Below are 144,179 nucleotides of genomic sequence, written 5' to 3'. Positions count from 1 at the left end.
AAGGAGAGTGTTATGTTACTAAGGCTGGGACACCATAGCTCTAATGCCCAGGAGCATCAAAGGATCTTAATCTGGGCCTCCGTAAGAGCTATGGACTGGAAATAGGGAAAGAAACAGTAAAGGAAGGTCATAGCCAATTATTAGTTATTATAGCAATGATTTTGCACCACCCTCAGCAGGTGACCTATTGTATTCCCATACCATACAGTGACTGAGAATGCCAGTAGCTCTAAACAACTGCTTTAGACTGCTTTATAGAAATACCACATACCTCACAGCCTCTGTTGCTTTCTCATTTGAGATTATATGGAATAATACAAGCTAAGAATTTAAAACCTCCCATTCAACAATAAGTTTAAAAGAGCAACCACAGCCAGACACTTCGACATCTTCACTCATGGTCACATTATGTTCAAGTAGTGTAAAGCACTCATCTGACCAATTCATCTAAAACTCATGCACAAACTGATTGAGCAGAAACTCTTCACTACTTGCACAAGTTTGCTATGTTAAAATTAGAGAATATCACATCCGATGGATATCGTGGTTCTGAAGGAAATCTAATTATTATGGTACAGAAGTAGCTCTAGCATTTTCAGTTCAGATGTACAACAGGAATAAGACATGGGCTTCACTGCTAATCGTTCAAGAAGGAGAGGAGATTTACTTGCCAAGGTGAGTCATGGGAACTTGAAGGTTAAAGACCACCAAACGTGAACTCAGTGTGAAGAGCATCAGCAAAATAACTTTCCTATGAGAAGTGAAGGCTTCGTTAAGAGCTTTGCGTGGCTTTCAATGGAACTGCCCAAAGGATGAAACTTTTCTCAACTCAGATGCGTCCAGATCTCGCAAGGTGAAGGTCGAGTCCCAGCCAGAGGCTGACAGGCCTAATCCCCATCTCTGAGAGTCTGTGTCCACACACTAATCAGTAGCCAATACCTTGGAGAGAACGCAGAGATGGGTTTGCCCTAATTTATGTGAGCAGCCGCAACGAAGCTTAAGATGATGGCGGGGCAGTGATCTGTGTCTCAGTCTGTAAAACCTACTCTCTGACTCAAGCCTCTCGGGCTCAGAGCCACAGCTCTGAGAGCAGCTAGCAACTTGGTGGATGTGAAGTAGCTTGTTTCAACACCTACACTACATCTGTCGCTACTAGTCACGAGTCACAAAGATTCCCAGTACTGGAATGCTTACATGACATAACATGGCTAATGATCTCAGCTCCAAACAACTCTGAATTAAACAGTTCATATTTTTGCCAAAAAAAAAATATCTTGGAAATAGTACTCTGTCAGTAATAGCTGAACAGCAGGATGTGGGTAGAAGAAATAACATAGAAATAATTTCACTGGTGGGTCATGTTTATTTTTCTAAAGCAATTTGTTTTCCTCATCTGCTCCACAATCCTCCTCCCTCCTTCTCCTTCCCCATAGAAGGTACATTCGTGTTGGTGTGAGTCTGAGACCCTGATTGCTAATTACGGTACTTACTTTACACTGAAACTTGTTGAGGATTTCATTATCGTTGATTACTCCTGGGGTGGAGTCGTATTTATAGCACCCACTGGTGGCTGACTCCAGAACCCTGGATAAATGCTTCAAAAACATGTTTCGCCAAACATTTCTCATAATTTTTTTTTTTTAATCTATGATTTTCATATCTATGAATGTGAGGGATACAAATCCGAATGCTAATTGTTGGAGTTGACTTCTGAATGCGCCCAATGAAAAGAAAAGCCATTTGACATTAAGTAAGTTGTTCCGTTGTTCTTTCAACTCATTGATTTAATCACGTCTCTTGAGTGGCATAATGTGATTACGGCACAAATAGAATGTGTCTCGTGGAATTAATAGCTTTCTGTGAAGAGCTGAAATGATCAAAGCCCCATTGTGACAAGCCTGTTGAACCAGAGGAAAAAAGAAAACACCCATAAAAGACAAATGATACAAGTAGAAGCAACATCACTGCTTCCACTACCTTTTAAAAGAAGTCTGCCCGAGAGTGAAAAAAAATGCCCATATTTGTTTCAGCAAGCCCAGCAGGGAAATTCTGCCTCTGTCCTGCTGCTCAATCGCTGTTGACAGCAAACGCTTTTAATCCAGGGGAGTAAACCCCCCCTCCATCCCTTATTCCCCATTCATGCTCCTTCACACATGGCTAACTGGCAGCTGCTTTTGTAAATAATTATAAAGTTCCTGGCAGAAGGCTCACAGTCGGGATCGCACAGAGGGAGGAACGGTGGCAGCGGCCATGCCTGCTTGGCCATGTATTAACCTGTCCATCTCTCTGTGTTGTGCTCTCTCTCTCTCTCTCAGCAGTCACCAACACTTTAGCTCTCCTGTCAACAGGCCTCGAAAAGGGCTGCGGCTATCAGATTGATATTAATGTCTGTGAAATGCCTTTACCTTTTGAGATATCACTTTTCTGGTCAAATGTCTGCAAAGCACCACAGCAGCTGCAGCACTACTGGAAAAAAAAGAAAACATGAATGTTTAACAAGATTCCAGTGAGTTTGTCTTGACTTAAGCCTCAAGCTGTGAACTAAATTATTTACCACAGAGAGATTTCTTGCAAACTGTTCTTGGGGTGATTTGCACAGAGACAAATCGTCCTAAAAGCCAAATCTAATGAGTCATAATATTGTGCATCAGCATGTTAAATGGAGTGGCAAAAGTAGCTTCATATTTAACATACCATGCCACAATAATGGGCCCTCAAAATAATTAATTAAGGTTCTCTGCATTTTTAGGAATGGAGCAGGTAATTACAAAGTGTGGTGCTATGAAAACTCTGCACCCTAGGATGATATTAATGCCATTGTTGCTGGCACTGCTTTTGGAGGAGATGCTGGTGACAGCAACTGATGCTACCCCCGCGAGACTTCTACAGGTGTCAAGGCAACATGACGAGTCCGTGTCAACAACAACAACAACAAAATAATTTTCTCCTCGCGCACTGCATGAATTCGCCCCTAGAAAATAAGATAAAATAAATAAAAAAAACTATTTATACATCTCTTACCAGCACCTCTGCTGAAAGAAAATAAATAAATAAATAAATATTGACATCCTTCAGCGAATGCTCACGAAAGTGTATTCCACATGTTGCCTGTCTTTGGAGCTGTGGTGGCGCACCTGCACAATCTCCAGACAGTTACAGTTCACCTGCAGCACGGCTCGAATGAAATTACCGGCCGACCGAGGACAGACGGAGCGGCACTGTAATGAACTGTACTTTTGCCATATGTACCAGTTATAAAGTCGAGATTACACGGAGGAAAACAGGAGCCGTGGTGATTCGCAGCAGAATTAATAAGCAGAGCCCTAATGGCCCAGCGGCATGTGAGCCGTGACTGTGTCTCTGACAGGCCTCCCCGTGCTGCTTCAGAGATGTATAGTCTAGGCGTGTTGCTCGACGGAGCTGGTCTCATTTATGGTGCATTTCAATAAGGCGACTATAGCGTAGCGACTATAACCCTGCTCCCCCTTGCTCATCACAGCTGGCTTCACGCTCTACCGTTTCACTGCCTTTCATTGTCCCAAAATGGCAAAATATTTAACCGTTGCACGAATAAGTGGTTTTATTAAACACTCAGCACCCTTCAAAAAACTTTTGCCTGCTAGCAAGTCTGTGGTGTTCTGTAAACTTCTGTTTCAGCTGCATCCTGACCTGTTTTTATGTGGTGCTATCTAAGAGATCATACACAATACTAATTGCTTATAGCGATTCACAGTCTACCTTACATTGCATGTTCATGAACTGTGACATTTTTATGAGAACAGGCTTCAGTGCCTTGGTTTTATTCAGTCGGATGGGAAACAGCAGCTTACCGGTAGTACGAAATAGCAGTACATCTAAAGAGAAGAAAATCTGCCTGCACATCACAGTGATTTATGGTTTGCCTTTTTTCATTCGGTCAAATGGTCCTTTCCTGTTAAAGCCATGGTGATGTATCGGCAGTAGTCAGAATTGGGCTGTCGAGACTCCGTTCTTGTTTTACAGCTCTAATTTGAGGGAATAACGACTAATTTTCTGTTCCACCTTTAATGGTGCAGCAGTTACATTACGCCATCTGTACCATTTAAGGTGGAACGTAAAAAATGGAATAACAACTTCAGTTTCAGTTTTAATTGCCCGCTGCAAAAATGTTTTTTCTACTGCCCTGGATTGCTAGCTAGCATACTTTAAACTGTATTTATTTCTGAGAATGATGACTGCTGGGTAGCAAGCTGGCTGTCCGCAGCAGAAAGGAACTTATTAAAGCTGTACCGGTCATTAAGACTAAAACAATTAAGTTTAACCCATGCTCAGGTATAAGCAATTTTTCAGAAACTTAAAAAACCTGGTCATATGGAATTTAAAACATGGTCACCCCCCTGTTCACTTACGAGAGTTGACAAAAAAGCTATTTTTAAGTTTTTAAGACAGTGTGGCTAAAAGATGCTGTTTCCTCTACTCTCCTGCTGATCACTGACATGTTCAAAGAATGTTTGTCAGAAACCTGGTCAAGGCTGCCAGATTGGGACGGATCTCCTGCCATTTCATAAAAGTTGTTTACCATTAATATTTTTTATTACCTTGTAGCATTTCGAGTTTCATATATAAACAACAGCGACAACAATAATAATAATGAAAAGAAAACGAAGATCAAATAACAGTAATATTTTATATATTTTATCAAGTGAATTACGTGTACTTTGTGACCAAAAGTATGTGGACACCTAATCATCTCACTTGTATTACTGACATCCCATTCTAAAACTATTGACATTAACATGGTGTTGGCCACAACCTTGTGACAGCCTCCACTCTTCTGGGAAGGCCTTCCACAAGACTTTGGAGTGTGTCTGGGGGGAATTTTTGCCCATTTAGTCAAATAAGCATTTGTGTGGTCAAGCACTGATGTTGGACTAGAAAGCCTGGCTCCCAATCATTGTTCCAATTCATCCAAAAACTGTTCAGTGGGGTTGAGGTCAGGGATCTGTGCAGGCCACTGAAGTTCCTCATCAAACCATGACATCACTTTGTGCACAGGGGTACAGAAAGACTTCCCCAAACTGTTGCCACAAAGTTGGAAACATACGTGTAGTTTTGTCTAGTCTTTGCAAATAGCATTAACATTATTACCCTCCACTAAAATTAAGGGGCTTAGCCCAAACCCTGAAAAACAACCCTAGACCATTATCCCTCCTCCACCAAACTTCACTGTTGGCACTATGCAAACTGGTAAATAGTATTCTCCTGGCATCTGCCAAATCCACATTCGTCCATCAGATAGTGAAGCATGAATCCTCACTTCAGAGATCGCATTTCCACTGCTCCAGAGCCCAGTGGCGGCATACTTCAGCCAAAGCTTGGCAATGAGCAAAGGGATCTTAGGCTTTTGTGCAGCTGCTTGTTTATGGAAACCCATTTCATGAAGCTCTCATTTTGAGCTGATGTTGATTTTAGAGGCAGTTTGGAGTGATGCAACAGAGCATAGGCGATTTTACTGCTACACACATTTTATGCCTTACTATCACTGGTGTGTAATCTTGATTTGATTTAAAATTGCTCAGCTCTGGAGGCAAGAAGAAGTTATGGCCATTCTGTACTCTGAATTTGATCTATTGGGAACTGAACTAAAATTTCTTGAATTTCTTTGTGGATCTAAAGTGACAATTTTGCTTTCCTCCAGACTCTTAGGGCTTTTCACCTGTAATCTTGCCATTGTCGAGGCGTGTTTTGTCTCCAGATGGTTCAAGTACTTGGACAACTAGCTTTTCTCCGCATACCAATCACAATGGTTTTGCTGCATTACCATCCCTAGTGGCAATGAATCTATTGTAGTCATCATATTTTTGGCTGAATAATGCTTTTTCTTGGTATAGTATCATCTCTGATGGCTTTTTTCTGGTAATGTTATCAGTTTCTGAATTTTTGCCTCCTTCACTCATGTTAGCCATCATCTGAAAGCAACCAATAGCAACCGACAAGCACATGCACAAAGACATGCAGAGATGTAATGTGGGCTACTAGTTTAGAAACATTTTAAAGGCAAGAATTAAGCCTTTAATAAAACATACTATTATGATTCTTACATTAATAATAAAATAGTGGAGTTCAACAATCAGGCTACTTACCTCCTCTTGCTCATTGCTGCATGGCCCAGTAAAGTGGTTGGGAACATACTGGGCTGGTTGTTAAACAAAAATGTGCTCATGTAGGGTTTTTTCAGTATGGTTTCAAGCCTTTTTCTAGTAAGATGAGGTCAACTATTCATATATTAGAATAAGCAAGGCCATTCCTAGGTTTGTGTTCCATATCAGTGTTCTCTTTGATTTCCTTTCATTGTCATATATATGCAATATGTTGAGGTTCACACCCACATAGAGGAATGAAAAAAGTCAAAGATGGAAAGCATAAAACCCAAGTTTTAAAGCCTTTGCAAAAGGTTTTTTGAAGATAACTGCAATGTATAAAATTGTTTGCTGAATTTTTTACAGCAGTTCTGCTGGGTCTCTAAGTAATAAAGCTGTCAAAATATCTTGAGAATAAAGCTTGTTGGCCAAATAAATATTTGGTTGCCACACAACGTCCACAAACACAAATTTATTTCTATCACCCTAACATGTAAATTGACTTAGTGAAAATGTCAACACTGGTCAACTTCCATGTAATTTAGCTCTAAAAACATCTTGATTACGCCTTTAAAGAAACAAAGAGGAGATACAGTTTTGAAGTGCACACGCTTAATTTCAGTCCATTCACACAGCTCTGCAAATAATCCAACTAAACAGCATTTGCCTGTGTACTTGGGCTTTGACTGAAAGATTGGTTTTAGATGTACTTCCCCAAACATGAGCAACACACCATTTGGTGCTATTATAAGTCATAATTTCATACTGAATACTATCTCTCTCAAGACTGGTATAATACTCTTCTGAGCGTGAATGAGCTGTTTCATCATTCTCCTAAGCAAGTCCAAAAGCTGTCCTCCGTTAGGATAGTAATCAGACGTGAAAACGTGACAGAAATTTCTTAAGACCCAATGTGAAATCAGGACAGCTTTAAATTATTCTGCTTGTGCATATATGAGGATAAATAGTGTATTAGCTCTGATGTGAGATGGCAAAACAGGTTAAGAGAAGAGAAGACAGCACGGCACGAAACACTGTTACCCACTGCAGGGCTCAGAGCCAATACAGCTCATTCCCCCAGCACGAGGGAGATAAAGCCATCATTAGGGAGGGTGAGAGAGAGAGAGAGAAAGAAAGATAGAAGAAAGAGGGGGAGGGGGGCAGAGAGAGAGAGAGAGAGAGAGAGAGAAAGAGAGACAGAGAGAGAGAGAGAGAGAGAGAGAGAGAGAGAGATTCCTTTAAACATTTAAAAGGATATTTCTCCCTTTCTTTGGCCTGGAGCAGAGCTGGTCATTCCTCCAGGCTAACGGAGTTATACACTTTACCTCCATATGTTCCTTCCTCAACATTCCTCCTTTACTCTCCCGTCTTCCTCTCTCCACCTCTCCCACCATTTTGTCAGCATATTGAACAGCTGGCTGGGGAGCTGAAGCCACACAGCTTCATGAAGACACTCACACCTCCGATTTCAGTGCGCCATCTTTGTTTTACCCACTGTTTCCGCAAGGTTTTAAATATCAAATCTACTGGCAACTGAGCTGCTATCAACTACAATATGTCAAGTTTTATTTCTCACAGGTGTTTACTGACTTTGCGAAAGGTTTTGAGACACATCTGATAGGGTTAGGATGCACTCAGGATGAAAGGTTTACTGCTGTCACACCACTGAACCAACAGTTTAGATAATTTTGACACAGCCTTCAGTGCAGCGGTGAACCCCTGTTTGGAGTTCTTTAAAAATGGCTTTCAAGACATCCTTGTTTGGGAGCTGCACTGTTAGAGTGTTTTATTCAGTAAGTCCTTCTTCAGAGCCTCTTCTGATGCTGTTTCAGTGCATCATATGGAAGAACTCTGTATTGTGTTTTTATTAAAGGGGAAATCCAACAATTCTTCGAAAATTTCTGCATAATTCAATCGTTAACATGTAAACATGGTCATTCAGCATGGTTTGATGTCAAGGGCATGATTCTAGAGAAACATACCAAAGCAGAAATGTTCACAATGTTGGTGATAGGAATCAGATGTCCACGTTTAATGCTTCTAAAGGATACCATATAAAAATACGCTGCCTAATACCAGATATGTTGTTTTATGACAATTTCGAGATAAAATTTTGGCCTAAAACACATTTTTTTAACCCCCATTCATGGCAGAATTGTACACATAGGCTGTTGAAAGGCAAAGTAGTCCCCAAAGACAACTCTTATTTTCTACTAATTTCTCAACACTAAATATAAGTCATCTCTGATTCCTATCACCACCGCTGTAAAGAAATACAAATAAAATCTCAATGACTGAATTGACCAGATGTACAAAGTAAAAATTGACATGATGTATCTTATAACAAATCCTGGCCAACTACAAGTTGAACTAAATACTGAAATGATTGAAGCAGTTCAGGGAAAACACTGACATGACAAATTTAAATAAGTGTTGAGCCAATCTAAGCCATTGCAATGGCTCCTCTTTGTCTCAATCCTTTGGTGTTTTGCATGATGTCCTGGAGATCTTGCTCTCATAATAGTTTACTTATGTAAGAACCAGGTGAAGAAATAGCCATGGCATGTTGCTCATTTCAGTGAAGATGTTTTCTGTGTCAAAGCTGTTTAGCTAACAAAAACTAATTTTCTTACATCAGGTGACCAGAAATGTGTCAAACAAACAAACAAACAAACAAGTCTTATTTTTGATGCTTCACACTAGCTCCTGGGTGCCTTCAGGCAGTTTTACACACTTTTGGCATTCTCTCAAGCAGCTTCATTAGGGACCACCTGGGATGCTTCTCAACAGGCTTAAAGAAGGTCCTTATGCTGAATATGCTACATATGCTGGTGGAGAAGTTACTTAAAGAAAAAAAAAACTTTTTGGTTTGGAAAATAATACTGTGCAAAAGTTAGTCAAAATAACTATTAAGTACAAGTTACTTTTTCAGCATTAGGAAAACAGGCAGACAAAACATACAGTAAAAAGTACAGGAAAAAGTAAAAACATCCTCACTCAAATTCCATGTTTAGATTTTCTAGGTGAAAATAAGTTTTTTGCATTTTCTCATAGAACAAACTCCTCTTATAAGTTCTGCACAGGCCACATTATATGTTTTTCACTGTGTGTTTTTCCTCTATGATAAAATCAACAAATAAACAGTAAATGTGCATTAAAATGTGCAGAAGTATGTTATCTCTTGAGGATGTGTACATACTTTCAAATCAACGAAACATGTAATTTGACAAGGGTAACCCAATTTTTTCAAACAACTGTATTTAATAAAGAATTACACAGAAGCCTCACCATTGCCTTCATTACAACTTCCATTCTTTTCAGGAGACCTACACTGTAAAAAATGGCTCATCAGATCAACCTAAAAATTACTTCATGTGGTAACAAGCAATTGAACTAGTTTTACTGAATTTTGAACTGAACTGAAAATGACTTTGATTGAACGAATTGTTCATTCAAAATATTTATTTAAGTTAAATAATCTAGTTTACTTTTTACCACATGAAGTAATTTTTTAGGTTGAACAGATGAGCCTTTTTTACAGTGTACTTTCTGTTTTGCAAATTAATATGCAGGAATATTTTTCTAAACGTCCAAAGTTTTAGAACTCATTTTCTGCTTCTCACAATCTAAATAATTCCAAACACATTCAATGATGTTGAGGTTCTGCTACAGTGAAATATATAGCCTCCTTAGAAATATCTCCTGAAAAATTAATACCTTGTACTTAATGGTCGTTTTTCACTGGCAATTAAAATGTGGTCTCTGAATTTTGCTCAATACTGCATATTTGTATTTAAGCATTTAAGCCTTTAGAAAATAATAAGTAATAATATAATAATAAACAAAATATCTTTAAAATATCTTTAAAGTTATGATAAACACAGGCAAGTAAGTGTCAATATTTGACTGGTAGTATATAAATACAATGACTACATTATTCATTTCTATCAATTCAGTATTTACTCTTTTAAACTCTGTTTGCCAATTCATTTATTTGATGCATTATATCCACATCATAGATACTTTACATTCCTACTTATTTTCTCTAAATGTCCTACAAGCACTAAGTTACCCCCTTCCTCTGACCTGCTCTGTGGTGCAGATATGTACTAAGATCTACTTCTAATTCACAGAGAAATCCAATACTCTCTTCAATACGCTACCTAGCAATTATACCCGAAGATGCCAATTTAGTAATCGCAAATTGGGTTGCAATAAATCGTTTAGACTAAGACAAGGCATGTGTTGCGTCCAAAAATAAATAAATAAAATAAAATAATTTTAAAAAGAGGTTTGATGGAAAACTGTATCCATTTAAAGGGACACTTTAATCATGTAGGTGGAAAAACGACCGGAAAATAAAAAACCTCTTAGGTAGACTGAATGAAAGTGGGATTACTTCCTGTGGATTTGACTGATGACTGTGTTTAAATGCAGAAGTGGAAGTGGAATACTCAGTGGAGAAACTCCACTCTGCAGTCTAGCTTTGCTTTGAAAGAATCAGAGAAGCGACAGACTTCACCTGCACACAATATTTAGAAGATCTGGAGAAAATGAATGCTCTGATCCAGAATTACAGCATTTGAGTGCGCTCTCTTAAACCGACAGACATGCGGTCTCCAAAGAGACACAGTGCTTGAGTGTCTGCTTTGCAGTCAAAGATTCTCTAGTAGTCAGTTATTTTGAAGTGCCATGTGGGATTTTTATAAGAAAAGAGTCCGGCATTATTGAAAGGCATTCAGGTATAGACATTCAAGACACATGCATATGTTGCTCCTTAATCATTCTGTTGCCATGCAACAACCTTCTCACTGAATGAAATCACGCACAAACACACAAGCATGCACACATACCCATATCCATGTACATTAGCACAAATACACCGAGGGTATGGATCTCAACCAAAACAAGGAGCATTTGATATATGTATACATACCAGTCACATTATTAGGTACCTTGTATCCACATTCTTTGTTCATTTTATCAGGTCTTACCCTGTAGGTGCACTTTGTACAATTACAGACTGCAGTCCATCTGTTTCTCTGCATAATTTGTTAGCCTCTCCTTCACCACATTCATCAATTTTTTGGATGGTGGATCATTCTAAGTACTTCAGTGACACCATCAAGGCAGTGGCATGTCGGTGTGTGTTTTTAAACACTGTGTTCACTCACTGTCCACTCTATTAGACACACCTACCTTGGTCCACCTTGTAGAGTACTGTGCAAAAGTCAGAGACCACTATTTATTTTTTTATTTTTTATTTTACTTTGTAGGATGTGGAAACAAGATAGGTAATGTCATGGTCATGACTTAGTAAAGCATCGGAATGACTTAATTTTCTCATTCACATGCCTTAAGTTGTAGCCAAGACTTAATTAACTTGTTCCCAAGCCTTACTAAGTCATGGCCATGCACTAGCATTCCGTTCTCAGAAATTGTACCCCACTGGGATCATGATAATTAAGGCATGGCAATAATGTAGTAAGACATGGGAACAGGATAATAAATAAGTGCCCAAAATTTAGTGAAGCATAAGATCAATATATTTAAGTGGTGATTAAAAAGTCATGGCCACAACTTAGCATGGCATGGTAACAAGATAATTAAGTTGTTCCCACACCTTGCTAAGTCATGGCCATGATTTATTTTTATTAGCAAGGGAGGTCACCAGATAAATATTCCTGCAAAAAAAACGAAACAAGTCCTACGAAAAGAATAGAAGCTGTAATAAAAGTGTGAACCTACCAGATACTGGAAATTTTAGTTCTTTAGTTCTAGCATCTGTATAAATTTCCATTAAACATGTTTTTTGACTTTTTTCCTGACACTGAGAAATTGATAACTGGTCATTTTGACTGGAAATTTAAAATAATGTTTTTTTCTGCAGTACTGCAGATGTAAAGTTAAAGAAATTACCTCATCTGTTGCTGCACACTTTGTGTTAGTCATCCTCTAGCCCTTCTTAGTGGTCCATTTTTGGTCACAGAACACTAATGGCTAATGGTTGGTGCACTATTCTCAACAGCTATACTGAGTTGTTTAAAAACTGCAGCATCCACTCTGTGTACCACACACACACCCATGAACACACTGCTACCATGTCAGTGTCATTGGTGTGCTGAGAATGATCCACCACCCAGATAACACCTGCTCAGCAGTGGTCCTGTCCATTGATCTACAGGCTAAAGGGGGGCCTAACAAATTAAGCAGAGAAACAGATGGACTACAGCTATATACACAATTATTGCATTTCCCTGGCTAAAATAATTTGGACTGAATTAATCTCAATGCCAGTTAAACCTTATATTCCAACATTCATTTGTTTTAACCAAATTGTACATTGCTCTCTGTAAGCCCAAAACACTTTTGAGTCCTAACTCTCAATCCAATTTTACATTTCTATGTGGGTGGGAGTGCTTTCTAATGTGGCCAGTGAGGAGAAAGGAATACTCCATTACAAATGACTTCATTAAGTGCCCTCTGCAGAGGAGTCTAAGTGGCCTTGTGCTAATACTAGATCCTACTGCCTTCTCTCCCCTTCAGCCTAATATTCTCTGAATGCTCCCAGAGACATTTGTCTGTGCTCTCTCTTTCAAAGGAGAAATGACTTCTCCCGCTCCCTTATTCTATCCTTTATGCATATCTCAGCCGGCTAAATAGTGGGGCCGCTGGAATTTAGCAGGGACGTTTTGTATTCACTTGGGCCGGCTTACGTTCGGATGAATGCAGATCAGTGCCTTCACTTCAGAATGTCTCGTACATTCATATTCTTAATAGAAATGATTATGGATTCTGCAGGAATCTGAGCTGTTTGAATAGACCGCGCACTAGGCTGATTCCATTGCTGAAAAGAACAGAGGAGATCAGGCTTCATTGTCAAGGCTGACAAGATTAAGCCAACTCAAAAAGCTGATCAAACCCAGTATGTCTGTGCAGAGAGGGTGGGGGGTCCAAACCCATAAACAAGCGCCTGACATTGGCGAGGACATAGAACCTCGCAGGGCATATAGGGGACAGACACAGACGCACAACCACACATGCACAGCCTCTCTCGGCCCTTTGCTATTCTCTATATTCTCCTACTCCTGGCAATATCAAGCTTTTCTTTATCACTTGAGTTAAAAGGCTGGCTGGTAAGATCTGAATTCCGTATGAGTTTAAGTATGCTGATTGCTCGTTTAATTTTAATTCCACATCCACAGCCTTACATTATGCAGTATAATTTCCTTCAGTAGCACCCTTATGGATACTGTTTCTCTTTAAAGATGTAGTGAGGGGAACGCATGGCAAATTTATAGCCTTCTCTGGTCACTGCGTAGAATTCTTTCAAAGAATTAAAACTTAATCAGTGTGTACTGTAACTTCATTCCACCACTGTCATGGGATTTGTGAAGACGAACATTTCTCATTTCAGTTCTAGTGCTTAGTTGCTGTGTTAATAGCTGTCACTTTTAAACGAATGTGGATATTAGCGCAGCAGCTGTGGGTGTGCTGCAGAATAGGAATCAGAATCACCACAGAGCCAGACAATGACCTAATAAAAACACAGACCAGTCAAATTGCTCCTCCAAAATAGGCTCATATAAAATCCCCTCCATTCTCAAAGTGCTTACAGCTCCTGGCCTTAAAAGCCTCCTCTCCTCTCTCTCTTTCCTGTTTACTTGTGGGCTTTCAACACAAGCAAACTCTGAGCATCTACTTTGCAGTCACACACGTATATTACATTCCGACTGTCCTGCCACGAATCTCGTTCAATGTTTTCATCTCCAATGCAAATACAGTCGTGCCGAGGCCCTGATCATTCATCAGGCAGCCGTCTCTGAACAGTTCCTGCTCCCATCCAGAACATTAATATTTCATTGCATTTCATGCCTATGAACAAGTTCCGCTTATGAGGCAACACATTCTCATTCTGGTGGTTATCTCACGCTGCGCTGGCATACATGCAAACAGAACATCCCTCCATCAAACACATGGCTTTTTTACAAGGACTGCGCTGAGGACAAGACTGATTTGGCCAATCATATCAATGTCAGATTTTATGATGCACTAATGCATGTATTAGTTTTATGGCTGTGTGGTATTGGTGGCTGTATCTAGTTACATGGACTTAGATGCTGTCAGATGCTTTAAGACACAGTATAATACTGTAAAAAAGCAAAAATAGCAAACTCATATCTACAAGGTAATGCTTTCTAATAGAACAAAAATCATTGTCTGAAACCAAAACCAAAATCCAAGACATGCTTAACTGAAAACCAAAATTAACTTTTTTTTGGTTGTTTTTCTTTTTCTTATTTAAATGCTTTTGAATAAATGTAATAGACATTAAAACTACAAGATAATAAGAAAAAAAAATATTACTGACAAAATCTGCTTTCAATAAGACACAACTGAGCTGACAATAAAAAACAGTTCTATAAACATACTACAATTATTACTGTGTATGTAGGTTACAATATGAGCCACGAAAACCAACATCCTTGACCATGTCTGGCTACCCAAGACAATGAATTCCATTGTTTTTTTATTAATACGTTGCACATTGGCAATTGCCTGTGAATTCTGTCGTCATTTCAAAACTGTCTACAGATGGCACTGCTGGCAGGGACTTTCCTTCATGCTCCTCTTGTTTTGCTGTATTCTACATATTGAGGAGGAAAACATACTTTCAGGTGGTATCAAACCTGTTTTGGAGAAGATCTCGGGTGTTGTACCTCCTCCTGTCACTCGGATGAAGTGTGATTATAAATTTCTTGTCTAATGTTCCTTGTAGAAACTGTAGCCACTGCTCAAACAGTTTGAATGTGTCTATGCTGACTGCCATGGGAGAGAACAAAGGAAAGAAATTGTCATTCCAATTAATTCTTAACTGCTACAATTTGACACTTCATTGTAGTTTTAAAGTATACCAAAATATATAAAAGTAACATTTTAACAAATAAATTAGAAGTACTCTTTGTTTGGCAGTGTGTAATATGGTCATCTGTTTTTTTTTTTTTTGTGACTAATTGGGCAGTACTGATCCTTACATACAGATGAATAAGTACACTATATTGCCAAAGGTATTCGCTTGTCTGCCTTCACACGCATATGAACTTGAGTGGCATCCCATTCTTAATCCATAGGGTTTAATATGATGTCGGCCCACCCATTGCAGCTATAACAGCTTCAACTCTTCTGGGAAGGCTTTCCACAAGGTTTAGGAGTGTGTTTATGGGAATTTTTGACCATTCTTCCAGAAGCACATTTGTGAAGTCAGACACTGATGTTGGACAAGAAGGCCTGGCTCGCAGTCTCCGCTCTAATTCATCCCAAATGTGTTCTATCGGGTTGAGGTCAGGACTCTGTGCAGGCCAGTCAAGTTCTTCCACACCAAACTCGCTCATCCATGTCTTTATGGACCTTGCTTTGTGCACTGATGCACAGTCATGTTGGAACAGGAAGGGGCCATCCCCAAACTGTTCCTACAAAGTTGGGAGCATGAAATTGTCCAAAATCTCTTGGTATGCTGAAGCATTAAGAGTTCCTTTCACTGGAACTAAGGGGCTGAGCCCAACTCCCGAAAGACAACCCCACACCATAATCCCCCCTCCACCAAACTTTACAGCTTTACTTTACAGTCATATGAATTTGGTGGAAGCTTTAATAAAAATAAATTTAAATGTACAACTGCAAGAGAAATTTTCAGAAAAAGAAAAAATAATGGCTTTTGAGATTTGTAATGAGTACAATTTTTTACAGTCTGAAAAAATAAGAATTCATTTTTTTTTATCTGTGAAAAATGTAATGAAAACAGTACAAGTAGTCAACAATACTCAAGCAAAACTTAAATATTCCAAAATAATACTTTTTTTGTTATTTTGTTCAATTTTGACTACAGCTAGTTTAATGTCCCTTATGGCAGATCTGTGAAGTCCAGACGAAAAGTGGTCAGAGACATGAACCTGAAATCTAGCTATGTCGCTGCTTCCATTTTACCAAGCAAAGCTGCAGTTTAGTCAAAAATAAAAGATCAGACATTACAGATGTATAGTGGTTCAAAGTTGTAATTTGTGGGAAATGGGAAGCCCCAAATAATGCAGTATAAATTATCGTGCCCAAAAAATAATGAGCCATGGTCAATTTTATAATATTTAACCAAACCCCAACCTTAGACCACAGAGAAAGAGGTATATCTTACATAGTATGCCCGTATTTTGCTTCAGATACATGCTTTCATGTAACGAACAAAATGTAATCGTATTCATGCGCTTAATCTTACTGTGCACTAAATTCCCTGGAGGGCCCGGCAGCATTTATAGAGAACACAGGAGTAATTTAATTTACTGGCTCTTGTTGATAGACTACACAGTTAGCATACGATGGTGCTAAACATTCCACAGTTGCAAATGCCTACGTCCATACATACCATCCTACTGCATTTTTTCAGGAGATCTGAGCTGAGAGGCAAACTGTGCAACTGAAGCAGGTGTTAAGTGATATTGTTACACACAGACACAGATCCAAATTACCTTCAGGCTGTAATCACACATAATGGCTTACCAGCCCCAAATCCACACAGGGCAGAAATTGCCAACGGAGCACTTTTTCCAGGACCCCACAAGGCTCATAACTCACTTAGCAAGTTGGTTGACAATTTGCTAAGGAGCAGAGCGCAGTTAAGTGGAGCAAGACAGTGAATTAAAATGAGGAGAACACTTTCTATGACAGTAAGAAACCATTTAATATTCTCATATTCTGCACTTTTCACATTTTGAAGATCTGGGAGCCAGTTGCATAAATAGAAATAGAGATTTTTGGATAGACATGTGAAAAAGTGGTAGATACAATTTCCAAACACTACTGTCTACTCCTGACAGCAGTGCAGTCATCACCCTACCTATTCCAACGCTTCTACCCTATGATGATACAAACAATGCAATACAACACAAAACAGTACAAAACAATAGCAAGTCAGTGTACACAAAAAAACAGAATGCTGGATTCACATAAAGCCAACCAACACTGCACTGTTAAGCATGTTTCAGCTCTCCACAGGCACAACTTTTGGCCAATGAAGACAACACAACTCAGTTAAAATCAGAAAGCAAATAATAATAATAATAAAACCCTGAACCTAATCATCCTAGGTTAAAGCATATTGCTGCGGCAGGCATGAAAAATGTTTATGGACAAGGCACAACTTTTGTGGTAAAAGTGTATTTTATGCACCAAATTCAGACAGACAGATGTCAACCACATTTTAAAATTTGTTTTTCCCGTACTCTGCTCTATCAAGGATGGCAACTGGATCTTCAGATTCAAACTGGCATGGTGATTACAAACTGAAAGCTTGAGGCAATGGTGATTAGCAACGGTTGCTGAGCAGTTGGAGAGCTGAGAAAATAAGGAGGAGCTTGGCGGAGAGTGGTATGATTTGATTGCCCTTAATACAATAACAACACTCAGAAAAAAAAAAAAACAAATGTCGCTATCTTAAAAATGCAGCTTAATAAATATTCTGTCCTCATTTAACCGGGTAGGCCTGTGATCAATGTAAGTAGGCTCAGGCTTATCCAGGCTTACCTGTGGCTACACCTCTGCTGGGAGCACCGCATAAAACTAGATCAGATGCTTTTACAAAACATAAGTCAATACCTGATGGTTATAAACTGGCAAACTGGGTACACAGACACTGAAAGGTCAGTGGATACACACAACTATGTGTGCACTGCCAGTAAATGGAAAAAAGTAAGAAAAAGAATGATTCCCCTTTCTTTCTGGGAAACCCAGATTCACAATGTTTCTTTCATCTTCCAGACTGAGGTATCACCTGGCCTACTACTGAAGAGGAACCCCAGAGAAAACTAGAGCAGGGACTTGCAGCATAGTCTGCTGAGGCACTGGATCACCTGTTGTACAAGAGTAATGACCCATTATATTTGTATACCGCTACAGCAGGCAGGGGTGTGGTCTAGAGCTGTACATTGGGACTGGGATCCGAAAAGGTCACAACATAAAAGCTGTGGCTGCACAACTTTTCACTCTCATGTTGGTAGAAACGGGTGGTCAGGAACTGCATGTTAAATATGGGATAGCAAATCTTCTATAATGGGTAATGAAACCCAATAAAAATATTTTACTATTTTTAATATTAACAATCATTCTTGTACTATAAAATGGTATTGTTCATGTATAAACTATACAACTGTAATTTTTTTAACTGTAATTTTCAAGCACCATAGACATTGCCAAAGTATAACTGAAAAGCAGAGCTGCCTGATGTGCAAAGGGAAGTCAGAACTTGTCAGTAGATCACTTTTAAGAAGTATTAAAAGATAGAAAACAGATATCATTTTCGAAACTGTTTCAAAGATAACATGATGTACTCCTTGCTAGCATTAAGCAAGAAAAAATCCCAAAATATGTTTGTCCGTATGATTTCATAGGCATTAAAGGCTTTGTGCTACTTGCTCAATACTTTGATACAGCTGCAAAATAAGTTGCAGTACATTACCTAACAACTGTGCCCAGGCATATGGAGGAAAGAGCACACATCTTGCAAAAGACTTTGATTACAGAAAAAAACCCAGCTCAGCAGTGTATGGATGTCTTTTTGCTGGTAACATCTGAACAGAGAGCCATTAAAATATTTTGTTAGCATTGTGTACCACTGCATGACATGATGAATTCATGCTTATTTTTGAGGATGTTGTTTTGTGATTTCTCCAAAGACAGTGCTTCCAAAACAGAGAACTTTTGCAATTTGCTGTTCCTAAAAATTGTGCAACTTTGGAAGAGATGCATCACTGATGGTGTGAGGGGGTTATATTTGTAACAGACAGTGGGACAGTTGTAATGCCCACACACTAAACCTTTGCCTCTGATCTGCTGTAAAAGATCCATGCTGGTTGGGATGTCAAAGAAAGAATGCAAAGAAACTCATGAAGTACTTCAAGTAATCAGACTCTTAAAATGAATGAATACAACTCTTAACACAATCTGTTGATGCAAGTTGGAATTTCAGCTTTTAAACTAAATTCTGAATTCTGTTCTGCAGCAGAGAACCAATTTACTACTGTGCCGCTTTCCAACAATCAGTGTGACAAAACTGCACTCATCAATATAAACACACCAAAAATTTGACTGCTTTCCTGAAGCCTTTCAAAGACCCTGTATCTGACAAATGACCTTGAATCTGAGAGAACACTGTTCAGCAGCAATATTAAAAAAATCTATGCTCTCAGAAATTGTGACTGTGTGCAGTTCCTGACTTAAGGAATTAATAGGAATTAGAGGGAAATGAAACAGCAGCACATCCAGTCCACATGAGATTCAGGATTGACACTTTTCTGGCCCCAAACCTGCAACTGATGAGTATGTGAGAACCTCATTACCAAGATTAGGTGATTGACAGTGCTTTAAGGGGCAGTGTGATCTAGAGCTTATGTGTTATTTGTCATGATACAGTATTCCGTAGTTCAGCACTTTATCCCTTAACTTAATTGATTTGATAGACTAATGATTGCTTTTTTTAACAGCATGTGGTGTCAATCAATCATACTGGCCTACCCACTGAGCTATAGGCTAATAAACACAAACAAGCTACCATTACTGTAACGTAGTTGTCAACAAAATTGTAAATGAAACAGGGCTTCTATCTTTGTTCAGCACAAAATGGAAGTTTTTTTTACCTTTTCTACCAGAGAAAAGAAGCCAAACTAGGGTAAGATAATTACATAGCCAAGTAAGTAACTTTTGGCTTGTTGTCCTCCTTATCTGACGAGTCATTTCTGTCATTTGAGTAATCCATTCTCTCTAATGATGATCTGAAGACAGTTACTACAGTTATACTGCAGTAATACGATATTCTGCTTCCTTAGTTACTTTAGCTATCTAGCTTCTGCATTCACAAGCTAACAAAAAACAAACATAGAAACATTTTAAAATGCCCATTCAAAAAATTCACACCAAAGCAGCTGTTTTTCAAAAGTTCAGGGTCTCATTTGCAGCATTTTTTTATTTCATAATGTGCCAAATGTTTTTAGTGGGTGACAGGTTCGAACTGCAGACAGGCCAGTTTAGCGCCCAGACTCTTTTCATATGGAGCAATGCTGTTGTAATACATGCAGAATGTGGTTTGGCATTGACTTTCTGAAATAAGTAAGGCCTTCCCTGAAAAAGACATTGTCTGGATGGCAGCATATGTTGCCAAAACATGTACATCATTCAGCATTAATGGTGCCTTCACAGATGTGCACTAATGAACCCCATATGTGCACTAATGAACCCCATAACATCATGAACACTGGCTTTTGAACTGTGCACTGATAAGAAGCATTTGGTGGTATCAAGAACTTGCAGATTTAAGGAGCAGGAGACCTTGAAGGTGCTAGGTTTAAAAGTGTGTGTTTGGAACAGATGTGTACAGCATACAGGCTCTGCATGTGCCATATCCAGTTAAATTATGCCATTGCTTTTTTAATGATCCAATTTGTGTCGTAATATAGATTACAAGCCCAATTCAGTGATAAGTTAAATTAACATACAAATGCATTGAAACTTTGACATCGTAACTATGGCATGTTAACATCTGAATATCTTCTTCTACTCTGATTGGTCACCCATCATCTTAAGGAATTTTGAAGAGACCATGGCTGAGTCTGCCTCAGTGCAGTCTTCACCAAAAAGGAGGCCCAACTGCCTGCTCAGAGTCTGCTGCCTGAGTCACCAGATGGAAAACCAGACTGTAAGGAAGGCCAGTCTCACTCCAAAGAGATCCCAACTAATTTCTGCTCCTTCGCCCTGAAAGTAATAGGCCAGGCATACACCTTCACCTATAGACTGCTGGACTTAAGGACCACCCAAAAATAGTGGGTCCACTGACACCAATCAGACTTGTTGGCCATGACTATCAAATTGGACCACACGGACGTCTTTAACAATTTGCTCTGCAGACATCTACAATTAATGCTGTAAAAGGTAGGACTTGGTTAATTAGCCAATACCCGCCGTGGTGTGCCATCAGTTACGGTAACTAGGAAGTTAAATGTCAGCGATCTGGTGTTTTTTTCTGTCTAGTTATGAAATGTACAGAGAAGTAGGCCAATTGGCAGTTGTAAAACTCACTATAGTGTATTCACTGGGACATAAGGTTTCCTAGATGTCCCCCACCCCCAACCTGAAACCAGCCCTCCCCCTTTTATTCTGTAATGCTGCCTAGTCATAAGGCAGGCAAGTTTTGGATATCATTAAGAAAAGCAGGGAGGACAGTCCAACGCCAAGTAAGAATATTAATCAGTACATCTTTGACCTGCAAGCAAAAATCCACACCCTGGGTAACTTGTCTCAGAACACTTGCTCCAGGCCAAAGAACAGCAACAGAAGCTCTAAAACACAGGTTCCAAATGTTATCATTTTGCACAGGAAGATAAAGTCATTGGGCCAAATGTTCTTAAAACTTTTATGCAGGAAAGCTGTGCACAGCTGTTAAACTGGCAGAGGACGATTTCAACAACAGCAGAAAGACATTTAATAAATGGAAGTCAGTGATGGTTTTCAGAGATGATGATGCACGTTTGAATAGAAATATCTAAGATGTATCTAACAGTCTACTTTCAAGGCTAAGAAAGAAGTTCCATTTCTGTAATATATCCTAGCTGATAACAAGTGTTCTACAAGTAAATACATAACAAATAGTTAAAAAGGATGCGATTAAAATAAAAAAAGACAATATTTAAATATGACAATATTAAATATTGATACTATACTATACTGTACTATAATCCATTCATGTTTTCATTTATTTATTTATTTGCCAGCCACTCGTCTAATTTGGTAACTTGGGGAACATTAATTATTACTACTACTCCTTCTTAATTATACATTTACTTGCAAAAATCATTCACTGGTCCTTGTTCTCTTTCATCCTGCCCTCTTCTCCTCTACACTTCTAAAAGTAATAGGATAAAAGAACATGAAAATAATTTACATGAATAAGACAGAGGAGATGGCTGTGTTATGACAGAAAGCTTACTTGAATGAATATGTGACATCAATTTAAATTCCATATTTATAGGCCAAAAATGCATGTTACCATACTAAACAGTATGTCAAAACAGCACACCGCCTAGTAGTACATTCAGTAATAAAGTGCAAATGTATAGTATAGTAGTCCTGACAGTTACAGGTAACATGGTAATATGACACTGTTATATTACTGGACATCAAGTCAACTCACAACAGCATATGACATCTGCCATGACATGTTTATGGCATGGTTATGTCAATGTTATGTAGCAGGGGTCATATAAGTTGTTATCTTACAGTCTTCTGTGATGGTTCCATGGTCACTAAATCATACATTATTTTAAGCTTAACATTAAATTAGTGTATGCTTCCAGTTTACCAAGAAGACCTTTTAGATACACTGTTAATGGTATGGTGTGTATAGTTTATACAACTTCTCATAATTTCTATAATTCAAGCCACTCTTCACAGGAGTTCAGAGAAAATTTCGTGATTATCAGTGTGTTACACATATTTAACTAATTTACATGGCTGATTATATACGGACAAAAGTTGTCCTAGTCATGACACAAAAAAGTGCTCTAAATAAAGTTTCTGGATATTCTTTAAAGCCTGCTTTTTGAAAGCCTGCAGACTCACCTAAATTATGTTTTTCACAAAATTATTAAAAAGCAATTACCTTTTTATCTCTATCAAGTAAGTAATAAATGTATACAGAACCTTGTATACAGGTCTCCAATTATAGAATTTAAGCAGGCAGCCCTCTGTGAGAAAGACTGGATTTAACCAAACAGGGCAATTAGATAAACCTTGTATCATGCCTCTAAGGTACTTTTTGTTAATAGATTGCTAAATGAACAATTTTTTTACGGACTCTGAAAGATTAACAGATTTTGAACATTAAATGCACGAAAAGTCCTCTACATTGATTCACAGTCGGGCTGTTTTTATTAGGATGTCTAAATCACTTGATTATATCTTTAAACTGGAAAGTAGAACTGGGCACCATGACAATATTGTGATAAATTACATCATAATACGTCACAATATGCTAGTCTGAGCATATTGTGGATATTATCAGTACTTAAAAATAACTTCACAATTGCATGTTTGATTAAAAAGAGAGCATAATTGGTCCTGTTTAAATGGATTTAATGCAGCACAGTGTGTGAAATGTTTAAGGTGGCCATTTAAGGTGGAACGAGAAAATTTGAACAAGAAGCTGGTGAATGAAGCTGACTTCAGCTTTGTGACTTAGTGTTTGACAGTTTCTTGTTGCAGATTAAATGTATCAGGAAACCAGCTGGAGTGATTATAAATGCAAATAAGTCCATTCGTCTCCAAAGTATCGATGTTCGTCTTAAAAACCTCTCTTTGCCTTTCCGTTAGCTTCTAGCTAGGTGAGACTGTTATTATCTGCGTTGCTATGGTGACCAGCAGTTTGCGCATCAGTCTTCAGCGTTAAAGTTTGGTGAATTAGCTGTTAACATTATACACAACGTTATCCAGCATTTGAGACCATTTATTGCTAAAAATGTGTTGGAACGATCAGCAGAGCTTTATTTTAGTGCAAAGGATGATTATTTTATTTTTACCTAAAAATCTAGTTCTGCTGTGGAGCCACAACAGGGCAATAAAAGAGCTGCTTTAGCTAAGCCAACCCCTGGCTTAGCTAAAGCAGAAAAAAACACATTTTCGTAATAGACTGTTACTAATAGTTCTGCGCAGAGCCAGGGTTGCTGATGAGAATTTTGAGGCAGTGTTGCTAAAGTTTAACAAAGGACTCATGTCTGTACATATTTTGCTTATATGTTTAAACTGGAGCAGTTATATTTCAACAGTTTACAATGCTTTGCACAAAGTTGTTTGATTTGTATAGTTATTTTTATTGATTTTTGTAGGAAACACCTGGAATGATTGACTTTGCCTTAGTCTAAATTTTTGTTGGATATCACATCTTTGGTTGTGTAAGTTTGATTGTTGGTTAAACTTACTTTTTGGTGATCTTTTTGTGTATTTGCAGCTTTTCAATTGTATGTTTCTTTCTGACACATGATTAAATGCAGTGTCTCGTTCACACTTTCAGTTGGGCTTGTTTGGTGTGTCAGGTGGCGATACACAAACATTCTGACAATCACACTTTGAATGTAGCTAAAAGTAGTGCACTACTTTTCAAAAAGTAGCTAAAAAGAAGCCACTACTTTTTTTTGGAAAAGTAGCAAAATTGTAGCAAGCTACAAATTTTGGGAAAGTAGCTACAAATTAGCTATCTACTAATTTTTCAGCATCTATCCCAACCTTGCATGTTGCCCACCTCTACTGGAAAGCTCATTAACTAAATGAAGTATCCCTAAACCCAAACTCATTTTATTGTGTTGCAATGTGAATAGTTTTAACCAAGCTTTTTTGTTCTTCCAAGAGAATCTTCATATGGCATGATTAAACATAAAACCATATCCACGAGGGTCATAAGGGGGTTATTAAAGAGGTATAGTTTGTTTTATATATTTTTCATAATACATTCATTTGAACTGCATTAATATGACATGTTAGAAATAACGTATGCAAGTTCCATCTTTTTTGATTGTCAGTTACTGTTTTTAGGAGCTCTGAAAAATTTAGGTCAAGCAGTTCATCAATTTTGCTGGGAATATTAATACCAAGATACAGAATGCCTTAAGTTGACTGTTAAAAGGGTATTTACTAGTAAACACCTCCCAGTTAAAATTGTTTACTGAAAATATTTCTGATTTACTCAAGCTCAATATCCGGCAAATGACTTAAATGATTGTAATTTGAAAGAACATCAGGCAACAGTTAACTCGTTCCTGGTTAGATAACAAAATGTCATATGCATACAGATGAGTGAATGAGGTTCCTTTATCATTATTTTGGTAAAGCGCCAAAGTTTCTAGAAACATTTAAAAGCAATGGTGAAACCAGACACCCTTGCCTAGTTAGTCTATCACATAATATGGTTTTAAAACATATTGTTATAGTTTTATTATATTGTTATTTATCAGTCTCTCTCTTGTTTTTGGTAAAATGTTTAAATAGATGTGCCCTGAACAACATGGAGACCATTATGGAAAGCAGTACTTGGTTCTGTGTATAGATAACTTTTGATGTGATCATTCTTGTAATTCACTTAATATAGCTTTTCAAAAAGTTGTCACTCATTCCAATCCTTGTTCAATACAAGGTGCAATTACCAAAACAGACACTGCAAGGTCACAAAGATACCAATATGATGTAGCGCTGCATGTGACAGTCTTTGTGTACCCACTGAGATAGGACTGCATTGCATTACTCTTCACCTCCAGCTGTAAATTACTCTCCAAGTGGCAAGGACCTTTGAGGTCACACAGCAAGTGGGAGATGAGGTGATGTGACTAGACGGGGTAATTCATGACAAAGATACCACCCCAATCTCCTGAAATTTTGGATAGAGGAGGTCCCTGTGGCTCTGGTGATGGCCATACCTGTGGAAAACTGGCTTGGACCAGAGATTCCAAAAACACTCAACCCAACTCTGCTCCCCCTTGAAGAGCATTTCTCCTAGAGGAGGGATGTTGCCAAGTTTTCAGTTGTGATTTTACCCCTCCTGGTCACACCAATCTCACAGAACACCACATGGAAAGTCCCGGCTTTGTCATGCTCAGCCAGCCATACAGCCTGAACACATGAAAGAAGTGGTTTGGGACAATTTACAGAAAATGATGGAGATAGAAGTGAGCAAGGAGTCCTACAATGATTTTACGTGTCCCGTTTCACTTGTACTCAAGTCTGATAGGCAGGGATGTGGAAGTAGAGGTGCTGAGGCGGCTGCAGCAGCCCCAGAGATCAGGATTGCTTCATTGCAACTGCTTAAAACTTAAGCAGAAACATAACAAAATGACAGAGTTTTAAAATATTTTGAGCACAGTGAAGACCCATGTGTGCTTTTAGTAGGGTGAAGCTTATGTTTTTAATTTTGTGTTTGTTTTGTGTACACCTGAGCTGCATCAGGGTGCAGACATATGCAACTGCCTATAACTGCTGCTTGTGTTTTAGCGACATGCCTCCAAAGTGGTTAGCCGATGCCAAGAGAAACAATTCCCTTTGCTCTAAAAGAAAATATTAAATTAAACAGTGCGTGACTCCTGAAGATTTTGAACACACAGTTGTATGCAAAAGTTTGGCCACCACTGGTCAACCTACATTCTGTTGACTTTCTAAGTGAAAATAAGTGTAAATCCTTTACAGAGAACACACAGAGACAGCAGAGTGAGCGTCATATGTGCATATCTGTTTTGTCATCTCTCACCACAATCTAGCATATTATGATACGTTCTGTTTCATGTAAGTTATTCTAACAATTCAACATTTTTACATCACATAGTATTTATGTCTAAATGTAAAAAAATAGCACTAGTGAAAACAAGGACATCTGAAGGTTGTAAAAGACACTGTATTTGTTTATTTCTATATTTTTCTGTACCGTATATCTTTTTATTTGTAACAGACATTAACATATAATAGTTTTACAGTGACTCAGTGAAGAGCCATTGTAGCTTTGACAGAGACATATTTTTTAGTTCCAAGAAATCAATAAGCTTTCTCTAAAGCCTTAAAAGACCCTGAGGGCTCCCCTCTGGACTTTGGTAATTGCAATTTGGCAATTATATTCTGAGCAATGGAACTTTAAAACTGGCTGGTCAGAGGAATTCTCTAGGCAAACTGTTGATTCTTTATGCTTATTTCTTGTCCCCCTGTCTCTATTGCTCTGTTTTAAGTCCACTCACCAGCACTTGTTTAAGCATTTGTTAAGACCATGAGTGTGTGGATATGTATTGTATCTTTGTGGGACAAGTAGTTTCTGATGACAGTGTGCTTTCCCGGTATTTCTGAAACAGCATGTTAAAAAAGTCAACAAAGCATTTAACTGTGGAACATAGTTGGAAGTGTTACTTTGATGCAGTATTGAGGTAAAGGGGCATTTATTGTCTGTTTACTGTTGTCTTGCACACTGTGCTCTTTTATGTTTGAGAAATAGGACACACTTGGACACTTACTAGAAAGCATATGAATGTGCAGACCAATATGCAAAAATGCAAGTATGAACTTCAGGACAGGCCATGTGCATGGAGAGTGTAAGAATCACAATGCATGAAATGTTTGCAGAAAAGCCCTGGGATCAGTCTCAGTCAGGGTTCCTGACTAAGTTTTAGTATGACAAAACCTAACAAATCCAACTCATCTTACAACAGCAGTCTTTGTTAACCCAAGTTACTCAAGCTATGACTGACAGCCTTGCGTGAGTGTAAGCTTGGCATTTATGACAGAGTGCCAATTGTGTGAAACATGAGCAGTCGTTGAGGGGCTTCTTTTTTAAAAAAGGAAAAAGAAATCATACTATATAAAAATATAAAGTAAAGCATTCTCCAGTGCTACTACGTTAGTGCCTACTCTGATGTCTTGCATCCATACAGTATGATTTGTTTCCTCTGCTGAAACATTTTTCGTATCATTGATGCCAACGTCATAATTTTGAAAAAAGTGATCACAAAAGGGACCAGAGGGGTCGATCTTCATCAGAAGGCTTCCCGTGACTGGTCAGAAGTTTGGCCTTAATTGATTTTTGAGAAGAGCTGTTTATGATCTGCAATTCTGAACTTAACCTCTGCCGGAGCATGTTACACATGTTGTATAAGCTGCCATGGTGATGTAGCAGACATTAAAGTGAACACATAAGATTCTGCATCTTCTTTTCCCATTTGTTCATGAATGGCTTTTGCTTAAAGTATATCATGAGATAAATTCATTTATAGTTCAGTATTTTGCTGGTGAGGTTCTCTTACAAAGGCTGCCTATTGTAAGTCTTGCACATGTTGGATTTATTCATATCCCATAGGAAAGACTGATCTTTTCTTTTATTCAACTGTTCACTTAGCCTTTTTTTCTTTCAATGAAACGTTCATAATCAGGCTGTAATTGACTGCGAGAACAGGATTGCATTTCACCAGTGGACAGAGAAGTACATTTTGGTGGGCTAAATATTCGAGCGATTGAAACGGATAAATGACGCTTCTTTTAATTCACCACAACTGATTTGATAATGAAACTCCATTTTTAATTTCACAGTACCAGTGAATTATATGTCTTTGCTGGAGTCTAATGATCAAGGGCAGTAAGTTAGGAAGTTTCACACATATCAGGCGTGCAAATCCTTATAGTTTAAAACACCATTTTCCCCAGCACTAAATTACAATTAAACTGCTCATGCAGACGTGCATACACTTTACACCAATTTAAGAGTACAGCACCGTCCAATTGTGCTCATTCAATGTGTCAAGACCTAATAGTCATGTTAAAACTTGAGCTATTGTAATTACTGAGCTCATAGCGCACTACAGAAGAGCGGCCCAAGGTGACATACACAGTCTCAGAAGCTCATTTAAGCAGCAATTAATCAGGATGTCACCTACTACAAGCATCCTCAGACTCATTTTCCTTAATTGCTAAAGGATATGAAATTTTGAGAGGAAGCATATTCTCGATAATGAAGACTGACAGCTGCTATTTGTTAAGGACCTGTGGGCCAGAACCGTTGCCTGTGACCTTCTGTGAGGTCACGCAACTGCATGTGAATTCAATTATAGGTCACCCAAGGTGAGTGTCCTGAGGGTGGGAGCTCAACTTCAGAAGAAACATCTGCCCTCTTGGGGTAAACTGATCCCCACTACACCTGCATGTGACTCCCCTCAGTAATGCTGCAGCCGCAAGTGCTCCGCTAATGGCAGATATTATACAACAGGCTTTCAGTGAGGTGTAATAAAACAAATCAGTGCTGCAATGCATTTTTCATCCATTCATATAGCTAACAAAAACGATCCAGCGGACTGCACTGCAGTAAAGCATGCCATTCAACTGTTTGGCACAGTATAGAAACTGCACAGTTTACACACACACATACAAGCATAAGCCCTCTCTAAACTCTTAATGACAGTCTCCAAACCAGATTAAAATGCTGCTCACCCAGGCCTAGTGCTGCACTGTCACCAGCCAGAGGCCCTTAATCAAAGCCTATCTCTTTCTCGCTCTCTCCGTTCTCTCTCTCCCTCTCATCGGCTTTTCTTCCAGAGAGGAGGAGTTTTATTGGAGAGATTGGCCTAAATCAGGAGTAGCAAGTTGGCATCAAAGTGTAGACGAAGAATCGTTATTTGCATGAGGCAGATTGGGCAGCTTGAAAGGGTTAAGGATGAGTGGATTAAAACGCTTCCACACATCCGTTTCCACACCCTAATCCTCTTAGTGCCCACTCCTAATACGTTTTTATATCTTTCCTATCTCTCACCGAGGTGAAATATCAGATTAGTTGCCTGGCTTTCACTATATCATATTACATTCTTATCTAACACTCAGAGATGGGTGGGGGGTGGTGGTGAGGTCATGGGGAAATCCATAACAGACCCCCAATATTGTTGAAGAACAGCCCAAAAACAACACCCATCCACAATATGTTTATCTCCTCCTCCATTCCATTTTTATGGTTATAAGAGTTAATCTCTAAATAGATGATTTATTTATCATCCTACAATTTATTGCTGGATTAGGCTCCCCTGCTCCGTTGTTTGCAACATGCTGGCAGAGAGGTGGCAGTCTTGTCTGCCCAGAGCTTGTGTTTGTGTGTGTGCATGGCTGCGTCTAGACAGTCTTCTTTGATGTGCTCTATAGGAAAGGCTGAACAGACCAAATTACGCTTCCCTCTCTTGCCGTGGGGGCCCACCCCGAAGGCTGAGAAAATCTATTTTGTGCATAAAATGCATTCGTAGACGTACCCATTTGCTTCAGCTTACAGCAAGATTTAAACTTCAGTGCATGCCACGATGCCTCTTTCCCAATCACAGTTATCACAAGACCCTCAATTTCAGTAAACAATGGTAAACAAGGTTAGCCATTTTCTAAATGGATGGAAAATCTTTACAGTAGGAAATTAGGAAAGATGGCAAAGAATGATATACGATTCAGTGGGTAGAATTACACAGCTCAACATTCATATTATGGTTTAATTCAATTTCAGTATTGAAAAGGATGTAAACCACCTGCTAATTAATATGAACTGTAACTCCTGGTGCGAACTCTTTATGAACAATTATTCTCCTCCACTTTCAAGGCCTGAAGAGGCTATGTTCACTCACACACACACACACACACACATGCCCTGCATTATTGCAAAATCACCTGCCCATGAGCTACAGTATCTGTGCTGGATCCCATATACTGACTTAATTCTGCAGGCTTGATATGAAGCTTACAAGTACAATAACATCTTTGCCATCTTTGCTTGTAAACAGTAATGTGACCTCCCCGCTGAAAAAAATCATATAAACAGTTAAAAGTTTCTGCTGGTTCCTGATGGCGTCCAATAGTCAGTAATGTTATTTTGTGAATTCCTGATGTGTTCATATCATAGTGCAAAGCCCTCTAATGGTTTATCAGGTGTTCTGAGACTGGTAACCATTAAGCCAATTCCCATTAGAAAGCAAAATAATGAATAATAATTTAATGGTCTTTTTTCAGCAAGGCTTGCCACTTTCAAATGTATTGACAGAATACTAGATAAAAGGCGCAACAGAAACTAACCCGGCAAAACACACATATAGTTAAAGATCTCAAATAATTCTCTGCAGGTGCTTCCCGGCTCACGAAACGTCTTTTCGGCATTCTAAAAGTCATAGTCTCAAGGTAGTCAAGGTTGATGAAGTATTAGGGGTGTGTATTTCAGCTAATTTTGATATTTGAGTATCTATAAGGGTTAATAAGTGGATAATCTGTTAACCACAAACAGACTCGGCTGAAATTAATGTAGGGCTGTAGGCCTACCTTTTTAGGTGAAAGCACTCCTGCTCCACAAAATAGGCGAGATCATTTTTTTCCTGTTAGACGAGCAACAGAGGCTTCTTCTTTAGCTGAGCTAATGAATAACTTTAGCTAACAGGTACAACACCGAATACTGACAAGGAATTGTCATTTTTACAGGTGGACGAAGTGCATACACATCAACAAACATGTTTCCACTGTTTCTGTGTCTAGCTGACATCAGCTAGAGTAACTAGCCTAGTTAGCACTAATGTACTAGGCCGAGATGTCGCTGTCACATCTTTAACAATGCGCTATCTTGGCAATGTGCCCATGTAATGACCCGTGTGTTTCATAATACCAAAGTGTATTAAAATACAATTACTTACTCACAAACACATGCTTACTCTGTGTCTATCCACACACTGCTAAGAAATGGGAAAGTTAAGACAGGATGGAGTTCATTACTTTATTTTTTTTTGAAGAACCCTTGTAATGTTCAGGAGTAAATACTAATAAATTCCGGTCCAGCTAAATTCCTGGCACTATCTAATTAATGCAGTGATATTAAATTTTGAATTTTTTTAGCTAAATTGTATGAACAACTCAAAAAATACTTTCTTGTACTTTCTTGTCTTCTTGTCTTTCTTGCAGAGAAATGCTTGTCATGGCTTTTCATGTTTGGCTGTTGAGTAAGAGTTATAAATGATATTATTGTTGTGTTACAATATTGCCGCCTTGTAAAGAATAGAATATTAAACAGTAATTCGATTGTGAAATGATTATACAGGGTTGGGGTTATAAAGAAACTGAAAGCTGATGGTCCTTCCTTTGTGTGTGAGCGTGTGTGTCTGTGTGGGTAGACTCTAGCTTTGGGATAATTACCTATGAATGAAACCAATGTTGACACAGGGGGAATTCTTATTCTTCTCCAGAGCCCACACACTGGGGCCAGCGGATGGTGAAACTCTGTGATCCTCCCCAGTCCCCGAGGGCTGAGTAAACATGAGCTGACACCAGCAAAGGAGGAATTCCTATAACCTAAGGCACTACTACCCCCTCTCCCACCCACCTATACACACTGTTGCAGGCTATCTGCAACGGCAGATAATGAAGCCAGCAGCTATCTCCACTGCAATTACCTGAGACAAAAACCCCAGGAGAGGTGGTGTTTTGGAATGTACTGTGCCCAGAGGACACGGCGAGGGAGGGCAAACCCAGCTACCATAAAAAGCAGGGGATGTGGGGAGAGACATCAATCAAAGCCAACTGACTATCAGACACATTTTGACCTAGAGTCAATCTGGACACAGACAGAGTGGGATCTCTTTTTTTTCTTGAAATGTAAATAATTTATACATAACGTGTGTCCTTGCATGAACAGTCAAACAGTAATTTCCTCGTGCTACTGGGAAGTTTTTTTTTTTTACTTTATTTGAAATGGCAATGTGTTTTGCATTGTGTAAAAAAATCCAAAATTAGTTGGAATAAAATATTTTTACTTTAACTTACATTGAAGGTTTTGAAGGTTTTTTCTTTCTCATGTGAAGTGCCCATTTTACGATAGGCTTTGTTCTGACATCAGTGATATACAGTAATATGCAAAAGTATGAGCACAAAGAAAATGTTTTGTTGATTTTCTGAGTGAAACTAAGTTAATATGTCCTCTACAGGGAACAAACTTCATTTGCAAAATGCATTTCACTTCAAAATGCATTTCTGCAAATTTAGGTGCACAATCTCCATTTATTTGCCTTTGCTTTGTCTTTAACATTTTGGTAAAAATTTTTCCCAGTATGTTATGTTCAGCAAATAAAAAAACAATTATGGATTAAAATGTGCAGAAGTGTGTTCTCTGTAGAGGATGAACTTATTTTCACTTAGAAAATCAACAGAACAGGGAAACTGACCAGGGGTGCACAAACTTATGACTGTATTTCTTTAAAGAGCCTTTTAGAAACACCACCAGGAAGGTTCTGCTATTGCTGTTGTTAGTCACAGAACCCTTTATAGTACTATATAGAACCCTTTTTATTAAGATCATAGCCACCACAGATGAAACACTGAAGAACTTATGAGGCAGAGACATGCTGAAGGAGTGATGAACCTCCAGACAGATAGCCAAACAAAGAGAGCGAGGAGGGGTGAGAAAGAGAAAGAGAGAGAGACAGAGAGAGAGAGAGAGCGAGAGAGAGAGAGAGAGAGAGAGAGAGAGAGAGAGAAACATACAAAGCACAATCTGCTCAGAGCAGACGTTTCAATACTGGATGTGCAATTAGCGTGCACTAAACAGCATGCCATGCCTCTCAGAAGCTATTTCCTTAATCCTTACAGCAAGAAGGAGAATAACTCTCCCAAGGAACGCAATCTCTCTCTATATCCCTCGCTTTGCTGCAGAGCAGCTATCTGCTGCTGGAAACTGCCACCTCCTTGTTGCTCCTTAAAGCACCTCTAATCGCCCGAGGCATTATACAGGGCTAATTTCCATACTAATTTCTTTCTTCTCCCCCTTCCCTTTAATTCCAGCCTGATGCAAAGCACATCCAATCGCAGGAGGACAGACAGCATTGTGGGATACACGTTTGGAATCTAGAATGTCAGCAGAGGCACCTCCGCAGACAACACACATACAAACACGGTTCGGCCATTAATAACTCTCCTTTAGGAGAAGAAGGGACGGTGCACATGGCGGCCCCCGGAGGAGCGGCCCCACTGCCTTTATTGATATCATTGGTCAAAGAGAAATGCTGCAATCCCCCGTCACTGCGCCTGCCTGGGCTGAAACTGTAACAGGGCCAGGTCAGCAAGCCCTCACCAATCGCGCTACAGTATAAACAGGGCTGCGCACTCTGAGCTCTAAGCCTGAGCTCTCTCACAGCCATGTAGCAGCTTCTGTGGGAGCAAAAAAACATGAGATTATTCCCTGTGTGCACACCGGCTCAGACAAAGACATGCATACACAAACAGTGCTACACGCACAGAGAACAAAATAATAATACAAATGGAGTTGAGAGATAAATATATATATATATATATATATATATATTTCATTCTGCGTTCAACAATCTATTGATGATTACTGCTTTGGCAGAGGTCAGCCCCTCTCAGATCACTGATAGCCTCTTTACGGGAAAAGAAAGATGGAGTGTTTATGGGCCGACATATAAACAAGCATGTTGCTTATTATCCCCCGCTTAAGGATTCTGCCTGGGTGCACAGGGCCGTTTTAAAACATATCCAATCACAAAGAGAGTTCCACATTTCAGCGCGCACTCATGACATATTCTCTCAAAATCAATAACCATGCATTTTCTGCTCTGATGTGCCATGGTTAATACAGGCCATATGGGTGGGAAAGATGGGGGCGCGTGGCCAAGGTTTAAACACTCCAATAATTGGTATGCACATAACCGCGCTGACACAATTATTATAGGGGCTTTTTGGGACAATTTCCTAATTGTAGCTAAGCGACTGTATTTTCTCAGTGCGCACTGCTTTTCAAACCATTTTTATGTCTTTAGCAGTATATTTTACCATCCAGCAATATATTTCACCGAAGGGAATGCTTCAACATTTCTGCATAATTTAATCATTGAGATGTGAATAAAGCCATTCAGAGTGGTTTGATGGTGAATGTAGTGAATAGTAAATTGAAACTTGGATTTCTTTACAGTGGCGGTGATAGGAACCAGGGGTTTGCAGTGTCTAAAAGCAAATATGGCGATTTTATTTACTTTCCAAAACGTCCACTGAACCCACGTGTCTGCTTTTTTACATGTAATGTTGATAATAGTACAAATATCTCTAACTTTTTTGGGTACTATTTTGCCCAGTATGTATTTTAAGAATGGTGTTAGTCCAACAGCTTATTTCAATGCTATCGTAAAGCAACATCTCAGGTATCAGCCAGCATATTTCATATGATCATTTTCTGTAGTTTGCAGTTAGATACATTAAACATTTTAGATGTCAGACATTTCAGCAGCTGCCCTGCTCACAATGAATGGATGAATATAAATGGCCTTTGGCCTTACTTGAAATAAGATCTTTTTACATTAACTTACATTAAAAGTTAAAAGTTTTTTCTTTCTTCTGTAAAACTGCAATTTGGAGAGTTTTTTTTAAATGTTCTGCATGATTTAATCGCAGAGATGTAAACAAAGCCAGAGTGGCTTGATGTGAAACATCAAACGTCATATTAGTTGTATTTACTATCCAAAATGACAATAAGCCCAATGTGTCAGAGTTTTTATATGTGATATGTTCTGATAATAGGAAAAATATTGCTAAATCTGAAAAAAAAGTTTATTTGCATACTATTTTGCCTTGCCTAGCATGTACCTTTCCATCCTCTATGTATTTAAAAAAATAGTTCAAGACCAACAGCTTATCTTAAAACTGCAGTAAAAAATGTCTCAAGCATCAGGCAGCGTAACTACTTAGCTACTTTTAGATGGATCAAACATTTCAGACATCTAGTACAGTACATCTATACTCAGTACATCTGGCTTTGTTTACATCATTGTTTACAATATGCACAGCAGCGTTCACTGTGATTTCCTATTACTTATGCTGTAACCTCTGTTGCCCCAGATCCAGCGACAATGGTCCGGAGAGACTAGAAGGGATTTGTAGTAAGGCATACGGATCAAGCTTCGCCAGCCACTCATGCAGTATATATTTAGATATTAGGCAGACAGATTTGATCAAGAAAAATAAACACAATCAATATGTCTCCCCCTCTTAAGCCCCTGTGTATAAATACACATACGCTTACAGCGCACATACAGTAAAAAGCTTGCCTCGCAGTAACTCTGATTTGTGCCCTCATTCCTTCTGCTGGCATTTGCCTGACGTGGCACAGATAAAGTTCACAAACACATACATGGAGCACTCGTAGTCAGGAGCATTCGCCATGTTTACACAGACACTTCTGGGGTAACCTAATAGCTTACGTTCTTCTAATTTGTCTTGACTGGGGAACAGCTGTAAACACACACTCAAGGCTGTGTGTTAGGGAAGGAGAAGTACTCCATCCTACAGATGCAATCAGACAGAGGGCTGCCCCACCCAGGCCTCTGCATTTACAGGTGTTTCAGCCTACATGTTCTGCTATTAATCAGAGCTAACACTGAACAAATGCTGGAGGATCTAGTTAATTGACCATAGACTGAGTGATCCCTGATCTAATGATACAACATCTTGCTGCACTGGCTGTAACTGTGAGCTGTGTTTTTTTTTTCCACCAGACAAAGGCTGCTGATTTTCATGCATAGGGGTAATCAGACTGCAGTCGCATTCTACAGTTCTGTATTGAACATATGATTGCACATATTGTGGGAATAGCATGAAATGAGTGCAGAATTCTAAACATTGCAGCAGAGGTGGAAAAGTAACACAAGCTACAGAGCTTTCATGTTAATTCCAGCAAATTTATGCCAAGTGAACTTGCATGGATGTCAAAGAGAAAAAGGTGCTCAACACATCAGTTATCAGCATACAGCTCAAATATAGCTCAGTACTAGACCATTATTTCAACTCTCATTGAACAATCTGAGGAAAAGTCAGAGACCACCCTTAAGGGATACATTAAGTACATGTTGTTCATTTTTGAGCATCAGGAAAAAGGAGAAAACAGAAAATTTCACAGAAGCCTCAACAACTAAATATAATATCAAAAAGTTCAGTATTTAGTCCATCTTTTGCCTTTATAACAGTTTCCGTTGTTTTGAGAGGCTTTTAGTTTTTCAAAAAAATCTGCAGGGATATTTTTCCACATCTCCAAAGTTCAGTCTTAGAAATTGCATTTCCAGTTCTCACAGACCCAGGTAAACCCAAACACATTCAGTGATGTTGAAGTCTGGGCTGAGGGGTGGATAGTCCATCGTTCTGAGAACACCAGAAGCTTTGTTGTTTGTTTGTATATTTTCATCTTTTATGTCTGTTTTCTTCTCTAAACTGATCTCTAAATGGTTTCTGGGAATCGAATCCTGAGATTTCAGGCTTTCTAACAGTGTATTGCATCACCATATTGCTGGACGATTTGATGCCTAAAAATGATGTATAGAAAACCAGAAGTGAACGCTTCAATAGAGGTGTGCTGGTACTGGTACGGTGATCTAGATATGGTTAATTTAATGAAAGATTGATTAGATAAAATAGGCACTGCATAGTAATTGTAAATACACTCCACCCAGGAGAGATTTAGAAAATGGACAATCACTGTGGATTTTTTATTTTTTTTTATTTGTATTGATTTTAATGTTAGTGTTTCTGGAACAAATACCTGCCTAGATAAATAACTTAACATTTCATTTTCTAAGATGTCTTTTACTGAAGTGATCAGGGTTGGGCAAAATACTCTAAAAAGTGTGGCTGAATACTGAATTCACTGTCCTAGACGTATTCAGTAACATACTCCATTACAAAACATAAAAATAACATATTTACAATACATTTATAATACATCTTGGCAAGGCTCATAGGAAAATCTTTTTTTTTAAACTTAATTCACACTGCTTCTCACTGTTACTGGTCAGCAGTTTTCTTCATTTCATTATTTTGTTAATACATTTAATTTAAAAATTTGCTTAGCATTTCAATGAAAATCCAAAAATTGCCAACTTTTTTTTCTTCTACATCACCTGTTTCAGAGCATTGCTGCTCCTAAAATTCATAATTAGTATAACACTGACGCTAAACTTATCACCTTGCATAGATATCCTCTACTGAGCAGATTATTAGTTTGGTCTCAAATTAAATCAAAAACACTGAGATTAATAAATGATCATCACATTAATTTATCAGTCTACTCAGGCTTTAGCAGAGTTCAGTAACACTGTGACTAATGACTTATCATCACCCAGATTTATCAGCCTACTAAGGCTTTAGTGAGAAGCCATTAATTGACTTTAGACTTTGTCTAATGAACATGTTTGCTACATCATTCCATACATTGATTCTAATTAACGTTAATGAACAAGGATTGATGCTGTTTTGTTTGAAGACTGTATTTTTTTCTTTATTTAGTGGGTGAGTATTCTAAAACTATTCTCCTAATAATCTAAAAATAGCTGCCTTTTCAAAATGTAACTTGGACTAAATACAGATACTTACTATATGACAGTACCGTAATCAGCTCAGTCACCTAAACATTCCAATGTAAATAATTACAATATAAATAATGATCCATTCCATATGGTATTTTAAATACAAGTGAAGTTAAAGCTCAGTAATGTCTTTAATCCTTTAAATGTATATTCAAGTATTCTGTAATGACCCTACAAACAATTCATTTAAAAAGAAAAAATCTTTAATCGACCTGAGCAGAAACTATAAATGTAATAAAAGGGCTCCATGTGACTGAAAGCTGTTCTGTTAGTTTCTGTTTGTGTATCGGTTGTAAGATGGATAGGCAGCAGAACCAGGACTATTTTTGTAAGCAAACGGTGAACGTGCCATCGTTAATGAAATCGGTTAGCTGAAAATCAATTATCTCGGTTGGTGGTGGATTAATTTTATATTTCCTGACGGCAGGAAACGGCCTAACGTTACAGCAGTAGCAGCCTGCTACATGATCAGATGAGTAGAGGAGGCTAAAGACTGACCTGTTGCTCTCTTGCTGAATTAATTATTCTGAGCATACTCTCTCTTTTCCTCTCAGCTCCACTCTTCTGTCCTCTTTTTATCAATTTTGCACAGTTGTGAACACAAGCTGCTTTGCTGTAGGCTAGTTAACTAACTAAGCTAGCTAGCCAGCTAGTTGTACTACACACCTCTGATCTAATACTGTTTATTAGGCCTACACTATGTTTTTGATTTAAAAAGACCATTCGTGTGATAGATCGGGGGCAGAAGTGTTTGGGGAGGTGGAGGGCTTTGTTCACAAAATACTTAAAAATAATGGTCCTTCAAGGGTTCTTTAGTAAAGAAAATGGTTCTATATAGAACCATGAACACCCAAAGAGCACTTTGCCTGATTAAAGGGTTCTTTGCATCATCAAATGGTTCTTCAGATTGATGGAGAATTTGTTGAATATGGTTCTATATAGAACCTTTTTGAAAAAGGTTCTTCTATTGTTATGATGTGAAGCTTGTAATAACAGAAGAACCCTTTTTGGTGCTATATAGAACCCTTGTCAAAAGGTTCTATTTAGAACCATATTTAACACAATCTGAAGAACCCTTTCACTATGCAAAGAGGCTTGTGTTTGATTTTTCTGAAACAAATACGTTGCATTTTAAAAACTAAAAAGCAAGCTGGACCGTTTTTTTTTTTCCCACAGACACCCAGATATAAAAAAACAAAGCATGCTTAAACATAATTTTCACATATATGACAAGCAAAATAAATCATCAAAAATATGTTCATCAAAGTATCCGCCTCTGTTCACTTTTTAAAGTAATGAAATGAACTGTCCCTCTTTCACAATATCAGATGAAACATTTTAGAGTTTGGTCAGCAGAGGTTCTAAGAAGAGTCATCCTGTTTGTGTTTTGAGCTTTTTATAAAGCTGTCAAATTAGATTATATGACATGGGGATCATGGTAACACAAAGATAGTAAGATTTCTGAAAGTGTCCCACTTTAGCAATATTCACTCTATATCTTTTCATCATTTTTAAACTGGTCTCTGATTTTTGCACAGCAATGTACCATAAAGACTAGGATGAATAGTCACTAATTAGTACAAAATTTTTTTCACAGGGATTAAATTCACCACAATGACAGGAGTTACATATGTTAATTGATATCTAAATGCACAAATATTTAAATTCATCTTGAACAAACAGAGCACTTAAAAAACACTTCATCTTCAAAAGGGTTACTGGCTTACTAATTATTAACTGGATTAATATTTGCAGACTTCAAACATGTTGTCACAATTCCTTTCACACATCCACATTTTTAATTTGCCTCTTCTCCTTATATAAAACCTATCCAAACCATACAAACACAAGCAGATATACTAAAATGAAGAAGGAATGTCACTCCATGCTTTTCAGTATTCATCCCTTCACAAGATAAACTTTCTAATTAAGCCACACATGACTGAAATGGTGAAAAGCTTGTAAATTTGGTCTTAGTCTTTGTCGTTGAGTGTTAACAGCAACGATGCTGAGCAGCAGGTGGCTTACAATGCAGACAATAAGGGCCAAGTATTCCCTTGAGAAGAAATCATAATTTCTCCTGTGCGGTGATAAGCACATAGCAGCTACTGCTAAGGTGTTTCTGCTCTTTGTAGAAATACCAGTACTAATAATAGATAAGAAAGAAAATGGGTAATCTTGTTCATGTAAATGACTTGGTAGGAACAATTTGCATTACTGTGCTTAATATGGTAATAAAAGGTTAATACTGAGCAACATGATGGTTGCAAGTCAAGCGTACCAAAATGGAACTCCGTTACATTCCATAAACCTTTACACGTACGTTTAAATATACTCTCAACATGTACATTTGAAGTGTGTAGAACAAATCATTCATCATGACCTCTATTCACACAAAGCGCGCAAGCAGAGACTGCGAGCAGCAGAAGAAGGAAGACGTAGATCGCAACGTGGCAGATCGCTTCAAATGCAGCCAAAGCAAGCACTGCCATCTTGCTCGAGTCTGAATCAATGCACTGCTCTCTTTCCGTCTCGTCGGCCCCCACTATTACACACAGATACACCGAGACAGAGAGAGCGCTGAGAGTGTCATGTCCAGTAGGACCAGAGCAGATCAGGGCAATAATGCACCACATGCCAGACAGGCTCAGATATTCCTTTCAAATGAAGCAACTGGGAAGTCTACCATGCCTTGGCAGAAAAATACACCGTAAAATCAGTCATTCTCTCTGTTCTGCAGACAGTGCTGGCTCAAGGCTTCCAGCAAAAAAGTGTCTTAAAAAAGTTCAAAACTGGTGTATGATTGAAAGGCTCCCCTCACACAAAGTAGCTCAGACTCGGCCCGCTCGCTCGCTCACAACTATTTAGAAATTCACACAAAGCACACTGCCATTTAGAATGAGGGGCAGAGGGCTACTGCAGCTGTAGCAATAGTGTGAAACAAATAACCACAAGAAGGAAAAAAAGAGAGTGAGAGAAATCAAAAAAGACACAGCCTCCCAAAATCTCTACTGCCTCAGATCCAGAGCTCTTAACAGCTTTTCTGATTTGTGATTAATGGAATTTTTTTCCTACCTTCTCTTCTATTCTCTTTTTTTATTTTTTTCCTTCATTTTAAAGAACTTCAAAGCATTTGTGTGTCATCCTGTGTTTGTAGGTTTTTGACAGGGCCATCTCAGCTCTTTGGCAGCCTGATGCAGTGCCCATTTCACCATGTCCCTCAACACAGAGCTGAATTCACTCTGCCTTTGATGGTCATTTCTCTTCCATTAAAATGAATGGAGCTCAGCTAGATTACAACCCCCATTCATATGCACCACTCACTATTGCAAGATCAAAACCTAGCCGGTATGCCACAGCAGAACAAATGCTACCATTTCAAGAGGCAAGCTACTGTTTGTTGATATCATAGAGAAAATTTGCTGTGTGGCACAAAGAAACAGACTAATTAATTAAGCACATATGAAACTGTTACCACGTAACTACAAATTACAATGCTTGACAAGTCTTCATTCCTCATTTGTGCCACAACGGTGCTCAAATTAATCCATGTATGATACATTTAGTTATTGTGTAAACAGAAAATTACAGTGAGCATGAATGACACTGAGAGAAAGACTGCTGGACTGCAAAACAGATCTATCTGCTAATACTTTGATGTCAAAGAGAAGTTTAATAGACGGTATGTGAGCCTCGGCTTCATCGATACAGAGAAAAGAAGATAACAAGCACAGCTTGTCTAGCAGGAATTCCATTTGGCGCATAAAATCTCCCTTTCAGAGGTTTATTGATGGGTCTTACCACATGCTATATTTTAAACATGAATTATAAAAAGCCTTGAGGAAAATGTCTCCCCCGCAGTTTAATCTTACCTCCCCATTAAGAATTTATTAATGGGATAAAGCTAGCTGCAAAAACACACCTTTAGTATCCTCCCAGTGTTTTATGCATGAGCCACAGGCCTGGAAAGGCCTGTTAAAGCTGATGATAGCCACCAGGGAGTTTTCGACAACCAATGGCGGAGGTGGGCCGACAGCCTTCCCAAAAGCATCTCAAGACAGGAACAAACATGGGCAGAAATGCTCAAGTACAATGACATCTGTGTTTGTTCATGGCGTAAGCTTGCGCAAGATGTTACGTAGCTTGGCAAACAGACCCAAGAACAGTGCTTGAACAGTTTGCCAGCCTGAACAAAGTTATTCAGGTATTTACAAGGTGGGGGTTTAACCTCGGGAAAAACAAATCAGGTTCTGGTAATATGGAAACAGGAGCACAGTTAGAGTAAGAATGACCTGTTTTAGTTGAATTGGTTTAACTCAGTTTGATAACAGCCTTTCCTCACCTCCTAAGTAAAGAGCCTATGTTTCATTAGAAGCCTATGCACTGTTAAATAGCCCCGGTAGGATCTAACTCAGAAACCTACTTTGTTCATGCAGGAGAAGGAGGAAAGGGACGCTAGGTGTCACCCTTGTGACTTTAAAATCGGTCTGCCCTCAAAATGATCTCTGCTATGGGCGCCATATTACACGTCTCGCTCCACCACTCTCTCCGCTTGAAAGTACACTGTGGGGAGGGGAGGGGAGGGAGGGAGATAAACACTGAGATAGATGAACTCAAGTCATTAAATACGAACAACTGCTTAAACGGTCTTACATCTTACAAACATTAGACGAGTCTGATTTACGCCCGGAATGCATACGTTGATATCGTCCCTTCATGCACCGCTTGATCAATACACATAACCTCGGGCTGCTCCTTTAGCAGCACACACTGAGGCAAAGAGGTCAGCAGTAAGGCAAGAGAGAGTGGATTTCTACAGAACAGCAGCGGCGCGACGTCTGTTTTTCAGTGCAAAATTAATAAGTGAGGGAAATGCAAAGTAGAGAAAAAAGTTTGATTAAATGGCCAGGATCACTGCTGAGTACAAAAATAAGCAACTATGAAAATAAATTAATAAAAAAAACTGCCCGTTGTAGAATCAGCCCTATTGTCACTTAACAGTCATTCAACCGAGAGGCGCAGCTGAAGTCACGTGATCCTGCTCTTAGCGCGAGATACCTCAACAACGCTTTAAAAATGTCCCATCAGAGAAATCAGCGGGGAAAATGGATTCACACGGAACAGCCAACAGAATGTCTGTAATATGTCTGTATGCTTGTGTGTGTAAAATCGAAAGAGGGGGAAAGGGCCAGGCGGGTTACATTATGGGTAGTGAAAAGAAAATTTGCCTGCATTCTGGTTTGTAAGTTAACTAGCATCGGTAGGTCAACGATACACATTGGCCACAGTTCTGCTTGTGGAGGCTGTTATAGCCTTTTTATCCGGGCTCCGCTCCTCAGCAACATGTAGCCCAACCTGTCTGCAGACAAGAAATAAACATGCTCGCGCGTGTGTGAATGAGTCTGCTACGAGTCGTTTCAGGCGAACAACGGTCAGAACTAAATGGTGTGCATGTTTAACTCATCTGAGTAAAAGTGCCTCTCAGTCTGCAGTAGCATTTCACTCTGTAGTGCCTGGAAACCAGTTTACATTCAGCTGTCGGTTTTCGACAGGCACCAAGCACTCGTCGTGACAGCCAAAACGAACGAGTGAGATTTTTTTGTCAATAACTCAAAACGTGGCTTAAATCGAAAGCGAAACGCCTCTTACGTCGCGTTATTGGAAACAAATTCAGAATAAGGTGGATTTCAGCAGTCCTGAGGGAAGAGAAGCGCGCAGCCTCCCCCGTCTCCTCTCCAACACTGGCCGAGTTTCGTAGCCGGGCTCTAGCCCCGCCCACCAGCCGCCCAGGCTCCGGAGTGACCTCTGATTGGCTGAGCGGGACTGCGGGTCCCGAGACTGAGCGCGAGCCGCGCAGTTTCGCCTCGGCCAGTCCGCGCTGGAGCCGCGTGAGAGGCGCTGCGTTAGTAATACGGATGAGAAACTAAAAACTACTGAAACTGGGATATTTCCGCTGAAAGCAGACACGTTTTCTCTCTCACTCTTTCTTCGGCAGACTTGAACTTAGCTTCTAAACGTAGCTGACACCTCACTTCATCCCTCAAGTACGGATTAGATGGCGCTCTGGCTGGACTAAAGGTCTCGGGTGAAGATTTTCCTGAGAGAAACCTTGCAGAGTTTTAGCAGAGAGTCTCGCTCGCTTGGGGATTACTGGAGCATCGTGAAGTGGACCGTGTACAATTTAAGACTGGTTCCTGCAGCAGCAGCAGCAACATCAGCGTCGTCGTCGTCGTTCCACTTTCTGAGACTGGCCGATTTATTTCGCTCCTGCACAGATTTTGTTGCTGTCTACCTGGATTCTTTATCGCTTCAGTGGATTTGCGCTTTGCCATAGGCTAATCGCGGACTGATGAAGACGAGAAGCATCTTCGCTTGAGCGTGCCGTGTGGATTGGGCACAGGCTGCGCTTCTGAGAAAGCCAGCTCGTGGCAAACGAGTCACGCGCGGGATCATGTTGATAAGGCCGATCAGTATTGAACTGGAACATTTTTAATCGTGTTTTTTAACTTAAGACTTGCTTGTGTTTTTTTCTCACTAAAACAAAATGGTCGGTTCGCAGTATGGGGCTGTGATAGCCTGCTGTCCTCTCCCGTGCTCCTCGTGGTTGTGTGGTTTTTCCCGTTCGTAATGCGCGTGCATTTTTTTAGGTGTCGTGAAGATTTTTTATTTTTGTTTTTGATGATTATGATGCAAATGCGAGACACGGCCTGTGTATTAAGATTGCAATGAAGTGAGTGGAAGTTTACCACCTGCAGCTTTCAGCCGTTGACGTGCGCTTCACCGTTTGCGTCTTGCCTTTTTTGCGTTTTAAAAGGATATTTTGTGGGCCGCCGTTTTGGACGGAATGAGCGCGAGCTACTGGGACTCGTGTGACCGAGAGCAGTAACCGAGAGCAGGGACGAGCATCAACAGGTTTTTTCCCCCCTTTTACCCACGCCATGGATATCGCGCACGTCCTCCTGCGCCTTCTCCTGTGCTGCACGGGCGCCAGCGCCGTCTTCAACCTCAAATACTCGGTGGAGGAAGAGCTGCGCGCGGGCACCAAAATCGCGAACGTGACGGCTGACGCCAAGGTGGCGGGCTTTGCGCTGGGAAACCGCCAACCGTACCTGCGCGTCATCTCGAACTCAGAACCCCGCTGGGTGAACCTGAGCCCCGCGGGGCTGCTCATCACTAAGCAGAAGATCGACCGTGACGCCGTGTGCCGCCAGACGCCGAAGTGCGTCGTCTCGCTCGAGGTTATGTCCAATTCCATGGAGATCTGCGTGATCAAGATTGAGATTATAGACGTGAATGACAACGCGCCCCGCTTCCCCGCCCCCCGCATTGACCTGGAGATCTCAGAGAACGCGGCCCCCGGCACACGTTACCCCCTGGAGGGTGCGAGCGACCCGGACGCGGGTAGCAACGGCGTCCAGACGTACACAATCACGCCCAACGACATCTTCGGCCTAGAGATAAAGACAAGGGGCGATGGGTCCAAAATCGCAGAGCTTGTGGTGGAGAAGACGCTGGACCGGGAGAGCCAGTCGCACTACACGTTTGAGATCACGGCAGAGGACGGCGGCGACCCACCCAAAACAGGCACGGTGCAGCTCAACGTCAAGGTGTTGGACTCCAATGACAACAACCCTGTGTTCGATGAGCCCGTGTACACGGTGAACGTGATGGAGAATGCCCCCCTGAACACCCTCGTCATCGACCTGAACGCCACAGACCCAGATGAGGGCACCAACGGTGAGGTTGTGTACTCGTTCATCAACTTTGTTTCCAACCTGACCAAGCAAATGTTCAAGATTGACCCCAAGACGGGTGTCATCACAGTGAATGGTGTGCTGGATCATGAGGAGCTGCGTGTGCATGAGATCGACGTGCAGGCCAAGGACCTGGGGCCCAACTCGATCCCGGCACACTGCAAGGTGATTGTGAACGTGGTGGATGTGAACGACAATGCACCTGAGATCAAGCTGCTGTCTGAGAACAGTGAGATGGTGGAGGTGAGCGAGAATGCGCCCCTTGGCTATGTCATCGCGCTGGTGCGTGTTTCGGACAGCGACTCAGGTGCCAATGGGAAAGTGCAGTGCAGGTTGCAGGGCAATGTGCCCTTCCGCCTCAATGAGTTTGAGAGCTTCTCCACTCTGCTTGTGGATGGCCGCCTGGACCGGGAGCAAAGGGACACATACAACCTGACCATCGTGGCGGAGGATAGTGGCTACCCGCCCTTACGGAGCTCCAAGTCTTTTGCAGTCAAGGTGACAGATGAGAATGACAACCCACCGTACTTCACTAAGCCACACTACCAGGCCATGGTGCTGGAGAACAATGTACCAGGTGCTTTCTTGCTTGCCGTGTCAGCGCGTGACCCGGACCTGGGCATGAATGGCACCGTGTCATACGAAATCGTCAAGTCTGAAGTGCGTGGTATGTCTGTGGAGTCATATGTGACAGTAAACGCCAATGGAGAGATCTATGGCGTGCGTGCCTTTAACCACGAGGACACTCGCACTTTTGAGTTCAAGGTGTCAGCACGTGATGGTGGCGACCCTTCGCTCAGCAGCAATGCCACGGTGCGCATTGTTGTGCTTGATGTCAACGACAACACGCCTGTGATGACCATGCCACCGCTTGTGAATGGCACAGCTGAGGTGTCCATCCCCAAGAACGCGGGGGTCGGCTATCTGGTCACACAGATCAAGGCTGATGACTACGATGAGGGCGAAAATGGCCGCCTCACGTACTCCATCTCTGAGGGTGACATGGCCTACTTTGAGATCGACCAGATCAACGGTGAGGTGCGCACCACCAAAACATTTAGCGAGAACGCCAAGCCCTCCTACCAGATAACAGTGGTAGCACACGACCACGGCCAGACGTCCTTATCAGCTTCGGCCTACATCATCATCTACCTATCCCCTGACCTAAATGCGCAGGAGCAAATGGGAGCCGTCAACCTGTCTCTCATCTTCATCATCGCCTTGGGCTCCATTGCTGCCATCCTGTTTGTCACAATGATCTTTGTAGCAGTCAAGTGCAAGAGGGATAACAAAGAAATCCGAACATACAACTGCAGGTACCCAAACAATTTATGATGAGGCTTTATTGATATTACCAGTGTCTGTATGCATATTGTTGTTGTTTGTTCCTCATCATATTAACCACAAGTGTGAAAGTAGAGAAATGGGAGAGAGATGCAATGCATGTTTGATACTTTAGCTCATGTTAACATTGGCTGCGGGTTTGCTGCTGTTAGTGTGTGCATGCAACTAGGCCTTACTGAGCTGCAGCCAAGGATGACTGCAGTGGCAGAATGTACCAGTGGAAAAAAAAAATCAGGACAGGAGGCACATGGCTGTGTAGAACAACTATATTTTTTAACAGTGATTGACATCACTGATAAGAACCCAGTGTTATTCATTCAAAGACAAAGAAATGATGAAAAGTACACTTATTGTTCCAACACATTCAGACAGTGCAATATCTGGTTTCTTGTCAGGCCCGGATAATCTTCACTTAAAAAAGACAGGGGCAACATGTTAAAATGATCTTTCAAAAATGTCAGCTGTGTTTTGGAAAAATATGCCATTGTACTTTATAAGACTGTTCTACTCTTGTAAAAGGGATTAGCAATGCCATTTGTAGTACTCCTATCTGTGCATGATGGCTATCAACAGATAGCGTGAACAAAGAAGCTTGTGCCTTGCAGATCAAGCCTGGGCTGCGCCTTAATCACCAATAAACATCAATTTAGTGTCAGTAGAATTCAGTGATTTCAATGCAGTGTTTTCCACAGCTCTTGTGATGTGTACTGACCAACTGTTTGATCAAAATATGAGAATATAAATCAACAGATCATAAGTCAGTATTCAAGTGACGTCCATATATATTGTAAGTATAACTTGGAAGGCATGACTGCAGTTATGCATCTCAAAACAAATCATGAAAATGTATGGCATGGTAATAATCTTTGACTTGTGGTGTGCAGATCAAAATATTATTTTGTTCATCTAGTGTACTTGGAATATTTATTAATCTGCTACATAGACCTCTAAGTTGATTTCCTATCGCTACATTACCACTCAACATTTCCATATAAATTGCTTTTGCAAATTTAACCTGAAGCCATTGCCATATTCCTACACCGAGCATAATTTTTGTTGACATTCCTGTCATGGGATGCAACATACCATGTTACCAGCCATATTAACAGAGATGTTTTAGATGAGCGAACATCGTCATGCATGATAGATTGTGGTTTCAGGTTTGAGTTCTAATATATTTACAAGAACGCCTATATTCAGCGAGAGGGTAAACTGGCTGGAGGGAGCCTGTGTGTAGATTGCTGTGGTTCACATTTATTTTTTGTCTCCAGATATAAACCTGATGGAGGCTTTCAGCTCTCCCAGCAGGGGGGTAGTGAGAGTGCTTGATATGCTTTTCTCGTGCTCTACTCAAAGGCTCCTTTTTTCTGGCTCATCCAAGATTCTTCGCATCGCTTTTGCAATGAGAGAAGCCAAATACTACAGCTGCTTTTATTGAATAAAATATCACAACCATGCACATCTATAGATCAGCTGTTACAGCATATATCTAATTGTTATATATATATATATATATATATATATATATATATATATATATAATATAACATAACGATATATATATATATATATATATATATATATATATATATATATATATATATAGTGTTATGTTACATTATACTATATTAAACAGAAATGTGAGTGGTAGATTGGAATTTTCCATTTGTATATAGTAAAGCTTGTGGCATTTTTAGAACTGAAGAAAAGTATCAGTTTGCATAAGACTAAAAATGTAGCACAATGTAGAATAATTACCAAAATTTTTGGTTAAGCAATATTCCAATATTCTTGGAAAAGAGTTGTGTAAACTCTGAGTAAAGTTTTTGCACAGTACTTGTAGAAAGTAACTTCTGTAAAGCTGTGCGCTACATAATTCACTATTGTAATTCACTATTCTGACTGCTCTTGGCCTGTCTGCTTCCCATTCAGGAACCATAGCTCAAACAGCAGCAGACAGATACAGTTTCTTTTTCTGCTTAGAAAATTTCATACCCCCTCTACTTTCTTCGCCTGCTTTGAATCAGAGGAAGAAAACTGCTTTTAGATGCCCTCCAATAGATAAGGTCCTTCAGTATTATCATTTTTCTCCACCAGAAAAAGCGAGGAACTTGGGTAGACACAGCCGGCATCCAAATGAAAAGTAGACTGGGGGGACGTAGAAGCCTTTAATAATATTTAAGCACAAGTTAAAAATGGGTATCTGCCTTTCAGAAGAATGTGAAAAGAACTGCAGTAGTGTTTTAGGCTAATAATCCTGCTGTTCGGGAAAAAAGGAGGGGTCACCCGGGAAAAGCTGAAGCTGAAGCTGCTTACAACACAAACCTTCTTATGAGCTTACAGGTTTGTGTCCAGGGTGAAAATAGTGCAGGCAAAGCAACCTTCTAGCAAGCATCTCAACATCTCATTTGCTGTGATTAGACTCAAAATCCTCTGCCTGAGTAAGAAATAGCAATAAAGGCTGAAAAAAAAAAAATTAAAAGCTGAAAAAATTCAAATTTGTCTCCAACTGCCAGAAGGCCTGCTAGTGTCCAAAGCAAAAGAAAGAAATGAGCGTGGGTTGAGCTTTGAATATTATCACTTACTCTCCTGATGGTGTTCAGTGTCATTTGTCGCTATGTGTGTTATTGTGGTCTGGCATGTTTGCATTGTGCTGCTTGTTTGTGACAAGTTGAGCCGCCGAGCATGGAAATGCAAACAAATCAGGAATTGGCTCCATTGGAGGCCGGAGGTCACTTGACTGTGGCTCCTTGCCGACGCCGCCAATGGGTCCCAGGCCTGGCACCTCAGTCAGAACCGGAGCCCCGCTCGGGCCTTGACTGGGCGTGCAGTGGGGAAGGCAGAGCACTGCTTTATTGAGTCTGTTCAGTTTCTTTTACCTGCGCAGGGTGGCGGAGTACTCCTACGGCAACCAGAAGAAGTCCAGCAAGAAGAAGAAGCTGAGCAAGAATGACATCCGGCTGGTGCCACGCGACGTGGAGGAGACGGACAAGATGAACGTGGTGAGTTGCTCGTCTCTCACCTCCTCGCTCAACTACTTCGACTACCACCAGCAGACTCTGCCGCTGGGATGCAGGCGCTCTGAGAGCACCTTCCTCAACGTGGAGAACCAGAACTCCAGGAATGCCGCACCCAACCATGGCTACCACCACACCTTCACCGGGCAGGGCCCGCAGCAGCCCGATCTCATCATCAACGGCATGCCACTGCCAGAGGTGAGACCCGCTCTAATCAGTCTTACAGCCTGCCGCGGCTGCCAACATATGGGGAGGGACAGGGAGGCATGGGAGATCTGGGTGCGTCTGGTCACCTGGGGCGAAAGCCACAGGGTTGGAGAACAAGATGGAATCAGAGTTGTTTAGTGCAAACTCGTCTTTGAAAGCCATGGCCAGAACCAGTCAACTGATTGGATGCTTTTTTGTCATCTTGATAATGTAGGTCAGCGCTATAGAGTTTGGGTATTTAGGCATATGGGCCTCGAGTTTTAGGGAGGAAAGGCCCTTGAATCTTCTCTGCTTTTTTAATTCATCAGAGAACAATTGACTAATTCCAATTCTGTTGTCTCAAACTAAGGGAGGCCTGGTCCAAAAGCTTTGAAAACAGTCCTAGTGTTGATTTATTATGCCACTGATATAGGTCATGTGTCAGTCATGACGTAAGTGGCTTTTGCTCATTAGTGGCATGATGCAAGCAGTTGATAACCTATGTATGGACAGTGCTGTGGTTGTGTCAAAGCATGGCACGCAAAAAGCTGGACCATTTCCAAAGTGGATTATTTGGCCACCTCTGTTTCTGCTGTTTCCTTTTTTTTTGCTCTGAGCTGTTGTGCAAGAGCGGGAGTCTGAACATCTGCCAAATGCATTGACCCAGCTAATCGGCAGCGCTGCGTGTCATTTCAGGTGTGAGTATTAAGAATAATCATTGCTTAAACGCCTGATGTGCAAGTCAGGCCCCTACACTGCTGCTCTTTGCAGGTGGGCTGGCTGCACAAGGCTCTGTTAGGATTCCGATGGTACACAAACGCACACTGAGCTGGAGGTGTGGATGTGCAATCAAATCGAAAAAGGCTTCAGTTCACAGGGAGTGAGCACCGCCCTGCCGATCTTTAGTTTATAGATTTATCAGATTTGCGAATCTATGAACTGGTGTGATGGTCCGCTGTATGAACAGAGGAGTACACGAAGGAGTGGGTTGGTATCAAAGAGGTGAGGTAGAACGCAATATTGACAAAAGAGATAATTGAGAAAAATGACTCCATTTGAGCTCCGTTTGAGTACATAAGCTGTTTGTGTGTTCATGTGTGTGTTTCTGCTTGGAAAAGAAGAACTGGACAGGTGTACTGCTCCCTGAAAAAATTTAGATTAGCATTGAACCACTGATTGACTTTTTTCAGAATGGCTCTCCTTTCCTAAAGATCATGGGGATCAATGAGGTGTGCTAAAAGTCATACTAATATATCGTCCTAGGCAGAAGTTGAGGGTGTTTAAAAGTCCTATATCCTGTATTTTTCTTGTATTTTATTTTTTGCTGTAAAGTCCACTTATAACTTTTGTGTGGGTTTCATGCATCAAATTCACTGTTATAATTCACTGTTAAGTGACCATTTCCAACTCTTTTTAGCCCCTTAGAATTAAACAGGTTATTTTTGTTACTGTGCCTTCAAGACTGATATCTGTAAATTACCTCAGTTCTGATTTGTTCTTCTGTATTGTGTCTCAAAAAGCAGTATGGACTAAAACACTCTTCAGTGTGAATGTGCAGGGTGCAATCTGCTATAGGCTGAAAAAGGCTATATAGGATCTAATTAAATGTGTTGGCTTTTGTGATATCATAAAAACAGTGTATTTAAAATGGGCTGTATTTTTAAGCTTGATTTCCAAATTTGCACGGCATGGACTAGAGAGTAAATGACACGCTATGTTTAAATGAAATTTTAACTATGTTTACATGTTACATCAAAGGCTTTTGTTTAAAAAAAAAAAAAAAGAAACATTGAGTTTTCCATTTTATGGGCCCTTTGAATAACAAATATGGAAGACAAAGGTGTGCTATTGAGGGAGCCCTGCTTACTGCCCTTCCATGAACCAGGTCAGGTTGCACTATAGTGAACTGAAACTGCACACCGGCTGCACAGAGAAATTATGGAGTGTTGTAAAAACAAATGTAGTAGCCAGGCACAGTGGCTTAAGCCTCTAATAAAAGCACCTTGGCAGCAGGATTAGGGGACCTCTATTTATTTTGGCAGATAAATAAAAAAAAAAAAGAAAAGAACGCTATAGGAGAGAAATAAGTCTGCAGATTGAGTGTGATCTCTGATTCAAAGCTCAGTCGTCTGATGCCTATGCATTAGAAGAAAGAGCAGGAGAGGGAGACAGACTGTTAATGCCAGATGTCTGGGCATTTTCCAGTTTTCTCATGGCCAGTGATTGTTCTGATAAAACCCGTTGCTCACTTGCATGCAGACTCCATAACGCACTGTGCTCCACCTGACGTTGACAAACATCTCTTTAACGACAGCCCTGTATATTCCTCCTCCTGAGCTCAGAGATAGAGAGATGATGGCATTAGGGGTAATCTCTCTCGGCCTGTATTTGTGCATCTCAGTAAGACAGGTTTTTTTTTTCTCCCTTTTTCCCATAGCTGAATATAGTGGCTCAAATCATTTCTCCTCCATTGTGACATTTATAAAAGACAGTGGCTCAATTTCCAGATATTGTTGTTTAAGAAAAATGTTGTCAGCGTAATTACATGCCCATTTATGTGGAGCACAAACAAATGTTGTAGCTGTGAAATGGCCGATAATAGCTCCGTCATGCCTTGCAAGCCTGGGCTTGAAAGCACTTGACTCCACAAGGCAGGGTTTCCCAGAGGTCTGCCCAGGACACACTGACTAGTGCACAGTTCTGATTAACAGTGCATCTCTCTATCCCCAAAAATACCAAGCCCAGGCCCCTGGGCTGTGTCGTAACCATTCATGATTCAGATGTCATTTGGAGATGTTGTTTGTGTGTTTGCTATCAACTCCCATTTGTAGCTTATTTTCCAAAGATTTATGTGCTCTGAGGAAAGCTATGCTAATATTATGTCTAGTGGGGAAACTACAAATTACAAACTAACTACTGACTGATTACTCACTGGCGAACATAGACATTTTGTGCATTTCAGTGGTCATAGCCTCGGCTGCTTCTCAGGATGAATATGTGCACATGGTGGAGGCAGCATTCGTGTCAGATGTCCTGCCAGCTGAACAAACCGCCATTGAATGAGGAACAAGTGCACACATACCAGCCATGAGAATTATGGTCCAAGATAACAGTGACATGAATCTCAAGAGCTCAAGGCCAGCTCTCTGCTTCTAATACTGTCTCTCTCTAGAGATGGTTTTATACTGGCTGTCCCTGAGGATCCAGGCCTATTGTTTTGAGAATGCGCGGTGCTTAAACCTGCCTGTGGTTTATCTGTAGAGCGGCATGCAGGCCAAAAAAAACAACTCCTGCCAATTACACTGGAGCTGTTTGCAAAGGATTCTTTAAAGACAGGGGAGCGCCCATGGCTATGTGCTTCTGAATTGGTAGCGTGTGCTGCTGTGCTTCACGCCACCTGTGATACAGTTAATAAGATAAAATTCTGCAGGATATTGATCTGCATTGAATTAACTTTATGTGAAGAGATATGGCAGATCTATTCCATTGGATCTCATTATAGCGTTAAATGGAGTGTAAAAAGGGAGGCCTCCCATTTTCTTCTTCTTCTTTTTTTTTTTAAATTTAAGCAAGCTAAAGGAAGAAATCTGTCCATGACTTTGCCAAGTTTTGCTCAATGCTAATTGAAGTACTCCTCCACCAGATGCTAGCATTCTGCTACCTGAGAAATTACTACATAAATCCCACAGCCAGCATATGGGATTCAGATACAGTTTACAATATGGGCTTAGCTGCTCAGTGAGCACCTATACAGTGGTTCACAGCACAACTGTATGTTGACAGTAGTGCTAATAGATACACTGTAATGTAAAGTAAAATTGTGAAAGTTATATACTAATTGCAATAAAAATAATAATAGCAACTGCATATGTGCTTAATGTAGACCTGGTATACTGGATTGACATACAGTGATGTAGCCTTTCAGATTAGCAATATTTTTAGTGATACTGTTGATAAATAATGAGCATTATATCTACGATGTAATGTTTATGAAACACACTCTTGAAAATAAAGGTGCCAAAAACTTTGCCTGATGCCATAGACAAACCACTTTTGGTCCCCTAAACACCTTCTCAATGGATAGTACTTTAAAGAACTGTGTTTGTAAATGGTATGTGTCTGTGTAAAGAACCTCCACATATTGTAAATGTAATGTAAATCTTTGTATTATCTGAAGGTTCTTTAGACATTTGAAAGGTTCTTTACATTTACTCACACATTTACAAAAATGGTTCTTTAGGGTATTAAAAGGCACCACTCAAAGAACAATTAAAAAAACCATAAGAGTAAAATAACTAGCAAGTGTCATTTCCTTTTTGGCTGGTTAATAGCCACAATACTGTGTAAGATTCTCTTTGGCATAATTTTAAGAGAAGAAAACCAAACAAAACTGTTCAAAAACAACAAGCAATGCCACATTTGTAAGACATTCTATTAGCACAGAGTAGCACAGTACTCAGGAAGCATGGGTACATTAACTTTTATTAATGCTTACTTAAATTTCATCTGTTTCTGTGATACTGTGATATTAAGATACAAATGCCAAAGTTTTAAGGATGTTATCAAAGTTTTTAAAATTTTGTTTTATTTTTTCCCAATATGTTAAACAAAATAAGCACATGGAAACTGTTCAATAAATTTTGTAATCAACAAAACAAACTGCTGCCAATCACCTGCGCCTCCCTCTGGCTTCTCTCTCTCTCTCCATGTCTCTCCTTTGCGTGCATACAGAGGCTATCTCTATCCCTTCCTCTCTCTCTTAATATCTTAATTACCAGACATCTGGGCATTTTTAAAGAATACTATACAGCCTTGCTTGGAAAAAAAAGAACACAAGAACATCAAACTTTACCAAACAAAGCTTTCCTTTCTATCAGACCCTCTGATTATTAATAGAGCTGCAGTGTCTATTGTGTTCATGTGCTAATTACAGTTGGCTTCTTCTTTCCACCATCATGTTTGTTTTCTTTTTCCATTTCCCGTGTACAGATTTTTCGTTTGTAGCGTGGATGCTTTCCAAAGCTTTTTTTTTTCTTTCTTTCCCTCCCAGACAAGTTGAACTTGTAACACATGACACTAAGCATTTTTTTTTTTGTTTGTTTGTTTTTGGGTTTTTTTTGAGAAAGGATGTCTTGACACATTGAAAGCAAGTAGGGTTATGTGTTTCTCCAGCTTTCATCACGTTAAGCCAATTAATCACCCTAAATCCCATACAAGATAAGGTAAAGGTCACAGCATGCTGCCTCCCTGAAGGACTTTCTTGCACTGGGCTGCATTGATGAGGTGCAGCAATTTGAGACACTTTCATTGAGAGATGACTTCCATCTCTGTGAAAGGGGGAACTAATCAGAAGAAGAGCACAAAAAAATTACAGCAGACTGTGAAGAATGGCAACTAAACCTTGAACTCAAAATGCTAATATGTGTTTTTTTTATCAATCTTAGCCTGTCTGTACTTTGATGTCACCTCTTCCTAGTGTGAAGAGAAAAGGAAGTGCTAGTGTGCAAAACTAAAGGGAGAAGGAATTAGAGAGAGAGAGAAAGAGAGAGAGTCTTATCTCGAGCACCTTGCGATGCAGGCTGATTGGGTTCTGGCAGATGAAGATGCGAATTATCTTAGAGGTTATATTTGTGGACTGCTGATTTTCTGGCACTCTGCCTTTGAGAGCTCCCCGCTAACAGAGCAATTCTATCAGAATAGCAGAAATGCTTACTACTCGCTCAGCCACTGTTGCTCAGGCACGGCAGCAACAAAACGTCAAGCGATCCTATTTGCTCTTAATCATTCTAATGTATAGCTTGCAGATGATGCCTTGATGGAGGCCGTAATGAGAAAAGCCATAATAATCTCTGTGACTCATTGATTTTAAGGCAAAGTTGTTCTATTTAAAGACCAGGGGAACTGTATGGTACACACACTTAGATGAGCCACATAGCAGGTGGGCATAGCCAGCAGGCACAGCCCCCGCTGCTGAGCTACATCTTTATATGAGAGAGGACATAAATATGTCATAATAACCAAAGGCAGCCAATGGCGCTTCCTGGGGCCACCAACCTCTGGTCGGCATGAGCGCATGCAGGCTGCAGCTGCGGTATCAAAACATGGGCGAACCGACACAGGGCGACATGAGAGCATCTGCACAGCTCTGAATACATACGCTGGCTGCTGAGGCTGAGCGGCAGGCCAGCACACTGAGGACAACAAGCAATAATGGCAGAGTCACAAAACAACAGGGAGAGGGAAGGAAGGAAAATACATTCATGATATTCCGTTCTTTTTTTAGCCATGCAGTCATCTTTTTTTCCCTCTCAATAACCTTGACTATTTGAAGAGGAAAATAAAGCGAACCCCTGATTTCTACAAGGGTCTTTTTCCATAAAGCAGAACTGTGACTGCTCCGCTCATCACACTCTCTTTGCCTCCTAAACAGAATTTTCAGTTCAGTGCAGGCATCTCCATGAAATTGTGCACTGCACCTGAAAATGCGAATTTAGGCCTTCACCTACTTGCTCGAGTTCAATGACAAAAATTAAATAAACATATACATAACATGGAAGGGAATGCAGGATCCATTGAGAAATGTGACATTAGTTTTACACTTAAATAATGTTTTATAATTTAAATTTCATATATCGCATGCGTAGAAAGAAAAGTGAGTGAGTGGGCTTTTCAACATTTTAGACGAACAAGCTAATCTGATTAATTAAAGTTTTGTCAAGCCAATATAAGTCATTTAAACAAACCTGTTTAACTCGGACATGTCTTACATACCAGGAAACATAGTTTATCTCAGCAACACGCCTCTCACACCAATGAGTCAAATGTTATTCTGAATTCCATTGAAGCCTGAAAACTAGATGTGGATATGCTCGCAGGTTATATAGCTGTGATTACACTTTAACTGGTCTGCGTCCATTTGTGTTGTCTTTCTTTAGTTCTTTAAGGTGAAAAGATCTGTGATTGAGTGAGATGTACTGTTTTACCATATATATATATATATATATATATATATATATTTCACCTGCAAAAATGGAATGAAACTTAAACTAGAGAATAGACGATAGAAGAAAACTGATTTTTCTAAATGCTCTTTAAAACAGAAACGCATCTTAATCTGTTATAACTGAAAAGCATTGTATATTTGGGGTTTAGAAACCTCCTGCTGCTCCTCATGTTAAATGAAAATCCATTTGGCTCACTTTTTGGCTTCCTTTGAAATTCTTTTCATTAAAAAAAACAAAAAACAAAAAAGGCAAAAAAAAGAAAATGTGCATTTGGAAGAGATCAAGCACAACAGAATATTTTTCACACTTTCCCAAAGCAACACTTAATGTGTGATACTGCTGAGATTTTCAGTGGGAAGATGGAACCTGTGAAAGCAGTCCTGATGGAAATCTCGCTGGCCAGAGAAAGATACAGTTGAGGCCCACAAGAGAGAAAAATAACTTCATTAAATGATTCTTTCTGTCTCTCTCACTCGTTCTCTCTCTCGCTCTCTTTTCTCCCTCTCAGCCTCATCTCTCATTAACACAGATTTAGCTGCCAGCGCTGAAAATGCCCGCAGTTAAATTAATAGGATGGGAAAGGTCGGCCTACATTCCTTAGCACGAGCCATACCAGTTGTTATTGCCACAGGGAGTGTGGAAAGGCAATTTTTTTTAACCATATACATTTCATCGCCATGCCACTTAATATGTGCAAATACATTCCCCTCCGTTACATTAGGGGTGGCTGCTCCGACATTGCTCAATTATTTCAGCAAAGTGCGCAAGCTACGCGCTCACTGACGTTACGCGTGGAAGAAGTGGCAGAATGAAAGACAATAAAGCTGTGTGATGCGGAGTGGATAATCCCTATAGGCTACAGCCGACTGAAAGTGGCAATAAGTGCCATTCATGACAGAAACTGTGCTTCTCAGATAGCTAGCTCAGCTGTAAGCAACGAGAGTTAGAGACCTTGGAAAAAAAAGTTATTTATTTATTTATTTATTTTACATTGAGATCAAATGCAAAGACCACAGCAGATCCTCACAGTAGTCATTATGTCTTTTGAGCACTCAATGATGAAGTGTCACTTGGTGATTTTTCTCCAATGCAGGGGTGGAAAGGTACTCATTAACATTTACAGCTAGTTGCACTTACGAAAACTGATTATGAATTCATTTGCAGCTCTCCCATTCATCTCTGGTTACATCACTCGGCTAACAGTATGTTCTCTGACCCCCGCTATAGAGAATGATGTGCCAATGTGCCAACTCATTCAGAGAAGTGGCAAGGCCATTGTGCAGCATGGCAACTCAGAGAGGGGAGCTTACTTACTGCAAAATCATATTTTTTCAGGGTAAAATAAATAAATAAATAAATAAATAAAAACTCAGACGTGCGCAGAGAAGAGAGTGACCTTTTAAATTACCCTGTTCCCTCTGCCCAAAACTAAAAGGAAGTCAGGAGATGCTGGCTTTTTTTTATCTCCTCTGCAGCCGCACCAAATGCCAGCTCCTGCATGTGTTATCATAAACGAGAGGAATATGCATGAAGCTTGAGCTGCTCCCACAAACGAAAAACATGTTGTTTCCTGACATGTTTAGAAATCCAAAAAGACCCTGCGTTTTGTGCCGCTGCTCCTTTTCTCAGATTAATATCAGTGTTCATAATTGTTTGTGTATTGATTGCCTCTGACTCCTGGCTTCCATACGCAGTTGATAAAAACCTATGATGTATCGAGTCAATTACACATCAAGAGCAGCTTGTTATTCCTGGCCTCTACTCTTTTGATATTAATGAATATATAAATACAGAGTCTAAAATCCTAATCAAACAGCAACTGGACTGTGTTTCCTCTAAGATTAATTCTGTTTTCCCCGCGTTTACTTTCATAACAGTAAGCAGCTACCCCCCTTGTCTCATCGTTCCATGATTGCATTGGATCCTGTGCTGTTTGTCTAGGTAGGCAGCCTGCGCTGACTTTTGTGGAGAGGCGGCTTAATGAACAGAGAGATTGTTGGCAGGGCCGGCGGTAGCGCTGTAGATGCGTGGCTGGGAAAACAGCAGGCCAACGTAATTGTGCATTGTTCATCCACAGAACAGGAGGCAGAGCATGTAATGAGCTGTAGCACTCGCTCACGCCTGGCCTAATGGACTATGACCAGCACCATTCCTTCTAAGGGCCTTAGCCGCTCCCGTCGTATCCGTGGCTCGATCCATCCTGCGCCGTCCAGGCCCCACAGCCACTCCCTTCATTTCTAGCTTGTTTGGTTCCTGAACATGTTGTTTTAGCTCTTCATTCTGAATAACAGAACTTGAAAAGCAGGCAGATAAACAATTCTGAATTTCAGGGAGGGAAAAAAATGTGCTGATGTTAGTTGGGAGATGTTGAGATGCCGTTTCTGTTTGCTTTATTTATTTATTTTTTCTCAGTGATCCTGTTTTGCATTTTGATTACTCTAGTCCCTTGAAAGTAATTCAAGTAGGCCTACTTCACTGATTTGTTTCCCCATGACTTTCAGGGTAAAGGCCTTACTAGCTTTTTCTAGCCATGAACTGCAGGATATGTTGCTTCACCCAGGGCTCACAAGGACACCCAAACAAACTTAAAAAAGAGAATTTCAAACATTTTTATCAGAGATCAGGATGTGGCAGCAAAGAAAAGTGCAGGTCTACCATGCAGTGGAAGGTAAAAGAGAGTTTTAAAGTGGTCAAAAAGGCATTTTCTGAGAGCGGTCTGTTAGACACAATGGAAAGGCGCCTTGACACTCCCGTCACGTCCAGAGTTTGACGTCCCGCAGCCAGAGAGCCGGAGTTAATGAATGAGATCGGTGTGCTCTGATTCGCTGCTCTGTTCCTGTACGCTGTGCTTTCAGCAGGGGCTGTGGCCTCCCTAACTACTCACTGACGAGGCAGCTGTTCTCTGAGAGAGAGAGAGGGAGAGAGAGAGAAAGAGAAAGAAAGAGAGATGGACTACATGAGGTTGACGAGTCTTGTTTCTCAGCTCTATTGACGAGGGTCTTAATATGTCCTAAGGGTCCACGGGAGCAGGTCACTATGGAGCTGCGCTGGGCTGAGCTCTCTTCGTCCTTAACTTCTGAGGCTTCATTAGCCTAAAGCAGTCTGACAGGGGCCGTTATGGTAAAAAACATGCAGTCCCTTGCATGGACACACCCAGAACAGTGCACACCGATTGGCTACAAATAATGCTGGGAGAAAGCGGGGGGGAGGAGTGCTGTTCCCTGTTGGTATCTTGTTTATTATGTCTTGGGTGTGTCATATAACAAATAGAGGGAGACAGTTTTCTCTCTGGGGTTCTTAGCCTCTCCCCAAAGAGTATGATTAATTGTTATTGTGCTCTATTTTTATGTGGCGCCCCCTGAAATACATAGGTGTAGGTAGGCTGACAACACTGCCTCAGGCGCACTCTGACAATGTTTGCTTTATGGTATTTTCATATTTTATGGCCCCTGCTGATTTAGCTACTCCAGAACACTGCTTGCCATTAGATATAGTACTGGTGCACTCTCTGGTGGAGTTTAAACAGTGTGACGAGCCTTCTCAGTCAGCAACAGCCCTGCATGTTTTTACCTGGGCAGAGTTGCTAAAGTTCAATATTACAGTGTTTTCCAAGGATATACTTCATGGTATATATTTGGAAATTATTGTGACATTGAGTTTTTACTGCTAGTCAAAATGCTTTTCATGAACTTAAAGATATTTTGATCTACAGGCATAAATGCTTTAAAAGCTGCTACCTAGCAAATATAAATACTGTAGGTCATGTTCATTTATTTCCCAATGTAAATTTTGGAATTATTATTTTCTTTTTGGAATGCTCCCCAACAAGTAGTTTTTAGCAGCTAACGAGGCATGTAGAACTCCTTCATTCCAGGTGGCTGCTAATGAAGCTGCAGGAGTAAAGTTGATGTCAGGGCAGCGACAGAGTACTGTAAAGAATCTAAAATATAAGATTTTTTTTTTCACATGCATAATTCCATGTGTCATAGTTTGAAGCTCTTTTATTATTTTATTATATTGAAATTAGTAAAATATTATACAAAAAGTAAGGAAACATTCTAAACTTTTGGCTGGTTGTGTAGATTTTAAGCTGTTTTTTAAACCATTTAATGAACTCATTCTCCTGAGGACTGCTACCATATGCCAAACCTAAATCAGCATGATTTGGTTGAACAGTTTTGCTCCATTGTAAATAAATAAAATAAAAGTAGTATTTATTCCATAAAACTGCACTAAAGTGAACCTTACACAGTTTTGTAGAGGTTAACCAGACATAAATCAGGTTTGTAGTTGTCATGTAGGATATCACATCACTCAATGTTTAAAAGTTCGGTTATGTTTATGTATGGGAATACTGCTGTCTTCCTGTGCTTTTCACAAAATAAGCCAATAAATGGACAACATCAACATGGGTTTTTACCGTCACTGGGGGATGTTACCACAGTAACTCAATTAACTCATCACTGGGCACAGTATTCTTTCAAAGCAATCTAAAGGGCACAGCAAATGATATACATTGCAGTTATCTTAAAGCTTCTTTACCGCTATCAGTACTGCTGTAACTAAAAGTCAGTACTGTTGTGTGACCCCATTACCAGCATCCTGGAATACCACTCAGCACTAGAAGGTGGTCTACACAGCTTACGAGAGACAGTCTTTGCCAGACCAAGAGGCATGGGAGTGGCTTCCGCTCTGACTTTTCATCCGTACGCGCCTTAGTAATAATTACTCGGTGGGCCTAAGCCCAGATTTGGCCTTGTTTTGCCTAAGACAACGGGGATGGGTCTGCCTGGGTTCACTCTGGCTCCGAGGCATGTCTGAGGCTTAGCTGCTGGATGATGGCACCGAATGCCAGGTGGGGAGAATGCGAGACAATGGGAAGGCAGCCCCGCAAGGCCAGCTGGGGGAGAATGTGGAGAGGAGAGGGGCTTTTTGGCTGCTGCGCTACCTGAACCACCCAGGGCTCTACTTACTGGGTTGGAGATGGAGAGAGAGTGAGTAAGAGAGGGAGAACGAAAGAGGTAGAACGAGAGAGAGAGGGAGATTCTAATTATAACCCTCCAGCCACTGTGTTGTGGTGGGCTACGCCAGGCTCCAGCTTGCATGAGCAACTGCAGAAAGCTGACTTTTGGTTTAATTTGGAGGACTAGCAGTAATCCAGACTAAGTCTCTTAAAGCTGCAGCTTCCCCTCTGTCGGATTACGGGGCTGTCTTTAAAAGGATAAGAGCTGCTTATCAGTGCTTCCCTCAACACTTCTTAGCAACTTCAAAAATATATATTTATACCAAAGAGGACTGGTTACAGTCAAATAACACTGCTGGATATTTGGGTTTATGGCCTATGTCATTGAGATTATGCGCACATCTAACAATCCAGATCAAAACACATCATAAAAAAGGAGCAAAATTCACAGGGACACAATGGTTACAATCAAGGTGCTAAACGCAAACATTCAGTAGAGCATAATTAAGCACTTTACATAGAAAAGAAATGTCCAGCTGTTGTGTAACATCTCTACCGCTGCCCAATAGGATGTTGCTGGCCTAAGAATTAAACTTAGATATGAATATCCAAATGCACACCAAAGGCAACGCCATCATCAAAGCCATGTTTTGAAATTAGCACGTCGCATGAATTTATCTCCGTTCTCAATAGCACAGGCTTTCAAACAAGCTCAATCTGTTAGTTGTTTGCTTAGCTTTTAAAACATCCCCTTCCCTTGCCAGGATGTAGATTGACATGAATGGATATGAAATACCTTTCAGTTTACACTTTAAATAAATTCCCCATTTGGAGTGATGGCGAGGCGGTTGAAGATTTATTTACTCTTTTGTGCACCAGCTTGAAATAAACATTTGTGAAGTGGCTAACTCTTAGATCTGGGTGAAACTTCATGACAAATACTTTTTTGTTTATTTGTTTTGTTGTACAGATGCAGAGAGAAAGGAGAGGGATGATACTCCCTCCAATTTAGCCCTGTTTGTCTGAGACATCGTTAATGAAGTGTTACTTTTTGTCTCCTTTGTTTTTTGGCTGACTGGCTGTCAGAGCTGGTGGGGGAATAGACACCAATCTAGCACTTGTCACCATACAAGTTGTTTGAAATCGCATGAAAGCAAGAGGCTGTCATTTATCCCAAAGGGGTGGAGAGAGCACAAGAGGGGACTTTAGGAGAGAGAGAGAGAGAGAGAGAACAAACCAGAAATAGCAGTGCCAGTATGCACATACTTGTTTACAAGGTGAGATCTTTTATTAACTCCTCTCATTAACCCTATGTGCCCCTGTGAGACCACGTTTTCCACAGAGAGAAGAGTCGCTTTCTGCCACCCTCACACATGACAAAAATAAAACAGCGAACACAATTGATAGAAACAGATCTTGAAAAGCAAATGCAAACAAAGAGATTAAACAAGAAAATCTCATGTTACTGTTGTGAAACAAAATCACTCTTTCAGTTCAAGCCATGATAGAAGAGTCTGTCAGCAAAATAAGATTAGCTACAGTATTGCTGCTGTGTTAATTACGAAATAGATTTTAGACATCAGCTCTGTTATGAAACTGGCGAAGCGGTTATTTGGAAATTCACAGAAATTCTATCACACTGGATTTGCTATGTCTTCATTACTGTTCTTTGCTCCTACTGGAACACAGTGGACAGTTTCCTTTTACATCTCGCAGCCCATGTCCTCCTTGTATTGTTTGGGTTGACCTTTGCTGCAGTCCCTCTAATTATCTCCATCAGTGGGAGCCTGTTAACCAGGGCAGTAATTATATCACATTTATGTGAAGGGATGGATTCACCAGTCTTGGCAGTCCAGTCAAAGCTACAGTCAATATGCATACTCTAAATTTAGACAGTTGATTTTGCTAATGATAATGGAAATAATAATGATAACAATCCTCCCATTAATTAAAAAAACACCATTAACAAATTGTAACAGAATAATCAAATTCCCAGTATGTATGATTATTATATGGGGGGAAATTAGTGGATCTCTGTAGCCAGATAAGAGGAAGAATAATAAAGAAAATACTAATCAAAGCACGAAAGATGTGTTTCATCCCTGTAATTACCTAAGTGCAGATGATATTAATTTTCATCAAACTTCTTTCCATAGATGTGTGACAACCTCATCTCAGAGAATGATGTTCAAAGATTCCTTAAATGGCTTGTTAAGCTGGCGCTCAGGACCCCAGGTGTCAGATCTGTGCTGCTTGAGAGAAAAACACCAAAGGAACTGATCAGTCTCAAAGCTCAAACAGAGCTGAATGGGGACATTTGGAATGCTCTCTTGGCTTCTGTGGGTCTCCTGTAATGAGTTTAAGTGAGGCCCAATTATTCCGCTTGCCATCAAAACAAGGGGGAGGGAGATTGTTTTCTTCTTTTCTGCTTTGTCTTATAGAAGTTTCTTTTGATGTAAAACTGACTGCGTTATGCACACGTTTTGTACTGAAGAGACGTATATTCAGTACTGTGCAAAAATCAGAGACCTCCCTTCATTTGTTTCATTTCCAGTCAAAACAGAAAAAAATATTCAGACAGCATCAGTAAACAGAAGCAGAAAATATCTCTTTGACAGAAAATGACACAGAAGCATTAACAATTCAATATAATATCAGCAATTTCGGTATTCAGTGAAGCCACCCTTTTCTTTTATGACAGTTTCCATTCTGTTCAGGAGACTTGCTTTCAGTTTTTCAAAGAAGTCTGCAGGGATATTTTTCCAGTCTTGGTTGGTCAGTCTTAGAAGTTGTATTTTCTGCTTCTTATAATCCAAGTAATCTTACACACGTCATTTTGTTAAAGTCTGGGCTTTGGGGGGGGGTCAGTACCTTATTCTGCGAACACCAGCAGCTTTTTTGTTTGCAAATTTTCTTTTAACATCTTCTTGACAGCTTCACATCCTACACATCTGTGGCACTGACCAGTGGAAGGACAGACAGGAACACCAGTGGATTTTTTCAGAAGAGTGGAGCTTGATTTTCTCCCATTTCTCACAGTTGAAAGCTTTTAAATACTCTTTATCTGATGGTGTCAGTTTGGGTGGTCTACCAGGTGAGGCGTGGTTGTTAGGAGTCCCATTTTCTCTGTATTTTTTATAAATTTTGGAAACTCATTTTTCCTCTGATCTCCTCAAAAATGCCACCTGCATATTTCTGATGAAAAACTTCTTATTGGCCATTTTGTGTGACAATAAATAAATGAAGATTGGTCTCTTCTGTGGCACTTTTGTCCAGTGCCATATATCTTTGCTAAAGTAATTGAGACTAGTATTACTGAAATGGTATCTTTATAGGAAAAGGAAAGCATGTTCTTAATTTAGTGTATGTTTATTTTTTTCCAAGTAGTTGAAATAAAGTGTGAAAGGCTGCTGCTATTTTCAAATGGTGTTCATGTAGTTACATGTGCTGTTTGAGCTTTCTTGCAATACAGCTGCATTCTTTTATTGCATGGTACATTGGCTTCCTCACTGAGCCTGTCACCTAAAGTAAATGCTGAGGATACTCTCCACTACACTGGCTACTCTGACTGCATCCCGCCATATTTCCTCTGAGAGTCGCAGCAAATTACACCACAGGAGGAGGGAGACGTCCCTGTCACACTGCACTCTTCCATTCCTCATCTGGGGACCCTACTGCTTTTCTCCTCTGCTTGTATTTTTAAGTCCTTTTATGAGCATTGCACTAGAAAGTTGACATCAGACAACTGGGGAGATTTTTCCACTTTTTCATTCAGAACATCTTACAGATGATGAGCAAAGACCACAGTTGGAGACCTAAGGTCTCCAACTGTGGTCTTAGCTCATCATCTTTAAGATGTTCTGAAAGGAAAAGCAGAGAAATCCTGTTTGACGTGAAGGCACAGAAGAAGCTCAGTTGAATAGGATATGGCAACACATAAGCCTGTAATTGACTGTAGCTCAGGAGGTCCTGTGTAAGAGGAGATGAATAACATTATCCTCCACTGCGCAGAGACAAAGAGCACAACTCTGCCGATCTGCATCTAAACAGATAAAAATCGAGCCCAGAGATATGTTTGCAGCTGATAAAGTGTTATGCATATGCAAAGCACACACACACACGTACACACACAAACACTTTGATAAGAGACAATTATGCCAAGTTGTTTACGGCAGCAGAACAAAAGGATTTCTGGTCCTCATTTCAGGGAAGTCATGGTGGCGAGAGAAGCACACAAGGTGTGTTATTAGTTTCAAATGAAAGACGGAACTTCATTAGTTGTAGGCGAACCAGATGCACCCTCCGCCAAGCGTACACAAGGCCTTTATCTATGCCTATGCAGATGTGCACAAGCCACTGTCGCTGGGGTCGCGGTGACCTCTCAGCCGTCTGCTGTTGTTTTCTGTGACCACCCCGCTTCTCCCGAGCTTTTCTCCCCCTTAAACCTGTTTGTCCCCAAAGAAGATCTAATACAAATTAAATTAAAGCAAGTCAGTGCAGATAATCCCAGTGTGTTTGGGCTGCTGTAGCAGCGTGGGGTCAAGCCCACAGCATCTGGCCCCCTCTCGCCACAGCTAGCATGCAAGCTGCTCTGCTCTCTCTGGGAGTCAGTACACCGACTGGCCTACTGAAGAGTGTGTGCATGCATGTGAGTGTGAGGGTGTGTTTGAGGTGTAAACAGGGAGGGTTATATAAACAATTTGAAGTAGTCAGTGAAGGGAATTTTGTGTGTTAAGAACCTTATGAAATGTGTTTTATTTTTTTCCCAATTTCAAGTTTTCTCTTTTATTAGAATTTTTTGGCACAAAATTTTTACTGGTTTTATGTCTAGATTCCATGATTCTGTCCATGTTCTCCATATCATGGAAGTCATAGGGTCCTGTATTTGTGTGTCAGATGCATATAGTCATATGCAAAAGTTTGATCACGCTCACTCAAATTACATGTTTTGTTGATTTTCTAAGTGAAAATAAGTAAACACACCCTTTACGGGTAACAAAATGAAATATGGCATTTTTCTACATATTTTATTGCACAATTTTCTGTTTATTTTTTGAGTTCCACATTTTACTTTTTTCCAATAGAATAAATTCAGCAAATACACAGTGTGTACTCTATAGAGGATGTGTACTTATTTTCACTTTGGAAAATCAACAAAATTTGACCAGAGGCACCCACACTGTTGCATACGACTGTAGCTACAGGGGGGCCTGAGGGAGCCAAGGTCCTCCCACTTGAAAGCCAGAACCCTGCCCCCCCCAGACTCCGTTCTCCAGTGCCAGCAAAAAATGTGAACGTAGAATTAGATTGCTCCACAGAACTTAGCTGAGTTGTGCTACTTACTATAGGATATTTACTTAGCTAACATGTAGAACGGGCCATAGTAAAAAAAAAAGTTCAATACTGTGAGAAAACAAAGGGAAAACTGCAGTTTTCAGTCATTCGCCTCCTAGACATCTACTCCCAATGCTGTAAAAGTTAGGACTCTGGTTAATTAGCCTTTACCCGCTGTGGTATTCTAGCAGTTGTTGTAGTAACTAAAGTTAGCCAGTTAAATGTAAAGTAAACAGTTGGGTGTTGTGTTTAATATTCATTCACAATGTTTTTAGCTGTAATGAAGCTGGCTAGTTTTTGTCATCCTCCCTATAGATGTCTCTGGGCTTTAATGCTTGCTAGCTGGCACCCCCCAATCTGTAAGCAGGACCCCCTAAAATGAAATTCAGGCTGCATAACTAGTGAGTGTATGTGTGTTGGTATGCCTGTTGTATAGGGGTGAATGAGAGAGATGTTAAAAGTGTGGACCTGTGTGTATGGACCATATATTTAGCTGTTTGTGGGAACCAAAAGTGAACATATTATAGGCACATTTGGATGGTTTTTATTTGGAAAAAGCTTTTGTTTTAGGCTTTTTTGCTGTTTGCTTACATTTTATGTATGTTTTTATTTGTATTTATATTTCAAATGCAGATTTTACTCTAAAAAGTCATCAAGCCTAATGATTTCCTTTTGGTTAGGGCTGGGTTAGGTGTAGCACAGCAGCATCTAGCCTAATACATAAGACAATAAAAATAAAAAATATTTTATTAAAATAATTCATTCCTATATTCACATTACAGAAGCATCATGCACAATTCCACAACAACAACGAGTTTATAGCCCACAACGATAGGAATATAAACCTGTCTGTGTGTGCATGTTGGTGTGTGTTACAATGCATCATGAAAACTGTGAGTGCTCATTTGCATCTATTTGTTGAGAGTAAAAGAGTGTGTAGTGTGCCGTGTGGTGTGCAAAGTACACAGCAAATTATACGCTGCTGTAAGGGGCAAGCATGGTAAGAAAATGGCATTCAAATCTATGTTCACGCTGGAAATAGTGGAACACGTGGGATACGTGCTGGAATTAGCTCAGTAGCTTTATTCCCGGGTTCTGTTCGACGCCTAGTGTAATGGCATGAGAGGACATTACTGTTGCGATGCTGATAGCAGGCTGTCGGCGCGCTGATTGCAATCTGCTCTTCATTCTACAGATGTGCCAGTGACGTGCGGCGAGGTAATGCGCTCCTCTCAATCCTGCCGCTGACAGCTGCCTAAAAAGACCATCCCGAATATTAGGCAGCAGATGCGCTCAGCGTGGCTAAATCGGACCGCTAACTAGACTTCCATTACTGGATCATGAGTTGTACTGATTGGGTCAACCTGGTTGTGGTTAGAGCAAGCTTTTTAGGCCCCCATCTGTCTATTAGAGTGCGGCAGCGCTTTCCCAGCACCCAGCCTGCTCCTGGCCAGCAGCGCTGCTGTGCACGGCTCGTGTTTGAAGCATTGGCAAGATAGCGACGGCATTAGCCATCATGCTCAGAGTTTAGGGGGAGGAGGGTGGAGGGCAGCGTCGTCTGTGTGTATTTGCCTGGAATTCCCAGCCAAGGGCCATGCCTGCCAGCACCAAGCATGAGATAAACATCATTTGTTTGAGCAAATGGGCCAGGGGTGGAACGATTAATGAAAGATGATGAAGTTCCACCTGTATCCCTGAGTACTGCTTCCTGTTTGCTGGAGCGACGCTGCCGCGTCGGCGCGAGCTCTGACTCATCCGTTAGTGAGCGTCAGATTAAGGGATGTCAATAGTGGGACTGACTCAATTCATCTTGTTGAGGGAGAGAGAGAGAGAGAGAGAAACAGTAGAGCAGAAAGAGAGATAGCAGAGACAAAAAGCAGAGAGAGAGAGGGAGAGAAACAGCAGAGTGAGAGAGTACTGCATTTGTGAGGTGCCTCAGAGTCTGTAATGAGCTTCTGCTATTCTCTGTCTAGCATAAAAAATAGCCTGAAAGATGCCTTGTCATGGAGATGGGAAGCGCCAGAGCTTTTGAGTAGGGTGGGGCCTGAGCAGAGTTGGTGGGGGGGGTGGGGGGGGGTGGGGGGGTGGGGGGGGTGTCTATTAGATATCCCAGTGGCGCTGACAGATATTTGAGAGAAGCGACCCTGAGGTGTCGTATCATTATTTTGGATCAGAGAATCAGCCAAGTATTTGATTTACACTCATAACAAAAGCAGCATCCAAAATGGATGAACCCTCGCTCGCCGCAGGAGCCTCAGTGCGGGGATATTACATTGATGTAAAGGTGTTCACATCGCTCATCTCCCTTCCCCCGATCTTACTGCGCCTGTTACAGAGTGAAAAAGAGAGTGAGAGTGTATGAGTGAGAGCAAGAGAGAGAGAGAGAGTGCAGTAAAATGACTGTGCTGTAACTGTAGTGTAGGAATGCCACTCAGTCTCCACTTCTCCCTCACCACATAGCTCAGCATCGCTGCTCTGGTCATTTGGCATGGACAAGTGGGCTGGATTAAGTGGGCCTAAAATAAAAATGCCAGAGATGTAACAAGTTGGGCCTTTTAAGGCTTTGGATTACAGGGAAAATATTCACTAAAGTCGGTGGAATGATTTGGACATTAAATTACACTGGAGACTTTCCTGCAGTTAAATTGGTTGACTGACAGGAGCCGTGACCAAAACAGAGCCGCCTGCCACTAATTCGACTGGAAAGCACGCACACTCGCTAACAGCCCTGGCACGTCATGCCTGTTGCCGGGAGAGTTGCAGGGCTTCTAAAGCTGCCTGGATTAGCGCTGGTGGCACTTCCCGTAGTGCAGAGGAGGAGGAGGCGGGGCTTCTGCTCACTGTACCTGTCGCAGGTGACACCCAGAAGACATGTGGAGATTCCTGGGACGAGGGGGCGTGAAAAATTCCTTGTCCCCACGTCTAAATTAGCAAGAAATCCCCAAGGCCTGCCTCCAGGAATTCACCGCCATTTGGGTTTGATTAGGTTCCATGGGTTTAAAGAAAAGTAAGCCGATTTATCCTTTGAAAAAGCGAAGCGATAGCCAAGTTTTTTTTCCCTCCCCCTTTTAGCATGTAAAACCCCAAATCTTAATCTTATTGCTTTATTCAGTTCTCCTCCAGAATAGCCAAACAAATTGTGTGCTTTTAAAACACAAATACTACATACTTTCACAATAATAATTACATATTACCCATTATATAGTGAATTGTATAGGTGGGATGTGATTGCTGTGGCTAACCTACTCAAAACAAGCCGCCACTCTGTCTACCTGACACCACAAAGACCCACAAAAAAAACACAGGTGCTATCTAATTACTCCATCCAACCACGCGAGCAGGGAGAGGCACCACTACAATAATTTAGCAGTTCGTCAACAACCAGCATAACAATATCAAACTTCCTGTTGATATGCAGATGTGCCTGATAAGCTTCATGATTCGAATTGCTTTCACAGTGCTAAAACGGAAAGGGCTTTGACTTAGGATGGCCCTATGAATTATTAATACTGTTGCTATTAATGTATGTATAATTAATCACATCTTAACTGACTGCAGGCAAATGGAGTCTATAACCCTTAGCCTTATGTAGATGGAGTCTATTACAGGATCAAACACAAGGGCATTCTCTCTGTTTCTCTCTCTCTTTCTCTCTCTCTCTCTCTCTCACGCTCTCTCTCTTCATGTGTTTATGACGCAGCTGTTGGCTAGGGAAATACACATACGTACTTCCTTCGTTAATGTGTGTGGATTGTGTGATTGTCTTGTCAAAAAGGAGGTATTTTCTTCAGTCCACTGGGAAAGTAAGATTAATAGAATCAAACAGGAAGAGGTATTGTGTTCATGGATCTGTGACAGTTTGTTTCCTTAGTCCCATAGATCCCTGCTACATTTATTAGAACATTGTCAATGGAATAAACAGCTGTCCCGATATATACATACAGTCACAGGCACAACCTTGTAACTCCTTTTGTAACTCTGTTTGAAAACACCAGCTGCCTCTAAATCGTGTGAAAATTTCACAATGAAAAGGCAAGTGGTTTAGATTTACATGGATTCCAGGTAAAAGTTTGTCATGAAGTGTTCACACAATATAAATGGCATATATGTTCTCACAAGATGTTTAAAGGTTGATGTTTCCATAGGTTTTATACATATATTTATATACATATGTATATACAGGATGTGGAAATTTTATCAGGGCAGTAAGCATTTATTTGTTTACAGAAATAAACAAATAAACAATTACAAAAACCTTAACCATTTAATTCTTAAGGAAGCTTAGTATGGCTGTGGTGCACCAAGAAGTCAAAACCCAAACCTGTTTTCTTTCAACTTCTATATTTTAATACAACCAGTCAAAGGTTTAGACACACCAACTCATTAAAGGGTTTTATTTAAAGACTGATTAGCCAAGTTATGTATTAGATGATACCTACACAAAACTACAAACAACAAAGTGATAAAATCTTATTCGTGTTACTTGTAGTTATTCTAATATTAGTGTCTTTTTCTGTGCAAATTAAAGCTTACTGACCAGTTAAATAGCTTTTTAAATATAATTTTCTCAGGTGCCTAAAAAAGTACTGAGTGTATAGTTCCTTTTAAAGCATAAGCTAGTAATTGATCACCTTTGTAAAAAGCTGAATTCTGAATGGAGTGAAACATTTGCTGCAAATGTACAGGTGACAAAGTGTTGTAAGGATTGCAGTGGTATGACAGTTTATTTGTTACCATGGCTCCTGCTGTAATTGATTGCTGATTTGCGTTTGCAGGCAGCCAGTGGCTATTAAATGCAAACAAGTCCTCATATTCATCACAACTCCCGCAGCCTGGGAAGAAAATAGAAGAGTGTAATCTCATCCAGTAGCCAGGGTAAGCCTCGGGCACTTCTTCACCCCTTTTACTGCTGAGCCTCCCTGAGGGCTCGCACGTTCTGGAAAGGAAGGGGAAATCTATAATCTAACAGATGGCAGTAGATCTATGGGAAATTCTATAATCGGGGGGCTGGCAACATAACACCAGGCTGATGAGAATTTTCTTCTGCCGAGGGAGCATGATAAACCTGCTCCTTGCAGGTATGCCACTTGAGGAAAAGGCAGGAAAACGAGAGCATGGTGGTCTGTGATTGGTGTTGTGGGTGCGGAGTGGGGTGCCTAGCCAAGCCAGCAGTAAGAGAGCAGCTGAGGATGAGCGCGACTGTACAGGAGTGACAAGAGAACGCTTGTCGAGTTTTTGAGAGTGGGCACAGGAGTGAAAAAAGAAAAAAAAGGAGGAGAGAAAGAGAGGGAGCGAGAGAGTGTGAGCGAATAGCAATGTCTGGGAGGAGTGACTCAGTGTTGAAATGCAGCTTCACCGTGTGAGGGGTGTTAGATGCCAGTGGCTGTGAGGCTCCCCAGCCCCATTCACATAGTCAAACAACAAATACACACACTCTTCTCCGCAGCTCTACTGCGGCATTGCATCAGGAGGGATCGGCACATCTCCTAAGCCTGCGTGTAGAATCCGCACAGTGTTTGTGCCAGCGCTCTCGCAGCCACCCTCATACAGCAGAACCTGGCTGCCGTCTATAGCTTTTGTTATTTATAATTTAGAGTCCTGTGCTGCCTTGCCTTTCCTTCATGCTGAGCCCTACTTGCTATGCTCTTCCTGTGAATGAGTATCTAAACAACAGGCCTCATTATGTGTACCATTTCCCTCCCTGCACTCTGGGGAACTGTGTGAATAAGCCCTAAGATGAGTCAAGAATGAGGCTCCAAATGAAGCGGTGAACACCAATCAGCTATTAAAATTAGGAAATGGAATGGGTTTGCTTTAATTGAGGACCTTCGAGTTTTCTCCTCTATTTTCCCTCCTGCTTTATTTAATATGTGCGCTGCTGCATTTGTATTCCACTGGACAGGCTTTCGGCCCTCGGACTCTGACACATCTCATTGGAGAGGCTTGTCGGTAGACCTTGGTGAAAGGGGGTAGAGAAAGCAGCACCGGCTCGTTTATTGTTCAGTGCACATTTTCGTATGCCTCCAACTATTTCCCCTTGTTAACAATTTTAACCAAGGCTTAAAAGTGAAGTTAAGTGTTTTGCTCCCTGAAATAAATTAAAAGGAGATTTGATAGCTATTTTATCTATTGCAGTGGAAACAAGGGAGCAGCCTGATAATTAATAATTTGCCAGTATAGCTCGCTGCTTCAATTAGTTCCTAATTTTATGCATCCTTACATGGGTAAATGCGAGTGAAACTGTACCAGTTGATGTATCAGTCTCAGCAGAGATAATGTTTAACTCAGAGCATAAAGTGTGACAAGTGTATGTGTTTTTTTTTTCTTTTCTCGCCTTTGCCACCTGAGGAAATCAGGGCATAAGTATTGTGCCCCTCCTGCTCGGTCTGCGTCCATGGCCCTGTGCAAGGAACGCACTCACATCAGGACTACGGAACCAATTGTCACGCTGGGAGGAAGGCAAATCAAATCTCACGCCAGCGACTGAGCGAGAAGATTGCTGTTCCTCTCGGCTGGCTGAGGGCAAGGGAGGCTGGAAGAGAGAGGCATGGGGGTGCAGTATAGTTTGGAAAGAAAAAGAAAGGGTTGGGGCAAAGGGTCTCACACACCCCACCTGCTGTCCACCTCTCAACACTCCAGCCTCAGACTGTCACTCCACTCTTAGTGGGCGATTTAGCCTCTCCAGGTGCACTGGCTCCATGCTGGATAAAGCGCAGCGATAATTACTGGGATAGAATGACGCTGGCTACTGAACTGGGCTGCTCGGATCATAACAACACATTGTAGAACCTGATTAAGTAGCCATTTGCGGCTGGCTTGCCGTATTTTAAGTGGCCCTTTTCCTATGGCCTGAAACTCGACCTCCGGGAAAGAAATATTGACATGCCCTGACTCTCCAAGCAATTTGACGGTGGTCAGCGGTGGAGGCATGAAATACATTTCGTTACAGGAAGCAGCCTCTAATGCATAGAGTTCCTGTTCTCTAGCATGTGGCCTGCTCAGGGCACTTCCTAAAGGCAGAGGGTTATGCCCTGTAGAGTAAGCCATAGAATTCATTATTGCTCCTGCACAGCAAGAATGCACAGACACTGTTAGCTGGACAACATGCTTGCCATTTTTGGTAGGTTTTCTAAAGGATGAGTGCAAACTATGGCCCCATCAACAGAAGTGCATTAATCTCAAGTAACGAGGCATATCTATCAAATCATGGTGCAATAACCAAATTACAGCGATAATGTCCATTTCAATATGGTTGAAATGTTTTTGCCTTTACTGGAGCAGGTTTGGTTGAACTAGAGCAGCATTTGCATAGTAACCCCATTACTTCCAAGTAACAGCACCCGAGAAGCTCATTTTGACATAAGCAAGGAGATCAAGATGTGTTGGCAGCTTTGAGGCTGTTCTTCGTACAACAGGGTCAGCAATTTGCACACCGTAACTGCATTTTAACAAGCCACTCGTCGGTTTTAAGAGTGGCACAGCAGGAGAGCCATGCCTCATATGGGAACACAGTACGATGATCTGGTGTGGATGGGGCTGCACTAGAATTTGGCGCTTCCCTGCGGAGGTAATATTAATGCAGCTCGCCCCATCCAAACCAATTATGGGTCGGCCTCATGGAGGGAGTTATTGGAAAATTTGTATACTGTCTCTTTAATGAAGTTTTCCCCTTGTTACTTGCTCCATAGCCATTCATTAGTCTCTCTGTGGATGGCCGTAGAGATGGAGGGGCTCTATAATGAGTTCTCACAGGGACCAAAGTGGAGCACAGGTGGCATGTTCAACCTAAAATAAATTCTCCATATATATTTATATGCCGACATGTCCTGCAAGAGGACTGAAATAATTGCCTATGCCAATTACTTTGATATTAATGGAGCAGAGCTGGACAGGAACAAAAGAGTGAATCACTGTCTCGTGAACCACAGCGAGAACAAACAGTGTATGCTCTGTGAGGCTTGCTAATATAATGTTAATTAGAATAGCTTTTTACAAATTATCTCCTTGATAACAATGAGTTAAGATTTAATTAGAAAAGCACCAAAAAGAAAAGGGGGAGAAAAAAGAAAAAGAGAGAGACCAGGGCTAACCTTTGGAGAGTCCAGACTGCATCATTGGCTGACAAATCTCAATCAGAGGCCTGGCTAGCCATCACCGGTAATTAAAAATTTATCTGTCCGTGAAGGTAATTAGAGAGCATGGGGGTGAGACAGTACACAGTACCTTATATAATGCTGATTGAAGATATTTTGGTACGCTGGCTGTTCAGAGGTAGACAGGAATATTGTGTATGTGTTTTGTTAGAGAAATGGATGGACTGTGCACAGCCTTAGAAAAACTTGTGTTGCCTTGTAGCCTTGAGTGGCCCTGTTTAGACTTGGAACAAACATCTGATTACAGTAATTAGATCATGATGATTGGATCATCATCCAATCAGCAAACATGGAACATTTACACTAGCCCTTTTCTTGAGATTTGGATCTCATTTCCCAGCACAATATTTCAAGTAGGCTGTGCTATGTTTGAGTCTTTATAAAACATTTTGAGAAATTTAGAGAAAGAAAAAAACAGTTATGTACATTTTATTTAGTAGTCACAACTAAAGCCCATTAAAAAAATAGTATGGGTTAAAATCCAGCCAGGAGTGGTGAGAAAATTGTGTACTGTCCTCCACAGGTGGCAGCAGATTTCTAGCCCTACATTTGAATACACATTGAATGCAAACTTTTTAATGAGAGAAGCAGGAACAATATTGAAAGTTGTGGGTGGTGCATGTGATTTTAAACCATGAGTGTAGCAGGGCTGGCCACAATGCGTCTACACATACAAACAGATCCAATCATAATCCATGCTCAGCTACCTCGGGATCAGAAGAACTAGATTCAGACACATTCTGATCACAAACATGGTTAGACGCGTATTTGGACAACATCCAGATACGGGATGCATTTTAATGCCAAGTCAGCAGTGCCAGTGCCAGACCATAAGCATAAAACAAATCATGCCTTTTTGCCTATTTAACTTTAACAAGCTGCTACATTTATCAAAAAACGCACAGGGTCAAAGTGGGTTATTTGTAAGAGGCTAAACTCACTGCTGTGGCTTCAAGAGCATAGAATTTCACACTGATTCAACCAACCCGTCACTGGCATGCCCTTTTCAGTGGGCATAAACATGTATGGGGTTTCTCAGTGGTAAGTAACTCAAAACCACTTTCCACTAAAATAGACAAAAAACAAGTATGTGTGTTACCATGAACACTGAATCAAAATTATGTTCTACTATGATAGCATATGTTTTTCTTGGAGGCTGGGCTTGGCAAAGTGCTCTGAGGCTTCTGCAGGCTTATCTCTTGGGCAAGTGTTTTTGTCAGAGAGGGGTTCATGCCTTCACTTCCACATGGAAGAGGCCATCCACTCCCTCTTTTATCGTAGTATAAAATGGGAGAAGTTGATGCTGGCAAAGGACGTGGCCTTTGTTCCAATGGAAAACACCTGCATCTTATCAGCATATTGAGTGAGAGAGTACCATCCGACATGCAGAGGAACTTCTCCTTCCTTTTCTGCTTCAACCATGACATAAAGGGTGACTCTAAATGAACATCAAGTGAATATTCCTCCTGTTTACTGCGGCTCTTCTCTCCTATCTTTTCATTCTTTCTTTTACTGTGTGCTGCTGCCAACTCCCATCACCCTACCCTTCCTATGCTCCCTACGAATTCTATAAATGCATGAAAAAAATAAAAAACTGTTGACTGCCAGATGCCTTTGGTTCCTCAATATGGGTCAGAGATCCATCGTATGCAGATCATCAAGGCCTTTTCATCTGCAATTGCAAAGTTAAAAATCCCCCAGCACTCTCTTAATTTCTTCCCCCTCAGATTTATTTATTTAATATTCATACATTAACATCTCTTCTGAAGTGGCATGGAAGGAAAAAGTATATATTAAAAAAAAAGAACACACAAAAAAGGAAACCTTCCTTTCCACTCTCATTCTTACCCTCCCTCTTTTTTCTGTCTCACTCTCTGAGATGCCCTGTCCTCCCTAATGACTCCATTTTGAAGAGTGTGGTCAAACTGAATATGGAGAAGAGAGGAGAGGAGAGCAGAGGAGAGGGAGGTGGAAGTGAGGGGTGGGGGGAGGCAGGCTCGCTGCAGCTACATGTGCTCAGAAAGAGAATGGGAGTTTGCCTTTGAAAGCCAAGGCAGCTCACAAGGGTCTTTGTGTAAAATAACATTTCTATTGAAAGGCAATTAGTGGTAACATTATTTTGGTTGCTGTATAATTGAATGCGCCTCTCTCTCTCTCTCTCTCTCTCTCTCTCTTGCTCTCGTTCTCTCTCTCTCTAGACGGAGAATTATTCCATTGACTCCAGTTATGTAAACAGCAGAGCACACCTTATCAAAAGGTATGTATTGTTACAAATTTACACCAACTAATTTGCACACAGTTAAGTTTGAGCTTGGTTGTATAGATTACATTTTGCTTAAAAGACCCATATTTGCATGTGTTTCCGTAGGCTTGTTGACATTATTCCATACATGTATGTTTAGCATACGTGAGCATTTAATTGCACAACATATTTAAGTTTGTTTATTTGTTAATAATTAAGTATCTTTCACACTTAACCATAGTTGCATCAAGCATTTCATATTTAATACTACCATAAATAATTCCATCAAATCCCCTATGAACATGTATGTATTTTGCATGTTAGAGAATATTAAAGCCTTAGCTTAAGCTGCAGTTTGGATCATTAAAGCATGTTGATGTCTGAATTAATCAGTCAGAGGAATCTAGGAGAATTTCAAGCATGTGCGTGGCTGGAAGGTCAGTGGTTGCTGTCTTGGTGCACACAGGCAGGGCATTGTAAGGCCACTGAGATAAGAAGAAAGGTAATGTTATTTCCTCTTAGAGAGAAGAACAACAGAGAACAACGAACTTGTTGTCCTGAAAGGACTTGGCCAGCATTCCTTGTGTCCACCTGAAGCAGAGTAGGGGCTGACAGAGTAGCTTGGCATGCAGACATGTCTAATGAAAGCCCTTCATTGCCCATAGGCTTAGTGGCTGTGGTACTGGTGGCTGGACTCCATAGTTCCTCTGTTACCTGGAGCAAGAGAACGTTCTAGTCAACAAAGAAAGAGGCAGTGCCACATTTTTAAAACCCATTATAGCAATTTTGTCTTCTAAAAAAACCTCTAGTGTTTACATAAATAAAGACTATTCAAGTGCAGGCTCTGCAGCACACTACAAAGAAAAATCCCCTCAGGGCCCCGTGGACTGGGACAGGTGCAATTAGACTGATAAAATCAGAGTCTGCAGTAGTGCCACTGCAGTGCGTTCATGGCCAGCCTGGGAAAGGAGCAGGCTGCCTCCCTCCTTCCTTTCCCTTTCTATCTCTGTCTCTCTCTCTCTGTCTATCTCTCTCCCTTCCTCCCTTCTCCCCTCTTTTCTCAGAGCACGCCACAGCATGTGTGTGTGTGTGTGCTGTTTGTGTCCATGTTTGTACACATTCATTTCCATTCCTCTGTTGCATCTGAATCAGAATATGTTCCAGTGGGCCGGCTATCAAATTAAGGGAAATCAGGCTTGTGCACTGCAGCTGTCGATGGCCAGCCCCCCTCCATCTTGCTTTCTTGTTCTCAGAAGTACTAGAGAAGTACATCATTTGCCCGCAGCCTGTCAGATTTCTAGGAATTTTGGGGACTACTACAGGCTTCCTCAAAAGCAATCAGAGGCAGTTTTAAAAACGCAGTGTGAGTTCAATAGACACCTCAAAGGCTCTTTCAGAAACAGACCCATCAGTCTAATAACCCTCAATACTTTCAGCAGCATCTGCTAACGGCAAAGCGTAGGACCTCGAACTCTGACCTTTCCCCAGAGCTGAGTCCGAGACAGAGCAGAGCAGTCGTTCCATCAGCAGTGAAAGGCTTTAGCTGCCTCTTAAAACACAGAACTGAAAAAAGACATAAAAGTAGCACAGGGCAAAGAAAAGGATCAGACGGGACGCGACAAGACAGTAAATCGACATCTTCTCTTTCACTCCCCCCACCTTGTAGCACGTCGACGTTTAAGGACATGGAGGGGAACAGCCTGAAGGACAGCGGGCATGAGGAAAGCGACCAGACAGACAGCGAACACGACGTGCAGAGGGGCCACTATGCCGACACAGCTGTCAATGATGTGCTGAATATGACCGTGCCTCCAAATAGCTGCCAGCTACCAGACCAAGGTAAGAGAGTGAGCGAGAGAGAGAGAGTGATAGAGTCAGGAGGCTCTCCAGCATGAGTACAGCCCATTACCCGTCCATTATATTGAAGGTAGATCAGGCCTCAGATGTTTGCAGACTGAATCACACCTTAGCCCTGTGCTTTGAAGTTCCTCTGTTAATGTAGTAGGAGCTGTTGCTCCCCCGGTCAGGCTTTGATACAGGCCCCGCTAACATCACTGACGGACAGGAAGCATGTCGGTGGTCGGTGGCAACAGGCTTCGGACCTGCCTGAGTGACAGCAATTAGGCTGATAAAGGTTGAAGGTGGAGGATCTACATATCACACGCCCTCATGCATTATTCAGACGTTCATTCAGTGGGAAATTAATGTTGATGTGTCTTTTTTGGCTCCCATTTACGAAGACATCCAGTTTACTGACAGGAGTCAGTAGAAGGTCATGTTCGCTCTCAGCTTCTGCCACTCACTGATCCCAGGTTAGAGAATGATGAGGAGTGGCACTGCGGAGAATAAAAGAAAGGGCTTAAGACCAAAAAGACAGGGATTCAGAGCTGTTGTATTACTTGACTTTCTTTGTGGTGCCATGCTAAACATACCTTTGATCTACCTCCATGATTCAAATCAACAGAATCCGTGCAATGGCTTTTAAGAGGCAACAGGGAAAACTGCATTTATGCATGACAGAAATGAGTTTACTTTCCATGAATGACAAGAGTAACTTGACATTTGGTTAAGAGGAGCCAAACAGAGCTGAAAAACGTTTAGAGTTGGTTGAGATCATTAAAATCCGAATAGCCACACTCAAGCCTGGCCATGTCCTGACTCCTGTCTGATAGTATAACTGCCTTGTGCTTTCATTGCTCTCATCTTACTGACTTGCCTGCGGAAGAATAGGCTAATGAGAGAGAGATGAAGAATAGAGAGGATAGTGCTACAAAAACAGAGCGGCTCGGCTACAAAACTATTTACAAATTGTATTTTTTTTCTCCATCCAGCCAGATCCTGGGTTTGTATGAAACTGGCAGAAGGACTAATTAGATTCTGTTTGCACCAGATAGATGCCCTATGGCTTATTCCAGCTGGATAATTAACCAATCTTTTTCTTCCTGATAAATCTTAGGATTGGTGGCTACCTGGCAACCATGCTGTATGTACATGTGGCTGATGGATCAGCAGATTTGTTTGAATGTCATTAGACTTGCTGAGGTGGCTGCTGTTGTAGAATCATCAGGCTCCGGGTTGCCATGGTGGATTGTTTCTAGCCATCACACAATAATGAAGCATAATTAGTGAGTCCGACTGCTATTGGTTGCTGGCCTTAACTATTTCTCAGGCACACAAAAAACAGCATTGGCTCCAATAAAACACACTCTGACACACCCTCTAGGCTGTTGCTCATGTAACTGGACAAATTAGAAAATCATGAAGTATTAGTGTATCATGGACTATTGCATGTGCCCAGTCACTAAAAGTGATTCATTAAGTCTGTGTGTTCCCTGTAAGAGTTAATTTATCAGTGAAGATTCTGGTGTGTGGATGAAGCTTTTCCAAGGCAGCTTTTTTTCATCGCCTTGATTTGAATCTGTTTCAACAAGATGGATGTGCGGGAAGTGAAAATAAAAAGCAGATACTGTGAGCAGTGAGCAACAGTTTCAACACTACTCGCCTCCAATTTGGCCAGTGGTCTTAGAGGGTGACAGATAACAGGTCTTAATGGACCCATATGTTCTATCATACTCTTTTTCAATGGCCAAAGAGCAGCCCATTTGTCCTAATGAATATCTGTAAAATGCCTTCACTTGAGCCAGAACTTGCATTGTCTTTAAAAGAGTCTCAATGGCAGCGCACTGACTGAGCAGTAATGAGACCGGGTAATAATTATTAAATGAATTGACCAAAAGGCCTTTTACATATGCAGAACGGTAATGACAGCAGAAATGGAATTATCATTCCATTACAATCTCAATAGTCTTATTACATTGCCAAAGCGTGTGCTGGGCTTGCTAGCATATGGACTTTACTGGTACAAAGCACAATTAAATCTCTGAAAACCTAGGATAATGCTGTTGTCCAAGTCTCTGCAGAACAATTTGCTTAAGAGCACTGTTACTCCTGTACTTATTGGCTATTTTACCACATTTGGCTGCGTTAAAAAAAGTGTGTAAAGTCAGAGTTCACAAGCCAAGTATTTGACACCATTGGTATAATAAATTTAGACAATCAAGTCTAATGGATTCAAAGAAAACAAACAGCAGGCACTATTCCCAGTCAGGGCAGAAGTGGGAATACAAACACGGCCGTTCGCAGAAATCAGAAATCCTCAGCCATTTAGCTGCCTCTGATGGGACTTGCTCTGATCTATAGTTTGCGTCTTCTGATACAGTGAAACGAGTTTAAACAGCAATTGCCAAAGGACACAAACAGAGAGTCGAGATACAAAGCCTCCCCTTTGTTTTTTGTTTTTTTTTGTTTTTTTTTCCCCTATTCTTTCAGGAAACAGAGGCAGGAAAGAGAGGGTTGTAAACTCCCTTCGCTTCCTGGGGTTTTCTCTGCCGTGTAAATGTTTACTATTCTCACAACTCTCACAAGGTACCGTTGGCACTTGGGACGCAGCGTTACCTCTGATTTAAGACGCTCTCCCCTCCCCCTCCTCTCCTCCGCTCTACCCATTGTCAGAGAAGAGTGTGGGAATGGCTTGCAATGAGGGAAAAAGCACTCGCCAGGCTGTAATCTCTATACACAATACACAAAACACACACTTCCTCTGAAACACTTCCTTTATTCACTTTGATTCTATTACCGGCATCTCTGTCTGTTTCTTTCCGTTCGAGCCCCTTTTTTCTCTGCGAGATACACTCGGCAGTTTACAGAGGCTGGTATGGCACGTCAGAAACACTGCAGATATTTGCCTCCGTCTTCCTCAGTGGAGACGCTGTTGTCCTTCCTGCTGGAAAGCAGCTGAATGCTATGCTGAGGCTGCGTCAGGACTACAGAGATGATGAAACAGCGCTAATGGCTTTCAGTGCTGCCCATTTGGAAAGCAGGGAGATAAAATGTGATGAATGGGTGACAGCGTGGATAAGGGAGAGGATTTGGTCTAGCCTGTCCTGTGTTTAAAGCTGGCTTTTGTTGAATTATACATCATGGTAGCCGTAAGAGATTCCCCTGAGGACCACTGCTGTAACAGAGGACGAGCACAGCTGACTCTTTCTACAGCCCTGAGATCATGTTAGCTTGCTAAATCTTCGCACAGTGTCTAACAGGGCCTTTGAATTTTGCACATATGTTAAGTGCTAACTTTAAAATGCATGGAGGTTGGTTTAAGGCTATTTGTAGTACCCCAGCAGAGACCAAATAACCATCATCGAGCTTTCTCTCTCTCTCTCTCTCTCTCTCTCTCTCTCTCTCTCTCTCTATCCTTAGGAGCTTTAGCAGCTCAATTTGCAGCTGCCGGGTTCTAGCATGTTCCACTCAGGGCGTCCCTTGCCCCGGGAGTCCTTTATTCATCAATCTTGCTGTCCCTGTGGGCATGTATCTCCTCCTCTGCCCCAGGACTCCACACCACCCCCCAGTACTCAACACCCAGCAGGACTCCGTGCCTCCTAATTGATTTCAAGAGTCTCCGTCTCTCTCTCTCTCTCTCTTCGACTCCCTCTCTCTCCTACTGTTCTCAAGAACTCACATTTCATGTCTATGCTGAAGACTTGCCCCAAATTCAACATAGGGGAAGATTTCTAATTTGCAGCCGTCTGATCACCTAATGAAAATGCTGGCAGGTGTCAAAATCAAGACAGCAACGGCAGAGAGGTCTGTGCTGACAACCTGGGTGCCTGTGTATGAAGAGCAGACAGAGAGACAAGTCTGAGGAGTAGGCAGGGAATGGAGAGAGAGAGAAAGAGAGAGAGAGAGAGAAAAGGAGAGAGAGCGTCCCTGACAGGTTGAAATCTTTTTTTTTTCTCTGCTCTGAACCATATCCCCAAGAGTGCAGAAGATTCTCCCTCAAACAAACATTAACATTTGATTCAATCAGACATTAGGCACTCTCTGCATTCCTGTCTGATTGCATCATTTCAATTGAATTCAGTTGAAAATAGCTCATAGAGTGTTCAGGCCATTTCAATACATGTGTGAGGTCATTCAAGAAAAATACTAAATGAACCTATTGGAGTTTTTCTATTGGTGTGATTTTTTTATTATTGTTATTTATTTATTTTTTATCTTGTTATATGAGGGCACGGTATGCTTCTCTTTAAATGCTAGCCCATATAACCTCAGTAAGATATTACTGAAAAGAGCTGAGACTTAGTTATGCACTGGTTACTTTAACAGTGTAAAAAAAAAAAAGAGGAACTATTTTGTTGGGATTTCTGTATGGACTGTCCTCTCATGCTTGGCCTTGAGGTATCTCTCTCTCTCTCTCTCTCTCTCTCTCTCTCTCTCTCTCTCTCTCTCTCTCAAAGCATCTTGGATTATCTCACAAATGTCCGAATTGTATTGTTATAATGGCAGACCCTGGACCCCTGTCTCCCACACACCCTCTCCCTCCCATCTGAACAGCCTGAACAGGTCTAATCAGCTCAGGAGTGGGCTGCTTATCTTCTCTGCACTTGTTATGGATAGCGTATTGAACATATCTGAGGGAGGGGGGAAAAAAATATGAGCAGTTCATTATTTTCCAGGGTCGGCAATGAGGCTGATGTATCTCATTGCAAACCCTCAGCTGACAGCTCATTTTCCAGACAATCCTAGCTTTCAGCTGCACGGAGAGAAAGAGACAGAAACGAGATACAGAGAGAGAGTGAGAAAGAATGAAAGAGAGAGAGAGAGAAGGTGGGGGAGAGAGAGAGAGAGAAATAAAGAAAGAGACAAAAAGTAGATAAAAAGGGAAACGGCTCAGGATCCTATTGCTTATTCATGACACCGGCTCGTGGAAGGTGTGTTAATAATCTTTGCAGAAACCTGGCACAAAATCATAACTGTTTATTGAACACATATGTAAGGGGGGTTCAATTTAGCATGTTTAGAGCACCACAGCATCAGGCTCATTTTGCGCATTCAGGCGGAGATTAAGGCGAAGTAATGTTGTGCTGGTTGAGAGTCACCAGGAGAAAGAGAAAGTACGTCGGCTCCTCAATTTAAAGTCAATTTGTGAGCTAGCAAGAGAGAGGATGAGAGTGTGTGTGTTTAACGCTTAATGAGCAGTAGAGAGAAATATGGATAGAGAGATGGATAGAGAGTAATCTATAGGGAGATAAAAGACTGAGAGGAGAGGAAATAGCGTGAGAAGGCAGAAAAAGGTAGCTAGGTCTGAACTGATTAAGGTTTTAGCATCTTTGTTGCTCTGCAGATCGTCTCTCCCATCCACTAAGCAGAATTACACACATGCACACACACAAACCCGCAGGTAACAAGGCCCAGGGGCAGTTCCGTCTCGAGGGGGTTTTAGGGGTAGAATGAGGCCAGCCATGCTCTGGCCTCAGCTGGGCTTTAACCAGAACATAACTAATAGAGAGGTGAACCAAAGGCAGTCCCAGTGGAGAATTCTTGGACACTCTCCACACATGTAATGGGCTCTTTGTAACCAGACCCCCCTGCACTTCAGACCAGGTCTCATCCTAAGCACTCTTAATATCAGCCTGTAGGTTTTTTTTTTTTAATTCAAGCAAGAGAATTAAGTACTAGCAGTGAATCTCTGACCTCACAGCTCATATTTATTTGACTTATTTAGGGTTATATAGGAATTTCACCACAATATAATTTGATTATTTTGGTACAATTCTGTATTATTTCTTAAAATACTCTGTTGAAAAAAGGCTTTCTGTGTTCTACTCTAATTAAAGGCTTTTCCTTTTCATTTATTCAGAATGTACACTGAATACACAATATGACTGGAGGAACACAGTATCTACACAGTCAGAATACAGGCTTTTATTTGAAAAGTGCCTGAATTTTTGACTGTATCAAAAAAAATGCAGGGCTTAGTTGAATATAATCATAATCAACTGTAATCGATTCTTACATTTCAAAATCATTGTTATTGAATAATCACCTTGAGATCTGTGCCTCGCAGCACATTGATGCATTTTCACACTTCTTGAATACAGACAGAGAAACTGGAGGGGTTAAGGAGAGAGGTGAAGGTGGGGCTGACTGTGATTCAGCAGAGCCTGATCAGCAGTGGGACAGATCTTGACGGGACCCTCACTCCCCCATTCTTGCCGTTTGACAGGGATTGGATTGGACTGAGCCTCTATCAGTGGGCAAGCAGTGTAATAGATGCCGGGATGAGATCCCTACTGGCAGGCGGCCCACAGCACCCACAGCAAGCCTCACTCGAGTCCATTAACTCCCATCAGAGGCGCTCAGCTCCGTTTGCTAAAGCTCGCGCTCCTCATCCCGGCTTACGGGCCAATAAGTGAGGGACACGCATGGCCACGGCAAAGTGCACACACTAAAAAGAAAAAAACACAAACGCACATGAGAAAACCTTCAAACAAATACACCTACGCTCTGGCGAAGACACACTAAGCTGTTGCGCACATTATGTTCTTTGGCAATAGATGTCTGTTTATAGCATTGTTTTATTTTTTTTCTCTTCACTGTTCAAGCTTTCTTTTTCATGGCAGATGATTTTACATACACTCCACGCTGTTAAAAGTAAAATCACCCGTCTACTGACAAGTACATTGTAGACGGCAGTTTTCTGTCTGGAATACAAAGACACATTTATCATTGCAGCTGGGAATAAAAAGAGAGAGCGAGAGAGAGAGAGAGAGAGAGAGAGACAGAGACTGAGGGACGTTCTATCACTGCGGCAGTGCGTGTGGTTCTCTTTTAACCCCTTATGTAAAAATGGAGCCTGCTGCATATTATATTGGAGCTCTCTGCTCAGAAAAAAATATCTTTTATCAGCTCCTACTCCCCCTTTTCTGATGTCTCCTTTTGGTGCCTTTCTTTTTCATGCAATGCCCCCCACTCCAACCCCTCTGAAACTGTTGCTGTAAAAAACAGTCGCTCCTCCTTGTCCGAGATAATTACTACCATAAACTAAAGTTTACAGCCCTGGGCCATCTTTCCGTAGCCTATTGCGCTCATACATATTCATCCCCCATGATTTAAAATGTTAAGTCACTTTAAAACCCCTGGAATGCAAATATGTTCTAGCAGAAATGTTATACATGGACAAGTCAGAAGATGTAAGATCCAGCAAGCAAAACCGAACTCTATGAGCCAAATCTCCTTCCTTTTGCAAATAAAATTGAAGTAGTGCCAAGCACAGACATGTCACAGCTGCTGTGTGTTTCAAGCAAGAGATTGGTTGGATATTAAGGGGTGCAAATCCTTTACTTCACAATGAGTAAATGATTAATTAAGCCTGTGATTGGTAATGGTTAATCGAGTTACTGTGGTAACAGCCCCTAGTGACGGTAAAATATCAATGAAGGAAAACGATACCTCCCCAACTCAGTTTAAGGGTGTACCATGGCTATTTTCCACACGGTTGCCCTGATTACAAGGACGCTGTTATCAGCACAGCCCTAGATGTAGTGCATCATGAAGTGCTAATTTCACCAAATTGATTTCATTTATTATTTTGGTACAGAATTATTTTTTTTTAAAAAGGAAAAGGAAATATGTACAAATCATGGAATATACACAATACACCAAGCCTTTTTAGAGAATTAGAAAACAACCCAAGAATTTTACATTAGCCAAAAATGAGCAAATACTATTGTCTATTATAGTATTTGTAATTGATTTTAACATTCCAGCTGCTGCTACCTGTAGAGGTTTGAGTGAAGCGGTGCCGTGTACAGACATGTTCCAAGTACTGATTGCCTCTGTTCTCTCAGCACTATCTCTCATCATGCCCTGGATAAGCTCAGCAGGTTAAAAGTAGTTTTTCACCAAGCCCCCTCCCCAAACACACAAAAAAGAGAAAAAAACGAGGTTTCAGTCAGGCCAGATTATCGCCTACTGATGAAAGATTAAAGAAAAGGAGAGGAGCCAGTATCAGCACTGCTGTGGACCGCTTGTGCCCCCATCCCACCCCCCTGCCCAAAGGCCTCTGTGACTACAGCTGATAAATCCAAGCCTGTTTATGACTTCACCTCCATCTCACTCGGCAAACCTTCATGTGCAAATGTCCCCTTCAGTCAAAGCAATGTTCTCTCAGCTGAGTTTATGCAACCTTTTCCCTATGAAGGAAAACTATCTGCCATGCATTCTTAGCAGGCCATTGGAATGCATCGTTTTTTCCTCTCTGTGATTCTTTTTTTCTGTTTTCAAGGCTTCTAGTACAAAAGCTTGCCCTCAATCGTTCCTCCAGGTTCATGGTTTCAGGCCCTTGCCCCCAAGCCTTTAAAAGGATAAAAAGTAATGGGGGAGACAGACTGTTAAGTTTGCTGGCAGAGAGGAAGACCTCATTTTTACAAATGATGCACCCAGCTTTCATGCACTATCTATTAAAGAGGAGATTGCAGTGGACTGCATCAGTATGGGGAGGAGGGGTGTGTGTGGGGGGGTGGGGACTGAGGGATCAACACAATTTACAGGACTGAACATCAAAACATCACAGCAGGAGACTCAGAGCCTTTGGTCTTTTTATGCCAAAGAACATGCATCATAATAATGAAAACTTCATGCTCTCTCATTATTCAACTCACATTAACATCACAAAAGATCTAAAGTAGGAAACCTAATAAGTCTAAATCTCAATCTCAGCTGACACTGATACGATTTAACATTGACAATGGATGTCTAATTTAATTTCCTGCCATATGGGATTATTAGCTCTTGTGACATGAGTGTCCTTAACAATGTCTAGTTCTTGTGGTATTTTGTGCGCTCTTCTCATGCCACACACACACTCTTCCCCTGTTCTCTCTACTGAAGCACCTCTCTTTACTGGAAGAGGGGGATATGGCATTCCAGGTTAAATGTGTCAAGCCTAACTCTTTTGCTACAAGATGGCAGTCTTGGAGTGACAAGACATTTTTAGAGAAAGAGAGTTCATTGGTTGAACTATGAGTGCAATCCTTCCCTTCAATAAAGAGAACTTATCACCTTGGTCAAAGCAGGAACAAGACCCACTGAACTACACTGGTACTTCACTGAAAAAGAAGATATTTTGGCAGGCGAAATCATCTTATATCTAGTTGATATATCAAATACATCTCATTTAGACATTGTTGTAATTATATTATAATTCTATAGAACTCATCTCTAAATGTTTTTTACTTAAGTCATTTTATCAAGTAAAATTATCTCACTATATTATCAGATAATCTTGCCTGTTCTATGAAATATGCTTGAAGGAAGCAAACTTAAAACAAGTGAAAATGTCTTGAAATAAGTTAGATAATCTTATAATATCCCTACAACAGTCTGACAATGAAAATTGTTAGATACATTGACTAGATGTAAGATGATTTAATTTGCTAAGATGTAATTTTTTGCAGTGCATTGCTAAAAAAGTGGAGGTCTTTTTCCAGCTTTTTCCGCTACCAACAAGGCAATGGGCTCTTTTTTTTAACCTAGCCCGCAGTTCTATGTTTACAGGTCTCTCCCCATTCAGGTAAATAGGAACCTGGACTTGTTTGACTGCAAATATCCAGGGGGCGTTGTCCAGATTGCTGTTGAGTGGGCAGACTTAAACATAAGGGCTTTTGGTGGTGATGGCAGGGCAGTGGATGGCAAACATGGCTCCAAACGACGAGTGACTCTCCTCTATGCTCTGTCTTACTCTCCTGCCACAGATAAGAGCATTTAATGTCACAGCCCAGCGTGCGGCCAGGAGTGGGCACAGGCACTGGGGAAATCCAATTACTTCTCAACTGCGGCTGCACGGCCCATATTGTGCGGCGTGTAAGCCCACGTACCCCTTCTGGCATCCTCACGTTTCTCTCGTTGCCAAAGATGGGCAGACCGGTTCACCCACTAACTTCATTAGTCTCAACTCGTGTCTGCAGTGGCTGATACCATCCGCTGCTTTTTTTCTGCAGCTTCTCTCACTCTGTTGAATTAGGCCTGGCCACACGCTAACCCTGGGGGTTGGGGGTCCGCAGAGTGGCTTTTCACCAGTGAATAATGCCTGAATCATCCGAAAATATGCATGCCTTTTTTGGTGGCAGACAAAAGGGACTTTTTAGCATGTGACCAGGACTAATTAAATGCAAAGACTGCTGCGACTTCAGCTGCACTTACCTCCCTCCACCCCCAACCCTCCCCCCAAATGCCCGCATGTTCTTCATATTCCTTTTAACTCAGTAAGGCATTCTCAATCTCAGGCAGAAGCTACTTCACAGAAGCCAGGCTATGCATAGAAACGAGGCAGATTTGAGCCAAAGTGTGATGTGTGGCACAGAAGGACCGGCCCCACACCCCACTCTTGCAGTACCCATAGGAAGGGCAGCCTTCAAATGTTTTTACGTGCATGGACAAAACAATCAAAGAAGAAAAAAAAAACTACAATAGGCATTGTCCTGTTTCCCTGCATTGCTTGCTGGAGGAAGTTTGAGAGCAAAAAAAACCACGAACATAAATAAATAAATAAATCAAGAGGATGGGGGAAGCAGTATGAGCAGTATAATAGGCTGGCTCGAGAAATGAGATAAAACAGAATATAAAAGGCGTGGCTGAGGATGGCATAGACCGAACATGCCCGAATGAGAAGGTACATTGCATTAATTATGTAACAAAGTCTATGCAGGCTGGGCCCCATGCGTGTGCCTCACTGGGAGCAGCAGTCTAGAGATGTTAGTATTCCACTAAAGCATTTGAGGCCCAGCTGCTGAGGGGAAGGTGAATTGATTTTAGACGTTGAGGTTGCAGCATGTCCAGGTGAGTTTATGTCAATCTTAGCTTGACAGGCACTTGGGTATTGGCTTAATTCCCACCAAATAAAACAAGACATTACTATAACACTAAAAATATTTCATGAGCACAATAGTGGGAGAGGAAGTCACATTGCACTGTGTGAAAGGATGTGAGGATAGTTAAGTCATTCTCCTCATATGACTAAACCTGTTTTCAAAGTTTGGATTGATATATGGTACATTTTAAGTTGTTATGATGACTGTTGGCAGGACCAAGAGTAGAATAATAGAAAAATGTATGTAGATACGAGAGAAATTCATTTAGATAAGTGTCCTGTAATTGTCTTTCTATTAGCTTTCCATATTAGCTTCTTCATCTTAGATTGTGAGTATGTACTATGTTGTAAGGTTTGGGAGGTCAAAGGAAAGAATGGAATCTGGATAAATGGACCTGGAGAGTAAAAAATAACATAAATCACACAGGCCTCCACCAATAAATCTGTTTTTTTTTTTTTGCCATTGTTTGCCCTGAAGATACTTACATTCTTTCAGCTAGATGCTGGTTTTATGAATAACAAATAAAAGCCATAATAGAGAAATATCTCATAGGCTTGCTTTAACTAAGGCTGCCACCCTGGAGATTTCAAAGAGGTTCAGTGACTTCAGTAGTCCGCTTCTCACAGATCATTTCATTCTCTCCAGCCAATGAGTTTGCGTCCTCCGGTCTACTCCAGCCCACCACCCCTCCCCCCCAACCCCCAAAGCCCAACTCGTCCCCTCGCAGATGTAATTTACTGACTGCTTTTGTCCCTCTCGCTTCTCTTACACTCAAGGGTTTCTGAGCAAATTAGCTAGATAGCTCGGTCAGGCTTAAACACAGAATGCATCATTTGTTACAGTGTATTTAAAGATGTCCTCCAAAACCAATCCCTCAGACAAAAAAAGAGAGAGAGAGAGAGAGAGAGAGACAGAGAGAGAGAAGGAATCCGTCCCCATGACTGCGTCCAAACAGATTGCCTGGCATCAGCATTCGTGATGTAGAGGCTGCTGGCTTTGTGAGTTAGGCTAATGTGAGGGCCACCATCGAAAAGAGGACTTGGGGCTTGAGCACTGCTACAATGGCTTCTTCTGTGCTCGTCCCTGCCTAATGGACGAGACTGCAATTTCCTGGACCCATGAAGGGAACAGCAACATAAATCCTGTTTTGTGTCAGTGTCCTTTTTTTTTCCTCTATTGCCGTCCAAGAGGATGGCCTGACCCTGCATTAACCCTCCTATTATGTTTGCAAATCAGTTATATCATTGATGTTGGCAGTTCAGTTTTGACCCTGTATGGATAATCTCCTCAAAACAGCCCTAGAACATATTTTACTCTACAATTTAATTTGACCCTACTTGCCTAATTAGCTATCAACTTGGACATTACTTACTTTATTGTGTTTTACTGTCCACAATTACCTGATTTACCTTAAAAGATGACATTTCATTTTCATTACAAAACACATTTTAGAGCATTTTATGGGTTTCAGTTGCTATTTTGGATGAAGGAGCTATGTGTTCTAACAAGTATGTACTTCACAGATGTTTTATTTGTGTTGATAACATCACTTTATGAATAAATTCACAACTTGTATGCCTTGGGTCAAAATTGACCAAACAAGTTTTATTCATTCTTCTTGAAGATCTTATGGGCACTGGAGTCAATCTGACTATATTTTGAGGTGCCATTTTACCCCAAATTTCAGAGGGGTATGAAGGCCATGTTTTTTTTGGCATTTTTTAAACATGAATGCCTTCTTTTCAGCATTTTGCTGCACATCAGTTTCGTCGTCTGAGTATAATTCCTCATGCTCTGAATTGATTTTAGCATTGTCTATTTCACATGCCTCTTCTATTTCACTATCAGCATGTTGTAAATCATGGCCATCTTGATCAATGATTTCATAGACTGTAAACCTTCTATTATTCATTATGGTGGCAGCAGATTGAAATATGCAAAGAGAAATGTGGGCTTTGTCCTGCACAGGAACCTTACATCAGAATCGCTCTTCCCCTGAAGGCCTGGATTATACCTTCCTGTGAGGAATATTTACTTCCCGTGGACTGTGTGTGTGTGTGTGTGTGTGTGTGTGTGTGTGTGAAACCTGAAAAGTAGCAGTTTTAGGAGGAGGTTTAACATGCTTGCCATTTCTCAGTCCATCTTCTAGAGAGCTCTGAAGGCTATCTGGCTGCACAGCAGCAGTGCAGTGATGTCCATGTGTAGCCTTCCCTGGGGAAATCTCCTCGTGGCTCACCTCAACTGCTCACAGTGGCACTGAGGCATGGAGCTCCTTGGCTATCCCCTCTGAAATCTAGAGAACAGAGGCAGTTTCCATGGCCCTATGTGCTTTATTCATTCATTCATTCATTCAATTATTTATAATTAGTTACATTTAGAGTTACATAGATCTGCTAGTAACACTACAGTGTTGCTCAGAAATCCTCAGATTCTATTATAGCACCTACATTCTTCAAAATAAAGGTGCCAGAAAAGGTTTTTTGGAACAATGTCATAGAAGAACCAGATTTGGTTCCCTAAAGAACCTTTGTGATTTACAGTACATTGCAATTTCACATTAAAACAGTGTCCTTTGGCCATTTGAGTGGTATCAGCAGTAGGCGGTCCAAAATATACAGTCTAAAGATATACCTCTGTGTCCAAGAGTTTATAGACACTTGCTTATCTATTGTTTCTTCTGAAATCAAGGGTATTCATAGGGAATTTGTTCCCCTTTCACAGCAGTAACTGCCTCTATTCTTCTGAGAAGGCTTTACACTAGATGTTGGAACATTACTGTGAGGATTTGATTGCGTTCAAACACAAGAGCATTAGTGAGGTTAGGTACTGCAGTTGGATAATTAGCTCTGGAGATCACTGCAACTCATCCCAAGGGTATTTGATGGTGGTCCATCACTCCAGAGAAAGCAGTTCCACTGCTCCACAGCCTAGTGCTAGGGGGCTTTATACCCCTCTGGCCGATGCTTGGCATCAGGCATGGTGACCTTGGACTTATGTGCTGCTGCCCCAGAGTGTCCTGTTCTATTAGCTGTGCTTTCCTATAGAGATTATACAAGCTATGTGCACGCAATTGGAACACCTATGTCGGCAATGGATAACTGAATTCAGTAATTAGAAGGACATTTTTGGACATATGTTATATGTTAGACGTTTTGGTGTTTTTGAGTAAATGCATTCAAAGTGCCCTAAGTGTGTCGTGTATAAAATGAAAGCTGCAAATTCTTGCTAGAGGCAGCTACAGCTTACAGCATGGAGGTCTTCATGTTGTGGTATGGAAAGGTGCCTCACTGTGAAATAAAATTAGTATCCTGGTGCTCACCCACCCGTCCACATATGTGCCATTCATAATGACAACGTCATGCAGTCCATTGGCTTCTCCACCGCTTTAACAAAACAGCTCAATCCAGGGAACAAATGATTTATAGACAGCAGCGCAAATGCAGTTTTTTTCATCCGCGAAGTTACACAGCTGTTAAGCAGATGCTGTTTGTACCAATTTAAAAGCTGCTGTATTGTTTGTCAACACCACTTTAAGAATTCATCCTTTAACAGGGACCAGCTAGAGAAGGTGTGCGCACACGGTTGAAAGGGCCAGCAAGCAGAGGGTGGGGAAATGTGTGCTAAATTTGGCATGATTTACTGGTAGCTTTTAAATTAATTTATGAAAGCAATAGGGGATGGAGTAGGGGGAAATAAAATAAATAATTAAGCAGCACAGTTACAAGTTAAACTGTTAGTGTGTGTTCAGCTTTGAGGAGCTGCAGTGTTGCTTTGTGGAGGAGACTGGCTGTCAGACACACTCACCAGCACTGGCTGGACCAGACAGTGATTCACTTCCTGATAAATTGACTGGTACTAATGCTAAGACATAGAGTCAGACTGCGGGAACTCTTGATTTGCTGCCCGCACAGCGGTTTTAACAGGGCGATGTGGGGAGCGTAATATACTCAATAATTAATGTTGGAATGCGGAATGAAGGGAAAAGCAGGGCTGTAAGGTCACTGGGCTGAAAGGTCTGTAGCTGAGAGGAAAACGAGAGAGAGAGAGCGAGCAGAGAGTGCAGCAGATGTATGGGGACAGGAAAGGAACAGTCGAGCATTGAGGAGCAGAGGGAGAGTGGAAGGGAGCAGGTGGAGGGGGGCTCAGGGAAACTGTTCTAGATGGTAAAGCCCCTGCTCTGAGTGCTACTTCTGTTGCTCGGTGATGCCGCCTCCCCCACTGTTTGTAAAAACAAGACCATCACACTCCATCTTGCAGTCCCGCAGGGCCGAGGGCTCGCGGCTGATTTATTGCACGCCGACTGAATTGCCTGGCTAGGATGACAGCAGCACTTGGACTCTCCCTCGTGGGAAGCCCTGGCGCTTGCCTGGCCCGTCTCAGGCGGTGCGTGGCAGCCAGTGATAGCGTTAGAGTGGAGACAAGACCCCAAGCCCTGCCCTGGGTCACTATCACGCACGAAAAGCCACTCGCCTGCTCACTAGGGCTGCAGCTGACGATTATTCCTGTAATTGGTCAAGCTATTGACTTTTCTTTTTTCAATTAAACGACTAGCGTTAGCTAACACACCTTTTTTTTTATTTCCATCCAACACTGATGTGTTGCAATGAATGCAATTCTATGCTTGTATCTCTAAAACAATATGTTTCCAGGAAAAGGAAAATACATTCTTAACTTTTAATGCAAGTTAAAGCAACACTGTGCACGTTTTGGGGATTCGGAAACCTCTCTGGTGGAAATGTGTAATTGCATACAATGTGCAAAAGAACACTTTGAGACGTTGGTTGTGCTTTGGACCCTTCTGAATGGATGAATCTGATAATTGCGGGCACTTGAAAGAATATTCAAAGAGAACAAAGAGAGAGGACGTGCCTTCTAGGGATGTAAGTGAATTATCTACTATTGTCAACATATCTTCATCAGTAGAGTTGTTGTTGTTTTTCTTTTTGAGGCTGTGTTTGTGACATTAATACATAAAGATGTGGCTTGAAAAACTACTGTGAAATCCAGCCCACCACCACTTGACTTTTAAATGATTATTTCAGATCTTAGAGAGTGACTCACAGCAGCACATGCACACCATATTTTAGCATGTTTTTTTCTCCTGACTCTGTAATGCTCCTCCTTTCAATTTTAACCAAAAATACTCTTACATAGTGCAGCTTCTCTTTGTGTGGAATGATTTTTCCAAGTCATTCTAATACATTTCTATTGGTCTATTCAGCATTAAATTTTCACAGTGTCAAGGGCAGCTGCTGTTTTCAAATGATGCAAAAACTAAAAAACAAAAATGGAGAAAAGATTTTGTTCCAACAGCAGTGCTATGCTGCACTGTGCCATGCTGTTACTTTTGTGGGTAAAAAACTCGCACTCTTTGGACATTCGTGCTTTCTTTGGTTCTTCTCCATTTGCTGCTGTCATCATTCAAAGTTCTGCCTGTGTAGCAAACGATTTCTTCTTTCATGGTCCAATAAAAAAACAGAAGTCATATTGCCCCCGGCACTTCCTGTAGTGTACTGCAATCTGTCAGAATGACCATGTGTAAACTATGCATTGACAATAAAAATCCATGCTGACATTTCTACGTCATTAGTGTTGTTGACTAAATGTAACTAAATGTATTCATACTGCTCGCTGGGTCTTCCAGCCCACAATTAAAAACAAAAGCGTCATTAGCAGCGATCACTCTCAAGTTATTCAGGTACAATCTAGATCATTCAGGATGAATTGCTCAGACAGGCAAATGAAGATAGAAAGTAATTCAAGAGCAACAGCCTCAGAACAGTAAGTTGGCAGGGAGGTCTAAAGACCGTTCTGCAGTAAAAAAACGTCCATCTTTGGAGTCTGACCTGGACTGGGTCGTTCTTAAAAGAGGTCACACGGATTAATGCTCTGCCAGTTTTGCACTCATTCCACCCTTGTTGGCAGCAGTCCTGCAGCCCAGAGAAAGAAATAAAGCAAAATGCCATTCTTGATGTCTGCTCCTTCACTCCCAGAGCTGATTATTTCGCACAGGGGCCGGCTGCAGATGTATTGTTTCATCAACTGGGTGCTGAGAACAACAAAGGCCGGTAACAGAAAGAGACATGGGGAAGAAAACAGAGATACAAAAGTATTTGCCACAAAATAAGCTCAGATGTTGACACCTGTGTCCCCACATGATGTTCTGCAGGCAGTTAAATGTACAGTAGGCTAGAGATAAACAAATAAAAAGAAAACATTTTCCAAGTCATTTTCAAATGACTGCAAATGGCATGAACTGCATGAATAAAATTATCTGAGAATGTATATCGGTATGGTCTACATGCACAACTTTTTTATATATATAGTTTACATGAAGTACTGGGGAAATTCTATGGAAAAGACCACATTTATATAATCTCCAGTTAAAATTAAAATTTTAACTGGAAACAACTACATACAATTTGTAGTTTTTTCAGTATTGAGGGTGTCCCCACTCTGGTTTTATTCTAACTTCCATTGTTTTTGTGGGACTTGTTTTCAGTCTCTCAGAGAAATTTGCAGGGATATTTTTCCACACCTCCAAAGTTCAGTCTTAGAGGTCAGTTGAATTTTCAGCTTCTAACAGTCCAAGTAATCCCAAACACATTCAGTGATGTTGAGGTCCGGACTCTGGGGTTGCCAGTTCATTGTTCTGAGAACACCAGCAGCTCCTTTGTTTGATTTGCAAATGTTCTTCTATTTCTCTGTTTCTTTTTCTCAGTGTCAGCTCCTCCACAGCTGTATAGCTCACAGTCTGTCTTAGTCATCTTCTAGTCTTTCATCAGTGGCACAGGATGCAGTTGTTTGGATATTTTTGGTTGGTGGACTTTTCTCAGTCCAGTAATGACACTGAGGTGTTTAAAAACTCCAGCAGCACTGCTGTGTCTGATCCACTCATACCATCGCAACACGCCACCACCACGTCAGTGTCACTTCAGTGCTGAGAATGATCCACCACCCAAATAATACCTGCTCTGTGGTGGTCCTGACCATTGAAGAACAGGGTAAAAGGTAACTTATAAAGTGCACCTATATGGTAAATGGACCTGATAAAATGGACAAAAAGTATAAATACAAGGAGGTGTATTTACTAAAGTGGCCAGTCATTGTGTGATGCAGTATGATGCAGTATTAGCTCATATTTGTAAATATTCAGTGGCTGAGTAGTGATAGGGTTGGGATCTCTGGTTGTAATTACATTCTCAGTTACAGTTACATGCATGTTTCTAGTCCCTTCGCCCTTTGTAGCCCAGCCCAGAATTTTCAGCATCTCCTCAGTCCTCTTGCGGGATTACATCAGCGCTGTGACCTCCAGCTCTCACCTCATATTTTTGGAGGAGAAACAAAACATGTTCTCCAAGCAGGAACACATTAGCTGCCAAACAAGATGAAAAGTCTGGCAGCGTCTCAAAGAGGGCTGGATGTCCAAATGAAAACCCATTCCGTTCGTGTTTGGGGATCCTAGATCCTGCCTCCTCCTGATTTATTTCATTTAGCCACATTTATGACAACAAATAACATCATCACAGTAAAAAAAACACATCTCCGAGGCACTATTAAGGGTGGAGCATGCCGTGGTAAAGCAGGGAAAGGAGGGTGGCTTCCGCCCGCTCTACCTTTCCCTCCCTTCTCACTTTTCAGCTCCTGTGACCCCAGGTCCTGACACTTCACTTTGATGGAGTTGGAAGGGCTGAATCCATAGCCCAAGGTTTATTTTCGGCTTGCCATGAATCCACGAGAGGGGCCTGATCTGACGGGGAACAGGTGGGCTCCTCTCCCCTGCTGAAGTAAATTGATGTTATTCAAGGTAACTACAAGCTGAGAACATGGTGGATTCTATCAGGGAGGGTTCAGCTTTTGCATTTGAAGTGGCAATATTTATTATTCCTCAGCCTCGGCAGATATGCGTATCTGCATATACATATTTAAAGTGTTCCCAAAAGCCAGGGCGTTCTTTCATCCTCCCAACTCAGAGTTAAACCGCAACATTTCCGATTTGTCAGCAGGGCTGTGGGACTTGTGTCTTTCTCTCATTTTTTTTTTGTTTTCTGTTTTGCAAGTCGACTTTATGTCTATTTCGAAATCTGGAACAGTGGAAATGCTGGCAGCTTCCGCCTCCCACCCCAGAGCCCAGGCGGTAATTAATAGGTATTAAATCCTAGATAGAAAATGTTCCCACTGACATACTGCTCTGGACTGTATTTTAAGTCTTTTCCCGGAACTGATTGGCAAGCTTATTTTCCTGATGACTTTCAATAGACGTTCTCTGCGGGGGGGAGGTGTCTTCTGCCTGCGCTGCTCTCTTTCTGGCCTGACTCGAAGATCAGCCGCATTGAACGTTTAATTGCTTCATTTGTTGTCATTATATTTCTATCTTTCAGTGGGCGAAAAGAGATAGGAAGAGCTTCAGTTTCGTCAGGGGTCGGCAGGCTGTCATGTTCTATTGCCATTTGTTATGTGGTTAGTGCAGACCTTTGAGAGAAACATCTGTGAGTTGTGAGGATGAAGCAGGGGCAGGATGTGAGAGGCCTGTTAATGGCGTTCGGCTTTCAGAACGATGTAATTTCCAACCGAATCGCTCCCCGGGAGACCTCCTAAAGGATCATTGGAGGAAAAAAAAAACTTTGGTGCATGAGCATGTCCTTCTACGTAAAGGTTAAAGAAAGAATTCTGAAAATGGGACATTTATTACGCTCTGATCATTCAGGAGGTAAAAACGTTTTGAATCTTTTTTTAAAGTGCCACGTATTGACGTACCGGATGCAGATAAATCCATGCCTCTGCCAAGAGTGGAGCGCATTCATTTGACTGAAGCATCTTGGCAAGAAACATTGTGCTATGACAGGTGTGCTAGCCAGTCTCTGCCACTGTATGTATAGATAATGCTGAGGCCCACCGTTGTTGCTATGGTGATAACATTGACTTTTGGTGATGAAAAGCCCTTTCAAGCCATGGACTTGTGTGTGTTCACAGGGCCTGGTAATTATGAGCTAAATTTGAGCCACTTGAGCCAACCTTGGTCAATCTAGAGCTTTACTTTCCATTCCATTTTAATTTCTACATTCTGTCTGCTACTAGACCCTTTTGGCCCTCTTTTTCCTCTCTTCTCTATGGTCATGAATGGGTGTTCAGACATTTCCTTTTCTGATGTATCTCTGGAGAATTCCAACATCAGTCAGTCATCCATCAATCAGTCTCATCAGATCATACTTAAAAGGGGACAGCTTTGGCAGTCATGAATGGTGGAATGCAGGATCTCCGGTCTTTAAATATTGATTTGTAGCCCAAAGCGTAGGTGCTCCTCTGAGTCCAGATAGAGCAAGAAAATCAGGTAATTAGTGATTTTAATTGGGCGATCTGTCAAGCTGGGAGTGCCAGATATAAACGCATAGCGGGGTCGATGAAAATCCTTCCCACAGATCCACATCTGTCACCTTGGGCCACTTGATTGCAGCAAGGCTCCAACCTTTTGGCAGATTTGCCAATAAGAACTCTTAGGAAATCTGGCAACTGACGTCTGTCTGCCAGTGTGGCCTATGGTGTAGAGTGCAGCTTACTGCAGTAAATAATGCCTGGGACCAATGTTTAATCAAGTGACACATTATTTCCATGCACATATAGTATATGCTAATCCATGCGCTGTTAGGAAGCATTAGAAAGCGTTTTCCTTTTATTTGAAGCAACTAAACATTTATATACCATAAATGTGCACACTACACTTGCAGAAAGCACTGTGCAGAAGCATATGCTTTAGTTATGCAAATACCATTTGTCTATATTCGTAAACATTAAAACATAGAATGCCCTTATTGGCCTATCTGTCCAGATGGCCAATAATAAAATATGTATGGAGTCAAAGGACTGCATGAAAAGCTGTTTTTAGCAGACTGCTAATGAAAAAAGTGCCGCCTTGAATATTAGCGATGCATCTCTTTTAAATGAAAGAGGGGGGGTGGGAGTATGACAGCTTCTCAACTTGAGCAAGGATGCCAGGCTTTTTTGTTGTTGTAATGATACAAAAATCAGTTTGAAAGCCCTCTACTGCAACACAACAAAGCATGACTGTAGTAATACTGGCTCAGACAAATCTCTTTTTTCCCCACAACAGCTTTAAAACATCATTACATATTTATAACTGCCAGTTAGATGACAGAGACAGAGCACGATGTTCACTGTGTAACAATGGTGCTACTTTTCCACTGTCCCTCACACTGAAATATCTGATTGCACTGTTTAAACTCTCTTTTCATCAAGCTTGGATACAGAGAGGAACAATTACTCACTAGTTGGAAATGGACTTTTGATTTAACAATGCACTCTTTAATTGGTACATCAGAGGACCATCAGACTTCTGGCTTTAGTGCTGCTAAAGTCATAGAGATGCAGCAAAAAACATTATAGTGCTGAGGCACTGCACATGAAAGGAAATTACCCACAATGGCATTGGAGTGGAGCTGCTCAGCTTGCCACATTGTTTGCTGTCTTTTTTCTGTATTGCTGTGGTATGTGTGAGGAAGAAGAAAACAGCAAAATTTAAAGTAATAACTTTTAATAGTGTAAAGTTTCTATACCAGTTGCTAGCCTTTTTGACAAAAACATACCCTCAAGCCAAGAACCATTTAGGAACCTTTATTTCTGAGGGTGTACCTTGGCATTAAAGGGTTGTCTTTTCTCTCTGTTTGCCCAGATCCTTCTGAAGGATTCCACTGCCAAGACGAGTGTCGTATATTGGGCCATTCGGACCGCTGCTGGATGCCCCGGGTGCCGATGCCAGCACGAGCAAAGTCTCCCGAGCATGGCCGTAACGTCATTGCACTGTCCATCGAGGCCACCACCGTAGACGTGCCCCACTATGAGGACTGCGGCACCACCAAAAGGACTTTTGCCACCTTCGGCAAGGACGGGCCGGAGGAGGAGCGGGGGAGCGAGCTGAAGGGCAAGAGGACAGGCGAGACGGCGTCTGTCTGCAGCCCCAAAGCCAATGGCGCTGTGCGCGAGGCGGGCAACGGGCGTGAGGCCGTGAGCCCCATCACGTCCCCTGTGCACCTCAAGAGCCCTCAGTCCAAAGCACCGTCCACCTACAACACGCTAAAGTGCCGGGACGCCGAACGCATTGCCAACCACAGCCTGCTGCGGCAGCCCGAGGGCAAGGACAGTGAGCCAGCCATGCGGGAGATCAATACACTCCTGCAGGATGGCCGCGAGAAAGAGTCTCCCGGTAGCAAGCGCCTGAAGGACATCGTGCTTTAACCATTTCGCACATGCACATAGAGCACACACACCATTCCCTGTATGTGTGTGTATGGGTGTTAGGAAGTGTCATGCAGCTTGGGCTAGAAAGAGCGACACACACCTGCAGCACGGCATACTTTCATTAGGACATAGCTGCAAGACCAAGGAGTATGCTAGACTGGAAATGTGTTTGAGATGCTCGGGCCGTCGCCGTGGCTTTTGTAGTAACAGCAGTTCATGTTGTCTGTTTTTTGCCGTTTTTTTTTTTCGTTCATGCTATGGCAATGAGTGGACAAACAGGTTACCATCGGTTACCAGGCTGTTTACTGCTGCGTGGCATGACAAACCTTGCCCTGACTAGCTTTTTCGATTTTTTTTTTGTAACCCATAAAGGAGAAAAGACCTTTTGGCCGCACCAGTGGGGCCACGTGAGTACAGTCATTGCCTTTAAGACTCATAACAGACTGCTTTCTGATATTGCCTTCTTCGGTGTGCAGTCCGCATCGGCTGCCAATGGTCCAATCGTTCCCAAAGAGAACGATTCCATTTTTTTCCCCATGGAGAACTTTCCTATGTGCTGCATTGCCCAGCCCTGCTCTCCCAATGCCGGCAGCACACATGTGCGCAGGAGCACTCCCCGGATCTCTCATTTCATTTCTGCACCTCCTCATTCATCTGATAAGACAACCCTTGTCTGTTTCCCTCAAGACATTCCAGTGTTCAACAAAAAAAAAACGTACATAAATAACTGTGAGGTCGTTACAGTACTTATTTGTTATCACTGATGGAGCTAATCGAACTCTTGCTATCAGCTCAAGCCCTCTGAAAAACTGGAATAGGGTGAAACAGATCCTCCAGACTTCAACCCAGATATAAATATATATTAAAAAAAAAGACTCTTTGCTTTTGAAATCTCCTGTGCCCATTCTTGATTGTAGCCAGTGGAGCACAGTTTACTAGAACTTTGTGCTCTGGTCTTGTACTTTTTTGGATTTTGACTATGGGGCTAGGATAGAAGGGGTCGTCACTTATGTCTTGCTATGTGAAACTCTGTATAGGGTTTACTATTATCATTTTTAATAACCTGTTGTTATGTGACAATCCCTTTAATGTTTTGTTGCAAGAGTAAAAACAAACAAAAAAATAAACATTGGTGTTCAACTAAAGCTACAGTAGCGTTTGTTACACAAACACAAAAAGGAAAAAAACATATGCCAAAATATATTTTATAAATAATTTAAAAATGTACAATGAGAATATTTAATGCTGTGTAGTTATTTTATCAGTAAGTTATACTTGAAATTAACTGGCATTTGTTTTCTGTTATTTTAATTTTTTTTTATTTTGCTTTTTTATCGACTATGGTTGCTTTCTGTTTTCAACTGATCTTGGATTTTTGTTCACTGTGTTACCCCTGGCAACTGTTGATTGCAGTCCTTGTTGTAAAAGAGTTTCTTATTGGTCAGTTCTTGTGCCATCAAGTTTCTGTGTGGGCAAAAAAAGAAAAAAAGACAAAAAAAAAAAGCAATTTCAGCACCAACAGTAGTGTGTCAGTACAATGAGCTTAGAGTGAGATAGCAAAAGAAACCATAAAAGGAAAAAAGAATCAAGGCAAACATTAAACATTCAAGATAAGAGGTTGTTGCTTAATCTTAATATTTAAGTAAGGTTAAGGGTCACACTAGCTTTTGAAGCAAGTAAAGGTGGTTCCACTCATTTGTGAAGTGCTGATTGAGGCTCTCAGTATGATTCATTGATAAAAGCTCATATTAACCAAATCAATCTGAACAGCATCTATAAAAGTCGTGACTAGTCCAGTGATGCAAGTTCATATATCATGGTCAGGACTACACAGATTTGGTGGAATCGGCAGGATGAAAGACAGAGGGTCTTGAGAAACACTTTGCAAAATCAGTGGTGCATCACGGGATGACTGACTGCTTTACAATACATGTTTTAGTAAGTGGAAAGTATGAATGGTTTAAAAGGCTAAATGCAAACAACAAATATAGACCTTGTAGCTGAATGTTTTTTGCTGGTCTCACCAACAGCTTCTGGCAACACGAAAACGGAATTATCACTGAATGTATACTGCAGCTTATTATTAAACTATTAAATGTTCTCCATCTTGTCTCCTTGTCTGATTGTATCAGTGCCGCGTGTTTTCGTCACACTCTTTTTAATTTGCCATCAAATGGCTCATAATGGAATAGATCCGCTTTGACTGGAAAGGGAGAGAGAGAACGTGCATTGTTGGAAAGTAATGAGCATGACCAGAGCTCGGCATATTGCAATTATCCTTTCTTAAATGATCTTTTGTCTTGCCATAATTCATTAAAAGCTATAATGTGATCTGAATATCTACTGAAAACTTTCGTGAAAATGATATGATAATGTGCATGGCAACGACTATTACAGCTATCAGGATCAAATAAAAATGAACAGCTCTGCTGAAGCCCTATCTGAAAGTTGCCATTAACATTCCGCTCAGGCACAGGGGGTCCTCTCTGATTACCATAGTTCTGTGACATCATTTTTAGATCTCTAGATTCTCTTATTTTAGGAATTAAAATAAAAGTGGGCAGCAAATACACTTAGAGCTGCCAAAAGAAAACTGCCATTTGGGAGCGATCCAGTTGAGGAGTGCCTATTTCAAACGGCTGGTCTTTTTAATTAGCAAAAGTGGATGATACATGCCATTATTGTCAAATACATTATTCCTTGGATCCTCACCCAGTGAAACGTGATGCTACAGATCTGTCAAAATAGATACCAGTCACAAGGCCCTCGGAAGAAGAAGTTGTAGTGAAATGGGCTATGAATAGCCAGTGACTCTCCACCATTACAGTACAGTGCTATTTTACAATATCAAGACAACTATGTGCAATGGCCTTTGTAAATTGATGGTTATTTCTGTTTCTATACTAAGTGGCCATCAAGTTGGCAAAAAGGCTACAAAATCAAACGCTCCTTTCACATTTTTATTCAATAGACAACTCAAACCTATTCCAGCCCTCCGTAAGTGGAAGACCATTGCACAAGTAAGAAAATGCAGTGAGAGTGGAGAAGAAGCCATGCTGTGAAGAAAAAGAGAGAACACTCAGCAGGAAAGATAAGCAGCTGTCACACAGCTGCCCTGTGTGATGGGCTGAGGGGACTGTTCTATTTCTCTGATTAATTTCCCTTTGTATTCGGCCCATGGTTGGGCAAACATGAGAGTTGGTCTTAATGAGCACGCTCAAACTTAATTAATAATGCAATATTATTAATAATTTCAATCTCCTAGGAGGATCTGATTACTGCTAGTCAGGCTGCTAGCCAGTCTCCAGTAGCTGAAGTGCCTTGAGTGTGCTATATCGGTGTTTGTACCTGGGGCTTCTTCGAATATAGCGCTCTCAACCTCAGGAGCTTCATTAGTGCTGAACACCAAACAGGATGCAGTAATTACAAATAAGTTCACTCTTCTCTTTTCTATTAAGTCTGGTCATAGCGGTGGTGGTTGACATTACTTTTGGAGCCGTTTGAAATATAAGGAATGCCCAAATGAGCCTCGTCCCCTAATGTTTAATTACTCCTGATTCCCCAGTGGTCAGGGTAAATTCCTCCCATTATACAGAATTTATATCAAAGGTTACCGGGACACGCGTCCTATTAACGTCCTATTAATGTTCCAATTATCATTTAGCAAAATGGTGGATGGAGAATCAGAGAACAATTAAAGTGATTTATTTTTGACACAGACATGCAAAGAAAAGAGCTGCGGGAGCAGGGAGCATGGAGTGAGGGGGTTGGGGCGAAGAGAACAGCAATACAAAACAGTTTGTACCTTGTCCCTTTGAGTAGTTCTCCCTCCCCTCAATCAGTTCCAGCCATCTCTATTCCTGCATTGACCTCATTCTATCAAAAGGCCTGCAGCTGCTCCTGCTGAGGGAGAGGGCTCATTGTGACCTGCTATTCATATAGGCCAACCTCTGGGACCAGTTTGGGATCCCATGCTTACCAAGTAAAGACTGAAAGCAAACAGAATGAGACTGACTATAGCAAGATTGGAGAACACTCATAATGGTTTTTGAAATTACTGTGGAAAAAGTAACATTTTATGTACGATAAAAGCTTGAATACACCAAATCAGTCATCAACATAGATGCCAAACTGGGTACAGTCAAGTTACTTGATATAAAAAAATATATTTAAAAAATGGATAATATTTTTGGCTGTTCCATTGCGCACTCTCTCCAAACCAACTGTTGTACATGGCAAAACAGACACATTAGCCTTTTAATGGTGGCCAACAGGCACCATCTTGGTCTGCCGATACTGGACCACAACCCAGTCACCCTGCTATTTGTTTTCTTGGACATCCTTTCTGGAAGCAGGCAGTAAATCTTGGGGCTAATGTCCTTTTTTACACCCTTAGTTCTGTCGCTAATTGCAAAACACATCATGACATAGAGATGCAAATAAGGGGCTGGGCTATAGCACGGCGGGTGTTGCACACTGCTCCTCTTTAATTCCACAGCCTGATCTCAGCTGGAGCCTGAGTAGCATACTGGAGTCCAGCATAGCAACTAGCTAAAGAACGGGAGGAGAAAGACAATTGTCAATGCATTCCACTCACTGACTGTTTCCTGGCAACTCTGACCCCTTAGAAAGATGACCAGATAAAAAGCCAAGTTTGAATGTTTTAATATCAACCTGGTATCAATTTACAGGCAACTATATCGCCAGGACATGACAAGACATGACTTACTGCATCCTAATTTCACATGGGGATTGCATACGGTGGGGTCTGCACTGTGGAATTTCTGTCAGCTGGATCTACCATGACAACATGGTGGTTAGCTTGGAACAGTGTGTGAAAAACACACTTTTTTGCCTTCCAAAACTCTAATTACTAGCAAATTACTGATCTCACACTTAAGCATACTTGTCTACATCACTCCTCTGGTGTACTGACTTCAAATGAAACTATGCATATCTCACCATACTATGAAAAACTGACTGGAACAGCTGGTATGATCTTACAGATTTTTGGAGTATCCTGCCATCAGTTTACTTAAGCTTTATTTTATCATACCACAAAACCCTGCTGCCTGCAGATACAGCAACACAGACCATACTCCCTGCTTAGTTATATAATATGCCATTACTGAACACATGGATTTCTCACTTACTGTTACAGTTTGTGAATGATCAGCAAATAATAAAAAAACATCATTGCATTGACTCATAATACATGATTTGAGGGCTTTATTCTTTGTTAAAGTGCAATATGTCTATGTAGTCTATTATATGCCTACTTGCATCCTACAGTGAAGGCACAATTGCCTGTATTGGAAAACTCCCATTCTGATGATGTATTGTGAAGGTGAGAGGAACATTTTGGAACTTTGCTTTGTGGTGGATTTTTGGCTGCAGACTGCTTGAATTGTTTTTTTTCGCCTCTAGCCAGCATGGGCAGACAAAAAGTCAGATAGTTAATGTTACTTGCAACCATACAACTGTGGTAGGCATCTTCAAATCATGATTTCAATGGAGAGAATGGATCACTCAAACAACAGAATTTACTCATCAGAATACAAAGACAAGACAAAAGCGAACGTTAGCAAGGTATGGTCATCTGGATACTTGGCTATTTTTCTCAGTCTGAAAGGACATCTTGTTTAAACTGTTGCATATTCTTAAACATATATTATTTTTGTCATTCTTTCATACCCATAGGTCTGAGGGATACGATGCTGCTTTGCATAAAACTGCTCAACAACTAATAACATATTAACCCCTTAAATGACCAGTGTCCCAAGGTTTTATTACACACTTCTATAACCGAAGAACAGCCCACCCAGTTTGCTTTGAAGTCATTGTAGTTACTGAATAATAAGGCTTAGTATGTAACAAACCTGATGTTTTAAGGGGTTAAACTACTACTACTACTATTACTACTACTACTACTACTACTACTACTATTAATATTAGTAGTATAATAATTTTGTAGGTAGTTTGACCAGAGGAGGATGGGTCCCCCCATGTGAGCCTTGGTTCCTCCCAAGGTTTCTTTCTCAGCTCTGAGGGAGTTTTTCCTTGCCACTGTCACCCCTGGCTTGCTCACTTGGAGGATTTACATTTCATGTTAAAACTTTGTCTTTAATGGATTTCTGTGAAGCTGCTTTGTGACAACATCAGTTGTAAAAAGCGCTATACAAATAAATTTGACCTGACTTGACTTGACTTGACTAAACATTAAGTCGCCTCATCTCATTGGACACATTGCACAGCATTTTGTTCTCAGTGCATTCAATCACTTGCAGCAGCCTCATCCACTTCTAACATAATGCTGATGTGTTGTACATCTTCTCAGAACTTTTTGGCAGCACATCTTCTTTGCCCTTCCTTTCTTCTGCTTTTCACTTGGTAGAATCCATTACATGGTGGCCTTCAGGTGTCGGTGGTTTGGCAGGCGTAAAATTCAGTCAGTCAGATGAAACCTGCGATCTGTTACAATATCTTGCAATGTTTGCAAGCTGACTCACTATAGGACTTCTTCATTAGTGATGTGGTGGCCGAGACAGGCAAAAGCATTTTTGTAGGCAAACCAAGGCTTTGTTTTCCTGTAAGTGATATAAACAGTTGATAAGGGTCCCTGAGCCACAAGGGGCTTCACAGTGGTTTTTTTTTTTTTTATGTTTAATGTTATGTCAGTCAAGATATAAGGAGAAAAAATGATTAATGAAAATAAAATTAATATCATTAGACTTCTAAAAAAAATCAAGAAAACAGAAATAATGCTGCTTATAATTTTGAAATTTATTTAATCTATTATTAGAAATATATGCTTTATTCTTGTATACATTAATCTGTATTATCAGTAAAATTAATTTATATAGACATTATAGAAATTATTGAAGTATTAAGTGCTAATCTTTCATTCTGACATGCAAAATAACATGATTGAGGTCAGTGGGGTGAAACACTTATCAAACTTATATCCATATGTTTGTAAACAAGCAAACATTCAGTTTCTGTTTTATTTGTGCAATGCTCTTCCACATTTTGTCACTGTAGATAGCAGAAAACAAACATGCTACTGATTGACAGCTGTTATTGACCACACTTGGGTTCATTTGCTGGAATGCTTCTTCCATCCTGTCTGATTGTCACAATTACTAGGCTACATTATGATTACAGAGGTGAAAAAATCACCATGATGAGGCATTATATATTGCTCATGAGTGCAGATTTTATATGGTCACATACTGTCATGGTTCTGACTACTTGGCCCTTGCATTTCTCTACACTGAGGAACAGGAATGGAATGTCAGGCAGATAATGGCCTCTCCTACAGATCCACACCTTTAGGCAAGGCCATTATCGTCACTGCGGGAGAGTAATCGTATCGACCTAAAGCCAGCGCTGAGCCAGCCTGCATGCAGTCACACAGTCTATCTGCATGGGGCGAGGGAAGGCCTGGAGTGCACAGTAGGCCAGTGCTGGATAGCCGTTCTACTGGAAGGTTAGACTCATTTGAAAGTGAAGAACATTGAGAATTTTGATATTAGCAAAGATCTGCAGAACCAGCATGTGATGAGAATGAGAACACAACTCGAAGGCCTTAAGGGGCTGAAGTGATACCTTCTGTGATCTATTGTCTGATTCACACTGGCAGATAGTGGCCTTGGCCTTGCAAAGTTCCCCAACGACACTGAGCAGATTGAAAATAAAACTATTCAGGAAGAAGTTGCAGCTGCAAAAAGAAATAAACACTGAGCGGGAACACGGATTGCATTTTTTGGAATCTCTAAAATCTCTAAAGGCGTCATGCATTTCTAAAAATAAAATGTTAAGTGACTTATTTTCTTTTGCATGCACTTTGTAGCGCATTCTCTTCCATTGTTCTGCGCAAAGGCAGACATGAATCACAGCTATTTTACATGTAGTACAACAGTAAGCCTACAGGGTGAGGAATAAGTAGGTGATTATCTGCCTGTGAATTCAACCCTGTAATGCAGACAATTCTAATTCAATCTGTCAAACGTAGCTGGGTTTATCATCTAAAGCCAAAATACAGTTATACAGTTACCAGCTACCATAACCAGTATATGATGTTGTTCACATCATTAAAGAAAATCACAAATCTTATCTAAATCTAAATTTAATATCAAATGTTTTTTGGTGTTCCAGCACCCCACCGTGACCCAGAAGGATAAGCGGTTTAGATGATGGATGGATGGATGGATGGATGTTTTTTGGTGTAAAATCACTAAAAGACTAAAAAAATGGCTTTTTTTTATTGGCAAAAATTTACAATAACACACAGCAATGCTAAAATAGCATTAAGTCACAATAAGTTGCAATGCAACTTTAAATTACAAGGTCTAACACAACAATATTAAGTTACAACAAGGTCTACCAAAACAACAGTTTATTTGGCTCTATCCTAAGCTTCATAAGTCAGGAAAGGGTTGACTTACAGACACACACAACAACACTGAGGCACAACAAAATCTAATGAACAACAGTAACTTACAATAAGGTCTAACACAACAACATTAAGACATAACAAGATCCAATTCAACAACATTAGAGCACAAGTTGCCTAACATGACAACATTAAGACACAACAAGGTCTAATACAACACTGAGTTACTGAGTTACAAGGAGGTCTAACACAAAAAACATTAAGTCACAACAGGGTCTACCACAAAACGTTAAGTAACAAAGCATCTGAAACATTATGAGGTCAAACACAACAACAAATACAAACACACTGAACCTTAAACAACATTAAGACAAAACAATACACCCTTACACAAAAAAACATGAGCCACAATGAAAAGCAGAATTGCTTTATACAAGTCTCAGGACAAGATAAATAAATCAGAAAAAAGGTCTCCAGCTATCCAGATCCGTCATTAAATGGATTATCACACTAGGAATTTCCATATTGTTTATACATGAGCAGGAGCTGAGCTTGATCGTTACTATCAGTCACAAGGTCGATTAGTCCTTCTATTTCACACTTACAATTATGTACTTGTCACACAAACCCACACATTTACACACACACACACTTTATGTAGCCCTAACTATACCCTAATCAGCCCCTGTGAATGAAAATTACAAACACTGTAGCGTGTTTAGTGCTGGTTGTCTGGATTGGCAGTGACACTCTTGGGAAGTCCCAGGGCGATAATTGGACTGAAGGCAGACAGATGATATCATAACTAGGTCGGATTCCCTGATATGTCTTGTCCTGCCAGCATGTCTCTGAGGCCTCTTTGTTTAAAGAGAATGTTTTTGAGGGGGACCAGGCTTGAGTCGCTCATCGCCTATAGCAATCAGAACCTGACCCCTGCCACCCCACTCAGACCAGGGCGAGACAGGATGTGGGCCGAGCTGCTAGAACACAACTGCTGTTGACCTCCTCCTTCGGGAATAAAAGAGCTGATACCAAGGGCTAGAAATTAAAGACTGTGGCCTTTCAGAGCTTCCATTATCCTCCACTCCAATCGTGGCAATGAATCTCTCTCATTCGCCTGGTGGACATGCATTATTGGAGGGTTGATTAGTTGACCCAAACTTTCTGCCTGCCAATGATTTACTCCCCTCTTACTTCTGCGTGCTTCCAAATAAGCAGCAAAAGAAAAAGGCAGAATGAGCACAAAGACTAAATTAGTTCTCAGACAGAGGGAGTAGGTGGTGGACGTGTCCGATTATCGCATGTGCGCAGCCAGAGAGCGCTGTACGGGAGAGCGAGAGCACCTCAGGCTTTTTTATCGGCAGAGATCGAATGATCCTATGAGATCCCTATCAGCCTTCGCTCTCTGAATCAAAGCTTTTATGTTCATTTCCTCCCCAGGCTGACAGCCTTTTATACGAAATCCAAAAAGTGATAATAAGAGGGAAAAGAAAAATAATTGGGGTCATTCTTCACCAGAAGGATTGCAGAGATCACATATTTCCAGCTAAAATCACACAGGCATGTCATTTAATGTGTCAGTTCATATAGTCCAGCCATATGCTCAAAGACGAGAAGACAGACGCCTATAAAATATGCAGTACCACTGTGTTTTGTTTTGCTTTCCTCTCTCTGAAATAACCTATTATTTCTTTTGTGTTTCACCACAGGTCTATTTCAAGCTTTTATTTATTTCTTTTTTAATATCCTCTCGAGTGACTCACGACTCTTCTGGATAAGCAAAAATGTGACGCTCTTGTTAAGATCACTCATCCTAACTAAATAATGAAACGTGCACACTGACCCATTATGCGAGTTAATTGTCACATTCTATTCTGGTGTAAAAGTACTCTGATTTCCATTTTTTTTCTCTTCTCTGAGCAAATGAGTCATTATGGCAGTGAGGACTGGTATTAATAGCTCTCCTCTTTGGGTTCGAGCGAGAGGTCTTGTTTCAGACAGGGTTTATTTCACATCTGTGTACCATAGTACATGTAACAAAGCCAAAATAATTCACACTGTACTGCTATGCTCCTCATTAATTACCACACTCATTACTAGGGGACTCAGTCCAAGGTTAGGACGAACCCAGAGCAATGCTCACATTATGTGCAGGACGGGTAACACTGGATAGGAAAGACTAGGTTCTGCTGGAGCATGCATTCCAGTAATGCTGCTTATGTAAGCAATTCATTATTATTCTGAAAGTTCAGAGGAAGTTCAGAGACCTATATAAAAATATCTGCATCTGTATTTTGAAAATGCATGCAAATACGTATTTAGAAATGAAAGTCATAATGATATACAATTTACAAAAAAAAACCCCTCAAACTCAGCACAACAACAAAGAAAATGATTTCTATTGAACATTATTTCCATTGGCCATTTCTTAAATGCTTGAAGCTCACACTGTATGGGCTAAACAAACAAATGACACATACTAGCACATTTTCAGTGCTTAAACATAAATAATGTTTTTTTTTTTTGTTCTTTAACGGACCAAACTGGCGATTTAAATCCTTAAATTAACTGTAGTGCAGCATTCAAATACAGCACAAATGCTCTTTTCTGGCGCATACTTTTTACGTCATAAAATTGCAAAAAAGTGGCCAAAATCAAAAAGTAAATTGCTTGACTGCTGAATGCTTGTTTAGAGCAAAAATCTGCTGATTCTGATCTTCGGAGTTACTGTGAACTCATAACACTAATAATAATAACAACAACAACAATAATAATAATAATAATAATAATAATAATAATACATTGGTATGTTCCCAGTAACATTCAGCTAACACTGTGTTAACACAAAGTATAATGAAATCAAATGAGGAACAAGAAGTATGTGTAACAATTTGAAGTCTACAAAATTTAATGTATATGAGAACAAACCACTGCATAAAATCTGCCCACTAGGATTAAGTGAAACAGTCCTCACCTTTAAACAGTTTTGCTAACACATGATTGCAACACTACAGTGATGTTAGGGAAACAGAATCTGCTCTGCTCAGTAATTTTCTCTGTGTCCATTATGTTCACACAGAACTCAGCTTTAATATCTTTAATAACTCTGGTTTAATTTGCTGGTTAATTTTGAGAAAACTGGAAATAGAAAGGTGCCTTGGGGGTCAGTTTGGAAATGTTTGGACCCCAGAACAACTATTATATCATTAGTGACTCTCATTCTCTAAACAGATTGCAAATGTTTTTAAAACATTTGCAAACCAGTGAATAATTAATAATTACTGCTGCAACATACAGCGCTGAGCATATGATCACCTGCTGAGCAAGATAAAAGTTGTAAGAGAGAATGTACTGCAGAGCTAGGAAAGGTAGTTTCATTGTATTGTTGCACTTATAAGCTAGGACACATATTTACTCCTATCATAATATCTTCCAGCAGTCTTCACGGTAAATGGAAGAGAGGTTTCCAGTGAAATACAACTAGCCCTCCTTCCCCACACCTGAACTGTAGCCAATATAGAACGAAGCTCAGAGAGAGAATTCATTAGTACAAGAGGTGCTATGCTGCCAAAAAAGAAAAAAGAGAGAGAAAAAAAATTCTCTGATTTAAGTCATTGAAGGATGAAACATTGGCTGGGGCACTCAAACATCTCATGTTATGTCCAGTTCGTTTCCTAATTAATTTTGTGGTTCCATCTTCAGTTGTGGCTACTACGGCTTTAACTGCAGTCTGGCTTTGCGTCTGGTCCAAACAAAAAAGGTTGGCATTGGAGTGAAACTGGTTGCTTTGATGATCAACTAAAGTTGTTGTGTGTTGGTCTCTGATGAAACAAAGAACATTACTGATGTTGCTAAATAAAACAACACATTGAAATTACTATGTCCTGAACTGCCAAAAAAACAAACCAATTTCAGCCAACACTAACCAAGAACACTTTGATTAGCATTCTGTATCTACGTGGCAGTAAATTATATTTTATTTATGACTGCTGATGAGAGGGAAACTAAGATTAAACATCATCTTGGCTTACCTTTACACTTACGTGCGTTATCTCTTTATATAATTACGCAAACCTCATTACTTGGATAGAATTTAAAGGCAAAACCAAAGAGAAGAAAAATCTGTGACATCTTCTTTGAGGGCTTGCTCTTACATGGCACGCATTTCAGCAAAACAGCCCTGGAACTGCAAGTCATTCAATCAGGAGCTGCCATACTGGTCCGTCTCTGAACTCACAATCCCATTCACAGGAATATGAAGAATTCCATTACTAATCAACTCCAAATCAAACAGCCATGCAGGCTTCTTCTGCAAGGGAGCATTCAAAGCATGTCAATTACAAGACATGTGGAACGGATGATCGAGCAGATGGAAGAATGACTTAAACTGTTCATAAAACTAAAATCATTAGTTTGCTTGATAGAAGATGCATGGCTCTGCACACCAACACATCAAATCAAAGGGCTGCTAATCAAAAGGCTACTTCATTCAAACAGAAACAGGACAGATAGAGTAGTATAATATTACATGGGCTAGCTTAAATAATTTGAATACTCAAGTGTTTGTTTGTTATCGTGGTATTTGTTTCCTAATTTAGTATTCAGAACCTTTGTCTTTCATTAAGGCTGAAACTTTAATGCAACTTAGTTGCTTGAAATCTACATGTTGCTTCCTGCAACTCATTTAAAATCAAGTTGCAAGCATCTCAACTTCATGGAACAAGTTTAATGTAACAGCCAATCAAAACAGCAATACCATATCACGTGATCACATTGAGCGACATACTTATGTGCTTATACTCATGCTTATTATGTGGTTGAAAAGGACCACCTTCTCTACTCTTGATGCCCCCTAATTTTACACATAGCTCAGATTACTTTGGGATCCAAAGAAAAAAAATAATTACAGAAGAGATGTGGTCGATGAACTTCTAGATCAGGATAAGCGAGACATGAACATAGTCAATACTTAGACTTAAACAGTCATTTTTAAAGGCATAAAATACACACAATACATAGAAACCTTAAATACATAGTAGGAACCCTAGACAGATAGATTGAGACAGATATGGGAAAAAATAATGGAAATGACAGCTAGAAAAAACATACAAAGATGACAAAAATCCTGCAAATACATAAATTACACCTCTCAGATGACTTCATAGTAAGAACAGTGTAACAAAAAATATAAGCTGCTAATTTGATCTAAAATCTAATGGAGTAATGTAATGTATTGCATGCAACCTTGTTTCAATTGCTTGGTGTAACTGTATAGTTGCAAGGAATTATGCTGCAGGCAACTCACAACAACTAGTTGCATGAAAGTTTCATCATGTAAAGCCAACCTTAATGCTTTAGACCACACCAGACACTCCAGAACACTCCCGTGGATTCCTGACAATTCAGAGTTGGAGGCTTATTTATCATTGTTTTAAACCAAGGACGAACATGATTCTCAGCTTTAGAAAATCATGTCATACCTGGTTATCTTAACTTAAATCTGAACACAGCCACACTTTCCCCCATCGATTTTGCAGTATCACCCTTTTTCTCTGAAAGACTGAAGCAAGATAGGTCAGTGAAATATATTAAACTGACAAACAAACAGAAATTGACAAATACAGATGAACTTGCCATTTACACAAACTACGTTTTTAATAAAATCACTGGACTATTAAAAGAAAATTAAAACAAGACGTTTCGGTGTTCATCCAAACACCATCATCAGTTATAAAGGTGTGACAGGAAGTAACTCTGGCAAAAAATACACACAAAGAAGTCATATGATCAGCACGTTTGGAGAACACCCTTTGGAACCCCTCAGAGAGACCAGCTACATATGAAATGACCACATGGTTTCTTCATATGTTACAATCCATTTTCCTTGATGGTGTAGGCATCTTTTTGTGTTTTGAGTATGTTTTAATAAAGGCCTACTCATGGTAGCCACAATGTTTCAGTGCTTGTTTAATGTGACTATGTTTCTTGTCTCTGTCCTCAGAATGTGTGGATACCGTCTTGGCCCACGCCCAGTTTAGGTTCAAATGGGTGGTAAGCATCAACATGAGGTACCAGTTTGTGTGAGTGGGCTTCCAATATACTTCAAACATTTTATGTTTTTATCCGCTGAATTAATGTGATCTGTAAACAGGGCTAATTATTGGCTTTTAATTTTCAATCATGTGGCATCCACATACCTGAACTAGGGCTTGGGGCCTCCCCCTTGTAGGTTTTTAATGCCTTTCTTTCCCCTTCCACAATGGGAGACACTGGAGAGCCTATTGCACAGCCATGCTTCTGTCGGTAAAACACATCTTTGTATTTGAAGTATGTGCCATTCAAACACAGCTCTAACAACAAGCACAACTGTCAATTAGTGTGTAGCTCTGGCTCAGTCACTCCCTCACAACCCTAATGGTCAGCTGTTGGTACACTTGTAAACAATGATGTGACACCATACGACACCATTGTGTTGTCTGATTTCAGGAAGAGTCCTTGGATTTTGCCAACAAAGTTCTTGGAGTTCTGTATGTGGTGCTCAGTATTGCCAACCAGGGGGGATAAAAGGGATGCCAGATGTTTTGCAATGTTAGATGTGACTGAGTTTATGCTACTTACAATTGTTCTAAGTGGGACACTGTCTTTATGTATTTTTGGTGATCCATACATACAGTATATGGTTTCTCCAGGATAAAGGTGGTGATATAGACTGCAATCTGTCCCTTGTTGTTTTTCCAATGATTGTAAACAACTAATTATCTGTTTTTGTATTTACTAGTGGGATCATACCTTTCATGCCGTTCATATGTGTTACTGTCCTGGGATTATAATTACTGGGATTATAATTACCTTCCAACTGAAATCCTTCGTTTCAACACCACTGTGCATTTCCTCTTATCAGCTGGCAGGATTGTGATGTTTCTATCCTTACTCAGTAAGGTTAAGGCTATTTTCCCTGTTTGCTGAGGTTAAAGGTTTGTGGCTTAGCAATGAAATGAGTGTTGGAAACTTAATGCCATTGCTAACCACTGCTATTTTCCCACCAACTATCATAAAGCAGCTTTCTGTGTCACACGTACCAGCTAATTTTATACTAATGCCTTCAAAAAACTAATGCTAAAGGCGATAAACCATCAATGATATATTTTCTCCTACATCAGCTTGGTATGAACAGCTAATGTTAGCTGTCACGTTATGTCAGAGACACTAAATGACTCTTCCACAAACAGCTACCCCAGAAAAAGGAAAAAACTAACTGTTACAGCATAACCACAATGCCAAGATGCAAGCCAGGAATAATGTTTTTGAGTGAGCAGTGAAAAGTGGATGTTATTCAAAATACTGCTTAAAAAATTGTAATGAAACTAAAAGAACGATGCTTTGCAGCAGCTCACTAACACAGCTAGCCAGCTAATGTTTTCTACTCATGTAAGTTGATGTTCCTTAATTTGCTATGATAGGCTAGCTACCTAGCACCTGTAGCCCACTAGACTACCAAAAGTTACAAGAGCTTAAACAAAGTCTATCAAATTCATATTACATATATAAGTTTTATTTTCCTTTTATAATGTTAAAGAAACCATGCATGCTGTAAATGTGTCACAGAGACTACTCTATAGCCAGCTGGTGCAAGCAGCTAATGAAAACTACCTTGAGAACATAGCTGACAAGAGGAAAGAAATACTCTAAATGAGTTCTCCTTTTGATCTCAGGTACTTCTCCTAGACACACTTGAGTCCAGTTTGAAATCAGAGTGAGACTTTTACGCCATTTTCTCCTGTTTCTGAAATTTGGCTCCTGAGAAATAAAACTCAGATTTTCTCACTTTGATTAAGATGTTGTCACACGTGGCTTAACTCTTTTGTGTCTGACTCATCTCACCACAGACTCGGCTGAATAATATTTCCATAAGAAAAGTGTAGGATCTCATCGTTTTCTTATATAGCTCTCTTCTGTATTACAGAGGTCTTTCAGCACTCCATCAGTGTAGAAGGAGAACTCATGCTTTTCTCCTTCATCACCAGAACTTCTCACAGTGAGATGTTGATGTTAATCTCCTCTTTTCTCCTAAGCGGGGTTTAGGGGAAACAGTTTAGAAATCAGTGATCCTTTATCAATATAATATTGAGATCTGCTTTAAATCTCTGAGACAATTTTAAGAAAGAATTTCTTTCCGCTGGGTGTGTCTATCAAATTCAAACTATATAGTTATACTTTCTCCTTAAAACATAAATATTACAGAAATCGTTGGCATGCTGTACAAAGACACAAAGACTGCTTCATGGGAGGCAGCTGCAGCAGCAGTAACAGGGCTACTCCACACATGCAGCGTTTAAGCTTTGTATAAAGTTAAATCAGTGCTTCGATTCACTTCTCATTGTCAGTATTTGTCGCATCAGAAAACTAAAATATGGCTGTTGTTGGTATTTGTGCTCTGGTACAATTACATATCGTTTCAGCAGTAGTTATATGGAGTGGCAACACTTCTTGTTCGCCCTGATGTCATTTCATGTGACTTAAACCTTGCTATCCTCAGACATTTTTCTGAGATTTGCTGGCAAGAACACACCTTGTGTACAGTCATAAACCATTAAAAGAACACACTGTCAGCTACCAGATTGTGTTTTTGCTACATTTTTCAGTAATTTCATTGGCATTGCTCTTTATCTAGTTCCTTCCTGTCACACCTTTATAACTGATGATAGTGTCTGGATGAATGCTAAAAATTTTTTTTAATAGTCCACTGATTTTATTAATATTATTGAAGGTGTTTTTGAGAATGAGTATTTGAGTATCAACAAGTATTTTAAGCCTGTATAATGTTTATGATAGACCTGGCTGTGCACCTTCTTGGAAAACATTAATTATTGCATGTCATCTGCTCAATGAGATTATGAGATTTAATGTTCAAAAACAATGACTTAAAAAAGAGAACTACAATAACACTCTCCATTACCATTTATCTAAAATATGGTGCTACAAACATTTCCATGATAATTCTTCCAAATAAAATAAATAATAGAAGCCAGTCCACAGTGGTTCTTCTAAAGCTTTACTTTAAAATATTACATAACCACCGCTTCATGATTAATCAATGGAAAATTTTGTCCAATTTCACATGATGACATGGTAGGATTTTGTTAAGTAAGGATCTGTAAATTGTGCGGCACGGTGGCTCAGTGGGTAGCGCTGTCGCCTCACAGCAAGAAGGGCCTGGGTTCGATTCCCGGCCGGGTGACCAGGGTCGTTTCTGTGTGGAGTTTGCATGTTCTCCCCGTGTCTGCGTGGGTTTCCTCCAGCACCCCACTGTGACCCAGAAGGATAAGCGGTTTAGATGATGGATGGATGGATGTGTAAATCGAGGTGAGCTTATGAGAAGAGATAAAAATAGTTCTGAGTGTGGTAACAATGGTGAAAGGTTATTAATGTTATTTCTCCATTCTCCATTCTCTGTTAATAGTGCAATAGTGCAAAATATGCCTATTTTGAGTAGAATTGCATCCAGTGCTGTTTAGAGTCTACCAAAAGTTACACTGCAGTGGCAGTAAGCAGCAGGGTACTGTTGTGTGCTGGGACTTGTGTATTTTGGTCAGCAATACCACAGATATTTGATGAGCACAGGACACATAGACTGTGTAGCTGAGCAGTATAAGTGCTGATATCTGTTAATTATTTTATTTATTTACTTTTGAGGCTAATTGTAAAGAGGCCAGTGATTTATTGCTGCTCATTTATTTTCATTTGATTTATATACGATATTACATAAAATCCCTAGAGTGGGATCTATCAGAATAAAATACCCAAAAAAGTATTTTGTCATTTGGTGTGCGTCTTTTTCCCCGGTGACATACATTTTGCTTGTGGATTTCATAATTTTATTTGATGCTTTTGGCACAAAATTAACTCCATAGAAAGCATCAGCAAGCGTCACTCTTCATGGCATAAAGCAACAATGACAAGGAGTTGTGCAGTAAACTGCACCAACCGCGGAGAAGATTGTAGGAGAATATTTAATATCCCGAGGGGGCTACAGGCCTTTGCCAAACACCGCAGAAGATTGTATCTCCAGGCCATCAAAAGGGCGGATTGGGGTCCCAATGAAAGTCTGTGCAGTGCGCATATCGCATCTGAATTTAGTGGGTTTTTTGATAGGGTGTTTGGCTATCCACACATCAGAACTGTAGTTTTAATACTGGTAGCATTTTCTGACAGTGATTTAGACAAGTCTAAAGTCGGCTTCCTATTCGTCATTTTCCCATTCCACCTTAAATGGAGTGGGCAGTAACCTGAGGTGCCAGAATGTAACTAATGCACCATTTTAGGCAGAATGGAAAAATTCAAATAAGAAGCTGACTTCAACTTTGTGTGGTTTGGGATATTAAGATTTCTTACCTACAGTACAGGCCTACCTATATATATATAACACCTGTATGTTTCTGTTTGCTAACATTAGCTAATCATGTAGTAAGTAAGTTAGCACTGTGTGATTCATATCAGTGATAGCTAAACTAAACAAGATTTGTTTTGTTCAGTAGGTCATAGCCTGGCTAATTGGCCAACTAAAGCATACCATTAGCGCTGCTGAGCGTTCAAATCTTGGACATAACATGTCTGTGATATGCCCATCATAAAATGCTCCCCAACATTATCTGCAAAATGGGATCTGTAAAATGGCCATTTAGACAGCTTGTTCTGCATTTTGCACTTTTTTACTTACCATTCAGAGACTGGCCGAGAAGAGCAAAATGGTCTATTTTTTGAGTTGTTTACATTGCCTGGGAGACTCTACTGTCAATCATTTTGTGTTCTGAAACGCCCACACAGTTTAGAGCAGACCGCAGCTCAGAATTTTTGGAGTATTTATCCACTATTAAATTATATACTTAATATAACACTGGTGATCACTTTTCTTCTGCATAGCATTCTCTATTAAAGCAAACATTAAATAGTTGAAACCATATTCCAGGAGCTTTAAGTGAGTTTTTTTTTCTGTAGCCTACATTCTTTTAGGTCTTATCTACAAGCAGTGAATCAAAAGAATCAAGCAGAAGAATGCACTCTTCAGGTTACTATTCTTATGCACCTTCACTATCAAACACAGCTGATCTGCCAACAGCAAACCAATCCAGAAAACTGTGCCAAAAGCTTTTTTTGGCAGTAAGTGATAAGGGTAAGTGTTTAATATTTGTGCATGTATGTATAAAGAGTTTGTTGTTGCTAAGAAATAACCTCTAGTGTATTATCTTAATTCTTATGAGGTAGTACAACTGTTCTGTAGACTACTTGATACAAACAGATTCAGGAATCTCTTTAGAAAACAGAACAGATCTACAGAGAAATGAGCCAGTTACTGGATTTTTTTTTTATAACCTTGATGTGTCACCTTCATAACATTTTGCTAGTCTACATCACTATACAGAATGATGGACTGCAGTCCATAAGTGACTGGACTGCAGTTTTTTGCTGATGATTAATTGCTATATAAATAATTGTGATTAATAATTGATTAATAAAAATAATAAAATGTCTTTCTTTGCTCCTTGTATGACATTAAAGTACAAGCCTAAAGTTGCCAAATTGGATGACTAGCCCTCTTGCTTTCTAGCTGTTGGTAGTTACAGTAAATAAACATTATTCACTGCTGCCCTTTATAAAAGGAGTACTGTTTCGGATAAGGTCTGTGGACAATACACACAACATCACATCTCTCCCTCACTTGTACCCTTTGCCTGAATCAATTCTAATTTAACTCCATCTTATTTACCAACATATTGTTTATTTCAATGCTCAGCACTTATTTTTGAATTTTTATTCACATCAGTGCCATCAGCATCTAAATATCATATGCTTATCCATTCACTGGTCACTTTAAATGAGCCACTCAATCCTGGTATAATACAAACTCAATTTAAGTGCTGCTACTTTAAGCACAGGTCACATTAACACAGCTTGGTTCTTTTTGTATAAATTGTCTACGTTTTGTATATAAATTGTTATAAAACTGAGTCCACTCAATTTACTCTCTATACTTTTTCTTGTCTAGTTTTTCTCATTTTTTCTGTACTATACCTTTTAACTATATATTGTAAATTTTATGTCTGTACATATCTTTATGCACCCTTTCACAATGACAAAAGTGCAGCAAGTGTAAAAGTGCAAAAAGAATGACTTAATTACACTGATACAAGAATTACAGCATTTTTACACAAAGTCCAGTTAGGGACCATACATAATTGGCTGCGCAGTTGTTTCTTGTTTCAGTAATGTGTGAGAGAGTTATGAAAAGGTCTTCACTTATATCCTAAATGTGACAGTTGCATCTGGAGTCTGTTACTGTTGTCCAAAGAAGTGTCATTATCAGTAAAGCCAAAAAATCTGATGTTAAGTTTGCAAACAGACTTTAAGTTGACTTGTCGAAACATGGGAACTAAGAACATGGGAGTTGTCTAACGAAAATTTATAAGTTTGACATTTATTGTATGAGTGTGAAATATAGACATGTGCTTAGGTCAACACTTTCTGTAAAAAAAAATGATGGTTGTAGCCAAAATTTTTCAAGGAGTGGAAAAATCAATGGTTTCTATGGAGGGCTGAGATAAGGCATTGCAGAAATAGATGAGTGCTATCGGTATGAAATGCAGTTATGTGCTTTGGGTGAACAGTTGAATCTTTCCAAGCATGTTTGATTACTCTAGCTTGGAAATTCAAAGGGTATGAAAATCAATGAGTGCCTATTGGAGGATGGAAGGATGAAGAAAAAGACAGGGAGGTTAGACAGATGAGTGCTATCAATATGAAATGCACTTTTGTGCTTTCGATCAACAGTGTATTTTGTTTCTATGATGTGGTTGTAACTTGAGAGTTCAAGGATTATGAAAATCAGTGGGTTTCTTTGGGAGGTTAAAGAGATGAAAGAAAGGTCAACAGGGTTAGGCTGATCAGTGCTATTAGCATAATATGCAATCATGCATTTTGGGTCAACAGTATAATATAATATAATAATTCTGTTTCATACAGCATCCACCATTGTTCAAGACACACTTCGTGATGTGAGGCTCAATCTTGCCCCAGGAACAGAGCTAGAGGGTTCATTTGGGTACCATGAGTACATTCAATGTTTTTAAGCATCCACTCTGGTGATCACCTATGGGGATTTTGCCCCAGTAACTCTATCATGCATGCATGCATCATTGACATTCAGGGTGCCAAGCATCTTAATATCTCAGATCCAACTAAAGGCCAAAAAATTCAGCCTCCCCTGAGACTGACAATGTAGTTTTTCAGGGCCAAAAAGTGGAAATCATAAGCAAATTAATTACATATGGAAGTGGAATATTTAAAAAAGGAGTTTGTGCAATCTACACCATTTTCCCCATATTTTCCACGTAGCCTACTCTCTATCTGGTTATGACTCTGTTCTGGGGTATAACTGCACTTACATCTATTTCTGTTTCTGATCTCATCTCACCTTGTTTATAAATAAAGTGCTCCTCGCTTTTGCCTCCAGCAGAAAGCCCATTCATTACTGTAAATACCCTCAAATTAGAGCTGGCATCCTACACTTGAACCTCATAGTCATCATTTCATTTCAAAAGCAATGTGATGGAGCACAGAGCCAACAAAAATCCTGTCATTGTCTAATTACCTACAAACTGCACTGCATATGCATCGTGCGCAATGGCATGAAATTACTGATTAATTATTATGAGCAAAGGTTCAGTCTAACACAGAATGAGCAGATACTGTGTCTATATATCCGCAATATTTCACTTTCTTTCACTTTCTCAAAGTCAACATCCACCACTTACCAGTGGTGGATGCTAACTTTGTTTTCTCCAATGTTAATAAGGCTGGAAACAAAAAAAAGCTGCGAGTGAGCCAAGAGTTTTGAGGACAGATGTAGGAGCCTCCAGTGCAGCGGAAAGAGTAAACTGGATTTTTCTCATGTTCACATTTTGGAGATCATCTAAAGCAAAAGTGAACTGAATGAGAAGGAGGGGGAGAACGAAAACAGATTCCACTGATCTTATTACATTTGTGCATAATTCAATCATTAAAAGGTGAACAAAGCAATTCAGAGTGGTATGATGTACAGTGCTCCATTCTAGAAAAATTTCCAGAGTCAGACTTACAGCAGTGGTGATAGGAACCAGACATTCAAATCATTTAATACTTAAAACTACCTTACAGAAAGCTATTATATTAAATAGTTATGAATACATTGGCTGATGTCCTAAACAAACATTTATGAAAGTTTTGACATTAAATTAAGGCTTAAAATGAATTTTTAAAATCTATTCATGGCAGAGAGGGCACTGGGCAATGCTGGGCATTGCAAGGCAAAATAGTACCACAGTACATTTTTTACTACTTTTACCATTCTCAGTCAACGTTACATGTAAAAACATGTGTAGGTTTACTGGTCATTTTGATTAGTAAATAAAATGGCTATGTTTGCTTAGTAGACATTGTGACCCTTGGTTCCTATCACCAACACTGTAAAGAAATCTGAGTTGGTATGTTTTTTATAATTAAATATTTCACATCAAACCACTATGAATGACTTTGTTTACATCTCAAACAATGAATTATGCAGAATTTTTTGAAAAAATATCACTGGAATTCCTCTCATTAAATTTTTTTTTTTAACTTAAGGTATGTAACCAGGCTGCCTTAAATGTTAACAGAAGATGCAGATTACTGTTAACTTGCTACTAGAGGTTCAATAAACTAAAAACTCAAGACAGCCAAGTAACTTTATTTTCTAGGTTAAAAAACAACAACAATAAGTACTCAAAACAGCTTCTGCAATCTCCAACAGGATGCCTGCTCAGGGGTGCCCAATCCTTGTCCTCAAGATCTACCACCCTGCAGTGTTTAGCTCCAACCCTAATCTAACACACCAGATCCAGGTAATCAAGGCCTTCAGGGGCATCTGACTGTATGAGCCAGATGTGTTGAATCTGAACTATCCAGGGTGGTAGATCCCCAGGACCAGGATTGAGCACTCCTGTATTAGCTTATGCTTAAACATTTATCACTGCATATAATACTGACAGCGCGGTTTGCCTTGTTTGTGGACTGTATATTAGATTGAAAATTGAGCTTCCCCTGAGATTGATGTTTATTTGCTCTTGGCTTTTCTAGAGAGAATTCACAAGGACTTTGTACTCTATAAACAACTAACCACTGAGGCATTTGCAAATAACCTTTTTGTGATGGAGCGGCTGCCTGTCATGCATTTGTGTCATGTTGACTGAATGTTTATTCTCCAAAAGTTATTTGCTAGCATCAAGGTGATCTAATCGCACAATGCATTTGAAGGTTTGAGGTCTGAGCGGCAGGTACACAACTGCCCACGTTCTTTTCCACTGGTGGTGTACTCTTTTGGGAAGAAGCTTTCACAACAGGAGCTCCTAATGAGCCTTCACCTCTATTTGATCTCCTTTCAAATGCCCAATCCAGGGTTTCCATCGAATAGTACAGGACCATTAAAGAAGATTCTGGGGTGAGTTTGAGCAATGTGGCCACAGAGGTTTCCATTTGTTCATGGGGCGGGATTTGGGGCATAAAGAAAGTACATTTCATGAGCTACTACAGGAAGCGATTAAGGAGAAGAGTTATTTCCTTGCTTGGCTGAAGAGAAAAGATGAGCTGCTGGTAAAGGAAAAGTAAAAGGGCATGAAGTCACAGAGTCCTTAATGTAAAAGCATTGTATTCCACAGCCAAAGGCAATGGTCTATTTCAGCCTTCTCTTGAAAATCTAGATGCAGTCATATTGAAGAAGACAAAGAAGAGGAAGAAGAACAAGCACATTGGACTGAGAAGAAAATAGTTAGTGCCAGAGGATATGTCTTGCAAACACAATCACAACACAAAGGTAGAACTATTTTTTTTCCCGATGTTGAACAGTTCAACAGTATCTTTCTCAAATGTGAAACTAAATAAAACCTCAGCAACAAAACATGTAGAAGAGATGACACATGTGAATAGCTAGGTGGCCTTGTCTGTGTTGTAAGTGAAATTCCTGAAGCTAAGGGAGGGTTTCCTTCTTGAAGAAATGTAAACTGATTCGATGATAACTTTAAATGCGAAAACAACATAAAAACAGTTTTTCAAGGATGCAGGAATTGTCGACCCCTGTCATAGTTTCACAGAGCCAGATCTAATCTCCTAACAAGAACATCTGAGGACAACCATTAGAAATTTTGGGCAAAATATTGAGGGGGTGAGTGAAAACATACAGAGTGTGAGATTTCTAAACAAATCCAACCCCTCATGAAGGCAGAGATAAAAGTAGTTGCAATGGTGCACTCATTAACATTGTCCAGTGGGCAACAAGTCTAAGGTATGTGCACAGATAGACCCCAAGGGGGCTTGAGTAAGGAATGCTAATAACTTGCTAAACTTACTAGGTTAACAGCAAGATTGTAGTATAGGGGTTAATGTTATAGCTTTGTATAATGGAGACTGGAGTTCAAATCCCTGTTTGCAAAACATGCTGTAAAATAAATTAATCCAAGTTGCCATTTTTTAAACTGGTGGCCCCCAAATGGTCTGTGCATGAAAATGTAAGTTACTGTATGTGAAAAACCCTCCATACAAATTCTATTGATAATGCAGATGTGTTTTACACAAATGAACACATTGCATGCAAAAAAAATAAACATTACTTCTTGCGAGGAATAAGCGGTTCTGTTAGCTATCGATAGCACTTCACTAGCAACTTTATTTTGGTTGTGTTATTGACCTTGGACCTTGCAAGAACACAAACGAGAATTTTAAGGATAGGTTTAAGGGAGGTGTATCCTTGCTTGTGGTGTTTTTTGCTGCAGTCCAGCACCAAAAGTTTAACACATTATCCCCAGAAATGTATTCTTGTTCTGGCACCCTGTGAGTGAATTATCCACCTTGTTTTTATGCCCCATGATGCTTTGGGTGACTTATGAACAGGACTTCCTGAGAGGTGTTAACAGACAACATCCTAACATGACAGATAATAAGTAAAAATATAAATAATTTTAATTGTTGGAATGCTTGAATGCTTGCAGGGTGATATTTATATTCAATCTGTTAACAGAAATCTGAACCCACATGAGAGAAATGCTTTAGCTGGACGATTCTATGTATAGCCTACACAAATTACTTATGGTAATAAAGTCTTTTCATTTCAACTTTTTACTTTTGTTCACATTGTCAAGAACAGGCATAAAACTGTAAAGCAATGCCTTTTCATAGTAATGTTTAATAGTCACAGATTTCAGCAATAACAACTGTGCTTTTTTAAGCAGTAAATATGAAGCCATCTTATCTTCTGAAGCTCTGTGCTTTCTTGAGAAGTTTATGCTTGTAACTGTTCTTGCTATACTCCTATATCTTAAATTACATAAAGATCATCTTCAGCACATGGACTTTGAAGTATACTATGAAATGAGCATTTCAATGCAGCAGTGCAGCAGTCCAGTTCAAATCAGAAACACCTCAGTGCAAGTCTGTTTCTACATATATTTACAGCTTGTATGTGACAAACAAGCTTTTGGTCTGAACGTTTTTTACACGTCAACCTAACCTCACCCTAAGAGACTGGTAATGGAAGAGAACATGATTTGACTTCACAACAGGAGTGAACTCAAGGTGGAGAGCGAAGTGAAAACAATACAGACTACAATTCCACCACACACTCGCAAGAGCTTGTGTCTCATTGGATTAAGGACGAGAGTTTGACACAGGTCGCAAGACGTCACCAGCTGAGGCCAAACCCTCACACACCAGCAACAGGGAGCCCTGTGGATGTTGCCATAGCAATCCTCTCCCTTTGCTGACCGCGGAGCAGAGTCAGTGCACGCTGCATGTGTATCTGAGGCATTATTGTGTTTTCCAGTAATTCACACTGTATCCACAGTGCAAAAGGTTATGGTGAACATGTTTGCATGCCTCTTCTTGCATGTTTTCAGCGCTGGTGGCATTCAAATCTAATTGCCTTGACCCAAAAAAAGAAGAGGAACAAAAGCTGTCAAGAGTATAATACCAATAGTAATAATAGTGATCATTATGGAAACATCAATCTGCAAAATTATACTGCACTATTCCCCCCAGAGCAGCATTCTTTGTTTTGGAAACAAAGACTGCTTCACAGCACTGATAAAGGCCTTCATTATAAATAGAACTTGGAATGATTAATGTATACCTGCATTTAGAGAACTGCAGTATAGAAACTTCTGTGAGTTGGATGGCCCTCCCCCTGAAACCTATTCTATCAAATTCCACCAGAGTCACTCTATGCCCACTCTTGCTTATTAGTTATTTATCTATTTATTTAGTTTGCTGGAGTCGGCACGTATTTATTTATTTTATTTACTTATTTATTTAAATGTTGGATCATTATTTTCCCATTCTGTAGCCATTTCATCAAAGATAATTTATCTCTGCCCGCTTTAATGAAGTGATAATTCCATGATAATTAACGTAATCCTGCACCAAAGCAAATTTGCCTAATGACTGTTGTTTTGATAGTGAGAATGGGGGAAAGAGGAGAGCGCCTTTGTGGGGAGGGACTGAGGCGGAGCAGCAGGATGCCAGCCTTGGAGAGGGTACGTCACAAAAGGCTTGAGGAGGAGAAAAGTGCTGTGGAAATTTACTTTGTGACCTTAACTCTCCGCAGACACCTGGCAATTGATTGGACTGGGTGAGTGATGGAGGTTTTGTAGGTCACCTGAATGCTCTGACAGAGGGAGAGAGGCAGAGAGAGAGATGGAGAGATAGACACACACACAGAGAGAGAGAGAGAGAGAGAGAGAGAGAAATATAAAAAGCAGAAACTTGTGCCCTTGCCCAATGATGCTTTGATGGATTGTCAGGTGAGGACGTCTGAATGAGCTATTGTATATGACATTTCATTTGTAAGAGGTATCATCTTTTACTTTTGATTGGATGATATTTGGCTATTTCATTTCCTTCTCTTTTCTATCAGCTCTGATTAATTGTCCTCAACCCTGCTTTTAAAGTACTCCCATTACCACTGTGTCTATCAAATAGCTTATAGCATCCTTTGAAAAGCCTTTATTGACCTGATCAAGGTTGAGCAGACACACACACACACACACACACACACACACACACACACACACACACTCTAACTCCTGAGCTTACACTTTGCTGCATGAATAGTCTTAAATTTACAAGCAAGGCTAAAGCTTTGTTTGTGATGTCCATTCTTTACCCACTGAATGCGCTAAGGGAGATTAATAATGCCACTCAAAGCAAGTCTTTCATCAAAGAGGTGCAGGCCAAGGGCCAGAGCAGATCACAGACTTAGGATAATTTCCTTGTAAGCTTCACCAAGCCCATCTATATGCAATGGAGTCACCTCTTTGAATCATCTCCTAAAAAAGAGAGTAGAACCTTTAACCTTTACAAACTTTGCAGCTCTATTTCCTTTTTTTATGAGGAACCAAAGAGCACTAGTAACACTAGATATTTTCTTAACAATAACTATTCTTATCAATAACTATTAATCATCAATTTCTTAACAATAACTATTCTTATCAATGACTATTAATCATCAATAACCTAGGCTAGGCTTCCAGTATACTTTCAAACAAAGATCTCATGCAATTCAAAACTGTCACAATTCACTGTTTTCTTTTTTATCTGCTTCAAATGAAACAGAGGATGAATATAATTCACACAAACCAAAGGCAGGAGGAACACAAACATTTTAGAGCTTAATTTGGAAGGCAGCTGAAAGCAATTGTTTTATTGCTAATTGTTTTATACTATTGTATAAAATATTCTGCAGGCATATTTTTCCATACATCCTGTAAACAACACCAGGGTTCAGTTCTTACGATACTTTATTCTAATGATATATGGCATTTTACAAGTAAAAAACACATTGACTGCAGAGATAAATGATTTTAAACAGTTTGCTCGGGTGCCTAAGACTTTGCGAAGGTTTGGATGTTTTCTGCTTTTATTTTTTATCTGACACTGAAAAAAACTATAAGCATGCACTTAATTATTGTTCTGAATGGAAGTTAAATAAAATAAAGGTGGTCTCTGACTTTTGCACAGGACTGTACATGTCTCTCTAATTTAACATGCCTTCACAAGCTGATGAGTGTGGGTTTTAAATGGCTTTATTAACCATTTGCAAACTAATGAGCTTCTCTGACCTCCCTGAGGAGCATTTGTCAAAGATCATTTTCAAACACTCCAGTGGCTGCTTCTATCTCTCCTACCATCATAGTTTTTTTCCCCTTCTGTCTCTTTCCCATCCCCACTGCTGGCTCACAGCTGTCTGAGTATGGGTGGGAATCAGTCCGTTGTCCTTACGGCATGGTATCTAGTCACATTCCATTATCAGTAGGCAGCTCATCACCTGCTCATATTGACCCTCATACAGTGGAGAGAATAGATTTTGTATGGTAAGAGCACAGTCCTCCCTGTCAAAGTCTCCTAAATTAGAAAAAAGGCATTACAAACAGAAGTAAAAAGAAAAGAGAGGGCAGTGGGTGAGCGAGTTAGAAAAGAGCAAGGGAAAAAGGCTAGACTAAGGATGCAATAAAATGGTCTCCGCAAATAAAAGCCACTGGGTGGGTGTTGTGGTGGTGGCTGAAGTTATTTAAACATGTTAGACCTCATCCCATTTGCTCTAAAGCATCTTTAAGGGTAGTGTGATCCAGCTGTGGTTTATTGTTCTGGAGACAATGCTGAAAAGACCTGGTGGTCCCTCATTAAAGACTACCAATTTGTACATAGAACAAAGGCATTCCAGCCTGTCTCTCTTACAATGCCGGGGAGCCAAACTCCTTCCACCAGCAAGCTTTGTATCAATTAAGAAGGTTGTTGGGCTTCTCCTTTAAAATGAACTGAATAATTTAAACATCTGAGACCAGATCCTATTAGGCAAGGTGACATCATTGAGCCCCACTGTGGCAGTGTCTACAGGGTTCCAAGCCAAAAGATTTCAACTTGTTAAAACAACATAGAATCATTCTTTAACCACCAGACTACTGAAGTATGTGCTAACACAGAATACATTTTTGACATTCTTTTTGCAGTTATTCCTGCTGAACTTAAAATTGGAGATGGAAAAGAAGTGGGTGGCACTTGAACTCTTCACAGTTAATTGAAGTCTGATTCACTGTCTTCATAGATGATGGATGAAAACCTTAATTCGTCTGCAGGGCCTATAATGGTATGTTACATTTCGACACTTTCAAGCAATTATAGCTAATTTCTGTTATTTTTACCATTAAATAGTTTGCATGGAAACCTATTTAATTTGACCTTCGCCTTTCTTCTGTGAATCTGCTCCTCAGAGGGTTCTCAGTGTTTTTTAATTAATAATTCATGGCAAACCGATAGTCGGTCTGTGGTAATCTGGGGAAAGGGCAACATCTTTTAGAGAAATCTCTAAACCCGTTCACCTAATGAGATGCTTATGTCTTATTCATAGATATTGGCAAAAAACTCACCATAATATCCTAATATATGTAGTTTGCATGGCTTAAAAATTATGAAAGAAAGAATGAATAGAGCTATGTGAAACTTTCAATGCTAACAAGGACTGTAATACTTCTTTCAGTGGCTAAAAAAAGGAATAGATTAGTCACTTGTTTTTTGTTAATAATTTAAGAGCGTTTCCATTACTCTAACAGTTGTTTTCATTAATTTCAGCTGCCTTTTGCATAATTTCGTATTTTTATGTTTTGATTACCCTACTCATCAATTCTTCATTGTTACTAATCTCAACACTGGTTTTCACCATTAAAAACATTGATTATCATTTTGTGTACCTTTTGCTGTTACCCTGCAGCAAGACAAACAGCTCATTTATATTTAAAGGATTCTCTGAACTGATTACTCATCAAAAGGGATTTCCTGCAAGACCAATTAAATGATGGCGCAAGGGATTCATCTATATGTTGCCAATAGAATTCTGACACAGCTGTGCTGCAGTTGTATTTACAGCCTCAGTACATACAGAATCAAATGATGAGCATCTCTATTGCCATAGCAAGGCTGTGGTTATAGCAAAAGGAGTGTCTTTACACTCGTTTACAGAGCAGGCTAGAAGATACAGGTAGCAGTGGGCAGTATGGCCTAAAAGTTATATCATAGTATAATTCAAATTTATGATGGTTTCAGTATGTGTTTATATATGTGTGTTTTAAACAACAAAATAAAATGTGAAATAATTTTTGTGCAAAATAGCACACACAAAACAGAATAATATGTAGATATATCTAGGTCAATATTGCTTTCTAGTACTAGCCCTGCAGTACTAAATGTTGTAATTTCTACAAGGCTGAAGTTGGTTTCTTTCTGAGCAGCTTTTAGTTTGAATTTTCAGTTCCATCTTACATGGGGCAGCAGTTACATTCAGGCATCTGTACAGGTGCCAGAATGTAAGGTGGAGATGTTAATTATGTAGATGTAATTACAATTATATAATTATGTAGTTATGCAATAAATTACATTTACATTTAATTATATTCTTTATTGACAGTTTCAAGCCTGCACTTGCAGCTTTTTTTTCTTTCTGCAAAACAATGCACAACAATAACTTTTCTTCAAATGTATATCATTATAAAATACCTTCCCTTCTGCTTACAAACACGGATGTGCTATTGATTGACCGTTTCGAATCTGAACTATTGACAGAATTTCATTGCTTTTTACAGGGTTAAAAGTGAGAAATAAATGTAAATAAAATGTAAGAAGAGTCATTTCTAGGCATATACACCATGTGATCTAGGAGGGTTAAGAACAATGCACCACAGAGCAACAGCAAACATCCTCAAACAAGCCAGTAAGTCAAAGTAGATGGAAGAATGCTTTTAATCATGAAGAACATGACTGAACAGATTTAAAATATCCTCTAAGATGCAAGTATGCTGTAGATGTATGAAAGATTACCTTAAAGAGAAGACCACATTAGCCTGACCTCAAAGCACTAGTAAGCCTGACCATTAAAACATGATGGCAAAGACCTGTATAGCTGACAGTGAAACTGGATCACTTGCCTTTATTCACAGTGTTACTGCTGATAATAACAGCTGGATGAATTCTGGGTAACACCAAATAAGTGCAGTTATGAAGCATTTGAATACATTGAGGTAAATATCCTGTAGATGTACTGTTGATACATTACTTACATTGAGTAGATGTATTGTTAATATATTGCTTCCATTACAACAAAACCTAACCTTACCCTGGCCCTAATCCTAAATCTAACCTTAACCTCAGCCAAAAATCTAATCATAACCCTGATCCTAATCCTAAACCTAACCTTAACCTCAACCCATAACCTGATCCTAAAACTCATAGTCAATACTGATTTTAAAATACGATGAACAGAACAAAAACAACAAAAAGTCAAATTGTCTAATTACCTCCAGACTGCACTGTGTATTTTAATGTTTTAAATGTATGTACAGTACTGTGCAAAAGTAGACAGAAACCACCCTTCATTTATTTAATTTCCAGTCAAATGGCCATTTAGTACAAGTTATTAATTTACATATTCATTAGATATAAAACAGTCAACTTGCATAAGGAACGGAAAAGTCTAAGGAAAGTAAGTGGGGAAAATAACTGGAGCTTACAAAAAAATTATAAAAAGGTGCAGAGAAAATGTGACACCTGGTATAGCACAAAAACGGTCACCATCAGATCAACTGTACTTGAAGCTTTCATCTTTGAGAGAAAATCAAGCTCCACTCTTACTTCATCCATCCTTCCACTGTGAGAAGACAACTCAACGCTATGAGTCTGTGCAGCTGTCAAGAAGCTGTTACTAAGAAAAGGACATAGACAAAGAAGAAGAACATTTGCAAATCAAAGAAGCTGCTGGTTTTCTCACAACAATGGACTGGCCACCCCAGAGTCCAGGCCTCAACATCACTGAATGTATTTGGGATTACTTGGATCGTGAGAAGAAAAAAATACTGAGACAACTTCTAAGACAACTTCGAAGATGTGGAAAATATAATTGGTATTTAATGACTGTTTTTACTGGAAAGTAAATCAATAAAATTAAATATCCTCTACATCTTAGAGGATATATTAAAGATATCCAGTGGTTCTCTAGCTGTTTTCTAGCTTTTTCACAGTACTGTATGGGTAGGCTGTTTCAAGCCATTCACACGTGGTTTGTGTATGGTTACCATTTTATAGTACTACACAAGGCACTTATTGGTGTAATTTTATGAGAAGCAAAACAGTGTAAATAAGCTGTGTCAGGTTTATAAGATGTTCATTTAGCATAGAGTTGTAGGACTAAGGAAGCATGGGTTCATTAACTTTATTAATGCACACTTAAATATTATCTGATACTGTGAAAGTGTATATTTGGAAACCACTGTGACCTTGTATTTAATCAATAGTCCCTTCTTCCCCATCTACATTTGACATAGCAGTCAGTCAAGTGTATGCATTACTGTAAGGCAGAGGGATCATCTCAGAATGTTAAGTCTTCAACGATGTTGCATTTATCATATGACGTGTGGTGCCCTGTGCTATCTCTAATTGGAATTAAGGGAAAAATGGGGGAAATAAATTTAAAAAGGTTCACCTAAGCCCTTCAAACAGTGGTACTAATTTCTGCCAGAGTTCAATGTGTAACAGTACATTATGGCAGAAAAAAATGGAACCATTTAACATGACAGTGATTCATGCTTGTGCCTGTAAATGATGCTTCAGTTACAGCGTACTGGACACTGAAAGTGGGGTTAGAATATGCAGAAGGGAAATCAGTGATAGATGACCCCCCCCTTCCCCCTCCAAAGCCCACATAACATTAATATTCATGTTCTTTATTTTAACAAAGCAGGCAACAGGCATGGGGTGCATTTTTGCATGAGCACAGATGCAGTCCGATAGTCAAACACGGGGAAGGAAGTCGGCTGTCTCCTGCCCCTGGGCTCAATATTAATGAGATGTCGCCACTCAGCCAATTACAGCCACTCCTAGACAGATGCCTTCAGTTGGCGACAACAAGCAGACTTCCCCTCCCCCTAGAACCCTCACTTTCCCTCTCTTCTCCTCTAAGCTCTATTCTCCGGGTGCCTCCATACATCACTCCACTGTGGCCAAAAAAACTTGCAATTTGTTTACAAAAATTTCTAACTTGTTCATCATGGAGTAGCGACTCCAAAAAAGACTCCAAGTTCACACACCCAAGTAAGGAATTACCCTGTCTCCCATCAACCACTGCATCTAAAACTGTTTGTCCTCACACCAATACACCAATGTAATGCAAAGTATCTTCTTTCATTCAATGCCTCCTTTTGATTTCCAACAATGCTTGCTCATTCATTTCAGTGGGTAGTGCTGAACAGTCTGGCAGCGTGCAGCAGGCAGGGGTCAGAGTTGCATTAAAAAGAGGCCGTGTGTGTGTGTCCTACACTAAAAACTGCATGATAAAACCAAAGAGAGAGCGCACTAATGCACCAGCAATCAGCCTTGAGGGGGCTCAGCACATTATGACTAAAGGTTGCAAAACGAATCCAGTCAGAGCCATAAATTGTGAATTGTTTCTAAATAACACAACCAAGCGAGGAGGCAGGCGAAGGGCTTCAAAACTGCTCTAATTTAAAAATTTGTATCCCATTATAATGTGCTCTCCTCCAGGATAAATGATGGTGTTTTAGCGTGAATGGGCTTTGGAACATTAACAGTGAAAGCGAAGGTAATCACACTTTCCAAGGTGAAATATTCAGATGCAATCCACCACCAATGCCACAGCTGTGAATGAAGTTCTTGGCCACCCACTGTTCTGCGCAGAGTGAGGAGCTCAATGACAGAGGACCTTAGAGAAATGTGTATGTAAACCAGAAGAAAATTATGGTTTTCGTGACATACCGGGTGACAGGGCTCAGCTCGCCAAGCAACATGCAACCTTGGAGCTCAAAAACTGTACAATATTGAAACATAAGAACCAACTTCAAGTTCAATGTTGAAAATTGAAACATTAGTTTAACAAAGGCTTGTGTCATGGATGTGTCATTGCAGTCTCCAAAAAACTACTGTGGAGCAAAATGTCTTTACAAGTTGGAAATAAAGCAGCACACCATGTAAAATGAAAGAGTTTACGAAAAATTATTAAACTGAGCTCATGCTGTGTAGAAGAACACAAGATGCCACTGGCACAGCTAATGCTGTGTGGAATCAGTTACACAGTCTAAAAGCTCTTATCCATGCATACCTTTTGCATCCACTATTCACACCGCCTGCCCACATGTGATGGCTCATTAGCTGACCATTCGGAGGACAGTGGCAAAAAGAGGCCTACCTGCCCATCATCAAAGCAGCCACTTTATTGGAGGGCCTAGAATTTGGAGGGGTCTGAATTTGCGCAGTGGCTGTATTCAGCTCATTCTCAGCAGACTGGCTTTGTTATCCTGTAGTGACCTGAATAGTAAATGAGCCTCTCAGACTGAGGCCATGGACTCACCAGTGTGGACCTTATTGGTAATCTGCAAGCTACTCGCAGATGCACAAGCCTGTCTGCATTCATGCATGCATATATATATATATATATATATATATATATATATATATATACCCCAAATGTACATATTGTCTTGCCAAAGATTGCCTTGCTCCATTTTCCCTAAAAAAGGCTTTTCTCTGAAAATGACAGATATATCATGTTTAACAAAAAAAAAGGTAGGCAAGTCAAAAGGCCGTGATCTGGCAGCAAAGCCAGGATGCAGACAAAGGACATGCCCAGTTTGGAAGTGGTGTCAGGCAGGCGCCAGTAAGAGCCAGGGGACCTAAGAATCATTCCTGCTTGGCTGCTATTCAGACAGCATCAGGGCAGCGCACTACGCCGCATGAAGCAATAAGACGAGGTTGTGATCTGAATTAATTGGCACTGATTGAGACGATCACCAAGGTTATTTCTGAGAATCAAACGGAGGAATGCCAGAGGAAGTGCCTTGTACAAATCACATTCACTGAGGTCACTTCTGATGCCATAGCAATACCAACGGCAATGCTTGTAAGGAGGGTATATACAGTTGTTTTCATTCTTTACTTTCTTTCCTCACAACATTAAGAGTGCCTTTAAGAATGCCATTATGTAGAACCATTGTTGTTATATGTGTGATAGACACATCTGCTGAATGGATTTCAGATAGTAACTGTCTCGCTTTGATCATTGGATTTAAAGAGCTTATGTTAACAGTACAGTGCAAATAATCAAGTCTTTGAACATGGAGACACTAATTAATTTAATCTCCTCAAATGTCCTTATGAAAACAGTAACAACCTGGTAGTCAATCAAATGTGCTCCACATGCAATTGGAATCTCCAAGAAGGGCTGCTAATTGAACTAGAAGGTGAAATAACTACAATCACTGAATGTATTTTTGAAGCTTTTTTCTGGGAGTGCAGCTATTGAAAGCCAGTTGGCTGTGCTTAAAATGACTGTGCTTAAGGGTGTTGAAGCTGAAGGTGTTGTGTGTGTGAGAGAGTGGGTGGGGGTTGGATGTGCGGGTGCCTGCATGGAAACTAAAAGCTTCACACATTTAAAGAGATAGATGATTCTCTAGAGTGTGTGTGATAGTTTGGCCACTCTCAGTTGAAAGTGTTTACTGGAGTCTAGAAGCGGGATCTCTGGCGAGAGACCTCTCCTCTCAGGTACTCATATTCTGAGCATGGGCCATTCAACAAGCGTGTTAGCCGACACTACACTGCTCCATCCCCCTCACACTGATTGAAAGAGGTCTTTATAGGTAGCAGCAAGGATAACTTGCCTGCAGGAATTTACTTATACATAGCCTTGATTGCATCACTAATAGTAGTATGAAAAAGCAGGACCATCTAAAGGCAAAAGACATACATCAGAAATGGCTGAGCTGAACCAGAATAGAGCTGGCTTTGTCTGATGAGTCAATTTCAAATGCAGACGTAAAAATTAAGGTTGGGTCTTGGTTGAAATGCATGGTTCTAAGAAATCTTTTAATTGATATAGAACAGAAGATATATTTATACTTCACTTGCGATCATCCGGCATAATAACGTTTTCACAATTAGAGTCCCATGTAATACTGACAAAACCTTATACTTGGATCTTCATTTTTGATGATTTTCTCTTTTCTTTATGTCATCTATATTGTGTCAATGTTTTTCACTTACCGTTCACACTGACATATCTGACATCATTTGGATATTGTACAGGGCTGTGCTGTACTCTTACTAAGCTTGATTTTATGTATAACTTGTTTTATCTTTGTCTTGTCATATTCTAAAGCCGTATGCCACAAGAAGCAGTGTGTTACTGTGATTTTCTCACGACATAAAGCAAAATAAAGTCACTGTAACACAGCCTCGAATGGCTTGCTGCTTTTATATTGAAAATTTGGCACATTAATATGTAATATAATTGATGAGTGCAGTTACAGTGCTGTGAAAAAGTATTTGCCACTCAATTTCTTCTATTTCTGCTAATTTAAATGTTTCAGATCATCCAACTAATTTCAATATAAGATAAAGACAACATGAATAAACACAAAATGCAGCTTTTAAATAATCATTCCATTTACTGAAGTGAAGATAAAGATTTATTCAAAACCTATATCACCGATGTGAAAAAGTAATTGCCTCCCTAAACCTAATAACTGATCGTGCCACCCTTGGTAGTAACAGCTGGCCCATTCTTCTTTGCAGAATTGTTTTAATTCACCTACAGTGGAGGGTTTTCAAAGATGAATTGCCCATCATCTTGCCACAGCATCTCAATGGGATTTAAGTCAGGACTTTGACATTCCACCTTAATTTGTGTCTTTTCAGCCATTCAGAGGCGGACTTGCTTGTGTGCTTATCATTTTCCTGCTGCATTAGCCAAGTGTACTTGAGATTTAGGTCACCAACTGATGGGCACACATTCTTCTTCAGGATTTTCTGATGGGGCACTGAATTCATGGTTTCATCAATTACGACAAGTTGTCCAGGTCCTGGAGGAGCAAGGTAGCCCCAGGCCATCACACTACCACCACGTTTGTCTTTTGGTATGATGTTCTTATGGTGGAACGTGATGTTAGCTTTATGCCAGATTTAACGGGACCCATGTCTTCCAAAAAGTTCCAGCTTTGACTCATCAGTTCACAGAAAATTATCTCAAGTCTTGGAGGTCATGCTTTTGGCAACTGTGAGACGAGCCTCTGTGCTCTTTTGGTCAGCAGTGGTTTGCGCCTTGCAACTTTCCCACGGATGCCACTTTTGCCCAGTGTCCTTTTTATTGTGGAATCGTGTACATTGACCTTAACTGAGGCAAGTGAGGGCTGTTGTTCTTTAAATGTTCATCTGGGTTTGTCTGTGACCTCCCAGATGAGTTGTCAATGCGCTCTTGGTGAAATTGTAGAAGTTCATCTCAATTTGTAGAGAATGGCTCTCACTGTGGTTTGCTGGAGTCCCAGAACCTTAGCAATGCCTTTTTAACTCTTTCCAGACTGGTAGATTTCAATGACTTTGTTTTGCATCTGTATTTGAATATCTTTAAAATGTGGCATCATGTGTTGCTTTTTGAGACCTTCTAGCCTGCTATATATTGCCAGACACGTTCTATTTAAGTGATGTTTATAATCAACAGGTCTGGCAGTCATCATGCCTGGTTATTGCTAGTAAAACAGAACCCAACAGTCAACTGAATTTGGTTAACTGTCTGATTTTGTAGCTAAGGGGGCAATTTCGTTTTCACTTATGACCAGGTAGGGCTGAACAGCATTTTTCCTTTAATAAATGGAGTAATTATTTAAAAACAGCATTTTATATTTACATGGGTTATCTTTGTCTAATATTAACAGTAGTTTGATGATGCGAAACATTTAACTGTGACAAATATGCAAAAATAGAAGAAGTTGGGAAAAAACACTTTTTACAGCACTGTAATTGTGTCTAGATTTTACTACGTGTGTATGTTACAAAAACGTACTGTGTCTTTGAATGTGTCTCAGTCACACTATAAAACTTAAAGTAAGCATTTTGTAATTACCAATTCAAAACGCATCAAGAAATGACAAAACATCCACATGTCAAAACAGCATGAGGAATGCATCTGTTGAAAGTAGAAAAAAGAGTGTGTGAGAGGAAATGATGGTTCATTCTGTGCTTGGTACTTATAGACATCTTTGGTCTGTCATTTCTCTAACAAATTGGAAATTTGGAAGCAAATCAAAACTGGCCTCCTCAGTGTTCTCGGTCCATTTATTTGGTGTGCAACAGGGTTCACATATAAGCGTTCACACTTGCTCCAACAAGCTGCACTAACAGAGTTAACTCACCAGGGCTCATTTTAATCAAACCACACCTGCCAAGTGTGAACATTGTAAGATTGTAGATCTACTGGTTGTGCTTGATTAAAATGGCTGGAATCAAATCGAAGTCGAACACGATGCAAACAGCTACCGCTTCTAACAACACAAACATCAAAACAGCAAACCATTTAAGCTGATGATGCCACTACAGAGAGATCCTACCATCAGCAGGGGTTACACTGCAATTAAACCAGTGCACTCTCCAAAATGAGGGCTGCATGCAACACTCCATAATTACATATTAAGTACTGCCACCTGGGAAAGCCTCAGTAAGCAGCCCACTTTTCCCTCATATTATTTCCCATTCAGGGCACAGTCCATCTGATGAGAAAGAAATAGCATGCAAGGTCCTGCGGGCATGAAAATGAGATTACTTGGAATGATGCAGACTGTTGGTCTTGATTTCAGACTATTTTCTAACACTTCCAACTGTAATCCTATCAAATGACAGAATTAAATACATTCATTATCGCAAACCACGTCATATTTTAAAAATTACTACAAAAACAGCCTTTCCGATGACAATGTTAATGGTTTCAGAAGCATGTAAATATCTGTTTAAAAAGGGGCAGCATGTCACTATGATTACATCCAAGACCCTGCATAATCCAACATGAGGATGAGAAGTCATTGTTCTCAATGACACTTATGTGTAAGCTACTGAGAAACAAGCAGGCGAAACCCATACAGCAGACCAGAGAGGCATCCCAAGGAACATTAAGCATTTGTGTAATGCTAATATGATTATAAACTCTGACATTTCGCTAATTTGCTCAATTTGCCTGTGACCTTTGGAGATAAGTGCTATTAATATTTCTTCATCGTTTCTGTCAGCAGACTTGGAATCACAAAGGCACTAAGCACAGGCTCCTAAAATCAAGTGCAAAACAATTGCGTTTTTTGAGAAAAAGAAAAAAACCTCTCAAACTGCAAGAGAAACTCAAGTTATGAAATTATTTAGAGAGCCCACTGGGCTCTATTAGAGAAATGTATCGCAGTAAGCATGTTCTTCATGGGGAGAATGGAAGGGGTCTTTGAGCATGCCATGATTGGCAGGTGCACTTTTGGGGATTCAGGAACATTCTCACGGTTTGCACACTTTATTGTTGAGTGCTGGTGCCTGAAAAGCATAAGATTTATGATGCATGAGAATAACTGGTTTGCACCCTCTCTCACAAAATAGTGCAGAGTTTCAATTTAGCTGAGAAAAAGTGAACTGTGGAGCTTTTTTCTGCTCTAAACTTGGCCCAGTACTTTCCTTTTTTTAATGACTCACTTTTCAGACTGTTCCTCCGGGTACCATGACTATTCGGCATTGTGTGAAGGTCATTCTCTTGTCCGTCTTAGGCCATCTCCCAATGGATGAGCCTTGTTCAATAGCCACAAATTTGCCACAAGCCTTAAAGCTTAAGGTCTAGGCAAAAGAAGCTGCACTCTAACCTCTGGCTGCATCCTCCAAGGCAAAGGGAGGCGTCAGAGCTGGCCAGGTCAATGAGCCTTTTGAGAAAGGAGCGGGTCAGCTGCCAAGACTGCGGGTCACCTCTGAGTCCGGCCATCTCCCTCAAACGCCACTCTCCATGCCCAACATCTAGCAATTACTGCAGAGCAACTGCCAGGTTCGTAAAAAATCCCAGGACAACTCATGGGTGAAAAAAAGAGTCCAGACGTGAACACACATTAGATCAGCCAGTTAGATGGTACTGACCATTTCAAACTGTTATTAATTTGTCACTGGTCAGCGACTGGACATCTACAGAGAGTTTCATGGTTTAGCCTGAAATGTTATTTTTGTGTCTCAGTAAAATCTAATCAAACACCATTTGACAAACAATTCCCCTGCAGTAAACACGTGTTCCTTACTTTTTGTATTTGGTAAACTGTTACCCTCAGTGCCCTCATGCTCACACCATTGTATGTGACTTTAAAAGACAGTTGGGAGCAGGCCTAAAATCACACTGAGAGCCATGCTTCATTTATAACTGTATTGATTATTTCACTCTTGGCTGCATCTGCACTGGCCAATGTTGACCCACTGTTATATCATTCAAGCACTTTAGTGACCTGGGTGCTGAGAGTCAGGGCAGGCTCTTTTGCTCACTTTTCCCAACTTTTGTATGTTTTTTCTTCATCGTATACTTTTCCTCACTTCTACACCACCAATTTATCTGGTGACATTGATCTAATGTAGTCTACATGAGAAAGAAAGGGAAGCTAAGGCCAGAATGATTTCATCAAAGCCAAAAGTGCGCCTCAAGTCCCACATGGCTGCGATCGGATCAAAGCACCTGTCCTGTCCAGATGAAACATGATGTCATCTGCTGTCAGACGATGCCCAGTCTGGTACTGAGGAATCACCATGCTGAGGAATTCTGGGACAAAGAACTCCAAGGTCATGTTACTCAAAGCTTAGCAAACACCTCAAAGGCAAAAGGCAAGTTATGCCTGACAAAATAATTAAGACAAAAATATAGCGGAAACTCAAAGCGGCAATCGCATATTCACACTTTGCAATGACACATCATTTTGTTGATATTCAGAAGAGTTTAGTGTCATATTCAAGTCGGATCAGGAGGAAACACTGTATCAACAGTTAGCCTAATAGCAGTGAAAATGTCACCACAGCCTCAGGATTAGAACACAGTCATTTTGGGATTGCACGTGTTCCTGCAGTTCGTAACACGACTTCCTTCATCTGTCAAACGCATTCAAACCTGCAAATGATTGCAAAAAAAATAAATAAAAGAGCACTGCTTTGACACGAGTCATTAGATTTTAGCCTATAACTGCCACACTGAAAAATATGCTCTCTGTTATCGAGTCAATAAAGAACATGTTTTGTGCTGAAGGGCGACTTGATGATTTAAGGGTACTAGTATGTGAAGAAAAAAAAAACAGAGGTCAGTAATGCTGGGTAAAATCGCAGCTGAACTCCATGCACTCTTGTGCCCATGCCTTCCACATTCTACTGAATTCATTTTGAAGGGAAGAGTTACTGCAAATAATTCATCTCACTAAACAGCCATCAGTTAAACTCCAGCTCAAACAACTCAACTTCTTGTCCAAGAAACGGGTTAGGGAAAAGAATATTTATGGTGACTATGGATTGTCCTGTCCCTTCTCTACAAGCAACGGTTTCTCCAGTAAGGCAAGCTCTACCAAAGATAAAGTGCTAATGCTGTACTCGCAGGGCACAATCAAAACTACACTAATGTTAATCTGAAGAACGGGCAAGACATCTTGAATAAATGCTTTTTGTGTTATTACAATGCACCATCTACTCTCAGCTTATTTGTGCTAATTGTCCTTACCATTTTGAAATTACCACTTCTGCGTCTTCTGGAAAGATTTTCCAGGCATATAGCTTTTCAGCTAGGCAATGACTCTTTTGTCAGCTGCAAAGACTTCAACTTAGATA

The 144,179-nt window shown here is 40.4% G+C and overlaps 1 protein-coding gene across 2 annotated transcripts; it reads left to right on the top strand.

Annotated features, from left to right (window-relative positions):
• Nucleotides 1-43,954: 43,954 nt before the first annotated feature.
• Nucleotides 43,955-104,148, top strand: pcdh19 (protocadherin 19). 2 transcript variants are annotated; one of them, XM_036568929.1, is made up of 5 exons: nt 43,955-47,153; nt 50,069-50,396; nt 78,037-78,095; nt 79,747-79,919; nt 101,478-104,148. In XM_036568929.1, exons 1-5 carry the CDS (start codon nt 45,022-45,024, stop codon nt 102,038-102,040), a joined length of 3,255 nt encoding a protein of 1,084 aa, XP_036424822.1. In that variant the 5' UTR covers nt 43,955-45,021; the 3' UTR covers nt 102,041-104,148. The 2 variants fall into 2 exon arrangements, with proteins under 2 accessions (XP_036424822.1, XP_036424821.1); XM_036568928.1 differs by having other exon boundaries at nt 50,051-50,396.
• The last annotated feature ends 40,031 nt before the right edge of the window (nt 104,149-144,179 follow it).

The sequence above is a fragment of the Colossoma macropomum genome, unplaced genomic scaffold, assembly GCF_904425465.1.
Source record: "Colossoma macropomum unplaced genomic scaffold, Colossoma_macropomum, whole genome shotgun sequence".
Lineage (NCBI taxonomy): Eukaryota > Metazoa > Chordata > Actinopteri > Characiformes > Serrasalmidae > Colossoma > Colossoma macropomum.
The sequence above is the reverse complement of the archived record's forward strand: the minus strand, read 5'-3'. Positions and strand labels throughout refer to the sequence as shown.

Coding starts and splice junctions, on each gene's coding strand:
- pcdh19 (XM_036568928.1), top strand. CDS start 45,022: ATGGATATCGCGCACGTCCTCCTGCGCCTTCTCCTGTGCTGCACGGGC. Junction 47,154..50,050: donor ATCCGAACATACAACTGCAG/GTACCCAAACAA, acceptor GAGTCTGTTCAG/TTTCTTTTACCTGCGCAGGG. Junction 79,920..101,477: donor CTGCCAGCTACCAGACCAAG/GTAAGAGAGTGA, acceptor CTGTTTGCCCAG/ATCCTTCTGAAGGATTCCAC.